This window comes from Anomaloglossus baeobatrachus, chromosome 3, assembly GCF_048569485.1.
Source record: "Anomaloglossus baeobatrachus isolate aAnoBae1 chromosome 3, aAnoBae1.hap1, whole genome shotgun sequence".
Taxonomy (NCBI): domain Eukaryota; kingdom Metazoa; phylum Chordata; class Amphibia; order Anura; family Aromobatidae; genus Anomaloglossus; species Anomaloglossus baeobatrachus.
Window position 1 is genome coordinate 124,592,879 of NC_134355.1, and position 144,179 is coordinate 124,737,057.

The following is a 144,179-nucleotide window of genomic DNA, read 5'->3' on the forward strand; positions in this document are numbered from 1 at the left end:
GTTCAATAAAAACCCACCAAAAGTGCTCACCTGCCAATTACACAAAATTTAGAACTCAGGGGGCGGGAGATTAACAAGGATAACATTTCCCCCTTTCCCCCTTTTCCACACACACAGTCCATTTCACAGGAAAACACGAGTGGTAAAGAGATCCAGCATCACGTGCCAAGGTAGATAAAAACCTTCTTTATTGGATTCATATTAAAATTAAAAACATGTTAAAACCATCCAGTGCATAGACATCGCGTATCATACCCCGACCGGTTCTTAATCTCTGTCCATGCACTGGATGGTTTTAACAGGTTTTTCATTTTAATGTAAATCCAATCAAGGTTTTTATCTACGTTGGGACGTGATGCTGGATCTCATTACCACTCGTATTTTCCTGCCACTGTTGGACATGGAGCCACACACCGTGCACCACTCATGATTGAAAAGTCCAGGGGTCATTTGAAAAGGGTGAGCTGAAAAAAAAAATATTTTTTTTTTCATTTGTCTACAGTCCATTTCACAGTATATTTTAGGTTGCCAGCAGATATTCCATTGTCTGTTTTTTTCCCCAAATTATTGTCACTTAATTTGATATGTACTGTAGCTACTAACATTATGCCATTAAATGTCTCCTCCCCAAAATCCTATAGAATGTAAGCCTGCAAGGGCAGGGTCCACTTCCCTCTGTACCAGTCTGTCTATTGTAACTTGGATATGTATTCTGTATGTAACCCTCTTCTCATGTACAGCACCATGGAATCAATGGTGCTCTATAAATAATTAATAATAATAATAATAAAAAAATGTCCAATTTAAATTGACTGTCAGCACAGAATGACTGTTCAAACCAAGCACAGGCGCTTGGTGCATCATGGCAGTGCCAATCATTTATATACAACTTCCCACCTGCCTGTCTTCTTCCAATTTAACCCTGCCCTCTTCTGTGATTGACAGCACAGCGTCAAGGAATGGCGTAGACTGAGAAGGTGAGAAGTTGCACTTAAATGATTGGCCAAGAAATGATGCACCGAGTGCCTGTTCTGTGTACTTGTCTTAAACAGTCATTCTGTGCTGATGGAATCCAAGAAATCTGAGGCTCCTTAACATTTGAAAGACCTTCTCTGCCAAGCATCTTACTTAAAAAAAAATAGAAGCTTTTCCTGAAGAGGTTTACGGAGACTGCCTTCATGTTGTGGATGGGAGTTTTTTTTTTTTTTTTAGAGAGTTTCATGACTTTTTTGCAACTTCTGATAGAAAATGCTCCTAACTAGGCACTGCTCTAACAGAAGATGTTTCAAAGAGGGGACTGCACTTTTTCCCGATCACAGCATTTTTAAAAACCTGGAGCAGAAGAACTCAACATATCAAGTCATTTTACCATAGAAATGAAGAATCGGAGTAATCTTTCAACCATTTATTGTATGATTTTCCAAAGTGGATCATCTCTAAAAGAGTCCTCAAAAAAGTCAGTGTTCACATACCCTTCCCATGATACTTCTTCTGCGTGGATATTTTTGGCTACGGACTGAGTTTGTGAATAAAGGATATTTATATAAATATCCGTTCATTCAACGGCCGGTTATTTAAATCTTCATAAAAAGGCCGACCTCACATTGGAGGGTTTTCTGTCCATCTCTTTCTCAGTGTCTCTCGCACAGAGCTCCTTGGCACTCTGAGGCTTGCCCTTGGAATAGAAATACCTCATCGCTGCTAAGCAGAGTCCGGTCAGGAATGTTCCATGCCAGCAGCGCGCTCATCCTCCATACTGCAAGCCATGCAGCTTCACATACATAGCCATTCTCAACATATTCTATATTTACTGACGAATGCTCGGCATCTGCTGCTTCAGAACCCACTGGGAACGTGGCACCCGTCTTCAGGAGATTCCGATCACTGACCATATTACCAAACTACATCCTCACAAAAACATCTGTATTATGCGACTTTACATTCTGTGCCAGGCGCTAGAATACGTGTATTTCTTCACATGCTATGTATTAGAACGGTGTGTACATTTTTTTTTACAATAATCTCCCAATGATGTTATGTGTTTGGTCAAATTTTGCAAACATTTTTTAACACTAGCATTGAAGTCACAAAAAAATTAAAGGCAAAATTAAGAGTATTTTTGGTTTTGCGCATTCATGAACCACATGTTCCATTTTGAAGAATATGGCAAGAAACAGTCAACGAATACCATAAGACAGAAAAAGAGAAGTGACAAACGCATATTATTAATCTGAGCTTTCACGTATGGCTCAGACGCAAGAGAGCTGCCATATTTCCTACAAACACATACACCTGCTCTTATAATTATTATTATTTATTATTATAGCGCCATTTATTCCATGGCGCTTTACAAGTGAAAAAGGGTATACGTACAACAATCATTAACAGTACAAAACAGACTGGTATGGGAGAGAGGACCCTGCCCGCGAGGGCTCACAGTCTACAAGGAATGGGTGAGGGTACAATAGGTGAGGACAGAGCTGGTTGCGCAGTGGTGTACTGGACTGAGGGTTATTGTAGGTTGTAGGCTTGATGGAAGAGATGGGTCTTGAGGTTCCTCTTGAAGCTTTCCACGGTGGGGGAGAGTCTGATATGCTGAGGTAGAGCGTTCCAGAGTATGGTGGAGGCACGGGAGAAATTTTGTACGCGATTGTGGGAAGAGGAGATAAGAGAGGAGTAGAGAAGGAGATCTTGTGAGGATCTGAGGTTGCGTGCAGGTAGGTACCGGGAGACTAGGTCACAGATGTAGGGAGGAGACAGGTTGTGGATGGCTTTGTATGTCATGGTTAATGTTTTGACCTGGAGTCGTTGGGCAATGGGAAGCCAGTGAAGGGATTGGCAGAGTGGCGAGGCTGGGGAATAGCGGGGGGAGAGGTGGATTAAGCGGGCCGCAGAGTTTAGGATAGATTGGAGGGGTGCAAGAGTGTTGGAGGGGAGGCCAGAGAGCAGGAGGTTGCAGTAGTCAAGGCAGGAGATGATGAGGGCATGCACTAATGTTTTTGCTGATTCTTGGTTAAGGAAAGCACGGATCCGGGAGATATTTTTGAGTTGTAGTCTGCATGAGGTGAAGAGGGCTTAGATGTGTGGCTTGAAGGATAGAGTAGAGTTGAGAGTTACTCCAAGGCAACGAGCTTGTGAGACTGGGGAAGAGTGAGCAACCATCAAGTAATAAAATAATGAGATATAGAGTATTCAACCACAAACATGGATTCTAGTAGAGAATAGTCCTGAATAAACAGCAAATGGTAGAGCATGACATGGCAGCATAAATAATATGTGCAGCTTCTGTGTGATACAAGCTCTGTGCACATGGCTCTGGCGTATGTACAAGATCTTACACAAATCCCTAAGAAATTCTCATGTCCTTAAGTTATATACTCCAGCTTTTATAATAAAATCTTCAAAAGTTTACATAATGACCCTATATTTGCTAAAAGCATGTCCATATTAGACAAAACCTTTTCCCCAGCAATACACAAATCACAACATATATTGCTGAATCATCCAGAATCTGCAGGGCAACGTGGCAGTGTCAGCATGAGAGAAATAAAGCATTACACAGCATTTTAATAAAATCAATGGTCTGTCTATTCACAATAGTCAATATTATATCTAATATATGTCAAACATGATATAAGGCAGGCCTGCAATTATATGGCACACCAAAGGCTTCCCTGCGGCCTGTGGACCTGTCCGGGAGTCGCCGCTCCCTTCTTCTAATACTCAAATGTATTTCTCTCAGATGCAAATTTAAAATCCTGAGCACTGGCACTGCGGCAGAGGAGAAGATAGTCTGTCAGCCCCTGCTAGAACACGCATTAGCGTGATGGGGTCAGCACACTGCTGCCGACGCAGCAGCGGTATCGGAGATGTGAGCCCCAGTAAAAGCTCTATGGAGGAGCTGAAGATCAAATGTAGACCAAGGCGCACGCACGCACGCACGCACGCACGCACACACTATGGGGGACATTGTGAAACGGGGCACAATATAGTGAGGGGCAGTGAAATATGATAGAAAGGAGCGGTTTGTTGAAATATTTTGGAGAGCAAGAGTGTTTCTGTGTGGTGGGGACATTATAGAGTGGCTCAGTGGGGGACACACACAGTGTGGAGAGAGGCAGTGTGGGGGGAGGAATACTATATAAGGACAATGTGTGGGGAGGATTATTATTTGTAGCGACAATGCAGGGGGAGGAATATTATGGAGTGGGCCAGTGTGTGGGTGTGGGGGGGGGGGGGGGAGTATGATGAGGGGCAGTGTGGGGGGAGGAATAATATGGAGAGAAGCATTATGGGGGAGGCAATATAATGGAGAGGGATAGTGTGGGGAGATATTAAGGAGGGCAGCAGTGCGGGGGAGATTGAGGAGAGGCAGTGTGGTTACATATTATGGAAAGGGGCAGTGTGGGGGGGGGATATTATCGTGAGCGGTAGTGTTTGGGGGATGTTATGGTAGGTATGAGGTGAGGGATATTTTGTGCAGGAAGTACAGTAAAGTGTAATTATTAATTTAGGGGTGCAGCATGTGAGATTTTTTTTATGGGCAGTATAATGATACTTTTATTTTTAAGGGAATAATGTTGAGACATGCTGCTGAAGGTGGAGAAGAGGGAAGTCTACAGAAACAAGTTCTGGCCATGAAATCTCATCATGGCATCTGTACTACATGGAGACAATAGGGATGGAAACAACTCCAATCAGAGAAGATGTTGTTTATAAAAGGTGTAAATTTGTGATACCGACTCTCTCCTAAATACGGAGGTTCTTAATGTCAGCTGTCAGACGATGGATAGTAACCAGTGATAGGCGAACTCGCAGGTATCTGGGATCGGTGTGTCCAACCGTATTTTTTTTTTATAAAAAAAAAACCCCAAAACCACAAAATAAAACCAACCCCGGTTCGGGTCCAGAATTGATCCTGGATGTCTGTCTGGACGCCGAATAACATTTAATTCTATGGGGACCCGAATCAGGCACTTTAACATGGTGGTAAAATGGACAGGGGGATTAGAGCAAGCACATTATACTTACTAGTCTCCCACGCGGCTGTATTGCTACTTCCGGGGTCGCTCATTAACCTTATACATATGCACTGTTTCCCCCGTCCACTGGCAGTCCCGTCGTCTGCTATTAGTTGCAATCACACTGCGTCCCCACCCTGTGTGACACCGTGTCTGACTGTTTGCAATCGCACACGTTGTGTGTGTGTGTCCCTATCGTTGTGTAAAAATGAATTTAAAAATTGGCCTAGGGTCACCCCATATTATGATACCCAGCACAGATAAAGCATGCGGCTACAGACCCCAGGTGTGTGCTTATGTTAGCTGTGTATCAAAATAGAGGGACCCCATGGGTTTTGTTTTTTATTCAATTATTTAAATAAATATTAAAAAAAAACGGCATCTGGTTGGCCCTAAATTTGATACACAGCCATGCTAGAGCCAACAACTGATGGATTGTATTCTTGCCCCACTAGGCATATGTAGAGTATAAAGTATATCACAAAAGTAAACCCCTGACATTTTTGTAAATAATAGTGATCAGCGAGCACTACCATGCTCGAGTGGTTGTATCAAGCAGTTGGATGCTCGGGTGGGTGTGATTTGAGTATAGTGGAAGTTAATGTGGGAACTCATGCATTTTTTCTGGAAGATTTCCTAGAAAAAATGCTCGAGTCCCTCATTGACTTCCATTATACTCAGGTACTCAAGTCCAACTGGTTATGAGCACCCGAGCATGGTAGAGCTCGTTCATCAATAGTAAAATATTTTATTGTGTCTTTTCATGGGACAATATTAAAGAAATTACACTGTTACAACACAAAGTAGTCAGGGTACAGCTTTTGTAACAGTGTAAATTTGTTGCCCTCTAGATAACACACAGCTTTTATTGTCAAAACCGATGGCAACAAAAGTGAGTACACACCTAAGTGAAATTGGCCAAATTGTGCGGAAAGTGTTAATATTGTGTGTGACCATTATTTTCAAGCACTGCCTTAACTCTTTTGGGCACGGAGTTCATTAGAGCTTCACCGGAGCCACTAGAATCCTCTTCCATCCTCCATGATGACATCTCTAAGTTGGTGGATGAGAGACCTTGCGCTCCTCCACCTTCTGTTTGAGGAGGCCCCACAGATGCTCCATAGGGTTTAGGTCTGGAGACATGCTTGACCAGTGCAGCACCTTTACTGTTAGTTTCCATAGCAAGGCAGTGGTCATCTTGGAGGTGTGTTTGGGGTCGTTATGTTGAATTACTCCCCAGCGGCCCAGTTTCTGAATAGAGGCGATCATGCTCTGCTTCAGTAGATCACAGTACATTTAGCAATGCAAAATCCATTGGACTATTGGGGTTGAGACCTATAGGTTATGGTGGAGATAAAGAAGGGAATTTTGTTTACTTACCGTAAATTCCTTTTCTTCTAGCTCCAATTGGGAGACCCAGACAATTGGGTGTATAGCTTCTGCCTCCGGAGGCCACACAAAGTATTACACTTAAAAGTGTAAAGCCCCTCCCCTTCTGCCTATACACCCCCCGTGCATCACGGGCTCCTCAGTTTTGGTGCAAAAGCAGGAAGGAGGAAACTTATAAATTGGTCTTAAGTAAATTCAATCCGAAGGAAGTTCGGAAAACTGAAAACCATTCAACATGAACAACATGTGTACACAAAGAACAACAGCCCGAAGGGAACAGGGGCGGGTGCTGGGTCTCCCAATTGGAGCTAGAAGAAAAGGAATTTACGGTAAGTAAACAAAATTCCCTTCTTCTTTGTCGCTCCATTGGGAGACCCAGACAATTGGGACGTCCAAAAGCAGTCCCTGGGTGGGTAAAATAATACCTCGTAATAGAGCCGTAAAACGGCCCCTTCCTACAGGTGGGCAACCGCCGCCTGAAGGACTCGCCTACCTAGGCTGGCATCTGCCAAAGCATAGGTATGCACCTGATAGTGTTTCGTGAAAGTGTGCAGGCTCGACCAGGTAGCCGCCTGACACACCTGCTGAGCCGTAGCCTGGTGCCGCAAAGCCCAGGACGCACCCACGGCTCTGGTAGAATGGGCCTTCAGCCCTGATGGAACCGGAAGCCCAGAAGAACGGTAGGCTTCGAGAATTGGTTCCTTGATCCACCGAGCCAGGGTTGATTTGGAAGCCTGTGACCCTTTACGCTGGCCAGCGACAAGGACAAAGAGTGCATCCGAGCGGCGCAGGGGCGCCGTACGAGAAATGTAGAGTCTGAGTGCTCTCACCAGATCCAACAAGTGCAAATCCTTTTCACATTGGTGAACTGGATGTGGACAAAGAGAAGGTAAGGAGTTATCCTGATTGAGATGAAAGGGTGATACCACCTTAGGGAGAAATTCCGGAACCGGCCGCAGAACCACCTTGTCCTGGTGAAACACCAGGAAAGGAGCTTTGCATGACAGCGCTGCTAGCTCAGACACTCTCCGAAGTGATGTGACTGCTACTAGGAAGACCACTTTCTGCGAAAGGCGTGAAAGAGAAATATCCTTCATTGGCTCGAAGGGTGGTTTCTGAAGAGCCATCAGCACCCTGTTCAGATCCCAGGGTTCTAACAGACGCTTGTAAGGAGGGACTATGTGACAAACCCCCTGCAGGAACGTGCGTACCTTTGGAAGTCTGGCTAGGCGCTTCTGGAAAAACACAGAGAGCGCTGAGACTTGTCCCTTAAGGGAGCCGAGCGACAAACCCTTTTCCAATCTGGATTGAAGGAAGGAAAGAAAAGTGGGCAAGGCAAATGGCCAGGGAGTAAAACCCTGATCAGAGCACCAGGATAAGAATATTCTCCACGTCCTGTGGTAGATCTTGGCGGACGTTGGTTTCCTGGCCTGTCTCATAGTGGCAATGACCTCTTGAGATAACCATGAAGACGCTAGGATGCAGGACTCAATGGCCACACAGTCAGGTTGAGGGCCGCAGAATTCAGATGGAAAAACGGCCCTTGAGACAGCAAGTCTGGTCGGTCTGGTAGTGCCCACGGTTGACCCACCGTGAGATGCCACAGATCCGGGTACCACGACCTCCTCGGCCAGTCTGGAGCGACGAGGATGGCGCGGCGGCAGTCGGACCTGATCTTGCGTAACACTCTGGGCAACAGTGCCAGAGGAGGAAACACATAAGGCAGTTGAAACTGCGACCAATCCTGAACTAATGCGTCTGCCGCCAGAGCTCTGTGATCTTGAGACCGTGCCATGAATGCCGGGACCTTGTTGTTGTGCCGGGACGCCATTAGGTCGACGTCCGGCATCCCCCAGCGGCAACAGATCTCTTGAAACACGTCCGGGTGAAGGGACCATTCCCCTGCGTCCATGCCCTGGCGACTGAGAAAGTCTGCTTCCCAGTTTTCTACGCCCGGGATGTGAACTGCGGATATGGTGGATGCTGTGGCTTCCACCCACAGCAGAATCCGCCGGACTTCCTGGAAGGCTTGCCGACTGCGTGTTCCGCCTTGGTGGTTGATGTATGCCACCGCTGTGGAGTTGTCCGACTGAATTCGGATCTGTTTGCCTTCCAGCCACGGCTGGAACGCCTTTAGGGCAAGATACACTGCCCTTATCTCCAGAACATTGATCTGCAGGGAGGACTCTGGCTGAGTCCAGGTACCCTGTGCCCTGTGGTGGAGAAAGACCGCTCCCCACCCTGACAGGCTCGCGTCCGTCGTGACCACCGCCCAGGATGGGGGTAGGAAGGATTTCCCCTTCGACAATGAAGTGGGAAGAAGCCACCACCGAAGGGAGGCTTTGGCTGCCTGAGAAAGGGAGACGTTCCTGTCGAGGGACGTCGACTTCCTGTCCCACTTGCGAAGAATGTCCCATTGAAGTGGACGCAGATGAAACTGCGCAAAAGGAACTGCCTCCATTGCTGCCACCATCTTCCCTAGGAAGTGCATGAGGCGCCTCAAGGGGTGTGACTGGCCTTGAAGGAGAGATTGCACCCCTGTCTGTAGTGAACGCTGTTTGTCCAGCGGAAGCTTCACTATCGCTGAGAGAGTATGAAACTCCATGCCGAGAAATGTCAGTGATTGGGCCGGTGTCAGATTTGACTTTTGGAAATTGATGATCCACCCGAATCTCTGGAGAGTCTCCAGAGCAATGTTCAGGCTGCGTTGGCATGCCACTCGAGAGGGTGCCTTGACAAGCAGATCGTCTAAGTAAGGGATCACCGAGTGTCCCTGAGAGTGTAGGACTGCTACCACTGTTGCCATGACCTTGGTGAAGACCCGTGGTGCTGTCGCCAGGCCGAAAGGCAGTGCCACGAACTGAAGGTGTTCGTCCCCTATGGCGAAACGCAGGAAGCGCAGATGCTCTGGTGCAATCGGTACGTGGAGATAAGCATCTTTGATGTCGATTGATGCTAGGAAGTCTCCTTGGGACATTGAGGCGATGACGGAGCGGAGCGATTCCATCCGGAACCGCCTGGTTTTTACGTGTTTGTTGAGCAGTTTTAGGTCCAGAACAGGACGGAAAGATCCGTCCTTTTTTGGCACCACAAACAAGTTGGAGTAAAAACCGTGACCCTGTTGCTGAAGAGGAACAGGGATCACCACTCCTTCTGCCTTCAGAGTGCACACCGCCTGAAGAAGAGCATCGGCTCGCTCGGGGGGCGGAGATGTTCTGAAGAAACGAGTCGGAGGACGAGAGCTGAACTCTATCCTGTAACCGTGAGACAGAATGTCTCTCACCCAACGGTCTTGTACCTGTGGCAGCCAGGCGTCGCAAAAGCGGGAGAGCCTGCCACCGACCGAGGATGCGGTGTGAAGAGGCCGAAAGTCATGAGGAGGCCGCTTTAGAAGCGGTTCCTCCGGCGGTCTTTTTAGGACGTGACTTAGACCGCCATGAATCGGAGTTCGTCTGACTCTTCTGTGGCCTGTTGGACGAGGAGAATTGAGACCTGCCCGCGGGCCGAAAGGACCGAAACCTCGATTGTACCTTCCGTTGTTGAGGTCTCTTTGGTTTGGGCTGGGGTAAGGATGAATCCTTTCCCTTGGATTGTTTAATGATTTCATCCAATCGCTCACCAAACAGGCGGTCGCCAGAAAATGGCAACCCGGTTAAGAACTTTTTGGAAGCAGAGTCTGCCTTCCATTCACGTAGCCACATGGCCCTGCGGACTGCCACCGAATTGGCGGATGCTACCGCCGTACGGCTCGCAGAGTCCAGGACAGCATTAATGGCGTAGGACGCAAACGCCGACGCCTGAGAGGTTAATGACACCACCTGCGGAGCAGAGGCACGTGTGACTGCATTAATCTGCGAGTGACAAGCTGAGATAGCTTGGAGCGCCCATACGGCTGCGAATGCCGGAGCAAAGGACGCGCCGATAGCCTCATAGATGGATTTCAACCAGAGCTCCATCTGTCTGTCAGTGGCATCTTTGAGTGAAGCCCCATCTTCCACTGCAACTATGGATCTAGCCGCCAGTCTGGAGACTGGAGGATCCACCTTGGGACACTGAGCCCAACCCTTGACAACGTCAGGGGGGAAGGGATAACGTGTGTCCTTAAGGCGCTTAGAAAAGCGTTTATCTGGACAAGCTCGGTGTTTCTGGACTGCCTCTCTGAAGTCGGAGTGATCCAGAAACGTACTCATTGTACGCTTGGGAAACCTAAAACGGAATTTCTCCTGCTGAGAAGCTGACTCCTCAATTGGAGGCGCTGGGGAGAAAGCTCCAACACCTGATTGATGGACGCTATAAGGTCGTTCACTATGGCGTCTCCCTCTGGCGTATCTAGGTTGAGAGCGGCTTCAGGATCAGAATCCTGATCTGCCACCTCCGCTTCATCCTCTAGAGAGTCCTCCTGCTGAGACCCTGAGCAGTGTGATGAAGTCGAGGGAAGCTCCCAGCGAGCCCGCTTAGGCGGTCTGGGACTGCGGTCCGTGTCAGAGACCTCACCTTGGGACCTATGAGTCACCCCAGGAGCATTTTGCTGCTCCAACCGAGGGGGGCCTGGGGTCAATGATTCAACAGTGCCCGGGGCCTGTGTTACCGGCCTGGACTGCAAGGCTTCTAGTATCTTAGCAGACCATTTATCCATAGTCTCAGAAAGTTTGTCAGCGAATACTGCAAACTCCGTCCCTGTCACCTGGACAGTGGTAGCAGGTGGTTCCACTTGGGCCACCAGTGGCAGAGGCTCCGGCTGAGTAAGTGCCACAGGGGCCGAGCATTGCACACAATGAGGGTAGGTGGAACCTGCCGGTAGTATAGCCGCACATGAGGTACAGGTTGCAAAGTAAGCCTGTGCTTTGGCACCCTTGCTTTTTGCGGACGACATGCTGTTGTCTCCTCTGAGTACAGTCCGGGAGGGTATATAGCCAAAAACCAACAGTGCGACCGTACAGAGTAAATATATAGCATATAAACCTATATATATATACACTTAGGCACCCAGGGGGGCCAGCACCTAGAAACAGGTGCGGCTTACCGACCGCCAAAAGCGGTTGTGTGACCACCAGATTCCCTGCCTGGATCTCCCAGAGCCGTGTTGTCTCTCCTCTCCAGCTTCAGAAGTGCTGACAGGAATGGCTGCCGGCGTTCTGTGAGGAGGAGGGGGCCGTGGGCGTGCCCTAGAAAGTGCGGGAATCTGGTGCCCCACGGTGCTCAGTGAGGGGGGAGGAGGATACAAAGTATGCTCCAGCCCTCAGCGCTGACGTCCAGTGCAGCGTCCCTCCCTTCCCCTGACTGGCAGGCCCGGGGGCGGGAATATGCGGTACTAGGCCGCAGAAGCCGGGGACTAGAGTTATAAGCGCGGCCGGCAAACAAGCGCGGTAGTCCTGGCGCACTAACACGCCCAGCAGTGCTGCAGCGTGTATGACACAAGCGCTCCATGCGCCGTCCCCAAGGGGACACAGAGTACCTCACAGTAGCAGGGCCTTGTCCCTGACGATACCCAGCTCCTGTCCAGCAGATTCCCCAGGGGCTGCGGAGGGAGCACGGTCCCAGTGTCTGGAGACCGATTAGGATCCCACTTCACCCAGAGCCCTGCAGGGATGGGGAAGGAAAACAGCATGTTGGCTCCTGCCTATGTACCCGCAATGGGTACCTCAACCTTAACAGCACCGCCGACCAGAGTGGGGTGAGAAGGGAGCATGCCGGGGGCCCTATATGGGCCCACTTTTCTTCCATCCGATATAGTCAGCAGCTGCTGCTGACTAAATTGTGGAGCTATGCGTGCATGTGTGCCTCCTTCGCACAAAGCATAAAAACTGAGGAGCCCGTGATGCACGGGGGGGTGTATAGGCAGAAGGGGAGGGGCTTTACACTTTTAAGTGTAATACTTTGTGTGGCCTCCGGAGGCAGGAGCTATACACCCAATTGTCTGGGTCTCCCAATGGAGCGACAAAGAAAATTAATTTAACACCCAGGAAATTGCCTCAGAGGGAGCACACAGCTTCATAGATTTATTTTTTGCAAAAATACAAAAGAGCAGGGCACTCACTGAGCAATTGCCTAAAGAAATACCTCTATTACAGCAACAGGTTACATCAATTTCGTGGGGGGAGGGAAATACAGACGTCCGGCACAGCAGATGACGGCCGTTTCGCGCTCAGCAAGCACTTCAACAGATCTACAGCCATCTATATGTCTGAGTAAGCGGCCCCATAGAGACGCTGAAATATAGCGCCACAGCCTGATTTTGGGAGCGGTCAGTGATTAGTGTCCACTGTTCACAGTTTCTCTACTGCTGTAGATTTATTTTTTGGTCTAGTTCTTGCTGAAATCTGGATAGGTTGCAGGTAAACTTTTGGTCTTTAGAAATTAATGACATCAGCCTTGTTGGATATAGCACCATTGAAAAGCCAATCTATGGTGTAGTAGTATTATTATTATAGCGCCATCAATTCCATGGCGCTTTACATGTGAAAGGGGTATACATAATAGGGACAAGTACAATAATCATAAACAATACAAGACACAGACAGGTACAGGAGGAGAGAGGTCCCTGCCCGAGAGGGAGTCTAAAAGGGATAGGTGAGGATACAGTAGGTGAGGGTAGAGCTGATTGTGCGGCGCTGTATCAGACTGATGGTTACGGCAGGTTGTAGGCTTGTCGGAAGAGGTGGTTCTTCAGGTTCCTTTTGAAGCTTGGCAAGGTAGGCGAGAGTCTGATGTGTTGTGGCAGAGCATTCCAGAGTATGGGGGAGGCACGGGCGAAATCTTGGATGCGATGGTGGGAAGATAAGAGGGGAGTAGAGAAGGAGATCTTGTGAGGATCTGAGGTTACGTGTAGGTAAGTACCAGAAGACTAGGTCACAGATGTGTGGAGGAGACAGGTTGTGGATGGCTTTGTATGTCATGGTTAGTGTTTTGAACTGGAGTCGTTGGGCAATAAGTACTAGATGTTTTACTAGAAAGTGGGCAAAGGTTTAAAAAAAAAAATAATTTGAGAACAGATAAAAGTAATCACAAAGGAGCCAAGACACAAGAAAATAAAAATTAATGTTTATCAAGACAGTCCTTGGTTTCTTACGGTGTAATTTACAGAAGTGCTCATACTATAAAAAAGATCAGCTCTACACCTCTTGTACATACAATCGGTAGGCGCATGCTTTATCTTCCATAATCCTGTTTAATACATCAATGGTGTTATCAGATTATTCAGTCTATTTCTGACAAATCAGGTAATCCATAAGAATTCCCATGCCAGGCACATTTGGTGGGACAGGAGAATGGAGATTCTTTCATTGCCGTAATTGGAAAATAAGAAAGCAAATGTTTCCATGTAGAAGTTATTCATAGGCTTTTCCCGCCAAAGAGGAGCTGATCCCAGTGCTGATATAAGGCACTTGGCAGAAACCATCGTTCCGTCAGCTCGTTAGCGCACAGACAGTTTAACATTGATGTTCATTGCAGCCAGCTCTGCCACAAAGTACCGAAATACATAAGGTACAGAAATAACGTCTATTGTATCTGTCCGGTCACAGACTAAGCAGTAGTGTTTCCTGTTTCGCATTGTGGACCAGGATGGAGGAGGCTTCTCCAAGATAGGTGACAATAGGCTGCCGCAGGTTACACATACATGGGCCTCCGATCTATCGGAACAGTTAAAAAGTCTGTCATGAAGAAGGAATGAGGTTCCATGTGCCAGCAGGGCATCACGTTCCATCTCTCCAAATCGAATACCTCCTTGAACATTTCTGCCACCCACGGGCTGGTTCGTCAATTTGTCACGAGACCCTGTTGTCCTGACTTGGAATTTGTCAGAAACCATGTGACGCAGACGCTGGTAGTAGACCACACCGATAAAAATGTCCGCCTCAAGCTCAAGCCCACTAATGCCGCTGTACAATTTCTCTGTGCCATAGTAGTTATAGCCAGCGGCCTTCAACATTTCCCCAAAATATTCCAAAGCAGAGTTCTCCTCTGAGAATGTGAAAGGAGTGGCATCGTGGCACAAACCATGCAGTGCTGCCGATTTCCCAGCCATGCTCTCAATCAACATCCCAATTGTCATTCTGGATGGGAAACCGTGCGGATTAAATAAAATGTCTGGAACCATCCCACTTTCTGTGAATGGCATATCCTCTGCTGGCCAGAGTCTGCTGAGGATGCCTTTCTGGCCATGTCGGCTAGCAAATTTGTCACCTATAGTGGGGTTACGAGGGATCCTCATCGTGATGCACACGAATTGGAACTTTCCAATACTCAAGTCATTGCTGCAGACCTTAATGTTGTCAATAATACAGTTCTCCTTATTCCTGGAAAAAAAAAGAAGATATGCAAGTGAAGAAAAATTCTTGAAAACATTCTTACAGCTCTCCCTAGTGCAACCAGTAAAGAAGGGAATTTTGTTTACTTACCGTAAATTCCTTTTCTTCTAGCTCCAATTGGGAGACCCAGACAATTGGGTGTATAGCTACTGCCTCCGGAGGCCACACAAAGCATTACACTTAAAAGTGTAAGGCCCCTCCCCTTCTGCCTATACACCCTCCGTGGGATCACGGTTCCTCAGTTTTAGTGCCAAAGCAAGAAGGAGGAAAGCCAATAACTGGTTTAAGAACAAATTCAATCCGAAGGAACATCGGAGAACCGAAACCATTCAACATGAACAACATGTGTACCCGAAAAAACAAAAATCCCTAAGCAAACAGGGCGGGTGCTGGGTCTCCCAATTGGAGCTAGAAGAAAAGGAATTTACGGTAAGTAAACAAAATTCCCTTCTTCTTTGGCGCTCCATTGGGAGACCCAGACAATTGGGACGTCCAAAAGCAGTCCCTGGGTGGGTATAATAACCCCTCGTGATAGGACCGTAAAAACAGCCCTACCCTACAGGTGGGCAGTCGCCGCCTGAAGGACTTGTCTACCTAGGCTGGCGTCCGCCGAAGCGTAGGTATGCACTTGATAGTGTTTGGTAAAAGTGTGCAGACTCGACCATGTAGCCGCCTGGCACACCTGCTGAGCCGTAGCCTGGTGTCGTAATGCCCAGGACGCACCCACGGCTCTGGTAGAATGGGCCTTCAGCCCTGAGGGAACCGGAAGCCCAGCAGAACGGTAGGCTTCAAGAATTGGTTCCTTGATCCACCGAGCCAAGGTTGACTTGGAAGCCTGCGACCCTTTACGCTGGCCAGCGACAAGGACAAAGAGTGCATCCGAGCGGCGCAGGGGCGCCGTGCGGGAAATGTAGATCCTGAGCGCTCTCACGAGATCCAACAAATGCAAATCCTTTTCACATTGATGAACTGGACGAGGGCACAAGGAAGGCAAGGAGATATCCTGATTGAGATGAAACGGGGATACCACCTTAGGGAGAAACTCCGGAATAGGGCGCAAAACCACCTTGTCCTGGTGAATCACCAGGAAGGGAGATTTGCATGACAGCGCTGCTAGCTCGGACACTCGTCGAAGAGACGTGACCGCTACTAGAAAGGCCACTTTCTGTGAAAGGCGAGAAAGGGAAACATCCCTCATAGGCTCGAAAGGCGGCTTCTGGAGAGCAATTAGAACCCTGTTCAGATCCCAGGGCTCTAACGGCCGCTTGTAAGGAGGGACGATATGACAGACCCCTTGCAGGAACGTGCGTACCTGAGGAAGTCGTGCTAGGCGCTTCTGAAAAAATACCGATAGCGCTGAGACTTGCCCCTTGAGGGAGCTGAGCGCCAAACCTTTTTCCAACCCGGATTGCAGGAAGGAAAGAAAGGTAGGCAATCTAAATGGCCAGGGAGAGACTCCCTGAGCAGAGCACCAAGACAAGAAAATTTTCCACGTCCTGTGGTATATCTTGGCGGAAGTAGGTTTTCTGGCCTGTCTCATGGTGGCAATGACCTCTTGAGACAATCCTGAACCCGCTAGGATCCAGGACTCAATGGCCACACAGTCAGGATCAGGGCCGCAGAATTCTGATGGAAAAACGGCCCTTGAGACAGCAAGTCTGATCGGTCTGGTAGTGCCCACGGTTGGCCTACCGCGAGGTGCCACAGATCCGGGTACCACGACCTCCTTGGCCAGTCTGGAGCGACGAGGATGGCGCGGCGGCAGTCGGACCTGATCTTGCGCAGCACTCTGGGCAACAGAGCCAGAGGTGGAAACACATAAGGAAGCTGGAACTGCGACCAATCTTGAACTAAGGCGTCTGCCGCCAGAGCTCGGTGATCGTGAGACCGTGCCATGAAAACTGGGACCTTGTTGTTGTGCCGAGACGCCATTAGGTCGACGTCCGGCATCCCCCAGCGGCGACAGATCTCCTGAAACACGTCCGGGTGAAGAGACCATTCCCCTGCGTCCATACCCTGGCGACTGAGGAAGTCTGCTTCCCAGTTGTCCACGCCTGGGATGTGAACTGCGGATATGGTGGAAGCCGTGTCTTCCACCCACGTCAGAATCCGCCGGACTTCCTGGAAGGCTTGCCGACTGCGAGTTCCTCCTTGGTGGTTGATGTATGCCACCGCTGTGGAGTTGTCCGACTGAATACGGATCTGTTTGCCTTCCAGCCACTGCTGAAAGGCTTGTAGGGCAAGATACACTGCTCTGATCTCCAGAACGTTGATCTGAAGAGTGGACTCTTGCTGAGTCCACGTACCTTGAGCCCTGTGGTGGAGAAAGACTGCTCCCCACCCTGACAGACTCGCATCTGTCGTCACTACCGCCCAAGATGGGGGTAGGAAGGATTTCCCTTTCGACAATGAGGTGGGAAGTAGCCACCATCGAAGAGAATCCTTGGCCGCCTGAGAGAGAGAGACGTTGCTGTCGAGGGACTTCGACCTCCCGTCCCATTGGCGGAGAATGTCCCATTGTAGTGGACGCAGATGAAACTGCGCGAAAGGGACCGCCTCTATTGCTGCCACCATCTTCCCTAGGAAGTGCATGAGGCGTCTCAAGGGATGCGACTGACCCTGAAGGAGAGATTGCACCCCTGTCTGCAGTGAACGCTGTTTGTCCAGCGGAAGCTTCACTATCGCTGAGAGAGTATGAAACTCCATGCCAAGATATGTTATCGACTGGGTCGGGGTTAGATTTGACTTGGAAAAGTTGATGATCCACCCGAAACCCTGGAGGGTCTCCAGCGCCACGTTCAGGCTGTGTTGGCATGCCTCTTGAGAAGGCGCCTTGACCAGCAGATCGTCTAAGTAAGGGATCACAGAGTGTGCCTGAGAGTGTAGAACTGCAACTACAGCTGCCATGACTTTGGTGAAGACCCGTGGGGCTGTCGCCAGACCAAAGGGCAGGGCTACGAACTGAAGGTGTTCGTCTCCTATAACGAAGCGTAGAAAACGCTGATGCTCTGGTGCAATCGGTACGTGGAGATAAGCATCCTTGATGTCTATTGATGCTAGGAAATCTCCTTGAGACATTGCGGCGATGACGGATCGGAGGGATTCCATCCGGAACCGTCTGGTTCTCACGTGGTTGTTGAGAAGTTTTAGGTCCAGAACGGGACGGAAGGATCCGTCCTTTTTCGGAACCACAAACAAATTGGAGTAAAAACCGTGACCTTGCTCTTGAAGAGGAACAGGGATCACCACTCCTTCCGCCTTTAGAGAGCACACCGCCTGCAGTAGAGCATCGGCTCGGTCGGGAGGCGGAGACGTTCTGAAGAATCGAGTTGGAGGACGAGAACTGAACTCTATCCTGTACCCGTGAGACAGAATGTCTCGCACCCAACGGTCTTGGACCTGTGGCAGCCAAATGTCGCCAAAGCGGGAGAGCCTGCCACCGACCGAGGATGCGGAGGGAGGAGGCCGGAAGTCATGAGGAAGCCGCCTTGGTAGCGGGTCTTCCGGCTGTCATTTTTGGGCGTGACTGAGCCCGCCAAGAATCTGAACTCCTCTGATCTTTTTGAGTCCTTTTGGACGAGGAGAATTGGGACCTGCCCGAGCCTCGAAAGGACCGAAACCCCGACTGTCCCCTCCTCTGTTGGGGTTTGTTTTGTCTGGGCTGAGGTAAGGATGAATCCTTACCCTTGGACTGTTTAATGATTTCATCCAAGCGCTCACCAAACAGCCGGTCACCAGAAAATGGCAAACTGGTTAAACATTTCTTGGAAGCAGAATCCGCTTTCCATTCCCTTAACCACAAGGCTCTGCGTAAAACCACGGAGTTGGCAGATGCCACTGCCGTACGGCTCGTAGAGTCCAGGACAGCATTAATCGCGTAAGACGCAAATGCAGACATTTGAGAGGTTAAGGATGCCACCTGCGGAACAGATGTACGTGTGACCGTGTCAATCTGTGCAAGACCAGCTGAAATAGCTTGGAGTGCCCATACGGCTGCGAATGCAGGAGCAAACGACGCGCCGATAGCTTCATAGATGGATTTCAACCAGAGCTCCATCTGTCTGTCAGTGGCATCTTTAAGTGCAGCCCCATCCTCCACTGCAACTATGGATCTAGCCGCAAGTCTGGAGATAGGGGGATCCACCTTGGGACACTGGGTCCAGCTCTTGACCACGTCAGGGGGAAAGGGATAACGTGTATCCTTAAGCCGTTTGGAGAAACGCTTATCTGGATAAGCGTGGTGTTTCTGGACTGACTCTCTAAAGTCAGAATGGTCCAGAAAAGTACTTAATTTACGCTTGGGATACCTGAAATGGAATTTCTCCTGCTGTGAAGCTGACTCCTCCACTTGAGGAGCTGGGGGAGAAATATCCAACATTTTATTGATGGACGCGATAAGATCATTCACTATGGCGTCACCATCAGGAGTATCCAGATTGAGAGCGGTCTCAGGATCAGAATCCTGATCAGCTACCTCCGCCTCATCACACAGAGAGTCCTCCTGCTGGGACCCTGACCAGTGTGATGAAGTAGAGGGCCGCTCATAGCGAGCTCGCTTAGGCTGTCTGGGACTGTCGTCCGTGTCAGAGCCATCACCCTGGGATGCGTGGAACACCCCCGGAGCCCGGAGCTGTTCCAACTGAGGGGGGCCAGGGAGCAATGAATCAACAGTGCCCATGGTCTGAGTTACTGGTCTAGACTGCAAAGTCTCTAGAATCTGAGACATAGTCACAGATAATCTATCCGCAAAAATTGCAAACTCTGTCCCCGTCACCTGGACAGTATTCACAGGTGGATCTCTCTGGGACACCTCCAGCAGAGGCCCCGGCCGAGCAGGGGGCACAGGGACCGAACACTGCACACAATGGGGGTCCGTGGAACCTGCCGGTAGAACAGCCTCACAAGCGGTGCAAGCAGCATAAAAAGCCTGTGCCTTGGCACCCTTGTTTTTTGCGGACGACATGCTGTATTCTCCACAGAGTAATCCAGGAGGGTATATAGCCAAGAATCACCAGCGACCGTTTAGTGCAATGTATAACATGCAAGCATAAAAATACAGTTGAACACTTCGTCACTAGTGGGGTCAGCACCGGAGGTGCCGCTTACCGCCCGCTAAAAGCGGGTTGTAGTCGCCAGAATCCCGTGCCTGGGTCTCCCAGAACTTGTCTCCCCTTTCCAGCTCAGCCTGCACCTCAGGAATGGCTGCCGGCGTTCTGTGAAGAGGGGCGGACCGTGGGCGTGCCTCAGACAAAGTGCGGGAAACTGGCTTCCCACTGTGCTCAATGTGAGGGCTGGAGCATGTAAAGCAGATTCCAGCCCTCAGCGCTGACGTTCTGCATAGCGTCCCGCCCTTCCCCTGACTGGCAGGCCTGGGGGCGGGAACGAAACGGAACTAGGCCGCAAAAGCCGGGGACTCTAGTAAAAAGCGCGGCCGACAAATATGCACTGCCAGCGCGGAAGTCCCCGGCGCACCACAAGTCCCAGCCGCGTCGCAGTAAAAACTGCCAGCAGGGGCCGGCACGGCAGTTCCCCACACATAAACTCCCTTAGCAAGCTGTGGAAGTGTGGCACAAGCGCAGCAGCGCTATTGTCCCCGGCGCACTAACACACCCAGCAATGCTGCAGTGTGTGCGCGGTCTGTACGGGGACACAGAGTACCTTGGTGTAGCAGGGCCCTGTCCCTGACGATACTCCGCTCCATATCCAGCAGATTCCCCAGGGGCTGTGGACGGAGCACGGTCTCTGTGCCTGGAGACCGGAAAATCCCACTTCACCCAGAGCCCGAAGGGGGATGGGGAAGGATACAGCATGTGGGCTCCAGCCTCTGTACCCGCAATGGGTACCTCAACCTTAACAAACACCGCCGACACAAAGTGGGGTGAGAAGGGAGCATGCTGGGGGCCCAAGTATGGGCCCTCTTTTCTTCCATCCGACATAGTCAGCAGCTGCTGCTGACTAAACAGTGGAGCTATGCGTGGATGTCTGACCTCCTTCGCACAAAGCTTGAAAACTGAGGAACCGTGATCCCACGGAGGGTGTATAGGCAGAAGGGGAGGGGCCTTACACTTTTAAGTGTAATGCTTTGTATGGCCTCCGGAGGCAGTAGCTATACACCCAATTGTCTGGGTCTCCCAATGGAGCGCCAAAGAAAGTATGTTTGCACATTGCATACAATATGGGCATTCTTTACTTGAGGTTTTTTTTTTTGCAGTGTTTTTCACATATTAATTTGAATGGGTGAAAATCACAGAGAAAACGCTGGAAGAATTATTATGGTGCGTCTCTGCAAAAACACAGCATGGCTCAAAATACTCATGGAAAACACCCCAGTGTGTACATGAGCTTTCAAGAATCTCTTACCTATGCTGGTATTTGAAAGATGGCGAGTACAGTGGAACCTTGGTTAACGAGAATCCGTTCTGGGAGTGTGCTTGTTAACCAAGTTACCCATAGGAAATCACAGCAATGCAGACAATTCGATCCACAACTTGTTAAATATCCCATCCTGGTCCCCTACTGTGTCATTCCACACACGTACAAACACACACAATATGCTCACCTTACCTTCCGTTCCCTCGTCGGCCTAATGGAACTTGTAGTTCGCCCGTACAGGAAGTGTATCGGGTAACCATCGCGACTGATGCCGGAGCTTCCACTCCCAGCGCGCTCACGTCAAAGGCAGGTGCTGCTTGCCTCTGATTGGTCAGCACACTGCCTTTGAGTAGCGGCTGACAGGAGAAGTTCCTCCCTCGTTGCGATAGTTACCAGATACACATCCTGTACCACCGGACTACAAGAACCAGGAGGCCAGCGATGGAACGGAAGGTAAGGTGAGCATATGTGTACCTTCCTTTCCATCGCCGGCCTCATGGTTCTTGTAGTTCGCCGCTACAGGATGTGTATCGGCAAGCCTCGCGACGAGGGTGGACCTTCCCCTGTCAGCCGCTACTCAAAGGCGGAAGGTCCGGCATCGGTCGCGATGGTTACCCGATACACATCCTGTACGGGCGAACTACAAGTTCCAGGAAGCTGGTGTTGTAGCTGTTCTGTTTCAAAAGTCAGCTTATGGGAACGGAAGGTAAGGGGAGCATAATATGTGTGCATGCGTGTTTGTCTGTATGTGTGTTTGTGCGTGCTTTTGTGTGTTTGTGTGGACTGCAAGTGCGTGTTATAGCGCAGTGGATGTACGGAAGTGTGTGCGGTATTTTGCTCATACAGCAAAGCTTTATCGTAAACAGAGTTACAAATTTACAGCAAGCTTTGCTCGTTCAGCGAACTACTCGCTAACTGGGTTACTCGTTAAGCGAGGTTCCACTGTATGTTATGCGCCAAATATGCTTTGTGTGAACATACACTAATTCCATTACCAAGAAACGCTGTTTCAGTGTGAAGCTTGTACTACTCACTTGTAATACACCACAAAGCTCTCTCCAGTATTTTGGTTCAGATAACTATAGTATGGGTCTCCAAACTGTAGGACAGCGCCTACTGGTGGCAGGCCATCATCATCAAGTTTCCCTTTTACTCGCTCATCGTCAGGTTTGATTCCAAAAACAAAATTCTCTTCGGCATCTTTTACTTTATTAGCCAAGTTGATGACATCAGTTTTATAGACGCTTCCATGAGCGAATCCTCTCTCCCAAGACGACTTATTCAAAATCTGCAAAAGCAAGTAGTTTATATGAGATGGATAATAAGCCACAGATGTAAAAGAACACTGATCAAAATTAGAGAACACTTTCAGATACCTGCAAATTATTGGTGCTAATCTGGCACCTGGTGCTAATTTCCTTAATTATCTGACAAACCCTATTTAACTGGCAGCCTAACTTTCCAGTTTCACTGACTTTGCACTGACTAGCTGGTTGCCCTCGAAAGACAAATGCACGAGAGGACAGATTAATGCGGAGACTCTGCATGGGTAATTGTTTCAACACTGCAGCTGGAATTGCTCGCCAGTTCAGCACTGAACAGGGTAAGGATCTGTCTCGTCATATAGTGCCATGACGTTTAAGAGCATTTGGACTGAAAGCCTACTCTGCAGTGACCAAACTTCTCATTAGCAGAAAGAATCAAAAGGCTAGACTCACCTTTGGTGAGGAGCATGTTGTGTGGACAAAGGATTAGTGGTCCACAGTTCATGTTAGTGATGAAGGCAAGTTTATTTTATTTGGGACTGATGAAAAGAAGGGAATTTTGTTTACTTACCGTAAATTCCTTTTCTTCTAGCTCCAATTGGGAGACGCAGACAATTGGGGTGTATAGCTTCTGCCTCCGGAGGCCACACAAAGTATTACACTTAAAAGTGTAAAGCCCCTCCCCTTCTGCCTATACACCCCCCCGTGTATCACGGGCTCCTCAGTTTTGGTGCAAAAGCAGGAAGGAGGAAACTTATAATTTGGTCTAAAGTAATTCAATCCGAAGGAAGTTCGGAAAACTGAAAACCATTCAACATGAACAACATGTGTACACAAAGAACAACAGCCCGAAGGGAACAGGGGCGGGTGCTGGGTCTCCCAATTGGAGCTAGAAGAAAAGGAATTTACGGTAAGTAAACAAAATTCCCTTCTTCTTTGTCGCTCCATTGGGAGACCCAGACAATTGGGACGTCCAAAAGCAGTCCCTGGGTGGGTAAAATAATACCTCGTAATAGAGCCGTAAAACGGCCCCTTCCTACAGGTGGGCAACCGCCGCCTGAAGGACTCGCCTACCTAGGCTGGCATCTGCCGAAGCATAGGTATGCACCTGATAGTGTTTCGTGAAAGTGTGCAGGCTCGACCAGGTAGCCGCCTGACACACCTGCTGAGCCGTAGCCTGGTGCCGCAAAGCCCAGGACGCACCCACGGCTCTGGTAGAATGGGCCTTCAGCCCTGAGGGAACCGGAAGCCCAGAGGAACGGTAGGCTTCGAGAATTGGTTCCTTGATCCACCGAGCCAGGGTTGATTTGGAAGCCTGTGACCCTTTACGCTGGCCAGCGACAAGGACAAAGAGTGCATCCGAGCGGCGCAGGGGCGCCGTACGAGAAATGTAGAGTCTGAGTGCTCTCACCAGATCCAACAAGTGCAAATCCTTTTCACATTGGTGAACTGGATGTGGACAAAGAGAAGGTAAGGAGATATCCTGATTGAGATGAAAGGGGGATACCACCTTAGGGAGAAATTCCGGAACCGGACGCAGAACCACCTTGTCCTGGTGAAACACCAGGAAAGGAGCCTTGCATGACAGCGCTGCTAGTTCAGACACTCTCCGAAGTGATGTGACTGCTACTAGGAAGACCACTTTCTGCGAAAGGCGTGAAAGAGAAATATCCTTCATTGGCTCAAAAGGTGGTTTCTGAAGAGCCATCAGCACCCTGTTCAGATCCCAGGGTTCTAACGGACGCTTGTAAAGAGGAACTATGTGACAAACCCCCTGCAGGAACGTGCGCACCTTTGGAAGTCTGGCTAGGCGCTTCTGGAAAAACAGAGCGCTGAGACTTGTCCCTTAAGAGAACCGAGCGACAAACCCTTTTCCAATCCAGATTGAAGGAAGGAAAGAAAAGTGGGCAAGGCAAATGGCCAGGGAGTAAAACCCTGATCAGCGCACCAGGATAAGAATATTCTCCACGTCCTGTGGTAGATCTTGGCGGACGTTGGTTTCCTGGCCTGTCTCATAGTGGCAATGACCTCTTGAGATAACCCTGAAGACGCTAGGATCCAGGACTCAATGGCCACACAGTCAGGTTGAGGGCCGCAGAATTCAGATGGAAAAACGGCCCTTGAGACAGCAAGTCTGGTCGGTCTGGTAGTGCCCACGGTTGACCCACCGTGAGATGCCACAGATCCGGGTACCACGACCTCCTCGGCCAGTCTGGAGCGACGAGGATGGCGCGGCGGCAGTCTGACCTGATCTTGCGTAACACTCTGGGCAACAGTGCCAGAGGGGGAAACACATAAGGCAGTTGAAACTGCGACCAATCCTGAACTAATGCGTCTGCCGCCAGAGCTCTGTGATCTTGAGACCGTGCCATGAATGCCGGGACCTTGTTGTTGTGCCGGGACGCCATTAGGTCGACGTCCGGCATCCCCCAGCGGCAACAGATCTCTTGAAACACGTCCGGGTGAAGGGACCATTCCCCTGCGTCCATGCCCTGGCGACTGAGAAAGTCTGCTTCCCAGTTTTCTACGCCCGGGATGTGAACTGCGGATATGGCGGATGCTGTGGCTTCCGCCCACAGCAGAATCCGCCGGACTTCCTGGAAGGCTTGCCGACTGCGTGTGCCGCCTTGGTGGTTGATGTATGCCACCGCTGTGGAGTTGTCCGACTGAATTCGGATCTGTTTGCCTTCCAGCCACGGCTGGAACGCTTTTAGGGCAAGATACACTGCCCTTATCTCCAGAACATTGATCTGCAGGGAGGACTCTGGCTGAGTCCAGGTACCCTGGGCCCTGTGGTGGAGAAAGACCGCTCCCCACCCTGACAGGCTCGCGTCCGTCGTGACCACCGCCCAGGATGGTGGTAGGAAGGATTTCCCCTTCGACAATGAAGTGGGAAGAAGCCACCACCGAAGAGAGGCTTTGGCTGCCTGAGAAAGGGAGACGTTCCTGTCGAGGGACGTCGACTTCCTGTCCCACTTGCGAAGAATGTCCCATTGAAGTGGACGCAGATGAAACTGCGCAAAAGGAACTGCCGCCATTGCTGCCACCATCTTCCCTAGGAAGTGCATGAGGCGCCTCAAGGGGTGTGACTGGCCTTGAAGGAGAGATTGCACCCCTGTCTGTAGTGAACGCTGTTTGTCCAGCGGAAGCTTCACTATCGCTGGAAGAGTATGAAACTCCATGCCAAGATATGTCAGTGATTGGGCCGGTGTCAGATTTGACTTTGTGAAATTGATGATCCACCCGAATCTCTGAAGAGTCTCCAGAGCAATGTCCAGGCTGTGTTGGCATGCCACTCGGGAGGGTGCCTTGACAAGCAGATCGTCTAAGTAAGGGATCACCGAGTGTCCCTGAGAGTGTAGGACTGCTACAACTGCTGCCATGACCTTGGTGAAGACCCGTGGTGCTGTCGCCAGGCCGAAAGGCAGTGCCACGAACTGAAGGTGTTCGTCCCCTATGGCGAAACGCAGGAAGCGCTGATGCTCTGGTGCAATCGGTACGTGGAGATAAGCATCTTTGATGTCGATTGATGCTAGGAAATCTCCTTGGGACATTGAGGCGATGACGGAGCGGAGCGATTCCATCCGGAACCGCCTGGTTTTCACGTGTTTGTTGAGCAGTTTTAACAACGGAAAGATCCGTCCTTTTTTTGGCACCACAAACAAGTTGGAGTAAAAACCGTGACCCTGTTGCTGAAGAGGAACAGGGATCACCACTCCTTCTGCCTTCAGAGTGCACACCGCCTGAAGAAGAGCATCGGCTCGCTCGGGGGGCGGAGATGTTCTGAAGAAACGAGTCGGAGGACGAGAGCTGAGCTCTATCCTGTAACCGTGGGACAGAATGTCTCTCACCCAACGGTCTTGTACCTGTGGCAACCAGGCGTCGCAAAAGCGGGAGAGCCTGCCACCGACCGAGGATGCGGCATGAAGAGGCCGAAAGTCATGAGGAGGCCGCTTTGGGAGCGGTTCCTCCGGCGGTCTTTTTAGGACGTGACTTAGACCGCCATGAATCGGAGTTCGTCTGACCCTTCTGTGGCCTGTTGGACGAGGAGAATTGAGACCTGTCCGCGGGCCAAAAGGACCGAAACCTCGATTGTACCTTCCGTTGTTGAGGTCTTTTTGGTTTGGACTGGGGTAAGGATGAGTCCTTTCCCTTGGATTGTTTAATGATTTCATTCAATCGCTCACCAAACAGGCGGTCGCCAGAAAATGGCAACCCGGTTAAGAACTTTTTGGAAGCAGAGTCTGCCTTCCATTCACGTAGGCACATGGCCCTGCGGACTGCCACCGAATTGGCGGATGCTACCGCCGTACAGCTCGTAGAGTCCAGGACAGCATTAATGGCGTAGGACGCAAACGCCGACGCCTGAGAGGTTAATGACACCACCTGCGGAGCAGAGGCACGTGTGACTGCATTAATCTGCGAGTGACAAGCTGAGATAGCTTGGAGCGCCCATACGGCTGCGAATGCCGGAGCAAAGGACGCGCCGATAGCCTCATAGATGGATTTCAACCAGAGCTCCATCTGTCTGTCAGTGGCATCTTTGAGTGAAGCCCCATCTTCCACTGCAACTATGGATCTAGCCGCCAGTCTGGAGACTGGAGGATCCACCTTGGGGCACTGAGCCCAACCCTTGACAACGTCAGGGGGGAAGGGATAACGTGTGTCCTTAAGGCGCTTAGAAAAGCGTTTATCTGGACAAGCTCGGTGTTTCTGTACTGCCTCTCTGAAGTCGGAGTGATCCAGAAACGTACTCATTGTACGCTTGGGAAACCTAAAACGGAATTTCTCCTGCTGAGAAGCTGACTCCTCAATTGGAGGAGCTGGGGGAGAAAGATCCAACACCTGATTGATGGACGCTATAAGGTCGTTCACTATGGCGTCCCCTTCTGGTGTATCTAGGTTGAGAGCGGCTTCAGGATCAGAGTCCTGATCTGCCCCCTCCGCTTCATCCTCTAGAGAGTCCTCCTGCTGAGACCCTGAGCAGTGTGATGAAGTCGAGGGAAGCTCCCAGCGACCCCGCTTAGGTGGTCTGGGACTGCGGTCCGTGTCAGAGACCTCACCTTGAGACCTATGAGTCACCCCAGGAGCACTTTGCTGCTCCAACCGAGGGGGGCCTGGGGTCAATGATTCAACAGTGCCCGGGGCCTGTGTTACAGGTCAGGACTGCAAAGCTTCTAGTATCTTAGCAGACCATCTATCCATAGTCTCAGAAAGTTTGTCAGCGAATACTGCAAACTCCGTCCCTGTCACCTGGACAGTGGCAGCCGGTGTTTCTACCTGGGCCGAGGGTCCCACTAGTGGCTGAGGCTCCGGCTGAGTAAGTACCATAGGTGCCGAGCATTGCACACAATGAGGGTAGGTGGAACCTGCAGGTAGCATAGCCGCACATGAGGTACAGGTTGCAAAGTAAGCCTGTGCTTTGGCACCCTTGCTATTTGCAGACGACATGCTGTTGTCTCCTCTGAGTACAATCTGGGAGGGTATATAGCCAAAAACCAGTGCGACCGTACAGAGTAAATGTATAGCATATAAACCTATATATATACACTTCGGCACCCAGGGGGGCCAGCACCTAGAAACAGGTGCGGCTTACCGACCGCCCAAAGCGGTTGTGTGACCACCAGATTCCCTGCCTGGATCTCCCAGAGCCGTTTGTCTCTCCTCTTTAGCTTCAGAAGTGCTGACAGGAATGGCTGCCAGCGTTCTGTGAGGAGGAGGGGGCCGTGGGCGTGCCCAAGAAAGTGCGGGAATCTGGTGTCCCACTGTGCTCAGTGAGGGGGGAGGAGGATACAAAGTATGCTCCAGCCCTCAGCGCTGACGTCCAGTGCAGCGTCCCTCCCTTCCCCTGACTGACAGGCCCGGGGGCGGGAATATGCAGTACTAGGCCGCAAAAGCCGGGGACTAAAGTTATAAGCGCGGCCGGCAAACAAGCGCGGTCAGCGCGGTAGTCCCGGCGCACTAACACACCCAGCAGTGCTGCAGCGTGTATGACACAAGCGCTCCATGCGCTGTCCCCAAGGGGACACAGAGTACCTCACAGTAGCAGGGCCTTGTCCCTGACGATACCCAGCTCCTGTCCAGCAGATTCCCCAGGGGCTGCGGAGGGAGCACGGTCCCAGTGTCTGGAGACCGATTAGGATCCCACTTCACCCAGAGCCCTGCAGGGATGGGGAAGGAAAACAGCATGTTGGCATCTGCCTATGTACCCGCAATGGGTACCTCAACCTTAACCGCACCGCCGACCAGAGTGGGGTGAGAAGGGAGCATGCTGGGGGCCCTATATGGGCCCACTTTTCTTCCATCCGAAATAGTCAGCAGCTGCTGCTGACTAAATTGTGGAGCTATGCGTGCATGTGTGCCTCCTTCGCACAAAGCATAAAAACTGAGGAGCCCGTGATACACGGGGGGGTGTATAGGCAGAAGGGGAGGGGCTTTACACTTTTAAGTGTAATACTTTGTGTGGCCTCCGGAGGCAGAAGCTATACACCCCAATTGTCTGGGTCTCCCAATGGAGCGACAAAGAAACATTATGTTCGTCGACAAACTGGGAGAAAAACTAAACCCAAAGTGTGTTAAGAAGTCAGTGAAAGGTGATGGTTTAAGTGTCATGACTTGGGGAATGTTTTCTGCAGCAGGAGTTGGACGCCTCATACAGCTACATGGCAGAGTGAATGCAAGTGTGTATCAGAACCTTCTTCAACAACACATGGTTTCTTACTAGTGTTCATCACTCAGCAGCAATTTTCATGCAGGACAATGCCCCATGTCATACAGCAAAACGGGTAAAGCAGTTAATTGAAACAGAAAACACTGAAACAATGAAATGTCCAGCCCAGAGTCCTGATCTAAACCCAAAAGAAAACCTCGGGAAAATGCTTTGTGACAAAGTTATGGCCAAGAAACCCACAACATTCAAAGAACTGTTAAGAGACTGGAAGAAGAGTGGACCAAAATCACACCAGAGCAGTGTGAGAGACTAGTGATGTCGTGTAGCTGCAGATGTGAAGTCATTCAAAGCAAAGGCCTGTACACTTGCTACTGATTATTGTTACCTTCAGAAAATTTACTTATCTTTCGCTGTGCTACAGTTATTGCTGTTCTCCAAATATGATCATCACATTTTGGGCAAAATAAAGGTTTTATGTTGATAAACTTTGAATCTTTGTAAAACGCTTCTAGTGGCATGGTGCACCCCTTTATTATTATTACATTATTTCTGAAAAAAGCAAGTGATCATACATTGTTCTCCAATTTTGATATTGTGTGTGTATATATATTTATTTTAGGGATATTTGGCTTTCAGGTGAAAGTTCAGGATGATCCTAAAATGCCCTCTAACCTTTTCAAATGAACTTAATGTGACCTTCTCTAACCCTTTGAAAGCACATGCCCCATTGTTCGATGTTTCAGTACTTTTTGCACAACTTGCTGTTCTCTAACAAGGAGCCTAATAGAAAAATTCACAAGAGGTGTCTGATCCATGAATTGTCCAATATCATGGTTCAATTAAAACGGGTTTTTGAACAGCCTCCTCATCATGCTGTTCAGAATTTGACATCATGAGATCAAGACAACACCTAACAATTGATGAACAGTATCTTGCCATTGCAAGTCTCAAGCAGGATGTTTTCAGACGGAAGTGGCCACTGAGCATAGAGTGTCACAGCAGGTAGCAACAGAGATACAGAGAGACTGGAGGAGTCACAGAAAGGCAAAGAAGTGAACGTCCTTTGGCCAAATCACACACTGATGAGTTATTCACTGTGAACAATGAACTTTGGAACCGGATGATGAATACCACAAACACTCCAGGCACATTTAAGGGAGGGGAGAGGCGCCCAAGTGTCACGTCAGACCATTTGTAAATATTTACATCAGCGTGGTCTGTGTGCTAGACTACCTACAAGGGCACCTGACATCGCCACCAGGCCCAGTGCGCCTCAGTGCTGCTCATCAATGAAAGTCAGTATATGCTGAGCAGAAATTATGGCTGCCAACGATGTTGGAGATGTCAAGAAGAGAACTATGCATCAGAGACAGTTACCACCACCACCACCACCACCGGCTTGTCTGGTGGCGTTAGAGTGAGGGCAGATGTCTCTAGTTAATTGAGAACTGCCCTACACTTTGTGAATGGTATTGTGACAAGCCCGTACTACTTGAATAATAACATTGAGTCATTGTGCCTAGTCTGCATTAACAACACAGGCCTAATTTCATGAAGCTTTAACGCTATAAAACCAAATGGACCTCCATTATAGTTCATAGGGCCCTTTGGTTGTCTTTTGCATTTTAAACAAAGAGAATTTTGTTACTTACCGTAAATTCTTTTTCTTATAGTTCCGTATTGGGAGACCCAGACCATGGGTGTTTAGCTTCTGCCTCCGGAGGACACACAAAGTACTACACTTAAAAGTGTAGCTCCTCCCTCTGAGCTTATACACCCCCTGGTAGCCAGTCCTAGCCAGTTTAGTGCAAAAGCTGAAGGAGAATAGCCACCCACAAGTAGAACCAAGTAAGAACCGGAACAACCGGAGACTCTGTCCACGACAACAGCCGGTGATAACACACGGAACAAGAAAATTGCCAACAGGCAACAGGGAGGGAGCTGGGTCTCCCAATACGGAACTATAAGAAAAAGAATTTACGGTAAGTAACAAAGAAGGGAATTTTGTTTACTTACCGTAAATTCCTTTTCTTCTAGCTCCTATTGGGAGACCCAGACAATTGGGTGTATAGCTTCTGCCTCCGGAGGCCACACAAAGTATTACACTTTAAAAAGTGTAACCCCTCCCCTCTGCCTATACACCCTCCCGTGGATCACGGGCTCCTCAGTTTTGGTGCAAAAGCAGGAAGGAGAGAACTTATAAATTGGTCTATGGTAAATTCAATCCGAAGGATGTTCGGAGAACTGAAAACCATGAACCAAAAGAACAATTCAACATGAACAACATGTGTACACAAAAAAACAACCAGCCCGAAGGGCACAGGGGCGGGTGCTGGGTCTCCCAATAGGAGCTAGAAGAAAAGGAATTTACGGTAAGTAAACAAAATTCCCTTCTTTGTCGCTCCATTGGGAGACCCAGACAATTGGGACGTCCAAAAGCAGTCCCTGGGTGCGTAAAAGAATACCTCGATAAAAAGAGCCGAAACGGCCCCCTCTTACAGGTGGGCAACCGTCGCCTGAAGGACTCGCCTACCTAGACTGGCGTCTGCCGAAGCATAGGTATGCACCTGATAGTGTTTCGTGAAAGTGTGCAGACTAGACCAGGTAGCTGCCTGACACACCTGCTGAGCCGTAGCCCGGTGCCGCAATGCCCAGGACGCACCTACGGCTCTGGTAGAATGGGCTTTCAACCCTGAAGGGAGCGGAAGCCCAGAAGAACGGTAGGCTTCAAGAATCGGTTCCTTGATCCACCGAGCCAAGGTTGACTTGGAAGCCTGCGAACCCTTACGCTGGCCAGCGACAAGGACAAAGAGCGCATCTGAACGACGCAGGGGCGCCGTGCGAGACACGTAGAACCGGAGTGCTCTCACTAGATCTAAGGAGTGCAAATCCTTTTCACCTTGGTGAATTGGATTAGGGCAAAATGAAGGTAAGGAGATATCCTGATTGAGATGAAAAGGAGATACCACCTTAGGGAGAAATTCCGGGACAGGACGCAGAACCACCTTATCCTGGTGAAAGACCAGGAAGGGGGCTTTGCATGACAGCGCTGCAAGCTCCGACACTCTTCGGAGTGATGTAACTGCCACTAGAAAGGCCACCTTGGAGACATCCCGCAGCGGCTCGAAAGGTGGTTTCTGAAGAGCCGTTAGCACCCTGTTAAGGTCCCAGGGTTCCAGCGGACGCTTGTAAGGTGGGACTATGTGGCAAACTCCCTGCAGGAACGTGCGGACCTGCGGAAGCCTGGCTAGGCGCTTTTGAAAAAATACGGAGAGCGCCGATACTTGTCCCTTGAGAGAGCCGAGTGACAAACCCTTGTTCATTCCGGATTGAAGGAATGAAAGAAAAGTGGGTAAGGCAAACGGCCATGGAGTAAAACCATTATCAGAGCACCAGGATAAGAAGATTTGCCAAGACCTGTAATAGATCTTGGCAGACGTTGGTTTCCTGGCCTGTCTCATGGTGGCAATGACATCCTGAGATAACCCTGAAGACGCTAGGAGCCAGGACTCAATGGCCACACAGTCAGGTTGAGGGCCACAGAATTCAGATGGAAAAACGGCCCTTGTGACAGCAAGTCTGGGCGGTCTGGAAGCGCCCACGGTTGACCCACCGTGAGATGCCACAGATCCGGGTACCACGACCGCCTCGGCCAATCTGGAGCGACGAGAATGGCGCGACGGCAGTCGGACCTGATCTTGCGTAACACTCTGGGCAGCATCACCAGAGGAGGAAACACATAAGGCAGTCGAAACTGCGACCAATCCTGAACTAATGCGTCCGCCGCCAGAGCTCTGTGATCTTGAGACCGAGCCATGAATGCCGGGACTTTGTTGTTGTGCCGTGACGCCATGAGATCGACGTCCGGCGTTCCCCAGCGGCGACAGATCTCTCGAAACACGTCTGGGTGAAGAGACCATTCCCCCGCGTCCATGCCCTGACGACTGAGAAAATCTGCTTCCCAGTTTTCTACGCCCGGGATGTGAACTGCGGAGATGGTGGAGGCTGTGGCTTCCACCCACTGCAGAATCCGCCTGACTTCCTGGAAGGCATGACGACTGCGCGTGCCGACCTGGTAGTTGATGTATGCGACGGCAGTGGCGTTGTCCGACTGGATACGGATCTGTCTGCCCTCCAGCCACCGATGGAAAGAAAATAGGGCTAGATACACTGCCCTTATCTCCAGAACATTGATCTGAAGGGAAGACTCTACCGGAGTCCAGGTTCCCTGAGCCCTGTGGTGGAGAAAAACCGCTCCCCACCCTGACAGGCTCGCGTCCGTGGTGACCACAGCCCAGGTTGGGGGTAGGAACTGGAGTGGTTAAAGAACACACTCTTCACTCTCTTAGGCGAGGTAAACTGATGTTTTTCTGCCAAAGAGAGTTGCTCCTCTGACACTGGCGGATTGAGATCCAGCACAGAATTAATAGAAGCAATCAAATCACTAAGATCTGAGTCACCCTCAGAGAAATCGATGGGATACATAGCCTCCGAGCCCCCAGTGAGGGCATCCTCCTCATCTTGAGAGTCAGCTCTTGAGACAGAGCCGTGGGATGGGGAGGGGGAGGAAACCCTGCGCCTTCTCTTAGAAGGACGGGGTCTGGGATCAGATGATGAATCCTCAGTGAGCTCCGATGGACGGAGGTCAGAGGATAGGAGTCCTCTGTCAAGAGTATTAGAGGCACCCTGTGAGGGGGGCTGATGCATATTCATCAAAGTCCTGGACAAAAGCCCCATGGACTCAGCAAATGTCTGGGATATGGACCTAGAAAAGGACTCTACCCAGGCCGGGGGTTCAATCACAGGTGCAGCAGCAGCCTGAGAGACCACTGGGGGTGAGACTCCAGGCTGTGGCACCGCCAAGTTAGAGCAGACATCACAATGTGGATAGGTGCTCGGCTCAGGCAGCAGGAGCTTACATGCAGTGCATGCAGAATAAAGCTTTGGAGCCTTGCTCCTTGTGTGAGACATTCTGCTGGAGTGGGGGCTTTGCAGAGAATGAACCCCAGGGAGAATATACAGAGGTCCACAACCGGAGACCGGCTGTGGCTTACCAGACCGCTGAGCGCGGTGTTGTGTGCCCTCCAGATCCCGAAGACCGGTCCCCCAGTGCGCAGCACCTCAGCAGAGATGCAGAATGCAGGATGTCCCAGAGCAGAGTGAACTCTGCCTGAGAAGAGGGCGTTCCTATAAAAGAGCGGGAACTGGAGGGCTATAGAGACCTGCAGGGAAGGAGGGACGCCCCAGCAGTGGGGAGTGTCCCTCCCCTGTGTAGAACGGCCGCCGGGAGGAGCCGAACCTGTCCCTCTGCATGAGTGACATGCGAGGGCAGGAAAATGAAACTAGGCCTCCGGCGAAGCCAGGGCCTAAATTTAAGCGGCGAGGCCGACAAGCAGGCACCATCGGCGCGGTTCTCAGGCAAAAGCTAGAGAACCCGCCGGAAAAGTTAAAACAATCACACACAGCATACTCTCCCCTTACAATAAAGAACCGGGACCCCCAACATAAACGTCTCAGGTACTTAGCTGCTGAGACGCAGGGCCATGTCCCTGGGGATGAGTGCTCCGGTCCAACAGAATCCTCAAGGGGCTGTGGATGGAGACCGGACTCCTGCCAGGCATGAAGACCGTGCTGGCTCCCACTTCAAGCCAGAGCCCAGAAGGGATGGTGAAGGAGCGCGGCATGTAAGGCTGCAGCCTTGTAAATCAACCTTAACAACACCGCCGACACAGTGGGGTGAGAAGGGACATGCCGGGAGTCCAGACATGGACCCTCTTTTCTTCAAACTCTTTCCAAAAGTCAAAAAAATCAGATGAGAATGTATGTGTGGATGTATGCCTCCTGACACAAAGCAATAAACTGGCTAGGACTGGCTACCAGGGGGTGTATAAGCTCAGAGGGAGGAGCTACACTTTTAAGTGTAGTACTTTGTGTGTCCTCCGGAGGCAGAAGCTAAACACCCATGGTCTGGGTCTCCCAAAGGAACGATAAAGAAATAAAGGATATGACCTTCCCTTGCACTTATCCAATTAATTTGCTCCTAAAATGGAACGGTAAAACACAATTTAGTAACACAGGTGTGAACAAGAGCCTACAAATTACTTACCATTGCATCCTCCATATCATATCCTGTGTATGAAATCACAGCTACAATAGCGTTTGTTCCAATCGGATAGTTATCCATGTCAAAATAATCATACATGGTAGGACGCACAAGAGGACTCTGGGGGGTTTGCAGGCGATACAGCTTGTTATCAGAGCGATCCTGATAGGTTAAAAGGGGGAACCCCATCGTCTGTTTACCTGGAAATAAAAACAGAACAAGTTATATGATCTGAACAGTACCGCATGTGTCCTGCCTGCACAAGGTGGGAGTATCACTCCTGTACCTACCCATCTGGCACTGGTACATGTTCCTGGGACTCTGGTTGTGATCAGAGTAGGGAATGAAGTTGGCCACAACGCTCATCAAGCTGTGAGGAAAGAGCTCCTGATGTGTGGTGACTCCGGGTACAATGTCACCTTCATATATCGCCACATTCAAGAAAACCTGGAAGAGGCAAAGATTGAGATCTACATACATGAATAGGCTTGAAGATCACTGCAAATTAGGTTTTTAAAAGAATATGTTTTTATTTTTATATGCAGTATCACAAAATAGAAAACGTACACCCCCCCATTACCATTCCTAGCTGCTGTAGTCTAACCCTAATACTGCACACAGACAAAGCGAAGGTCCCCATTACAAATGTGCTGTATTTCCCAACTACGTCCCAAAAAACACCCAGCACACGCTGCGAAAATATGAATATGCTTTAATAACAAGAATCAGCCGAGCTTATTTCGTGCACCGGAAATGAAGAAATCCTGTTCTAACCAGGCAGATTGGGAACAAGGGGCTTTTGACTATTGTGTTCCAAGCTGTGCGCACACATCGTAACAGTGTGCAAGAATGAAAGATAAGTCCATCCGGATCAGCCTAATATTCTGCAATGTTGATCCAAAGAATTGCAAAAAAGCCCCTAAAGCCATGCGACAAAAGTTCTGTCATCAGAGAAAAATAAAAAATGAATTCCTGACCTCAAATATTGTAATTAGTAGATTCTTTTAATAATAATCCACCTTCAGAAAGCAAATGCTCAAAGTCTGTAATATCATTAACTCTGACTGCACTCGCACCAGTGCAAACCTATGGGGCAGTGTCCATCTGCGATTGATTTCTCATGCCATAGCGGCATAAGGAATGAATTGCAGCACGCTGCGTTTGGCAGAGACTCTTGGCTCACACACACATCTCTATACAAGTCTATGGGAGCGCGTGAAATATCGCACTGCACTCGCATGTCATGTGACCACAGTGTGATATACGTAGAGACAGGCCGGGGAGGAGATGGGGAGAAAGTGCTCCTCCCTCTTCTCCACAGCTGTGATACGATCGCAAGATCACATCACAGTCACATGACCCTCGTTTGACACCTGCAGCAGAGGGTTATCATCATATGGCTTCCAATGCTCTCACACCGGAAGCTATGCGCAAGTGGAACCGTACCCTAAGCCGCGTAGAATGGTGCCCCCCCAGCTACTGTGGAACTACAACTACCAGCATGCCTTGAACAGCCTACAGATGCCCCTTTAATTGATTTACTTTTAAAAAGAGTAACAAATCATTTCTTTAAATCACTAATTACTAGTGATGAGCGAGCACTTCCATGCTCGGATGGGCGCAACTCGAGTATCCGAGTATAATGGAAGTAAATGGGGGGCCTCAATCATTTTTTCAGATTTCTCGGAAAAATGCTTTGAGTTCCCCATTGACTCCCGTTATACTCGTGTACAAAAATTGTGCCCATCGAACTGCTTGTTACGAGTACTGAACACATGAGCGTGGCAGTGTGTGCTCATCAGTAAAAAAATAAAACAAAACACACCCTTGCATACACTTTACAGGCCAATTCACCCATAGCTATTTTTTTGGGAGACACATTTTACACACAGATGGGATAACTACACTCTGCCCTGGTCTCACCCATGTGGTTCCTCAACCACTGCTACACTTAGATGAGTTAGTAGATCACAATGTGTAATGGCGCACCTGCTCCAATGTCCCAATCAGTTCTTCTTTCCCTACCGCCAAGTTTCGGACAGGACGGACCATCCTGCAGGGGGTAGTGAAAATGTAAAGCCCGGGATAAAGACTTGCTTTTCCAGTCATGGGAACGAGCACTACTTCAGTCCAGGGTGGGATCTGCTTTTCCTGTGTTACCTATGAAATAGCAATATGATATATATTTACATGCCCATTGTCTCCTCTCCTGATCAGTAACTTATGTAGACATATGATGGAAGTAATTGTACAGGGAGCTGTGCTGGGAATCCGACTGAGCAGGTTAATTAAACCTTCATAAGAGCCCATAAGCTCTCCGGCTAGTGCAGTGGTGGCATTGCTCATGTCAGTATTTATCCACCAATAGGAGAAACACAAACTGAGCGGACAGGGAGTAAAGGAATAAGTTAGGAGCCGCCAAGCCTCAACGACATTTAGGTACTTGCAATTTCGATAAGCTGATTCCATGTGCAGGGGTGTCAAACTCAAGGCATGAGGGCCAAATCCGGCCAGCAACATCACTTTATGTGGCACATGAGCAGGGACCTAATGATCGCAACCGGGCTAAGGGGTGGAGGTGTCCCGCCGATTCCAGTACCTTCTTCAGCTGTGGCTGTGTCAGAGGACGCACATCCTGCTGAACTGCACTGCAGCCCTGCCAGTAATATGCGCTGCTGGCAAAACACTGGGCAGCAGCTGACATCAGTGTGCCCGTGACTGGGTACACATCACAGTGACATCATGCATCGCCACAGCAGGCCTGCTGATATCAGCTGTTGACCACTGCGCTGGTTACAGAGGAAAATGCCACACGACATGGGAGCCGGCGAAGGAGAGTAGAATGTTATTTGTTTTTAAGTGTTGGAGACAGAATGGGGACTATATATACCTGGAAGAGGGCCAGGATTAGGGCATATACACCACGATGGGGACATATATAGAAACATGGGTGGGAAGGGGGGGGGACATATGTAGCAGGATGGGCCTAGCATGAAAATATATATATAGCAGGAGGGGGACATATATGCCAGGATGGACCAAGGATGGGGGACATATATTCCAGGATGGGCCCAGGATAGGAGACATATATACAAGGAATGGAGCATATATAGCAGGAAGGGGAACATTGTTCCAGTAATCCATGTCTTTATACAAATATACAGGGTTATCAGGATGCAGGACATTACTACATAATAGAGGGGGGGGACGACTCGTGTGTTTTTATAGGATTTAAAATATTACAAGGGTCCATGCATCTGACCAATATGCGGGGGGGGGGGGGGGGGTTTGGTTCAGGTCCAAATTTTGCACCGGCCCATCGGACTCATCAGATTTGGAGCCATTCTGGATTTCTAAATTTTATGGTGTTTTTTCTTGGATCCTTCAGAAGTTAGCAAACAGTAGAAAGTGTTAGAAAATTAAATAAGCATTACCTATGTACTGAATACACATCTGCACTCTATTGCCCCCAATGATGTTTGAGGTAATGACATCCCACCCATCATGAGACCACTGCCAATCACAGTCTTGTGGTAAACATAATTTGAGTCCGCCAACCATAGGGCATTCACGTGGTAACACTATGGTTATTTCTAGATATCATAACCATCTCTACTCTTTGCCCAGTTTAAAAAAAATCTTAGAAAACCTCTTTAATATGAAGGACTAAAAGACTTTAATATAAGAAATCTAAAAAGATGTTCCCTTTCAAAAGCTCTTCACTTTATGCAACATGTTTTGTAAAATATAATAAAGTGCTTTACTATCTATTCCCGAGTCCTGTGCGGTCTCTGCTGTTGTCGTGGTCTCCACTGTTGGGCTGCAGCAGTGAAGTCCCGTCAATGTGGCCACAGCCTATCACTGAGCTTAAGGGCTTCGAAAGGCTTTGACATGTGAGTGATTGACTGCAGCAACGTCTACATGACATCACCAGTGCAGCCAATCAACGGAGACCTCGGTAGTGGTGGGGAGACAGTGCTGGGCCTAGGTAGGGTAAGTGAAGCACCGTTCTTACATGTAAAAACACAATACTCTGGAGTAGAGCAGAAATATAACAACAGCAAAAACTGGACACTTGACCTGAAAATAAATAAATAAATAAATAAATAAACAACAACAACAGAGAATCAGAGAATGACAGCAGGAAAATGAGGGCAAGTAACGCTAGGTGTGGATGAATACAACTTGCAGTCACTTTCTCAGGGGGGAGATGTTCCCTCAAAGTTACCTTAAAGTTTCGAAGTGTATTGACAAGATTTGGAGCCAAATCTTTCTCCACCCAGCCGACCATTGCACCATCCAACATGACCTGGTAACAATCTGGAAAAGGTATTCTGGGAATTCCATCAACAGGAGTGATCCCTGCAAGAAAAACAACCAGGAGCGTTAATGCAGGAGGTCACACTCCATCTGAATATTTAGGAAATTACAGACACTAGCCCCCCTGCCCAACCATCCGCACCTACTATGCAGAACACATATTACTTTAGTTTTGCAAGAGACTGAAGGTAACCTTTTTTAACTTTGACTTTCAGAAACGTTTGACTTTTTTAAAAAAATATATATATATTTTCTCCTTCTATGGGGTGTTCATTACTGGCATCAGATGTTTACATCACACATCGGTAAGGGGTTAAGTTCTAGTTATGAAAGAAAATCCTGAAGGTAATGCAGACGTATTCAGACTCTGCACTCGCACAAATGGGCAGTCACAGGCACAGTACCTAGTGTACAAAGTAGGACCATCAGATGAGAGGTGTTCGTAGTCCGTGTCACGATCTCGCACACCACAGTCATGTGATTCATAAGACCACAGGGTTCTCCGTCTGGAGTGTGCACCGGGCACAGAAAACCCCACGACTCTGGCAGGAGACGACGGACACTTGTAGTCCTCATCTTGGCAAAGGAGGCTCCTCTGTGCACACAGCGAAAGTGGGAAAGGTAACGGATGAAATTGAGCTTGTCGGCCACTACAGTCACCCCACTAGTCTGCAGCATGCCAAGGCCTAAAACATAAGAAAAAAAGAGAAAAAAAACAAAAAACATTAGCAGTCTACAACATAGGACAGGGCCACACAGGGCACTAGTGCGATCCTCGCATGACACTCGGCTCGTGCTGACAGCACAGCAGGAGCCGAGTGTGATGCGAGTGTCACTGCGACTGAGGTCCGACTGTGCGAGCGGACCTCAGCTGCGGGAGACGGGCCGGCTCTGAGGAGGGGAGGGAGGGATTTATCTCCCTCTCTCTGCACTCGCATTACACTGGTGTACCGCGAGTGCAGTGCGATTTTTCTCTCGCCCCATACACTTGGGTGTGAGAGAAAGGGGTACTTTGCACATTTCGACATCGCTACTGCGATCTCGTTGGGGTCGAAACTGACGCACATCCGGTGCCGGTAACGACGTCGCAAGGTGTAAAGCCTAAAAGCACCGATAAACGATCGCAAAAGCGTCGAAAATCGGTGATCTGTGTAGTGTCGGTCATTTCCATAATTTGCCTGCAGCGACAGGTCCGATGTTGTTCCTCGTTCCTGCGGCAGCACACATCGCTGTGTATGAAGCCGCAGGAGCGAGGAACATCTCCTTACCTGCCTCCCGCCTGCAATGAGGAAGGAAGGAGGTGGGCGGGATGTTTATGTCCCGCTCATCTCCACCCCTCCGCTTCTATTGTCCGCCTACCGTGTGACGTCGCTGTGACGCCGCACGACCCGCCCCCTTAGGAAGGAGGCGGGTCGCCGGCCAGAGCGACGTCGCAGGGCAGGTAAGTGCGTGTGAAGCTGCCGTAGCGATAATGTTCGCTATGGCAGCTATCACAAGATATCGCATCTGCGACGGGGGCGGGGACTATTGCACTCGGCATCGCTACAATTGGCTAGCGATGTCGCAGCGTGCAAAGTACCCCAACGAGTCTCGCATTACAATCGCTGCATGCTGCGATTGTTTTCTCGGTCCGATTAGGACTGAGAAAATAATCGCTCATGTGTGCTGACACACAGGCTAAAATTGGTCCGAGTGGAATGCGATGTTTTATCGCACTCCACTCGCACCGTTTTTCTCCCCGTGTGGCTTAGGCCTTACAAGATGCCCAACAGCCGCCATCACATACTTCAGACTACTTGTACTTACCACTTTTGCTGCGCACATTTCCGGTTGCCAGCAGGTATTCACACGCCTTTGTGAGATCAGTGCAGCTACTAAATACTTTCATGAGGTTTTCCGTGTCCATGACAAGGTTGCCCTTCTGTGCCCTCTTGTCCAAGGTCAGTTTGGCTCCCACCAGCCAGCCCTCCATCTTTTCCTTTAATAGAAAGAGCAAAACTTAAAGCTTCACTTCCAGAGGATTCTGATTTTCTAGCTGAGGCAACTGTGATGAGTTTTCTACAGCAGTGAAAGTTTTTAAAGGGAATTTGTTATCATGAAAAATTTCTATGTGTGGATAGCAGACTGTGCACAGACGTAACCCGCTTTCACACTGCGTTCCGATCTGCGTTCCTCTCCCCATTCAGTGGTCCCATTGGGGCTTCCACCCGACACCCTCCCTCCTCAAAACAGGTATCAGATATATCTGCTGACGGACCACTGACTATAATGGTGCAGAGACAGAGTGACTGTGTGTTCTGTCGTGCACCATTTTTGGGAGTATACGCCTATAGGAGGCAGACACCCAGACGTACTAGTCAATGGCCTCATAGGCACATACATCAGACACCCGTTTTGCGGGGGGTTCAGGTGGAAGCCCCGATAGGACCACTGAGCGAAGATTGGAACGCAGTGTGAAAGGGGCTTCACTGCAAAGGAGTGGGAGTTCACAGCTAAAAAAAAACATTGTTGGGATCTGTCGCTTTAGCTATTCACACATTATAGTAAATGAGGGGTTTTAGAATGCCATCCTCTATGTACAGGATATAAGGGACAGGGGAGTAGCCAATCCGTCTGTCACCCTAATTTACAGTTTCTGCCAATAAACACAATTGCATGTTGAGGTGATCATGCAGGCTCAGGAGCTGTGCCCGGCTCGATCACTGTGGGAGCTATGCTTAACCCCTTAACGACCCATGACGTACTAGATACGTCATGGATCGTGTCCCGGTAAGCCCCGCCCCCTGCCGCCGGCGGCGAGACGCGCACATATCAGCTGTTATCAACAGCTGATATGTGTGCCTGCTAGCCGCGGGTGGAATCGCTTCCACCCGCGGCCATTAACCCCTTACATTTCGCTGCCAAAGTCTTGGCAGCAATATGTATATGGGCGCCGCCATTACAGTGACTTACCCCGCCCCCGCCGGAAGTCACGTGACATGATCACGTGACTTTCGGCGGTTGCCATGGTAGCACAGGGTCATGTGATGACGCCTGTGGCTAACATGAGTCACTTCCTCTCAATGCCGGAATACAGCCGGCATTGAAAGTGAAGCAGCAAATCTGCAGTTCTCAGCTCTGTAGCTGAGATCTGCAGATTGTGCAAAGCGATCGGATTGCTGATTGCTATAGCCCCCTAGGGGGACTAGTAAAATAAAAAAAAAAGTAAAAAAAAAAGTTTTAAAAAATTAAAAAAAAAATAAAAAAACCTAAAAGTTCAAATCACCCCCCTTTCACCCCATTGAAAATTAAAGGGTTAAAAAAATAAAAAATACACACATATTTGGTATCGCCGCGTTCAGAAATGCCCGATCTATCAAAATATAAAATCAATGAATCTGATCAGTAAACGGCGTAGCGGCAAAAAAATTCCAAACGCCAAAATTACGTTTTTTGGTCGCCGCAAATTTTGCGCAAAATGCAATAACAGGCGATCAAAACGTAGCATCTGCGCAAAAATGGTACCGTTAAGAACGTCAGGTCAAGACGCAAAAAATAAGCCATCACTGAGCCTCAGATCCTGAAAAATGAGAACGCTACGGGTTTTGGAAAATGGCGCAAAACGTGCGCCACGTTTTTCGGACAAGCTTGTGAATTTTTTTTAACCCCTTAGATACAAGTAAACCTATACATGTTTGGTGTCTATAAACTCGCACCGACCTGAGGCATCATACCCACACATCAGTTTTACCATATAGTGAACACGGTGAATAAAATATCCCAAAAACTATTGCACAATCCCACTTTTTTTGAAATTTTTCCGCACTTGGAATTTTTTTGCCGTTTTCCAGTACACTATATGGTAAAACTTATGGTTTCATTTAAAAGTACAACTCGTCCCGCAAAAAACAAGCCCTCATATGGCAAGATTGATGGAAAAATAAAAAAGTTACGCCTCTCAGAAGAAGAGGAGCAAAAAACAAAAACGCAAAAACGGAAAGTGCCCGGGGGCTGAAGGGGTTAAAGAGGTTGGGCACTTTAACACTGATGGACTGTTCTTAGAATAGGTCACTAATGTCCGACCAGCTGGGGTTTAACACCCTGCACCCCCGCAGCACTGCACATCCACCTCTAATTGATTTGAATGGGAGACGGATGTGCAGTATCTGGCTGCGGCCGATATCAGTTGATGGGGCAGCTCCAGAAAAGAACATTTCTGGCCACTTGTGGCTGCCGGGGGCACCGAGAACAGCTGTTCGGACAGGGTGCGGGGTGTCGGACCCTGGCCAATTAAACATTGATGACCTATCCTAAGGATAGGCCACCAATGTAAAAGTAGTGGACAACCTCCTTCCCAATTTTTTTTCTATTGCCTAAACATGTGGAAAGGATAGTGTAATGCAATCGCTGTTTTCTCCTGATTCCAGTGCTGTTCCAGTCCTCTTCTGGGTCACATGAGCTCACTTAGCTCTGCTACATCACTAAATCTAAAGATGCTGATTGTGCCAAAACGACTGCACCCAGTAATCTAAGTGAAACATCGCTGGATTTAGGATCTCTTTGCCTACATCATGTTGCTCTCAGATGAGGTAGCAAAGACCTGCTGACAGGTTCCCTTTACCCGACAGATGAGCTTCTGTAGCGACAGCCACGGTTGGCGTCAGCACTGGCCCTGGCTGCTGAGAAGTGTTATCCAGGACTAGATTGCTGACTACCTGCTTGTTCTACCCAGCATTGGCACTGAGCAGTCACAGCCGGCGGTCTAACCGCTCCATATTAACAGAGCCGCTATTCCTCTTCCAGGCTGCTCAGTCGACGGGGGGGCGAGACTGCCGACATCGTGCAGATTGACCATTGGCTCCCCTGAGTTTGGAAATAGGGAGAAGGCTATTAATCAGCGTAATAACGCCAGTGCTGTCCCATCAACAGAGCTGAGCAGTAAAAAAAGCCAAAACCCAGTTGACGTATTGTCAATCGCTGTCAGGAGCGGTGTGTGTATGCACTCTGCTGGCAAATATCTGCACCGGGCAAACCAGGCAGGCAGTTAGAAACAACCTGGCCTATAATAAAAAATATAATATAGTCCTGGATAACCGCTTAAACTCTCTAGATGCCACTGTCAATAGCAACTGCAGCACCCAGATGGTTGTGAAAGACGGAGCTCCCTCTCACCGCAAAAAACAGTGATTATATCAAAACAAATGCCCAATAAGTGACACTGTCAGATTCAGGGTCTCGGAAAGACCTCTCTGCCACATATACACAACAGATTTATAATTAGAACATAGTTGATGGGAGACCAGAACATTTGGGTCATTTCTTTGTGGATTGATAATTAAATTTGATATCTGTACCTTTAAGAACATAAGGAACAGCTGTCCTGGAGTAAGGACCTCCTGGCTCATTAAACTGTCGGTACTCTCCTCCATGCACTCGTCTTTTGCAAAAGTAAAAAGTTTCCTTGTCATGTGGCAAAGCATGTGGAATTTCTCAAGGTTAGTTTTCAGATGTATGCAAATGCACTGTCTGTGAATGGGCAAAAAGATGATTAGAGCAAACAACGGTGTATAGATGTGCAAGAAGATACCAATGATTCAATGCCGGAGGTTTTCATAGATGTTGCCTACGGCTGGATTTACCTATAAGCAGTGATGTATTGGTTGTAACTACTTACCACGCTGTCACTAAGGCTGGAATCACACAGGCAGGTGCTGATGCATCTTTCCAAGCCAAAGTCGGATGTGAATCAGTGAGAAGAATAAGTCCTATCTTTACATTTCCCACCTAAACTGACTGTTAGGGCTCTTCTCCACTTGCGATTTCTATGTGCGAGTGCGATCAGATAGAAAATTGGGTCTCACTCGTGCTCTCGGTGAAATCGCAGCATGCTGCGATTTCACCGAGTCTCAGCTCTCGCACCCCCATGCAATCTTATGGGAGCGAGAAAAAAAATAAATCAGAATACGGGTGGCATACGCATGTCACACGGATCCTTGACACTTGCATACCGCGTCAGACTGGCTACCGGAGGAATCTCCAGTAATACCAGTCCTGGCCGCGGTTACATGCACTGCACTCCGGAGCTGTCACCTGAGCTCCAGAGTGCAGCCTGAACAGCGAGCGCTGAGTGACTGATTCCCCGGCGATTGCTGTTCAGTTCAGCACAGCTGCGGACAGACCGGGCTGATTTCTGGAGCTCAGGTGACAGATCTCGGGTTCAGTGCAGGTAACCGCGGCCAGGCCTGGTATTACTGGAGATTACTCCGGTAGCCAGTCTGACGCGGTATGCATAAACACTCACATAGCACTCGCATGAAGCTCGCATGTCATACAGATGCTATGTGAGGGAAAAAAAAAAACACACACCGTACGCAGACCACACACAGGACACTCAACTCACATTTATAGCCGAGTGTTGCTGTGAATTTGTAAACGCAAGTGGAGAAGAGCCCTTAAAAGGAGTATTCTTGTTTAAACAAACCAGTGGATCCATAAAAACTGTAAAGATTGGCTGTTCCCCAAGATTGGATGAATCGTCAGGATGCGGTTTCTGTGTCACCACCTGCAAGACCACAGCCAGGAGGGGTGGGCCAGTGAGGAGGATTAAGGTCAGACCCCACTGATGAAGGAACAACATATATACATCTAATATATAGCTCCACCATACAAACCACCTAGGCTGGAAAGAACTTCCTGATCAATAACACCAGAATATTGGCAGGAAAGCCCTTATTGGTGGCACTGGCCAAAGAACCGCTGCTGCTATAGCAAATATAGACACCCCTCATGCTATGAAGAAGGAAGGTCGCTTACTCTAGAAGAAACTCTGCCACCTGCTCGTCTGTATGCCAGTCTGGGACATGGAATTTGATTCGGAAACGCTCTCCCAGATATTTGAGAACTTGTTTTTGGGTCCGACACCCTTCATCCATCACCACTCGCAGCATCTGTGTGACGCAGTCTCTATAGAAGGAATTGTCCTCTTTTCCCTTGATCAGCTCTGTGAAAATCTGATAGTCGGAAAGACCAACTAATGCCTGTAAGAGAAAATCAGATCAGACAATGACATAAGAGATCCAAGTAGTAAGACAAATTCCGTCCATAGCAAGATGCACAACCTATTGTGGCCCGAGGGGCATACTATCATCAGGAATCACTCCCAGGGGCCACAATACAACTTTGTGGGGTATTACCATCTGAACGGGGATCCACCCCCTAACATTTATGAGGGGCACTGAGATGGCTATGTACCACTGCACTTTACCCTGATGTGGGACAAGCATGTGTGTGACCAAATGGTTGAGGCTACGAGAATGGCATTTTGGGTCGCATGGGACTCCTGGGTGCAAACAGTTGGTCTACCCCAAAAGTCAGTGAAAGTAGAGATGAGCGGACCTCCTGAAGATTGGTTCAGAGAACTTTTGATAAAGTTCGGTTTGGGACCCGGAATTGACGTGAACTTCATTTGTAGACACTGTTTGGTAATTCAGCCATAAACAGAACACTTCCGGGGGCGGATTTTTTCTTTTGGTGCACACTACATTCAATCACACTGTTGTTACCCCCAGTGTGAGCCGCTCAAACACTGTAAGCGACTCGCACTGCGCACCGAGCGAACCCGAGCACAGTGATGCTCACTAGAGTGGTTTGCATACGTTAAGCACCCGAACTCCGTTGTTATTTTTTGTAAAGTCTGCGTTCGGTACGGACACCGAACCTCAGGATCGCTCATCTCTAAGTGAGAGCCCAAACCATGGGGCGGTCACACAATCACAACTTTCCACCTATCCACTGGTCGAGCAATAAATGGTAACATGCAGCGACAGTTGCACAAGTGCATTGCTGCTCCATTCATTGTCTATGGGACTGGCGGAGACAGAAGAGGTAAGTGCTTTCCTAAGTTCAGCTCTTAGTAAGTAGCACCATCTATAGGTTGGATGAAGGCACAATGATACTAACCCCATACCTAGCTCACACTACTAAGTACATGTGTGAACAAAGCCGATCCATATGGGACTAATTGCCTGCTGGTGCACCAACTGTACTGGTGAGGAAGGAGGTAGGGGGAAGCCAAAAGTACTGATGAGGGCAAAACACTGATCACTGCAACAGCTACTGTGTGCTAGTATTTGCAATGTGTAGGAATATTAAGAACATTAATTGATAACATAACTTATGATCTACACTAACCTTCAGTGCAAAGCCAATGGGGAGGAAGAAGAGCTCTTTGTGGTAGATGAAATTAACCATTACAGAGCCATTCTCCAGGTAATGAAGATTCATATTTGTAGCTGTGTGCTCATCTCGGACACAACGGATCGTGATACCTGGAAAAACAAGAGCTGTCTCAATTAAAGGGTTAAATCATTTTTCACTGCGAGTATGAGCTACAGTATCACAATTACTACTAAAAGCCAATTACTACTAAAATGGCTCTGCATAGAGCGCTTCTCCAATGCTGAGCTCCACCCATTATGGTCACATGATCGTGACATCACAGGTCCTGCATAGACCCCTTCTCCAATGCTGAGCTCCACCCACTACAGTCACATGATCATGACATCACAGGTTGTGCATTAGGACTAGTAATGCTGACTAGTGAGGAGCGAGCATGCTTGTAACTACTCGGTACTCGCACGAGTATCGCTGTACTCGGGCTGCTCGGCGGGGACCGAGTAATCTCGCGATACTCGTGCTGTACTCGTGGTCTTCATTTCTGCATGTTGGCGCTCTTTTGAGAGCCAGCCCTCATGCAGGGATTGGCTGGCAGACCACTGCAATGCCACAGCCCTGTTAGTTGTGGAATTGCAGTGATTGGCCGGCCTGCACAGCGTGACCGAGCCTTTATACCGGCCGGCGCGCTGTGCTCTGCTCACAGCTATCCAGACAGTCAGTGCAGGGAGAGTGTCGCTGATTCAGGGAAAGCTTTGCGGCCCTTTATAGCTTTTTCAGTTGCAGGGCTGCAAACAGTGTGACCAAAAGTCCTTCTCAGGACTATTCTAGTTGTATACAGGCAGGCAGGGTATAGCCAGGTCGGAGTACAGTAGCAGAGTCCTTCTCAGGACTATTGTTGCTATATACAGGCAGGGTATAGCCAGGTCGGAATACAGGCTAGTGACCAGAAGAGTCCTTGTCAGGACTATTGTAGCAGTATACAGGCAGGCAGGCAGGCAGGCAGGCAGGGTATATAGCCATTCCTAGTGGTGACCGTATACCAGCCTTCATCATATCTGGGGCTGGTGTACACAGTGTAAAACAGTCCAGATAGTGTCAGACTTCTCAGTAATTGTCGCTCCTAAAAACCAGTTAGGTTCTTATTGCGTCCGTGCTTGCATTTAAAAACCGCACGTGTGTGCCTGTCGGTGGCAGCGTACAGGTGCGCGTTTTGCACAAACTATTATATAACGCACAAGTCTAGTGTATAATACACGTCAGTCAGCAGTGTCTGATAGTGTCAGACTTCTCAGTAATTGTCGCTCCTAAAAACCAGTTAGGTTCTTATTGCGTCCGTGCTTGCATTTAAAAACAGCACGTGTGTGTCTGTCGGTGGCAGCGTACAGGTGCGCGTTTTGCACAAACAATTATATAACGCACAAGTCTAGTGTATAATACACGTCAGTCAGCAGTGTCTGATAGTGTCAGACTTCTCAGTAATTGTCGCTCCTAAAAACCAGTTAGGTTCTTATTGCGTCCGTGCTTGCATTTAAAAACAGCACGTGTGTGTCTGTCGGTGGCAGCGTACAGGTGCGCGTTTTGCACAAACAATTATATAACGCACAAGTCTAGTGTATAATACACGTCAGTCAGCAGTGTCTGATAGTGTCAGACTTCTCAGTAATTGTCGCTCCTAAAAACCAGTTAGGTTCTTATTGCGTCCGTGCTTGCATTTAAAAACAGCACGTGTGTGGCAGTCGGTGGCAGCGTACAGGTGCGCGTTTTGCACAAACAATTATATAACGCACAAGTTTAGTGTATAATACACGTCAGTCAGCAGTGTCTGATAGTGTCAGACTTCTCAGTAATTGTCGCTCCTAAAAACCAGTTAGGTTCTTATTGCGTCCGTGCTTGCATTTAAAAACAGCATGTGTGTGGCAGTCGGTGGCAGCGTCAGGCTCCATATTGTCCCTGGATAGAGACGTGCATGATGGCCTGTAAACATGAAGTGCCCATTATAAGGAAGTGGGTCTATTGTAGTATAGCCCTTAGGCAGGGCAGCCAAAAATTGGGAGGCTCCACATTGTCCCTGGATAGAGATGTGCATGAGGGCCTCAAAACATTGTTCCCATTGCAAAGGAGCGGGTCTCCTGTCGTTGTAATGCCCATTCAGAAAGAATGGGCGAAAAAATTTACCACTGGGGGTATACCTGAAACAACGGCTTAACTATTGTAACGGTCACCATGATGGCGCATGAGGAGAAGGAGGAGCAGTCCAGCGATTAGCCAAAGTCCAGAAGTGTGTTACCATGGGTGAGTGGAGGTACATGGCAAATTCCCGTTACAAACTTTAAATTCCGCTGTAATTTGCTGTTGGTGTGTGTGGTGAAGTCTGGCCAAATCCAACCCTTGTTCATCTTGATCAGAGTCAGCCTGTCAGCATTTACAGTTGACAGGCGGGTGCGTTTATCTGTAATGATTCCACCTGCGGCACTAAAAACACGCTCTGACAAAACGCTAGCGGCAGGGCAGGCCAGGACTTCCAAGGCGTAGAGAGCCAATTCATGCCACGTGTCCAGCTTGGATACACATTAATTGTAAGGCACAGAGGAATGTCGGAGTACAGTTGTTTGATCTGCAAGGTACTCCTTGAGCATCTGGCCAAACTTAGGATTTCTTGTGTCACTACCCCTCACCTCAGGGGCTGTGGTATGTGAGGGGCTGAGAAAACTGTCCCACATCTTAAAGACTGTTCCCCTACCTCTGGCGGATTGGACTTGTGCCCCTCTCGGCTGTACGCCTTGGTTGTCCAGTGATTCCTGACCTATGCCGCTAGCGTTTTGTGAGGGGAATGCTTTGCCTACTTCCGTGACTATGGCCTTCTGGAACTGCTGCATTTTGCCTGACCTCTCCGCCTCGGGAATAAGAGACATAAAGTTCTCCTTTTAGCGTGGGTCTAACAGTGTTACCAACCAGTAATGATTGTCGGCCAAGATGTTCTTAACGCGAGGGTCACGAGACAGGCAGCTTACCATAAAGTCAGCCATGTGTGCCAGACTCTTAACAGCCATCACTTCAGTATCCTGACCAACACGATGACTGAACATGCTGTCCTCCTCCTCCTCCTCCTCATCATCTACCCTGTCCTCTGGCCAGCCACGCTGAACCGAGGATATGACTGCATGTCATATCCTCAATTTGGCCAGAGAGTTGCTCCATGTCTTCATCCTCCTCCTCGTCATAGTCCTCCACTGCACGTTGTGATGAGACGAGGCTGGGCTGTGTGTTATCATCACCCACACCCACTACTGTTTCTTGCTCAAACTCATCGCGCTCCGCCTGCAATGCATCATGGTTGTTTTTTGAGCAGAGACCATTTTAGAAGGCAGAGAAGCGGTATGGTGACGCTAATAATGTCGTCATCGCCGCTCACCATCTTGGTGGAGTCCTCAAAGTTTTGGCGGATGGTGCATAGGTCGGACATCCATCTCCACTCCTCAGGTGTTATGTGTGGAGTTTGACCCATTTCCCGACGGCTTAGGTGATGCAGGTACTCAACAACTGCCCTCTTCTGCTCACATATCCTGACCAACTTGTGCAGAGTTGAATTCCAACGCGTGGGGACATCACACACCAGTCTGTGTGCCGGAAGATGCAAACGGCGTCTTAAGCCGGCAAGGCCGGCTGAAGCAGTAGGTGACTTTCGAAAATGTGCAGACAGGCGGCGAACTTTTACCAGCAGATCAGACAGCTCTGAGTATGACTTTAGAAACCGCTGAACCACGAGGTTGAGCACATGGGCCACGCATGGAACATGTGTCAGCTGGCCTCGCCTCAAAGCCGCCACCAGGTTCCGGCCATTGTCACACACGACCTTTCCTGGCTTTAGGTTCAGAGTTGTGAGCCAGTGATCTGCCTGCTGTTTCAGAGCTGTCCACACCTCTTCTGCATTGTGGGGTTTGTCACCTATGCAGATTAGCTTCAGCACTGCCTGTTGCCGCTTCGCCGAGGCAGTGCTGCAGTGCTTCTGTGTCGCCCTGGACAAGCCAGGGGCCACAGAGCACAACACTTAAACACCCCACACTCCCTGCAGGCATATCATAGTCAAAACACAAAATCCTTGTTGCCTTCCCCAGGGGCTGTTGTCCACACCAGGGTGTGGAGCCAGGCGGTTGGTCTCCACCCACCGAGGAGGAGGGAAAACACAGGCAGTGAGAGTTAAGCTAAGGAAGTGGAAGGAGGAAAGTAGTAGAGAGGAGAAAAGTGACAGCAAAGAGCCTGAAGTTGGTCCGGGTGTGTGGCCCGGACAGGACAGCAAGGTTGGCAGGATGTGGTGACCGTCTGCAGTGGAGGCCGATTGGAGTCTGCCGTAAGGACCGTGGACGGGTGGTGACCCGGCCGTACCGGACCGGTATACAAAGAGAAGCCAGCACCATTGGCAGAGGACTTTCGGATCCCGGCAAGGCTTGGTGTCGCCGTGAATTTGCCAAATCCGTTAGTGAAGGGAACCTCAGGGTTTCCAAACAGCCAAGTCCAGATAGAAGGCAACCGTACAACCGTGAAGGGGAGACACCGCCACCGCTAAGGGCAACCGTCTCCCAGGGCCAGCGCCTGTGGGCAAAAGGGGCTCCTCCGGCCCATATCCAGGTCGGGGAGCGGGTTACCGTTGGGAAACCATCACTACCAACACTTAACTTAGGTGCAGGGAGAGACAGTCATCACTAACCTGCAGGGAGGAACAACCGCAGCCGTCCGAGTGACCCGTCCATCCAGCCACTTGTTTTACCGTGAACTGTGTCATCATCATTGGGCTGAGTGAGTACCTCCGTGCCGTGCGGCACAGCGCTGCCCCTGCGACCCTGCACCTCATCAGGCCCCGCAACCCGCCTGTCATCCATCTCTACCCCATCACCAGGCCCCGGGACAACCAACCCCCCTACCCACGGAGGGGAGAAATAACAACAAAGCTGCTCCCTGTCACAGGCTCCCGGGATCCCCGTCCAGAGCAGCGGTGGTGTCCACACAATCACCACAACCGTGGGTGGCGTCACGGACAATATCCCCAAAACCCAAACCACCCCTTTTCACTCACGGGCGAGTAGCACCGCTCGAGTCCCCGGGATCCGGCCATCGCTCGAGCCAACGAACAGCAGCAGCCGTAGAGCAGCGTCAGCCGGACCCGAGCAGTGGGAGAGCGCACCGTCCCCTCCTCCGCCCGCGACACTTCCAGCTTGGGACTGGTGTGGAGGGTAAAGTGGATCAGGATGCGCAGGAGGAGGAGGAGGCTGAGGAGCATGACATTCCGGAGCTGTAGAGTGTGTGTGAAACCCTGACTGAGGTAGGGCCTGCAAAACTTGGTGTGTGAAGGACGTGTTCCGTCCCTCGCTCAGACTGGGTCCCAGCTTGCACAATATTAACCCAGTGTGACGTCAACGAGATGTAGCGGCCTTGCCCACATGCACTTGTCCACGTGTCTGTCGTTAGGTGGACTTTGGCTGAAACAGCGTTGTTCAGGGCACGTGTGATGTTTTGTGACACGTGGTTATGCAATGCGGGGACGGCACACCGGGAGAAATAGTGGCGGCTGTGGACCGAGTAACGTGGGACAGCTGCCACCATCATGTCGCGGAATGCTTCTGTCTCAACCAGCCTAAAAGGCAACATTTCCAGCGCAAGCAGTCGCGAAATGTTAGCATTTAGAACTGTGGCATGTGGGGTGTTGGCAGTGTATTTGCGCCTGCGTTCAAAGGTTTGCTGAATGGATAACTGAACGCTGCGCTGGGACAAGGACGTGCTTGATGATGGTGTTCTTTCTGCGTAGGCAACTGCAGGTGCAGGAGTGGAGGAGGCTTGTTCGCAGGCAGCATGGACAGGGGATTGGCTCGCATGCACAACCAGCGAAGACGTAGCAGTGACATCAGCAAGCACTGCTCCTCGACTCTGTTGTACTTCCCACAAAGTCGGGTGCTTGGCTGACATGTGCCTGATCATGCTGGTGGTGGTCAGGCTGCTAGTTTTGGTACCCCTGCTGATGCTGGCATGGCAGGTGTTGCAAATGGCCTTTTTAGAATCATCTGGAGCCAACTTAAAAAACTGCCAGTGTCAGAGTTCCGGGTTTTCCAGTTTTCTTTTGAAAGAGCTTGCCCTTTGTTAACATGGAGTTTTCTGTTCTGTTGCCCTACTTCCTGTCCATCTGTTTAAAAGCCGCCCCTAAAGCTTAGTCCAGTGCCTGAGTATACTGCTTCCTGTGTGCTCCTGCCCTGCTGCTTTTGGTTCCTGATTGTTATTCGGATCCTCTTGGAAAACAACCGACACCGACTCTGGACTTCATCTGGTATCATCTAGCTGTGCCCGGACTCCGTTTGCCGTCTTTGGTCGGCACTTCTGCCCGGTTCCTTCCGTTTAATACCACTCTGGACTCACATCACGTACGGACATTTTTGGACTTACCTATTGCCCTTTTGTGTCCCGGCTGCTGCGCATTTAGGGCTTCTGGGGTGATTGCCAGACAGTCCCTGTATAGGGGTTCGCTCTTGGTGGTCTCCCTGGGGGAGTCCGGTGCGCGGTCCCGGGAATTCCCTTTCGCTCCGTCCCTGGAAGGTATTTCCTGTATTTATGTTCTACTGTGTTTTTGTTCCGTTTATGTACATATTTGCTGGTTGCATATTATAAACGTCTTGCACCAAGAACTCGTCTCTGGTTGTCATTGTCCTAACGCAATCGAAATCCTCAATACATACAATAGTATTACAGCCAGACTCGGGAAGACCTAACATTTGTACAGGCACCTTGTGTCGTGTTGTTCCGGGGAACAGTTGCCTGACGTCTGCCTGGGGTCACCACTCTGCTTCTTACTGCCTGTTGGGATGCTACGCCTCCCTCCCCCTGTGCACTGCTGTCCTCGCTCTGCATATCCTCCTGCCAGGTTGGGTCAGTTACTGGATCATCCACCACGTCGTCTTCCTCTTCCGCACCCTGCTCCTCCTCCTGACTTCCTGACAATTGTGTCTCATCATCGTCCACCCCTTGTTGAGACACGTTGCCAACTTCGTGAGAACGTGGCTGCTCAAATATTTGGGCATCTGTACATACAATCTCGTCATGGCCCACTTCAACAGGAGCTGGCGAGAGGCCAGAATTTGTGAATGGAAACGTGAACGAACAGCTCTTCCGAGTGTCCAAGTGTGGGATCAGTAATGTCCGTGGACGTGTACTCGGCCTGGTGGTAGGAAGGAGGATCAGGTTCTGAAATGTGCGGTGCAGTATCACGGCTACTGACACTTGACCGTGTGGAAGACAGAGTGTTTGTGGTGGTGCCAATCTGACTGGAAGCATTATCCGCTATCCAACTAACAACCTGTTGACACTGGTCTTGGTTCAAGAGCGGTGTACTGCTGCGGTCCCCAAGAATTTGGGACAGGACGTGCGAGCGACTAGATGTGGCCCTTTGTTGTGGCGAAATTAGAGCTTGCACACAACCTCGGTCTCTGCCTGCACCACCATCACGTCCACTTCCTTGTTCGTTGACAACGCCCTTGCGCATTTTGGAATGCTGTGCTGATGTGTATTCACTAGACTTGTGCGTTATATCCAAGTTTTTGCAAAACTCACACAAATGCAGCGGAAAGCTGCCACCAACAGGCACACACGTGCGGTTTTTAAATGCAAGCACGGAGGCACTAAGAACCTAACAGGTCTCTATCCAGGGACAATGTGGAGCCGCCCAATTTTTGGCTGCCCTGCCTAAGGGCTATACTACAATAGACCCACTTCCTTCCAATGGGCACTTCAGGTTTACAGGCCCTCATGCACGTCTCTATCCAGGGACAACGTGGAGCCTCCCAATTTTTGGCTGCCCTGCCTAAGGGCTATACTACAATAGACCCACTTCCTTCCAATGGGCACTTCAGGTTTACAGGCCATCATGCACGTCTCTATCCAGGGACAACGTGGAGCCTCCCAATTTTTGGCTGCCCTGCCTAAGGGCTATACTACAATAGACCCACTTCCTTACAATGGGCACTTCAGGTTTACAGGCCATCATGCACGTCTCTATCCAGGGACAACGTGGAGCCTCCCAATTTTTGGCTGCCCTGCCTAAGGGCTATACTACAATAGACCCACTTCCTTACAATGGGCACTTCAGGTTTACAGGCCATCATGCACGTCTCTATCCAGGGACAATGTGGAGCCTCCCAATTTTTGGCTGCCCTGCCTAAGGGCTATACTACAATAGACCCACTTCCTTCCAATGGGCACTTCAGGTTTACAGGCCATCATGCACGTCTCTATCCAGGGACAACGTGGAGCCTCCCAATTTTTGGCTGCCCTGCCTAAGGGCTATACTACAATAGACCCACTTCCTTACAATGGGCACTTCAGGTTTACAGGCCATCATGCACGTCTGTATGCAGGGGCATTGGTGAACCTCACAATTTTGGACTGCCCTGGCAAAGGAAAATACTACAAAGACTCACTTCCTCAAAATGGGCACATTAGACTCAAGAGGCCTTCATGTACGTCTCTTCTCAGGGACATCGGAGTGCCACACAATGTTTTCACGTAAAATCTTTCATGTATTAATCTCAAAAAGTAACATACACCAGCTCTATCTCACTATTGGGTATGTGCCTTTAACATTTCCGCCATGAAAAATCATTTTGGGGTCATTTTGGAAGGTTTTCTGGTGAGTCCGTAAAAATGGCGTAAAACGCGGACAAAATTGTTCACAGCTGTGACTTTTGAGTGATAAATGCTTCAAGGGGTCTTCCCCATGCTGTTGCCATGTCATTTGAGCACTCTTCTGAGACTTTTGTGACATTTTTAGGGTTTCTCCATGCTGCCGGGGGGTCATTTCACAAAAATACTCGGGTCTCCCATAGGATAACATTGGGCTCGTTGCTCGGGCCGAGTACACGAGTATCTTGGGAGGCTCGGCCCGAGCTTCGAGCACCCGAGCTTTTTAGTACTCGCTCATCACTAATGCTGACCTTTGATGTCACGATCATGTGACCATAATAAGTAGAGCTCAGCATTGGAGAAGTGGTCTATGCAGGACCTGTGTGATGTCACGATCATGTGACCGTAACGGGGGGAGAAATGCTGGTGAAGGACCTGTGATGTAGTCAATTACAATGCTGGGGGCGTGACTAAATTAAAAAATTATGCCTGAACTTTAGTAACCGTGACTGATGACTGGAAAAAGGCCCGACCCTATGACTAAAACCTAAGAAGTGTATTACATTCAACCAAGCATATATAGTCTTTTTTTATTTATTTTTTTTTTAAAGATAAATAAATTGATTTTTTTCTCAAAAAAACAAAACAAAAACAAAAAAAAAAAAAAACAGGTTAGTGATGCACACTACATCATTCAAAACCCATTGGGGCCGCTTTAATATAAAAAAAAACAACACGTTTCCTTTAAGGATGGCTTACAAGTCTATATATTAAACAAAAAGAAAAAGAAAAAAAACACACCTTCTTCCCCTGATGAAGCGACACGCGTAGGGGTAGGTGCTGCTGTTCACCATTATATATGGGTCTCTGTGTCCAGTACAGCTTTTTATCTATGATGGTTTCCTTATGGTCTCTCTTCTCCCAGGTATTGTCTCTAGTGGGACTCCTATAGAGCCTTGTATATGACTGTTTTGTACTGATGTTTGAAACCATTCCTAACTTCGGTTAAATTGTATGTTATATCTTCCACTTTAACTATTGGGAAATACTTGCTGCTATTATTTTGATCCAGGACGTAGGAGACCTACGTGGCACATATGAAATGGTTCTTTGATATGAACTATATAGTTTACTTTCTCACTATTTTTGATTGAATATTGCACTTGTGTGTAATCTTGAGGATTATTAGATATGATTGTGTCATGAAACCATGTTCTATATTTGATATGATTGTGTTGTCTTTTGGTTTTAACGGTTTTTAGTGGTTAAAAATCAATAAAATTTGTATTTTTATATACCGTATATGCCGGCGTATAAGACGACTGGGCGTATAAGACGACCCCCAACTTCTGCCCTAAAAATATAGAATTTGGGATATACTCACTGTATAAGACTACCCCGCTCCCAAATGAAAAAAAGTCTGCTTTGATTGCAACAAAGAGAATTTTGTTTACTTACCGTAAATTCTTTTTCTTATAGTTCCGACATGGGAGACCCAAACCATGGGTGTATAGCTTCTGCCTCCGGAGGACACACAAAGTACTACACTAAAAGTGTAGCTCCTCCCTCCGAGCATATACACTCCCCGGATGACAAATCCAACCAGTTTAGTGCCAAAGCTGAAGGAGGACATCCACCCATAAGTAGAGATAGAGTAAAACCCGGAATAACCGGAACTTCTGTCTACAACAACAGCCGGTGAAAACACACGGAACAAGAAAGCTGCCAACAGGCAACAGGGAGGGTGCTGGGTCTCCCATGTCGGAACTATAAGAAAAAGAATTTACGGTAAGTAAACAAAATTCTCTTTTTCTTTATCGTTCCTTACGGGAGACCCAAACCATGGGACGTCTCAAAGCAGTCCATGGGTGGGAAATAAACAGAAACTGAGAAGTAGGCGAAACCTAACTTCACAAATGGGCGACAGCCGTCCGAAGGATGCGTCTGCCCAAGCTCGCATCTGCCGAAGCATGAGCATGCACTTGGTAGTGCTTCGAAAGGGTGTGCAGACTAGACCAAGTGGCAGCCTGACAGACCTGCTGAGCCGTAGCCCAAGAGGCACCGACAGCTCTGGTCGAGTGCGCCTTAATCCCTGGCGGGGGAGGCATCTGAGAACATAGGTAGGCATCGGATATGGCCGACCTAATCCAATGAGCTAGGGTCGGTTTAGAAGCCGAGAGACCCTTGCGCTGACCTGTGGTCAGCACAAAAAGAGAGGTGCACCGCCTAAAAAAACAGCGGTGCGTGACACATAGATCCGGAGCGTCCGCACCAAATCTAAAGCATGCAACGCTTTCTCAAAGCGATGCACAGGGGCCGAACAAAGGGAAGACAATGAAATGTCCTGGTTAAGGTGGAACGGAGACACCACCTTAGGGAGAAGGCCCGGAGTTGGATGGAGAACCACCTTGTCTTGGTGAAAAAAACCAAAAAGGGTGACTCCGAAGAGAGCACAGTCAAATCAGAGACTCTCCTGAGAGAAATTATGGCCACCAGAAAAACCACTTTCTGTGAAAGACTAAACAACGAAACCTCCCTAAGAGGCTCAAAGGGGGGTTTCTGTAAGGCCATGAGGACCAAAGAAAGGTCTCAGGGATCCAGAGACCGCCGGTAAGGCGGAATGATGTGAGATGCGCCCTGCATGAAGGTGCGCACCTGGGCCAGTCGGGCGATACGCCGCTGACAGAGCCGAGACCTGTCCCTTGAGGGAATGAGGGACAGACCTAGCTGCAGGCCGGACTGTAGAAAGGACAGGATGGTCGGCAAGGGAAAAACGGCCAAGGAGCATGGCCGGAAGAACGACACCAGGACAGGAAAATTCTCCAAGTCCTGAGGTAAAACCTGGCCGAGGAAGACTTCCGAGCCTGAGTCATAGTGAAGATGACCTCGGAAGGAATGCCTGAAGCCGTAAGGATTCAGGGCTCAAGAGCCACGCCGTCAATCTGAGAGCCACAGAATTGTTGTGGAAAACGGACCCTCTGAGAGAACGTCTGGCCGGTCCGGGAGATGCCACAGCACCTCTACGAACAGACGGAGCAGGTCTGGGAACCAAGCTCGCCTGGGCCTGGGGCGATGAGTACGACCCGACGGCCCTCCATTTTGATCTTGCGCAGGACTCTGGGCAAGAGAGCTAGAGGGGGAAACACGTAGGCCAGACGGAACTGGGACCAATCTGGAACCAGCGCGTCCGCTGCCAAGGCCTGAGGATCGTGGGAGCGAGCCACGTAAACTGGGACCTTGTTGTTGTGCTGGGATGCCATTAGATCCACTCCCGGAGTGCCCTGCCTGCTAAATTGACCGGAACACTGCCGGATGCAGGGCTCACTCGCCGCTGTCCACGGTTTGACGGCTGAGATAATCTGCCTCCCAGTTCTCTGCGCCTGGGATGTGGACTGCGGATATGGTGGACTTTGAGTCCTCCGTCCACTGAAGGATATGTTGAACTTCCAACATTGCTAGGCGGCTGCGAGTCCTAGGACTACAGCCCTGATTTCCAGCACATTGATCGAGAGGGCTGATTCGGACGGAGTCCAAGTGCCCTGTGCTCGGTGGTGGAGAAACACTGCTCCCCAGCCGGATAGACTGGCATCCGTGGTGAGAATCACCCATGACGGGGCCAGAAAGGAGCGTCCCTGGTACAGAGAGAGGGGCCGAAGCCACCACTTAAAGAGAGCTCCTGGTCTGTGGCGACAGAGCCACCAGCCTGTGCAAGGAAGAAGTCCCTTGTCCCAACAGCGGACAATGTCCAGCTGCAGGGGACGCAGATGGAACTGGCAAGGGGAACCGCTTCTATTGACGCCACCATCTGACCCAGCACCTGCATGAGGTGCCTGATGGAATGACGGCGGAGCCTCAGCAGAGAGCGAACCGCCAGATGAAGAGACTGCTGTTTGACTAAGGGCAGCTTCACAAGTGCCAGCAGAGTCTCGAATTGCATCCCTAGGTACGTAAGTTCCTGGGTCGGGGTCAGAGTGGACTTGCAAGCGTGGCGAGAGTGAGCGAGACACTCCGCTGACAGTCTGCACTGGATGAAGCCCTGACTAGAAGGGCGTCCAGGTAAGAAATCACTACCAACCCCTGGAGGAGCAGAACCGCAACTGGTGAATACACGAGGGGCCGTGGCTAACCCAAAGGGGAGAGCCACGAATTGGAAATGTTCCTCTCCGATTACAAAACGTAGCCAACGCTGGTGTGAAACTGCGAATGGCACATGCAGAGAGACATCTCTGATGTCGATGGATGCTAAGAAATCTCATTGGGTCATTGACTGATCGCAGAGATTCCATGCAAAATTGCCGCACCTGAACATGCTTGTTGAGAAGCTTGAGATCCAGGTCGGAAAGCACCGTAATTTTCGGGGACTAGGAAGAGATTTGAGTAGAAATCTCAGAACCGTTCCCAGTCGGGAACTGGTACAATTACTCCATTGGCCTGCAAGAATGCCACGGCCTGTGAGAAGGCGGCGGCCTTGGAGCAGGGGGGAGTTGTCAGAAAAAATCTGTTTGGCGGCTGAATAGAATTCTATTCTATAGCCGTGGGAGATGGTAACCCACACCCACTGATCGAAGACGTGTTGAAACCACACGTCGCCCAAGAGGGAGAGCCTGCCACCGACCAAGGACGTTACTGGCGCGGCCAGATAATCAAGAGGAGGCTGCCTTGGTGGCAGCAGCTCCTGCCGACTTAGGACGCGGCTTCATGCGCCAGTTGGTTTACGGACCTTGGCTGAGTTAGTGGACGAGGCCGAGGGCTTAGAGGACGACCAGTTAGAGGAAACGAAAGGAACGAAACCTCGACTGGTTCCTGCCCTGGAAGGTTTCCTGGGTTGTGGCATGGAAGTACTCTTCCTGCCAAAAGCTTCCTTAATAATTTCATCCAGTTGTTCACCGAATAGACTGGTCCCAGCAAAAGGGAGTCCAGCAAGGAACTTCTTAAGAAGCATCTGCCTTCCACTCTCGAAGTCACAGGAACCTGCGGATAGCGAGGGAAGTAGCCGAGGCCACCGCAGTGCGGTGACAGTCTCCAGCTATAGGATGAAAAGACTGAAGCCTGGAAGTTAAGGCAACTAATTCGGGCATAAAGGCCCTGGTGAGGGAATGCATCTCCTCCCGAGAAGCAGAGATGGCTTTGAGAGCCCGCACTGCTGCAAAAGATGGGGAGAACGAGGCCCCTGCCGCCTCATATATAGATTTGGCCAGAAGGACAACCTGGCGGACAGTGGGATCCTCAGAGAGGTGCCGTCAGCCACTGATACAACTGTCCGGGCTGAAAGTCTAGACACCGGAGGGTCCACCCTTGGTGAATGAGCCCACTCCTTGACCACCACTGGTGGAAGGGGGAAACAGTCATCAGAACCACGCTCTGGGAAGCGTCTGTCAGGACAGGCTCTGGGCTTGGTCACAGTGACCTGAATGCTGGAGTGGATAAGGAACACACTCCTTGTTCTCTTAGGCAAGGTATACTAATGCTTTTCTGCCAAAGAGGGGTGCTCCCCTGATACAGGCGGATTGAGGTCCAGTACAAATATAATGGACGCAATCAAATCATTAGCATCTGCGTCACTTTCGGACAGATCAATGGGGTACATGGAGAGCGTCCGAGCCCCCAGTAAGGCATCCTCCTTGTCCTGCGAGTCAGCTCGTGAACCAGAGCCGCGGGGCGAGGAGGGAAAGGGGACCCTGCGTCTCCATTTTAGGAGGACGGGCTCCCAGATGAAGAATCCTCTGTGAGCTTTGCTGAGCGAGCCGTAGCAGCAGAAGCGCCCTGAGAAGGGGGCTGATGCATGCTCAGCAGTGTCCGGGACAGCTGTCCCCTGGAGAGAGGGATTCTACCCCGGAGCCGGAGCAGCTGGAGGGACCACTGGGGATAAGCCTCCAGGCTGAGGCACCACTATGTCAGAGCAGGCATCACAATGTGGTTATGTGCTCGGTACAGACAGTACGAGTCAACATGCGGTGCATAATAAAAAAACAGCCTTGCAGCCCTGCACTGATATGAGACATGCTGCAGAAGTGGGGGCTCTGTCCAGAAAGACCCCCAGCAGAGTATATAAACAGAGTATATAAGCAGCAGCACAACCAGAGGTTGTGGCTTGCCAGACCGTTTAACATAACATCACTGCTCCAGATTCCCCAGAAGTGGGGGCTTTTCGGAAAAAAAACCCCAGCAGAGTATATAAACAGAGTGTATAAGCAGCTGCACAACCGGAGGTTGTGGCTTGCCAGACTGTTTAACATAGGGGCATCTCTGTGCCCTCCAGATCCCCCAGAACTGGGGGCTCTGTCCCAGGTCCCCATTTGTCACAATGTGTTTGCAGACATTGATCTCTGTGCCCTAGAACGCTGAGAAAATGGCGTCCGCAGCGAGGAGAGGGGGCGGGGCCTACTCTGAGAGCAGGACGGAGGGCAAATGAGGCATACAGGGGAGGGAAGCTTTCCTCAGTGAGGAGTGTCCCTTCCCTGTGCTGAGCAGCCGGTGGGCGGAGCCACCCTGTCTCACTGCACTGACTGACATAGAATCGAAACTAGGCCTCAGGCGAAGCCGGGGCCTAGATTTAAACATGCGGCCAGCGTGCAGGCACCATCGGCGCGGTTCTCCAGTGAAAACTGGAGAACCGGCCGGAAATGTTAAAACATACATATAACACATTCTCCCCCACAAATAAAGTACAAGGGACCCCTAGAAAGACCACTTTCTGTGGTAATAACGTCTCAGTACTTAGCTTGAGACGCAGGTGCCAGGTCCCTGGGGGATCATCGCTCCGTCCGGCAGGATCCTGAACAGGGCTGCGGATGGAGACCGGTCTCCTGCAAAGCAGTGAGAACCGTGATGGCTCCCACTTCAAACCAGAGCCCCAAGGGATGGCGAAGGAGCGCGGCATGTGAAGGCTCCAGCCCTGAAATCAACCTTAACAGCACCGCCGACACAGTGGGGTGAGAAGGGACATGCCGGGAGTCCAGATTGGACCCGCTTTTCTTCCAAATCTTTGAAATCAAAAATCAAAAATCAGAGGATGCATGTGTGTGTGTGACCTCCTGAACACAAAGCATTGAACTGGTTGGATTTGTCATCCGGGGAGTGTATATGCTCGGAGGGAGGAGCTACACTTTTAGTGTAGTACTTTGTGTGTCCTCCGGAGGCAGAAGCTATACACCCATGGTTTGGGTCTCCCATAAGGAACGATAAAGAAATGTTAATTTTAATTCCGCGAGAGCCGTACAATATGTTTTTAAAGGGCCATTGACAGATCAATCGCTCCAATGTTCACTTAGTACAGCAAGGAATGCTCCTCCCTGCTGTATAAAGCCACAACTGGACTGAAACAATGGTACTACACTCTGCTACAAACAGACACACACAACTCTGCTACAAACAGACAAACACACACAACTCTGCTACATACAGACAAACACACACAACTCTGCTACATACAAACACACACACACAACTCTGCTACATACAGACAAACACATACAACTCTGCTACATACAGACAAACACATACAACTCTGCTACATACAGACAAACATATACAACTCTGCTACATACAGACAAACACACACAACTCTGCTACATACAGACAAACACATACAACTCTGCTACATACAGACAAATACACACAACTCTGCTACATACAGACAAATACACACAACTCTGCTGCTCTGTGGGGCCTGCACCCGCGGCTCGGCGGGTACAGCACCCGCGGCATCGGCGGGGGGGGGATTGGCAGGGCATACATCTGGGGGGTTAGAAGCAGCTCACCGGGGCCCATAATGGGGAGGCGGGGAGGGCATTTACCCGATTAGGTCACGGTGGAGAGGGGGCCCACACAGCGCCGGACAGAAGCTCGCCTCCTTCATCTGTGGGACTGAGAAGGCGGTAGCTCCGCCCACAGATGAAATTCAAAACAGGATGTATGCGCGCCTTAAAGTGACGGCGCCGCAGATTGCTGCCGAGGACTGTGGTCCCCGGAACTCGGCCGGGGGCAGCAGAACTATAAAGGCGAGTGGGCCCCGGCCAAGGGACAAAAGAACTGACGAGGCCGAGTGGGCCCCCCCGGCTCTCCAGGGCCCCGGCATTTGCCCATAGACAGGTAGGAGCCCTGTCTGCGAGCCAGATACGGCCATCAAAAGAGCCATATCTGGCTCGCGAGCCATAGGTTCCCGACCCCTGCTGTATGATATATACCGTATTTTTCGCTTTATAAGACGCACCTGATTATAAGACGCACCCCCAAATTTGGTGAAGGAAAAGAGAATTTTTTTTTTTTAATGTTAAATGGGGTCCATCTTATAATGCCAGTGTCCCTCTAACAAATCATATAGGGTATATGTCCCTCATAGCCCCCCATCCTAAAATTAGCCCCCTTAATCTGGATATGGCCCCCTTATATTGAATATAGCCCCCTTGTGATGGCACACGTTCCCCTGTGCTGCCTATGGTCCCCTATGGATTGCACACGTTCCCGTGTTAGATAACGCCCCCATGCTGCTGCCCATGGCCCCTATAGATCGCACAAGTCCCCCTGTGTTAGATATCGCCCCCATAGTGCTGCCCATGGCTCCTATATAGATCGCACAAATCCCCCTGTGTTATATATCGCCCCCATAGTGCTGCCCATGGTCCCTATAGATCGCACAAGTCCCCCTGTGTTAGATATCGCCCCCATAGTGCTGCCCATGGCCCCTATATAGATCGCACAAGTCCCCCTGTGTTAGATATCTCCCCCATAGTGCTGCCCATGGTCCCTATAGATCGCACAAGTCCCCCTGTGTTAGATATCGCCCCCATAGTGCTGCCCATGGCCCCTATATAGATCGCACAAGTCCCCCTGTGTTAGATATCTCCCCCATAGTGCTGCCCATGGCCCCTATATAGATCGCACAAGTCCCCCTGTGTCAGATATCGCCCCCATAGTGCTGCCCATGGCCCCTATAGATCGCACAAGTCCCCCTGTGTTAGATATCGCCCCCATAGTGCTGCCCATGGCCCCTATATAGATCGCACAAGTCCCCCTGTGTTAGATATCTCCCCCATAGTGCTGCCCATGGCCCCTATATAGATCGCACAAGTCCCCCTGTGTCAGATATCGCCCCCATAGTGCTGCCCATGGCCCCTATAGATCGCACAAGTCCCCCTGTGTCAGATATGGCCCCTAGGCTGCTGCCCAAAGTAAAATAAAACCCTCTTTCCTTATCTCCTGCAGCGCTGAGCTCCCTCCTGTCTGGCTCCGTGCTTCTGTTCTTCCACTTCCTGGTTCTCAGTGCGGTCATGTGATCGGCACAGCAGCCTGAGATCTCTGCCTGCCTGATCACAGTGGAAGCAGGGACACGGGGAGAAACGCTGCAGGGGTAAGTAAAGCTTTTTTATTTTAGAATGAGCAGCAGCCTGGGGGCCAAATCTAACACAGGGGTGGGCATGTGCGATCACACTGGGACGCAGGCTCATATAATATGCACCGCTGCCCCAGCCCCTCACTGCGTGCGATTTCAGCACCATTGGAGATGGACAGCGGCTGTGCATATTATATGAGCGGGTGCAGGAGATCAAAGGCTGCAGCCCGCAGCGTTCCCCTGTGCTCCAGAGCTGCTGCCCCCACCTCCCCTGGACGCTGCAGTGTACATATATATATATATATACACACACACACCCCCCCGTATATCCGGCGTATAAGACGACCCCCCACTGTAGCCATTATTTTAAGGGGGTAAAAAGTCGTCTTATACGCCAGTATATACGGTATATACCTTGTGAGTTGAGTGCTTTTCTGGTCCATACTTTCTCTCCTTCCTTCTATACAAGTCTATATATGTGATCTATTCAATCACGCTGTGATATGTTCCTACATGTGATCTTGTAACTTTCTGCGCTCGGGGGCCATCTAGTGGTTATGCAGTATACTGTTACTATGTCTGAATGACAAAACTTCTATATAGACTTGAAAACCATGTAATTTTTTTACTCTTTGCCACTCATGTATTCATTTATATATTGATTCACTCATGTCCTATGTCTTGTCCATTTCTGTCCTCACCATCGATCTAATACTATATATTTTTAAAGAATTGCATTCATAAACCACGACTTTCCTATTTCCCGGCATCTCCAGCGCCTTCTCTAATGGCCGGGGGGCACGTGTCATACAATGATAATGCTGATAGGTTGGGGACAATTTGCAGGGTTCTTCCTGCTGATGTGCTCATTGAACCCAGGTCCTATGAATATTTTTGCTCAGCTCTATTACTGACTTACATTTTAGCAAATGGAGTTATGTCAAGTAGTTTCCCAGAATATGCTGTATCCAGAGAGCTGCATTATAGGAGCCCAAATTAAAGGGATTGTCCCCTTTTAGACACTGATGGCATAGCACTGGACCCCAGGTCGGCAGTTTTGGAAACTCCTATAAATAAGACTGGAGAGACGCACAACATAAGCGCAGCCGTCTCTCTAGGCAGGGGGACTATGACAATGAGCTCTGATCACACCATCTTTCTTATAAAGGTAAAAAAATAAATTACTTTTGTATTTCTATGACTGCATTTAAAATTGATAAAGTAGTCACCATATTGAGTATAGCCTCGGCCTCGGTTCTTCCACTTGGGGCGAATCAAAGCAATAGGAAAATTCCTCCTTGGCATAATTAGCATCCTGATGACCTTCTCATTTCCATTTACTATGAAGTAGCCACCCATTTCCTTTGGATAAAGAACAATGAAGCATTGTTAAGTCCATTATATAAAACACACATCATCACATCATAGACTTTATCATAAGGAAGAATAATCCTTGGGTGATGTGAAGTGAAGACTAATTTTGCCAAACCTATAGGAAAACTGTCAGCAGGTGCAAAGTAATAATGCCGCCTGACACACAAGGTTGGCATATATGGCCACTGTCTGCACCAGGCTCAGAAGTGAACCGTAATCAGAGAGAAGGTGGAAGATTCACAGCTCTGGCTAATTTTGCCTTCCTGCCGCGTGAAGGCGGTTTTCTATCACTTTTTTCCAGGCCTGTAATGGGTGGTGATGAGGTCCGTGAGACATCTCCAGTAGCTAGACACTGCCAAGCTACAACACTCAGGATACTGTTACGTGGTGACTTTTTGCTGACAGAAAATATAGATGGTGAATGTGTTACATTACGAGCCTCTACAGCGACAACACGCAGCAGAATCCAAACCTGCGACCTCACACATGTAAGGAGCGGAGCAATGAGATCTTAGGTCACCGTTTTATTAAATACCATATTTTTCGCTTTACAAGACACACCCCAAATTTAGACATAAAAAAATAAAAGTGGGGCCCGCCTTATACTCCGGTGTTCTCTTACCAGAGGGGAACAGCAGTGGTGGTGAAGCGGGGTCACAGGAGGCAGAGGTTGTGCTGGCAGGCGCGGCCGGTCAGTGGCGGTGGCGTCCGTGGTGGCAGGCGCGGCGGGTGAGTCATGCAGCGACCCGGTGCAGTGAGTTTCCCAGTTTGTCCGCGGTCCCAGTTCAAATGATGGCGCCTGGAGCGGTGCAGGCGCAGATGGAGCTCTCATCCAAGGGCTCCATCTGCGCACGCTCCCAGTGCCATCATTTGAAACTGGGACCACGGACAAACTGGGTAACCTGCTGCACAGCCGCCCGCACAGAGTGGTAGCCAGCAGCCCGCCTGCCCGCCCGCCCTGCGTTCAAGCGGCCGGGTACCTATGCCTGTGTGCGGGCGGCAGCCGGGTGCCTGTGTGCGGGCGGCAGCCGGGTGCCTGTGTGCGGGCGGCAGCCGGGTGCCTGTGTGCGGGCGGCAGCCGGGTGCCTGTGTGCGGGCGGCAGCCGGGTGCCTGTGTGCGGGCGGCAGCCGGATGCTGCACGCAAGCACAGGTACCCGGCTGCCAGCCGCACGCAAGCACAGGTACCCGGATGCCAGCCGCACGCAAGCACAGGTACCCGGATGCCAGCCGCACGCAAGCACAGGTACCCGGATGCCAGCCGCACGCAAGCACAGGTACCCGGATGCCAGCCGCACGCAAGCACAGGTACCCGGCCGCTTGCACGCAGCCACAGGCACCCGGCCGCCCGATCGCCACAGAGACAGGACCCCCTAGGTAAAGCTATATTCGGATTTTAAGACGCACCCCTCATTTTGCTCCAAAATTTTTGAGAAGAAAAGTGCGTCTTATAATCCGAAAAGAAGGGAATTTTGTTTACTTACCGTAAATTCCTTTTCTTCTAGCTCCAATTGGGAGACCCAGACAATTGGGTGTATAGCTTCTGCCTCCGGAGGCCACACAAAGTATTACACTAAAAGTGTAAAGCCCCTCCCCTTCAGCCTATACACCCCCCGTGCTGCCACGGGCTCATCAGTTTTGGTGCAAAAGCCAGAAGGAGGAAAAAATTATAAACTGGTTTAAAGTAAATTCAATCCGAAGGAATATCGGAGAACTGAAACCATTTAACATGAACAACATGTGTATACAAAAACAGGGGCGGGTGCTGGGTCTCCCAATTGGAGCTAGAAGAAAAGGAATTTACGGTAAGTAAACAAAATTCCCTTCTTCTTTGTCGCTCCTTATTGGGAGACCCAGACAATTGGGACGTCCAAAAGCAGTCCCTGGGTGGGTAAATAATACCTCATAATAGAGCCGTAACGGCTCCGTCATACAGGTGGGCAACTGCCGCCTGAAGGACTCGCCTACCTAGGCTGGCATCTGCCGAAGCATAGGTATGCACCTGATAGTGTTTCGTGAAAGTGTGCAGGCTCGACCAGGTAGCTGCCTGACACACCTGCTGAGCCGTAGCCTTGTGTCGCAAGGCCCAGGACGCTCCCACGGCCCTGGTAGAATGAGCCTTCAGTCCTGAGGGAACCGGAAGCCCCGAGGAACGGTAAGCTTCGAGAATTGGTTCCTTGATCCACCGAGCCAGGGTTGACTTGGAAGCTTGTGTCCCTTTACGCTGGCCAGCGACAAGGACAAAGAGTGCATCCGAGCGGCGCCGTACGAGAAATGTAGAGTCTGAGTGCTCTCACCAGATCTAACAAGTGCAAATCCTTTTCACATTGGTGAACTGGATGAGGACAAAACGAGGGTAAGGAGATGTCCTGATTGAGATGAAAAGTGGGCAAGGCAAATGGCCAGGGAGAAAACCCCTGAGCAGAGCACCACGACAGGAATATTTTCCACGTCCTGTGGTAGATCTTGGCGGACGTTGGTTTCCTAGCCTGTCTCATAGTGGCAATGACGTCTTGAGATAATCCTGAAGACGCTAGGATCCAGGGCTCAATGGCCACACAGTCAGGTTGAGGGCCGCAGAATTCAGATGGAAAAACGGCCCTTGAGACAGCAAATCTGGTCGGTCTGGCAGTGCCCACGGTTGGCCGACCGTGAGATGCCACAGATCCGGGTACCACGACCTCCTCGGCCAGTCTGGAGCGACGAGGATGACGCGGCGGCAGTCGGCCCTGATCTTGCGTAACACTCTGGGCAACAGTGCCAGAGGAGGAAACACATAAGGAAGCCGAAACTGCGACCAATCCTGAACTAAGGCGTCTGCCGCCAGAGCTCTGTGATCTTGAGATCGAGCCATGAATGTTGGGACCTTGTGTTGTGCCGTGACGCCATTAGGTCGACGTCCAGCATCCCCCAGCGGCAACAGATCTCCTGAAACACGTCCGGGTGAAGGGACCATTCCCCTGCGTCCATGCCCTGGCGACTGAGAAAGTCTGCTTCCCAGTTTTCTACGCCCGGGATGTGAACTGCGGATATGGTGGATGCTGTGGCTTCCACCCACAGCAGAATCCGCCGGACTTCCTGGAAGGCTTGCCGACTGTGTGTCCCACCTTGGTGGTTGATGTAAGCCACCGCTGTGGAGTTGTCCGACTGAATTCGGATCTGCTTGCCTTCCAGCCACTGCTGGAACGCTTTTAGGGCAAGATACACTGCCCTGATCTCCAGAACATTGATCTGAAGTGAGGACTCTTGCTGAGTCCACGTACCCTGAGCCCTGTGGTGGAGAAAAACTGCTCCCCACCCTGACAGACTCGCGTCCGTCGTGACCACCGCCCAGGATGGGGGTAGGAAGGATTTCCCCTTCGATAATGAGGTGGGAAGAAGCCACCACCGAAGGGAAGCTTTGGTTGCCTGAGAGAGGGAGACGTTCCTGTCTAGGGACGTCGGCATCCTGTCCCACTTGCGTAGGATGTCCCATTGAAGTGGACGCAGGTGAAACTGCGCGAAAGGGACTGCTTCCATTGCTGCCACCATCTTCCCCAGGAAGTGCATGAGGCGCCTAAAGGGGTGTGAAGGAGAGATTGCACCCCTGTCTGTAGTGAACGCTGTTTGTCCAGCGGAAGCTTCACTATCGCTGGAAGAGTATGAAACTCCATGCCAAGATATGTCAGCGATTGGACCGGTGTCAGATTTGACTTTGGAAAATTGATGATCCACCCGAAACTCTGGAGAATCTCCAGAGTAACGTTGAGGCTGTGTTGGCATGCCTCTTGAGAGGGTGCCTTGACCAGCAGATCGTCTAAGTAAGGTATCACTGAGTGACCCTGAGAGTGGAGGACCGCAACTACTGTAGCCATGACCTTGGTGAAAACCCTTGGGGCTGTCGCCAGGCCGAACGGCAGTGCCGCGAACTGAAGGTGTTCGTCTCCTATGGCGAAGCGCAAGAAGCGCTGATGCTCTGGAGCAATTGGTACGTGGAGATAAGCATCCTTGATATCGATCGATGCTAGGAAATCTCCTTGGGACATTGAGGCGATGACGGAGCGGAGGGATTCCATCCGGAACCGCCTGGTCCTTACGTGTTTGTTGAGCAGTTTTAGGTCCAAAACAGGACGGAAGGACCCGTCCTTCTTTGGAACCACAAACAGGTTGGAGTAGAAACCGTGACCCTGTTGCTGAAGAGGAACCGGGACCACCACTCCTTCTGCCTTCAGAATGCCCACCGCCTGCAGAAGAGCCTCGGCTCGCTCGGGAGGCGGAGATGTTCTGAAGAATCGAGTCGGAGGACGAGAGCTGAACTCTATCCTGTAACCGTGAGACAAAATGTCTCTCACCCAACGGTCTTTTACTTGTGGTAGCCAGGTGTCGCAAAAGCGGGAGAGCCTGCCACCGACCGAGGATGCGGTGTGAGGAGGCCGTAAGTCATGAGGAAGCCGCCTTAGTAGCGGCACCTCCGGCGGTCTTTTTAGGGCGTGATTTAGACCGCCATGCGTCGGAGTTCCTCTGATCCTTCTGAGACCTTTTGGACGAGGAGAATTGGGACCTGCCCGCACCCCGAAAGGACCGAAACCTCGACTGTCCCCTCCTCTGTTGGGGTGTTTTTGGTTTGGCCTGGGGTAAGGATGTTTCCTTTCCCTTGGATTGTTTGATGATTTCATCCAATCTCTCACCAAACAAACGGTCGCCAGAAAATGGCAATCCAGTTAAGCACTTTTTGGAAGCCAAATCTGCCTTCCATTCCCGCAGCCACAAGGCCCTGCGTATTGCCACCGAATTGTCGGCTGCAACCGCCGTACGGCTCGCAGAGTCCAGGACAGCATTAATAGCGTAGGACGCAAATGCCGACGTTTGAGAGGTTATGGACGCCACCTGCGGCGCAGACGTACGTGTGAGTGCGTCAATTTGCGCCTGACCAGCTGAGATAGCTTGGAGTGCCCATACGGCTGCGAATGCTGGAGCAAAAGACGCGCCGATAGCTTCATAGATGGATTTCAACCAGAGCTCCATCTGTCTGTCAGTGGCATCCTTGAGTGAAGCTCCATCTTCCACTGCAACTATGGATCTAGCCGCAAGTCTGGAGATTGGAGGATCCACCTTGGGACACTGAGTCCAGCCCTTGACCACGTCAGGGGGGAAAGGGTAACGTGTATCCTTAAGGCGCTTGGAAAACCGCTTATCTGGACAAGCTCGGTGTTTCTGGACTGCCTCTCTGAAGTCAGAGTGGTCCAGAAACATACTCTTTGTACGCTTGGGAAACCTGAAACGGAATTTCTCCTGCTGAGAAGCTGACTCCTCCACTGGAGGAGCTGAGGGAGAAATATCCAACATTTCATTGATGGACGCAATAAGATCATTCACTATGGCGTCCCCATCAGGAGTATCAAGGTTGAGAGCGGCTTCAGGATCAGAATCCTGATCAGCTACCTCCGCTTCATCATACAGAGAGTCCTCTCGCTGAGACCCTGAACATTGTGATGATGTCGAGGGGATATCATAGCGAGCTCGCTTAATCGGTCTGGGGCTGCGGTCCGTGTCAGAGACCTCACCCTGGGATCCATGAGACACCCCGGGAGGACATTGCTGTTCCAACTGAGGGGGACCAGGGGGCAATGATTCCACAGTGCCCCTGACTTGAGATGCCGGCCTGGACTGCAAGGCTTCTAATATCTTAGCCATAGTCTCAGAAAGTCTTTCAGTAAAAACTGCAAACTCCGTCCCTGTCACCTGGACAGTGTTAACAGGTGGTTCTCCCTGGGCCACCCTTAGCAGAGGCTCCGGCTGAGAAAGTGCCACAGGGGCCGAGCATTGCACACAATGAGGGTCAGTGGAACCTGCCGGCAGTATAGCCGTACATGCTGCACAGGCAGCATAGTAAGACTGTGCTTTGGCACCCTTGCTATTTGTGGACGACATGCTGTTGTCTCCTCTGAGCAATACAGGAGGTTATATAGACAAAAATCAACAGTGCACCATACAGTGTAAAGTATAGTCTATAATCATATAATCTATAAGTACACTTCTGCACTAGTGGGGCCAGCACCACAGGTGCTGCTTACCGCCTTCGCAAAGCGGTTGTGTGGGCACCAGAAATCCTGCCTGGGTCTCCCTGAGCTTGTCTCTCCTCTCCAGCGTTAGCAGAGCTGAGAGGAATGGCTGCCGGCATCCTGAGGAGAGGAGGGAGCCGTGGGCGTGACCCAGAAAAGTGCGGGAACTGGTGCCCCACTGTGCAGAGTGAGGGGGGTGGAGTATGCAAAGCATGCTCCAGCCCTCAGTGCTGCCGTCCTGTACAGCGTCCCGCCCTTCCCCTGACTGGCAGGGCTGGGGGCGGGAAGAAAACGAGACTAGGCCGCAAAAGCCGGGGACTCGAGTTATAAGCGCGGCCGCCGTATAAGCGCGGTCGGCGCGGAAGTCCCCGGCGCACTAACAGTCCCAGCCGCGCCGCAGTGATAACCATGGCAGCGGCGGTCAGCGCGGCAGTCCCCCTACACGAACACACTCAGCGACGCTGAAGTGTGTAATGGCACAAACGCAGTCAGCGCTGCTGTCCCCGGTGCACTAGCACACCCAGCAATGCTGGAGTGTTGCTGTGCGCGGTCCCCACAGGGACACAGAGTACCTCAAAGTAGCAGGGCCATGTCCCTGAACGATACTCGGCTCCTATCCAGCATGGTCCTCAGGAGCTGTGGATGGAGCACGGTCTCCTGTGCCTGGAGACCGAAAGAATCCCACTTCACCCAGAGCCCTAATTGAGGGATGGGGAAGGAAAGCAGCATGTGGGCTCCAGCCTCCGTACCCGCAATGGATACCTCAACCTTAACAACACCGCCGACAAGAGTGGGGTGAGAAGGGAGCATGCTGGGGGCCCTGTTATGGGCCCTCTTTTCTTCCATCCGACATAGTCAGCAGCTGCTGCTGACTAAGCTGTGGAGCTATGCGTGCATGTCTGACCTCCTTCGCACAAAGCATAAAAACTGATGAGCCCGTGGCAGCACGGGGGGTGTATAGGCTGAAGGGGAGGGGCTTTACACTTTTAGTGTAATACTTTGTGTGGCCTCCGGAGGCATAGCTATACACCCAATTGTCTGGGTCTCCCAATAAGGAGCGACAAAAATACGGTACATACATTCCCCATCATATAGCAACCCTTCTCATAACTCTGCACTGCTGTTCCTCTGTTATTCCTCCTGGAAACATGAAAACCTTGACAGCTGGGTGATACCAGACTACATGTAAACGAGGTTTGTCCTCACACATTTAGCGCCAACTGGACACTGTCACATTGTGAAGGCATAGCATCCTATCAGGTAACACCCAGTTGTCAATTTCTTCATAATTTATAGGAAAAAGTTATAAGAAAAGATAATAGAAAAATGTTATTTAAAAGGGGATGTCCGGTTAAAAAGTTATCACTTATTTGAAGGACTGGTAATATATTTCTGATCGGTGGGGTCTACATGCTGGGACTTTTAGCCCCACTAGAATACAGCAGCTATCCCCATGTGTGACCTGCGCTACATTCATTGCCTATGTGACTGAGAGCTGTGCCCTGATTTTTCTGGCAGCCCCATAGAGAATGAATGTGGTTGGGTTTCTGACCTACAATGCCATCTTATAAGAGGGATAAAAGTTCCCCAAACTGCCGATCGCTGCAGGTTCCAGTGGTCAGATCCCACCAATCCGCAAGTTATCAGCTATCATGCAGTACGTGATAACTTGCTTTACATGGACAACCCCTTTAATGGCAAATATAATTATTAACTAATATGATATGAGGCAGCGCCAGCCCTTACCTGTTCCTCTTCATGATGCCGAATGAGCTCCTCTGGTGACAGGCCATGCAAGTTACAGAGCTTGGATTTTACCATGATGGGCACATACCCAAAGGATTGTTTGATGACATCTTTCTGAACGCCATTGAGAGACCAGCTTATATCCACCTAAAGAAAATACGATAAAAGACAACAACTTTCACATAAGAATACACTGATCAAAACAACCAAGTACACTCACCGAGGACATGTCCCCACAACCCATCAGCAGAACCTGAAGAAGGACCAGTTAGCTTTCCAGGCTGGATAAATAATATTTGAGCACTATGTTACCTCTGGGTTGCTCTGTTACTCCTCCTGGAAATGTATATAACTAACAAACTTGTTACCATTTGTGTCCCTACATACTGTGTCTGATCCATTTGTTCATTTATTTAAGTATTTCCAGGAGGAACAGTGCAATATCAAGGTTGAAGTAAAGTGTCCCTAAATTCTGATTTTATATAAAATACATGTTTTTATGAAAAAAAATATGTCTGGAGTGGAACAAGTTCTCTGTAAGAGCTGTTTGAATTTGAGGTTGATTACAGAGGTTTTATCATTTTTATCCAGGTGACACTATACATTTTACAGTACTGGGTACTTTCATGGCACAGGGATATAACAGAGAAAAGTAGAAGACGGGTTTGTAATGCCGCGCTCTGCTCCCTTCCTCAGGACAGTCAGAAATAAGACAACATCCGATTTGATGTCTTATTTCTGACGGTCCTGAGGAAGGGAGCAGAGCTCCTGAAACGCGTAGACCTATGCAACAATAAAGATACATGAATCTGATCCTCTGACTGGTGATCATTGGCGCGGCATTACAAACCCGTCTTCTACTTTTCTCTGTTATCTGCCGTTTTAGGTTGCTGCTGCCTTGATCCATTTCTACATGTGATTACAGTGGTTGTGACTTTCACAACTACATTTGGTGAGTAGTATTGCTCCCCCCTCCCCTACCCTATATTTATTAGGGTAAGACCCTATTGTGATTTATTTTTCCCAGCTATTCCATTTATGGCACAGGGATAGCAATTGATCCTGTATGACTGCCTGCGATGAAAGGTAGGCAAAAGAAAAAAAATAAATATTCACTTGTATCTGGTCCTGGTATGGAAAGGTTTCCTAGCACCGCAGATGCCTGGGGATGTCACACAGCACTGCCGGGCACATTCACTTTCCAGTAGCTGAAGTGGAGACTGTACATCTGCACGGATTGTTATGAATCGATTCACACAACCAGACCCATCGGCCACAGCAGTAACCTTTAGCTGCTAAAATGGAGCCCTGAAGATCGCCTCCTACCTCCAAGCATTGGCAACCCTCCATTTGATTAGCAGGAATGGCGTGATGTCATCTCTGTAGCGCATGTGACATCACGCCGGGCTACCAGATAAAAGAGCCGCGGATGTCAGGTGATGGGGGGGGGGGGGGTCTCAAGGCTGACATCAAGCAGTGAGAAATGACTGCCCTCGCTCATGGACAACTCTAGTTGGTACCCAATATAGATGCCTGTGTAGCATAAAGTTACCCTTAAAAGAACTATTTTAAAAGATATGCATTAAAGGGAACCTGTCACCAGTTTTTTCACTACTATGAAACCAAAAGTGTCACCTTCTGCAGCTCCTGGGCTGCATTCTATGAAGGAGCATCTTGTGCCCTGACACCCCTTGCAGACCCCGAATATAACGTTATAAAACCTGACTGTTTGGTATGCTAATGACCTGTGGGGCTCAGATGGGCGTGCTCATTTTTGTCTCCTGCCCCTCCTTGTGGCCTTCTTCACCCTCCTCCTTTCATGAGTGATGTGATGATGCCGCAGTCATCATGCACGCTGCTCTGCCAAATCTTGCGTCTGTGCAGTTATCCCTCGCGAAAGCCGGATCGGTGTTTGCGCATGCGCGAGATTATTGTCGCGTATGAGGATGACGCAGGGGACGTCATGAACATAGCCGATCATAATCTCGTGCATGCGTAAACACCACACCGGCTCGCGTGAGGACGAACTTTCCCTGCATGAGCCGGGGGAATGACAGCACAAACGCAAGATTTGGCAGAGCAGCGTGCATGATGACGGCGGCGTCATCACATCAATCATGAAAGGAGGAGGGTGAAGAAGGCCACAAGGAGGGGCAGGAGACGAAAATTAGCACGCCCATCTGAGCACCGCAGGTCATTAGCATACCAAACGGTCAGGTTTTATAGCGTTATAAAAAAAAAAAAATGGTGACAGGTTCCCTTTAAAAAAAAGACAAAGAAAAAAACAAAACACAACAACCAACACAAATGGTGTTAAGTAGAGGACCTGAAAAAAATGGTCCAAAAATGACCAAGTCACTACAGAGCCACTAAAAATCCCTACTATTGAGACCCTGAGTACTGATGCTGCCTGGCCACGGAGGTTGGCAACCTTGGAATAAAACAAGAATTGGTGCCCCTGCTCAATGATGGCTCTACCGATAGCGCCCTATACGTCCTGGCCATAACACCAAAGATGAAAACACACTTTTTGATGGGGCTGGGCTGTACTTGGCTATCTGCAACAGTCCCATAGAGAGGAATCTCCACCAGGGCAATCAGTGGGGTCCCAGCAGTCAGACCCCACTGATCCATGTTATCCTTTGGATATGTGATAATGTTAAACGTTTGTTATAATCCAATAAAGGTTTCTTGACATTTTGACTCCCAGATGTAGGCTCAGAACTCACGGTCATCTTCCCCCGGTATGTGCATCTGCGGCCCCGGCATTCTGCTGGGTAGATCTTCGGGTCTTTGCAGAGACTTCCTTTCGGGACCATGGGGTGACTGATGGCCGCGTCCACAATGGCGAATGACACACGGTCACCTTTGAAAGAGAATTCTAGTGGCTTCATGGCCTGTGGAAAGAAACAGAACATTACAATGACCTTCTGCCCAGTACGTGAGGAACGGACCCTCCTCTGGGTCACACTGGGTGCATGGAGGCCTACTAATACATGTGTGTGGAAGCTTTCCAAGGGAATATAATAAAGCCAAAGTAAAATACATTGTGAAGAGCCCCTTATTATCAGGCCAATATATCTCCTAAGACTTCCGAGGTGGCACCAACATCCAATACTGATGTATAGGACAGGTCATAACTGGAGCCACCGTCAGCAGCGCTCTGTGAGCAGGAGAAGGCTGATCGTTCATTCAGTAACAGTCAGAGCCTTTTTCTCTATGAATCTGCTATGAGAGAAGGGGGCTGGCTGAGAACTGAAAGGAGCAGTGAGCCGGCCCCATAAACTCCATTGCTCTGGTTTTCCCCTGGTTCTGCAGCAATGACATCACAGCCAACACTTACAAGACTGCTGCAGCCAATCACTGGCCTCCGCACTGACACCGGCATATACCGTACATGATGGCTGACGTCAGGGGAATGATTGGTGTGATGTCCTCACTACGGGACAGGCAGGGACCAGCAAACTGGTGCAGCATTGCAGTATATAGTACAAGGAATGAAACACTTGCACGACTAAACTGAAAAAAAAAAGGTAACAAAAAAAAAACAAAAAAAACAGAAGTTCTAAACACCCCCTTTTTCTCATATTGCTGCATTTGTAGAAGTTGGATAAAAATATAAAAGCACATAAAAGTTGTAAAGAAAAAAAATCAGGCACCAGCAATCACACCGCACCAATAATAACGTCACCTCTGCATGAAAGCAACAAGTGCTCCACCGCTGCATCCACGGGGCAAACCATTCATAATAATAAAACTACACAACTTTGGCATCGCCGTATTCCCACAGACTGGGGAATAGTGAGGTCAGATCACTTTTACAGCACAATGAAAACAAAAAAAAAAAAAGACATAGGAATAAACAAAGGCTGAAAAGAATTTTTTTTTGCCATTTTACTGCATTGAGATTTTTCCACCCATTTCTCAGCACATGATATGGTAGAGTGCACGGTGCCAAACGACTACAAATCATCCCACACAAAAAAAACAAAAAGCAAAACAAGACTGCACAGTTATGGCAATGGGGAAAAAGTGTTCTGGCTCTTGGAAGAAGGAGAAGAACAACTACAAAAGCAAAAAATGGTCTCAGTCCTTAAAAATCTTGATGATCTCCCCTTTAAGAAGTGTAATAACTGCCATGTACCAGAGACAGAGATGACTCCTCCTGCCCCAGCTCTCTCTCTCTCTCCCCTTCAGCTCTCTCCCTCCTGCAGCTCTCTCCCCCTCCCTCCTGCAGCTCTCTCCCCCTTCCTCCTGCAGCTCTCTCCCCCTCCCTCCTGCAGCTCCCTCCCCCTCCCTCCTGCAGCTCCCCCCCCCTCCCTCCTGCAGCTCTCTCCCCCCTCTCCTGCAGCTCTCTCCCCCCTCTCCTGCAGCTCTCTGCCCCTCTCCTGCAGCTCTCTGCCCCTCAAGCTCTCCCTCTCCCTCCTGCAGCTCCCTCCCCCTCCTCCAGCAGCTCTCTCTCCATCATCATCTCTCCCTTCTCCTGCCTGCAGCTCTCTCTCTCTCCCAGCTCTCTCCCCATCATCTCTCCCTCCTCCTGCCCCAGCTCTCTCTCTCTCCCAGCTCTCTCCCTCATTCAGGTCTCTCCCTGCAGCTCTCTCCCTCCTGCAGCTCTCTCTCTCCCTCCTGCAGCTCCCCCCCCTCCTGCAGCTCTCTCCCTCCTCCTGCCTGCAGTTCTCTCCCTCTCCCTCCTGCAGCTCTCCCTCCTGCAGCTCTCTCGCTCTCTCCTGCAGCTCTCTCTCTCCTTCAGCTCTCTCTCTCCCTCCTGCAGCTCCCCCCCCTCCTGCAGCTCTCTCTCTCCTTCAGCTCTCTCTCTCCCTCCTGCAGCTCCCCCCCCTCCTGCCTGCAGTTCTCTCCCTCTCCCTCCTGCAGCTTTCCCTCCTGCAGCTCTCTCGCTCTCTCCTGCAGCTCTCTCTCTCCTTCAGCTCTCTCTCTCCCTCCTGCTTGCAGCTCTCTCCCCCCTCCTGCCTGAAGCTCTCCCTCCTGCCTGAAGCTCTACCTCCCCCTCCTGCCTGAAGTTCTCTCTCCCTCTCTCTCTTTCCTGCAGCTCTCCCTCCTGCCTGCAGCGCTCTCTCCCTCCTGCCTGCCTGCAGCTCTCTCCCTCCGCTCTCTCTCCATCATCTCTCCCTTCTCCTGCCTGCAGCTCTCTCTCTCTCCCCATCATCTCTCCCTCCTCCTGCCCCAGCTCTCTCTCTCTCCCAGCTCTCTCCCTCATTCAGGTCTCTCCCTGCAGCTCTCTCCCTCCTGCCTGCAGCTCTCTCTCCCTCCTGCCTGCAGCTCTCTCTCCCTCCTGCCTGCAGCTCTCTCTCCCTCCTGCAGTTCTCTCCCTCTCTCCTTCAGCGCTTTCCCTCTCTCCCTCCTCCTGCCTGCAGCTCTCTCTCCCTCCTGCAGCTCTCTCTCTCTCCCTCCTGCTTGCAGCTCTCACCTGGATCGCCTGGTACAGCCCGTCAGTCATGGCCTCATTGAAGCTCTCGATGTGCGCCCTGGTGAGGTCCTGCAGTGGCGGGTGCTGCTTACGTCCCGGCTTTCCATAGTTGGGGTCGGTGAGCTTCTTCAGACTGGGCTGGCTGGGCAGTGTCAGCCACTTCTGGGCCGCCTCCATAGCGGGCACTGATGTCGCTCTTCACCGGGGCTACAGGCAGCACATGTGCAGGAAGATGGGGGACAGCAGCCGCACGTGCGCTCTGTGCTTCCGGTAGAGGCGGCAGCTGTCAAAGTCGTTACGTCACTTCCGCCTCCTTGCATCTGCGTCTGCGGCCATTTTTGCGTAGCCCTGTACAGATGAGGTTACAGGGAGGCCGCCACTTTCTGGTAGACCCGGATGACTGCTGGAGTGCTGCAGTTACACCCGGCTTCCACCTCGCGTAGTGTCAACTTTGTAAACTGATGTCGTGGAGGTGCAGTAAGTATCGGGAGAAATCTATATACACTGTAGTCTGTTTTCTCTGTCGCCGGTAAGTAGAGACATATTGCATAGTATGAGTATACAGAGCTGGTGCTGGGTGATACAATAGCATTTTGAAACGCTTATCATCATTTGCGCTGGAATCCTCGTTATTTTTTACGGTCCCTGTTTGCTGACAGGAGTTTGTCTCCTTTACTGGAGAGACAATTTGAATATTTCTTAAAGGGGCGTGGCAGCTATAAGTCCCCTTACCTGGCAGCCAGACTGGCTTGCAAAGTCTCCTTAAGGAGAATAGTGTTCCCCCGTGGTCCCCACATAGCTTTCTCATGAGCCAGATCAGACACCCGCATACTTTGCACTGACGAGGGGCAAGCACCCCGAAACACCGTGTCTGCAAATTGGGATTCTGATCTGGCTTGTATATCCTGAGTCATATTGCAAAGGATTGTTAAAAATCCACTTGTGACTTTTAGGATTGCTACTTCCAATAGGTGGCGCTGTGCTAGAGTTTGTCTCCTTTACTGGAGAGACAATTTGTTTGCTGACAGTGAGGTGGAGCCTTTCCCGGTGTCACTGTACGATCAGAGCCAGTCCGTACTGTCCGGTGTGCTGAATACAGCTGGGCCGGGGGTTTGTTACAATGTGTCAGTGCCTTCAGCCGAAGATCGTGCTGTGCTCCGCTGTCTGGGGCTCAGGACGCCGCCCTCCAGTTTTTCCCTCCCTGGGGGAAACATGGTCTGATCATACCACATCTACAGTGGGCAGGACGCAATAGAGAATATACAGACATTACAGCATGTGATCACAGCTTATTCTTTCTGTGAGGTAAAACAATTCTCTCCCTGTTTTTACACAATGTTTTACCTTAAAGAAAGAATCATCTATGATCCCTTCCTGTAATGTCTTTATACTTTTTTGCATCCTCCCTTTTTTTATCACATCCAATTAAAGACTTTATAATATTTATTCATTTATATAGCGCTATAATTTATTTTTATTACAAGATGTATTGATTAAAATGAACTTTGTGGCACAACCCCTTTTAATGTATTTATGTATTCATTAAAAGGAAACATGGCACAAACTCGGTACATCAGAAGGTAAATGAACCATTAATGTTGTCCATATTTAGGAGAATAAATAAGTAGATGCACAAGTTTGCTCAAAATACTACACCACACAAAAGGGACCTGCCAAATGCAGAACAATAGCACTGCACCCTCTTAAAAAGTAGGAACACGTGCCGATTTAGTTGGTGTTTATAGTTATAAGCAAACCTGTGATTACATTAGTAAGAAAATATGGTGTTAAAAAGAAAAGAATAAATCTGATGTAGATCGTCAATTGTGTACAAATTAATGAATTACCACGTGACATAATGTACTGTATGTAAAATGTTCTAATCTATAAGGCTGCTTTCACACATCCGGTGCGGCTCAATCCGGCTCAAAAACCTATGCAACGGATGCGGTGAAAAAAACGGATCCGTTGCATAAGTTTTTCCATGCGGCCCGTCCGTTTTTTGATGGATGCGGCTTTATACTGAGCATGCGCAAGGCAAAAACACCGCATTCGGCGGCGGGATGCGGTTTTTGCTGCAGGACGCCGCATCAGGCGTCCATAGGCTTACATTGTAAATCGCGCTGGATCCGGCGATGCGGTTTTTTCATCGCACAAAAAAAACATGCCAGGGAACGTTCCATCCGGTCGCCGCATGGGCTAAATATGCCGCATCCGGCAAAAACGGACTCAACGCAAGTCCATGCGGCACAATACGGCGCTAATGCAAGTCTATGCGGAAAAAACGCAACCAGCGACAAAAAAAAACGAATGCGTTTTTTTTGCAAAGCGCCGTATTGTGCCGCACTGCGAAAACCGGATGTGTGAAAGCAGCCTAAAGGTACCGTCACACATAACGAGATCGCAACTGATTAACGGTTTCTGTGACGCAGTAGCGATCCCGTTAGCGATCTTGTTATGTGTGACATCTACCAGCGATCAGGCCCCTGCTGTGAGATCTCTAGTCGCTGCAGAATGGTCCAGGCCATTTTCTTCAAAGGTGATGTACTGCTGGGCAGGACATATCACTGTGTTTGACACTGTGTGACAGGGTCACAGTGACTGCTGAGATCGTTATACATGTCGCTACTGCGACCTGTATCGTTCCTGCATCGCTGGTAAGATCTGACTGTGACATCTCACCTGCGACCTCCCAGCGACTTACCAGTGATCCCTATCAGGTCGCATCGTTTTCAGGATCGCTGGTAAGTCGTTGTGTGTGACTGGGCCTTATGGGATCAGCAAATTATAGATGAAAACAGCAAACCCCTTTAGGTTGTGCCCAACAAGAGTATTCAGTGAGTTTTTATGTTGCAAATTTTCTGCACCTATTATGTAAATTAGGTTGTGGGTTTTTTCGTCTTTTTGATGCTGCGGTTTTTATTTCTTCTTGATCTAATATTTGGTAATTAACGCGGCTTTGTTTTTGCTACTTCCTGATATTTGGCTGTGACAAAACTTCATCCATACAGTTATGTGCAGATTATATGCATTTTTAGTCCCTTTTAAACCTGTGGATTTTTTGTATTTAATGCATTTCTTTGGGGGAAAATCTGCACTCACAGCTCCATGTACCCGCAAGAGACATTGACATTTTGTGCATTTCATACTCGCACCGCAGGTCAGTTTACATTGCATAAAAAAAGAAGCCCAGGGGGGCAGGAGATTCCTAGAAATCCCATCCACAACTGTGAGACGCTGCGTTTTTTATCACCAAAAACTAATTTTGTGAAGTTAACCTAAATAGGTCTGTAGACTTACATTATTGGCCAAGAAGACTTAAGGCTGCTTTACACGGTACGACCGATTGTGCAATTTCACAATTGATCGTACTCGCCCCCATCCTTTTTGCGTCACGGGCAAATCGCTGCCCGTGTCGCACAAAGTCGGTAACCCCCGTCACACGTACTTACCTCTCGTGCAACCACGCTGTGGGCGGCGAACGTCCACTTCCTGGAGTGGGAGGGACGTTCGGCGTCACAGCGACGTCACACGGCCGCCGGCCAATAGAAGCGGAGGGGCGGAGATGAGCAGGATGTAAACATCCCGCCCACCTCCTTCCTTCACATAGCCAGCGGCGGCCGCGTGACGCAGGTGAGCTGCTGTTCATCGTTCCCGGGGTGTCACACGGAGCGGCGTGTGCTACCCCGGAAACGATGAACAACTAAATTAAACGATATTATGGAACCTAGCGAGCAGTACACGACTCACGATTTGTGAGCGATACTGCGTCGCTAGGAGGTGTCACACAGGCCGGCATCGCCAGCGATGCCGGATGTGTGTCACAAAAACCGTGACCCCGACGATCTATCGCACGATAGATTGTCTGGTGTAAAGCAGCCTTTAGGCCATGTGCACACGTGGGCGTTTTGCATTCAGAATATTTGTCACCCAGAATGCAGACGTGCGCACATATTGTGCAGGTCTATTCCCGGGGAGGTGTAATAATCTGCCTATTTGCTCACGGATAGCACCCAGACGGCACACTGACCCATGTTATTCAATAGGGCTGTTCAGATGAATGATTTTTCACTCAGCCTGACTGTCCAAAAATGAAGGAAAATCGCACCATGTCCTACTGTCTTGCATATGTAGGATGAGACTGACCTATTCCAGTCTATGGGTGCGTAAACAAAAATTGGATCCAACACAGAACATCCACATGTCACCCAATTGTTATGGAAATATTTGTTATGACCTAGGAAACTGTATTTAATCATGTACATTTTTAATGCAGATTTTTGAAAACTGATCACACACGGGCGTAAAAAATAGACGCCCGGGGGAAAAATCAGATGAAACATTGTCTTAGTTTTCTAAGTAAAACTCGGGCAATTCTTCATTCTTTCCTCTGCAGCTAATCTTAAGGGTGCTTTACACTCTGCGACATCGCTAGCGATCTCGTTAGCGATGTGACACGCCAGATCGCAGATAAGATTTGCCGAGATCGCATATAGGTCATTTTTTTTATAGCGCTGGTCACATGTGCGATCTCGGCAAATCGTAAATTCAATCTGACGTGTTACATCGCTAACGAGATCGCTAGCGATGTCGCAGCGTGTAAAGCACCCTTTAGAGGGTTAATAGGAGGCACAGGCATTAGAGGTGGGGTCCACATATGCACCATAGACACGAGCTGTGGTGTGACGTGGCTAAGGCTATGTGCCCACGCTGTGGATTTACCGCGGATTTTGCCGCGGATTTACCGCGGATTTGCCGAAAATCTGCAGCAGCGGCACTTCCAAGCCATTTCAATGGCATTTTGGAAATGCTGTGCCCATGCTGCGGATTTTTCCGCGGCGGATTTGCCGCGGATTTTGATCCGGAAAAATCTGCAGCATGTCAATTATTGTTGCGGATTTTGTTGCGGATTTTTCCCATGCAAGTCAATGCAAGGTGTAAAATCCGCAAGAAATCCGCAGGTCTGTTCCCACAGGCTCTTTTTCCTGCGGATTTGGTGCGGATTTCGCAAACAAATCCGCAGGAAGTGATGTAGGATAGTTCAGGAAGAGGAAGTTTCACCATTTTGTAGTGTAGAGTAGTGGCAGTGTAGTCGTGTTGTGTCCGGACTCTGGATTGCCAGCTAAAAGCAGCTAGTTACAGGCTGCTTGCTTTTAGCTGGCAAAACAGGATCCCAGGTCTTTTTTCACAATTCTTTTTGAAGAAAAAAAAAAAAATGTGCTCCGCTGTATTTTCACTGTCCAGCCCGATGCAAGCAAGCAACTGAGGGCTGTGCTTCTCAGCGGGATAAGGCTGAAGCATTCTCTGCCCCTCCCGCTGAGAAAAACAGTCCTCAGCTGCCCCTGAAAATGGCGGCTCCGTTGTGAAGCGCCATTCACAGGTGCTGTACCGAGGCTCATCCAGCTGCCCTGATGCATTGGCTGGCTGGGTAATAACGGGGTTAATGCCAGTTTTCTGCAAACTGGCACTAAGTCCGAGGTTCATAATGTCATGCCTGTGTAGACACGGCCATTATGAACCTCCGTTTGGTACTAAAGAAAAGAAAACACTTTTTTAAAAATTTTATTTGAAAGAAAAACACACACACACATCCCTGATTGCCATCTTTATTACTCCCTGAATCCCCCGACGATAATCCATGACAACTCCGAGCCGGGCTCCGATGTGCACCCGGCTGACCCGGGCACTGACGTCAGCCGGTGACAGCAGCCGTCAGTGTATTATTAAATGCTGCACAGCTCTTTTCCGGCAGCTGGGAACGTCTGATATCAGAGCCCTGGTCAGCTGACTTAATTCGCGAGCGCAGGCGGGTCAGCTGACGATGTGCACTCATGTGACCCGGGCACGGACGTCAGCCGGTCCCAGCAGCCGTCAGTGTTCGAGATGCTGCAAAGCTCTCTTCCGGCTGCTGGTACCAGCTGACGTCCGTGCCCGGGTCACATGAGTGCACATCGGAGCCCGGCACGTCAGCTGGTCGGTGTGCAGTCAGCTGACCCGCCCGCGCTCGCGAATTAAGTCAGCTGACCAGGGCTCTGACGTCAGACGTTCCCAGCTGCCGGAAGAGAGCTGTGCAGCATTTAATACACTGACGGCTGCTGTGACCGGCTGACGCTGTGACCCGGGCTCAGCTATGAACTGAGCTGACCCGGCCAGTGAGTTCTGCCGCTCACAGCAGCCGGCAGAGAGCAAACCAGTGATTACAATTGTCCTGGATTAACCTCTGAGGCTTGGGAGTAATAAAGATGGCAATCAGGGATGTGTGTGTGTGTTTTTTCTTTCAAATAGAATTTTTCAAAAAGTGTTTTCTTTTATTTAGTACCAAATGGAGGTTCATAATGGCCGTGTCTACACAGGCATGACATTATGAACCTCGGGCTTAGTGCCAGTTTGCAGAAAACTGGCATTAACTCCGTTATATTACCCAGCCAGCCAATGCATCAGGGCAGCTGGATGAGCCTCGGTACAGCACCTGTGAATGGCGCTTCACAACGGAGCCGCCATTTTCAGGGGCAGCTGAGGACTGTTTTTCTCAGCGGGAGGGGCAGAGAATGCTTCAGCCTTATCCCGCTGAGAAGCACAGCCCTCAGTTGCTTGCTTGCATCGGGCTGGACAGTGAAAATACAGCGGAGCACATTTTTTTTTTTTTTTTTAATACCAGTGAAAGGGAACATGGCACCACATTTTTTGGCTGTAAGCTGCGGCCACCACCACTGGGTTATTATATACAGCCTGTTAAAATGCTGTATATAAGCACAGTGGTGTTGGCCGCAGCTTTTTACAAAAAAAGTGGCGACAGGTTCCCTTTAAACATTTCTGCCCCTTTATTACAAAATGGATAATGGAGAAGAAAGGAGGGTTGGGACAGGAAATGACATAAAGAGCCTTTTTTTTTCCTTCAAAACAGACTAAGCTTTATTCAGAAACACAATAGAGTACAATGGACAAAATCCGCATCAGAATCCGCAACGAAATCTGCGTCAAATCCGCGTCAAATCCGCACCTATGCTAAGGTGCGGATTCCGGGGGAAAGCTGCGGATTTTGATGCAGAAAAATCCGCAGGTACTTTCTCCCGTGGACACATAGCCTTAGGCTATGTGTCCACGGGAGAAAGTACCTGCGGATTTTTCTGCATCAAATTCCGCAGCTTTCCCCCGGAATCCGCACCTTAGCATAGGTGCGGATTTGACGCGGATTTCGTTGCGGATTCTGATGCGGATTTTGTCCATTGTACTCTATTGTGTTTCTGAATAAAGCTTAGGCTATGTGTCCACGAGAGAATGTTGCTGCGGATTTTTCTGCCTCAAAATCCACAGCTTTCCCCCAGAATCCGCACCTTAGCATAGACGCGGATTTAGTTGCGGATTTTGATGCAGATTTTGTCCATTGTACTCTAATGTGTTTCTGAATAAAGCTTTGACTGTTTTGAAGGCAAAAAAAAGTCTCTTTATGTCATTTCCTGTCCCAACCCTCCTTTCTTCTCCATTATCCATTTTGTTAGCAGTCTCGCAGTGTGCTTATACAGAAAAGCTGCGGCCAACACCACTGGGCTCTGCCAACACCACTGGGCTCTTACATTCTAACAGGCTGTATATAATAACCCAGTGGTGGTGGCCGCAGCTTACAGCCAAAAATGTGGTCCCATGTTCCCTTTCACTGTTATTTAAAAAAAAAAAAAGTGCTCCGCTGTATTTTCACTGTCCAGCCCGATGCAAGCGAGCAACTGAGGGCTGTGCTTCTCAGCGGGATAAGGCTGAAGCATTCTCTGCCCCTCCCGCTGAGAAAAACAGTCCTCAGCTGCCCCTGAAAATGGCGGCTCCATTGTGAAGTGCCATTCTCAGGTGCTGTACCGAGGCTCATCCAGCTGCCCTGATGCATTGGCTGGCTGGGTAATACGGGGTTAATGCCAGTTTTCTGCAAACTGGCACTAAGCCCGAGGTTCATAATGTCATGCCTGTGTAGACACGGCCATTATGAACCTCCATTTGGGAAAAAAGAAAACACAACACCTTTATTAAAAATTTTAATTGAAAGAAAAACACACATACATCCCTGATTGCCATCTTTATTACTCCCAAGCCTCAGAGGTTAATCCAGGACAATATCACAGGAAAGCTCTCTGCCGGCTGCTGTGAGCGGCAGAACTCACTGGCCGGGTCAGCTCAGTTCATAGCTGACCTCGGGTCAGCTGACTTCACAGCATCAGCTGACCCGGGCATAGAAGTCAGCCGGTCACAGCAGCCGTCAGTGTATTAAATGCTGCACAGCTCTCTTCCGGCAGCTGGGAACGTCTGACTTCAGAGCCCTGGTCAGCTGACTTAATTCGCGAGCGCGGGCGGGTCAGGTGAGTGCACATCGACAGCTGAATAGTCGGCCGATGTGCACTCATCTGACCCGGGCACGGACGTCAGCCGGTCCCAGCAGACGGAAGAGAGCTTTGCAGCATCTCGTACACTGACGGCTGCTGGGACCGGCTGATGTCCGTGCCCAGGTCACATGAGTGCACATCGTCAGCTGACGGTGTGCAGTCAGCTGACCCGCCTGCGCTCGCGAATTAAGTCAGCTGACCAGGGCTCTGATATCAGACGTTCCCAGCTGCCGGAAAAGAGCTAATACAATGACGGCTGCTGTCACCGGCTGACGTCAGTGCCCGGGTCAGCCGGGTGCACATCGGAGCTGTCATGGATTATCGTCGGGGATTCAGGGAGTAATAAAGATGGCAATCAGGGATGTGTGTGTGTTTTTCTTTCAAATAAAATTTTTAAAAAAAGTGTTTTCTTTTCTTTAGTACCAAACGGAGGTTCATAATGGCCGTGTCTACACAGGCATGACATTATGAACCTCGGGCTTAGTGCCAGTTTGCAGAAAACTGGCATTAACCCCGTTATATTACCCAGCCAGCCAATGCATCAGGGCAGCTGGATGAGCCTCGGTACAGCACCTGTGAATGGCGCTTCACAACAGAGCCGCCATTTTCAGGGGCAGCTGAGGACTGTTTTTCTCAGCGGGAGGGGCAGAGAATGCTTCAGCCTTATCCCGCTGAGAAGCACAGCCCTCAGTTGCTTGCTTGCATCGGGCTGGACAGTGAAAATACAGCGGAGCACATTTTTTTTAAAAAAGAATTGTGAAAAAAGACCTGGGATCCTGTTTTGCCAGCTAAAAGCAAGCAGCCTGTAACTAGCTGCTTTTAGCTGGCAATCCAGAGTCCGGACACAACACGACTACACTGCCACTACTCTACACTACAAAATGGTGAAACTTCCTCTTCCTGAACTATCCTACATCACTTCCTGCGGATTTGTTTGCGAAATCCGCACCAAATCCGCAGGAAAAAGAGCCTGTGGGAACAGACCTGCGGATTTCTTGCGGATTTTACACCTTGCATGGGAAAAATCCGCAACAATAATTGACATGCTGCAGATTTTTCCGGATCAAAATCCGCGGCAAATTCGCCGCGGAAAAATCCGCAGCATGGGCACAGCATTTCCAAAATGCCATTGAAATGGCTTGGAAGTGCCGCTGCTGCAGATTTTCGGCAAATCCGCGGCAAAATCCGCGGTAAATCCGCAGCGTGGGCACATAGCTCTGAAGAGCAGTAATATCCACTTAGTGAAGACGTTTCGGTCTGATAATAGACCTTCCTCAGCTCACGTGCTGGAGAAGAGGAACTGCTTGGGGTGTAGGCGATTATGCATAGAGCCGTATCCACCGCTATCAATAGTAGCGTGCCTGGGTATATAGACTATTGTTACGGTTTTGGATCCTACCAGTCCACTCTTAAAGGGCCAGAAGTGTCGTGTATTATCTATATTGGGTAACTGTATAGGCATAGAGGGGGACTTTGTTGCCTTCACATCAGATAGTCTTAAAATCTAATGCCCTATTGATTGGATTATGGTATTTCTCCTGCTAATGTATAAAGTATATTTTTCTTACATAAGATCACTGTACAGCATCTGACTTTTCAGAATGCAGCTTACCATGGCCAGTTATGTGAAGATACTGTGTAGGAAATGTTTATGATTTCAGCTCTGAAGTTTGAAAAATATTGAATGCAGCTCAGGACTATATGACAAGCTGTAACTTGCGATGTGCCTAGTCTTGTGCTTGCTGTTTTTATATGGATGAAACTTGTGCAGGCTGTATTGTATTCTTGTTATTAAATGTACATTGTCCATATTTCTCCGATCCCGCAGACTCCGGGCACAGACATGGTGCTAAATGGTATTAAAGCTGTGTTTTTTGACTTGGATAACACATTGATTGACACATCTGGAGCCAGTAGAAAAGCAATAGCGGAGGTAAGTGACAAGTAATTCTGTTTGTTATACACAATGCAAGTGTTATTGAGCCACATAAATGCAGGTGTGTTGTATATGTCATTGTGTGTACATGAGCAGTAATGGTATTTCTAGCATGGTGTTACCTTTTATGAGGGATTTTTTGGGCTCCATCTGGAAGAATATAGGAGCTTATTCCATACCGTTATACATTGCACTCACTAATATCACTGTATAAAGTCAGCATGTTTTTAGGGGTTAGGCTGCTTTCACACATCCGGTTTTTCCTGTGCGGCACAATCCGGCGCTTTGCAGAAAAAAACGCAACCGTTTTTTTTGCTGCCGGTTGCGTTTTTTTTGCATAGACTTACATTAGTGCCGTATTGTGCCGCATGGGCTTGCGTTCCGTCTGGATTTAGCCGATGCAGCGGCTGGATGGAACGTTGCCTGGCACGTTTTTTTTTTTGTCCGGCAAAAAAACCCCGCATCGCGCTGCGTCCGACCGATGCGGCGCGATTTTTAATGCATGCCTATGGACGCCGCATGCGGCGTCCTGCGGCAAAAACCGCATCCGGCCGCCGCATGCGTTTTTTTCCACTACACATGCTCAGTAGCCAACCGGACGGACCGCATGTAAAAAACTTATGCAAAAGATGCGGTATTGTCGCCGCATCCGTTGCATAGGTTTTAGAGCCGGATTGGCCGGCTCTGCTAAAACCGGAGGTTTGAAAGCAGCCTTATCTTACCTTAGGTAAGAAAAAAATTGAAAATCTTCAGCAACTACTGTAGTTATTGAACCCACTAATGCAAAATGACGTACATGTGCATCAGAGGTTGGTGGAGTTTGCTGAGATAAAACCAAAATCATGGGCCAGCATACCTGTTAGTATAAGTGCAATGTATAGGTGCATGTTCACACTATGGCAATTATTAGACAAAATCAAGAATAAAAACAGTAAGTAGATACCCTGCAAGGTCAAAATTATGATTAGTAATAATAATAATATTATTATGTGTAAAATATACAGGGTACTTAGTTTACACCATTTTGATTGAAAGAGCCTAAAGCAATCCCACCAAGAAAAGTTGTACCCAATCAGGAGTCTTGCATGTCGAGCATGTCTACAGGCCCTGGAGACTGAGTGCCAAACGTATTGTTTTCTTTTAAACAATTCTAATATGTTGTTGTTTCTACTTCCAGATTGTGGCCCCAACAGTGCTCACTGGAACCTTCTGTAGTTTAGAAAGTCTTCTGTAACCAATGCCATCAGTATGTTTTGAAACAATGTTGCAAAGGTCTTGACACAGCTCACTGGTTTTACCCATCATGAGGTGTTTATTGGCCATCAGTTGAACCAGTTAATATTATTTTTCACTAAGTGGCAGGATTAATTTCTAATTAGTAATAGATTTCAGCTGTTGTCATGACTTTCTGAGATTTTTTGCACCTCTCATTCTTCATATCTTCAATACTTTTTTCCCTTTCTCATTTCTCATTATTACACACCACTAAATTTATAGACATCTATGGTTTGATTTATTTTCCTTTGTTGATTGGATGGGTTGTTACAAGTGATGAGCGAGCACTACCATGCTCAGGTGCTCGGTTGAGATCCGTAAGATCTTTCAGAAAAATGATTGAGTCCCACATTGACTTCCATTATACTCGGTACTTGAGTTGAGCCCGTCCAAGCGTCCAACTTCTCGTTACAAGTACCGAGCTCGCTCATCACTTGTTACCGACACCTGGTACGTAATTCATGTCAAAAGCACTTTGAAATATATATTTACTTACAAAATTGATAACGTGGTTTTGGCAACACAGCCAGGCTTAGATACTTTTCTTTGGAATACAAGGCTTCCATTTTGCCACCCTACCCCACAGGCCAGACATATGAAGAATAAAAGAGATTGTGGTCACATGCAGTACACAACCAGTACTTGCCAGAAATTACTGCACCTTTTTTAATGTTGCTGTAAGCCTCGTGGCAGCCTCACAAACCAATTTTCTTGTCTTTTTATCGATTTTTAAGGGCAGACCCATTCTAAGTAATGTCATTATTGTGCCAAATTTAGGCCACTTCCTCATCATCGTCTTCACGGTGTTCTATAGTATATCTAATGCCTTGGAGAAATTGTTGTACTCTTCTCCTACCTGATAACTTTTAACAATGAGATCCCTTTGCTGTGTTGTAAGCGGATTACAGATCATGGCTTTTGCTGTAAAATGCAACTAAGAAAATGTTAGGAAAATTCTACTAGAACATCTAAACTTTTATATTGATATATTTAACATCAGTTTAACTATGATTGGCTAATTCTGAACAGTCACTTGCCCAATTTCAAGAGGTTGTTCTCAACTACATTAGTTTCGTTTTATTCCTCCGTCAAAATTATTTGTTTGTTTCTCAATTAATTTGTACAGATTGACTGACATTAAAGATGGAAAAAGTTCTAAAATTATTTTAACATGGTGGTGTGGACCTTTTATATCCACTGTAGATTTAGACATTTTTTTTTGTAACCCTTCTTATTGTATATACAAGATTATTTCTTGCATTCTTCACTTTTCATCAGTTTACAATATAATGTTTTTCTTATTTTCACAGGTATTAAAATTATTGGTAGACAAGAGCCAGTTCAGCGAAGAAGAAGCCCAACTTATATGTAATAATTTCCAAACAAAACTTCTCTTTGAAAATTATGATTCCTCCATAATGACTATGGATGACCTCAGGGTTTCTTATTTTGAAACCTCCATGGGAGAGATAAGATCTGGAGATTATAAGGAATTAGCCGAACAATGTTATAATCTTTGGAAAACTTGTCGCCTCCAAATGTTGACCATTGCAGAAAGTACCAAAAATATGCTGAGTGAACTTCGAAAATCTGCCACCCTGGTCCTTCTCACCAATGGACAAAGACAGGTCCAGAGAGAGAAAATCGAAGCTTGTGGCATCAGTCCATACTTCGATGCCGTGGTGGTGGGAGGAGAACATGCTGAAGAGAAGCCGGCACCATCGATATTTCTTCATTGCTGTGACCTTGTGCAGGTGAAACCACAGGACTGTGTGATGGTAGGTGACAGTCTGGATACTGATATTCTCGGAGGACTGAATGCTGGACTCAAGGCAACTATTTGGTTAAATAAGAATCCACATGGAAACCGCAACCCCAATCCCGCACCTCACTATGTCATTGATTGTGTGACTCGCCTCCCTGATGTCTTAAGGAATTTACAGTAGTCGATGACCTTCATTGGGAGCAAAAAGGTGTCTACGTCTTCAATTCTTACCTCCTATACCGTATCTTCTAATAAAGGGAGAAAAGGTGACAAACAGTAACAACTAATATAGTGCAATAAAAGTTTATTGGATACTCAGCCAGGAATAGACTATTGCAGCAATCTCATCCCCCACATTTTCAATAGTTAGCTACCTGGTATGCTGGGTTTACACTACCCGATACAGAAATTAAGCAACCACCAATCTGCTGTGTTTGCCCAACGGGTAGTCTACAGCCTATTTAGACATGCCGACTGACTACCTCATGCACAAAGCATTTGGTAATAGATCATTCTGTCTCCATGAACTGTCATTTTTCTTAGCATCAGATCTCCTGCTTATACATAAAGATGTGCTGCCAAGAATGAAGGTTTTTTAACCACTTAATGACCATCAATAAACTTTTTAACAATGGCCGTTGAGGGGCCTTAATCCTCAGTGCCAGTTTTTCACAGCGCTAAGAATTAAATGAATAGCACCCTCCACAGTGGGCAAAAGTCCTGTGAATGACAAATGACAGCTCTGTGTAACAGCGGACACCCTGCACATTGTCTTTGATCAGGGCTGATTAACCCTTAAATACCACTGTCAATCTCAACAGCAGCATCTAGGTAGTTAAAAGGGGGTAAAAGACTCCTTTGACACATCGGCCCCCTGCAGGTGCTGATGGTTGCCATGGCACCCCGACGTCATCTGATGACCTTATATTACAGTGGCCTGTTAGACTCTGCTTACAGCAGGATCTAACAGGCACAGTCAGCGAGACACTGACAAGTCTTAGGCACTGCAGTAAAACATCCTACACTGCCTGAGAGCAACCATCAGAGTAAGGAATATTCATATCCCACAGTTGGCACAAATGAAAAAGTTTAAAAAAAAAAAAGTAAAATATGTAAAAAAAAAAAAAAAAAAAAATCTCACAAAAAGAGGTACACATAATTGGCCTCGTCAAGTCTGTAATGACCCACAGTATAAAACTGTCATATTATTTATTTTGTACGGTGAAAACCGTATAAAAAAATGCCAAAAATGTCACTTTTTATCATTCTGACACACAAAAAAATTTAATAAAAACGATCAAAAAGTCATATGTAAACAAAAATGCTTAAACTGAAAATGCCATATTGTCCCCCAAAAAACAAGCTTTTCATATGGCTCATTCGGCAAAAAAAATAAAAAAAATGACAGCTCTCATAATATGGCAAATTAATTTTTTTTAAATTATTGTTTGTAATGTATAAAAGTAGCAAAGCATAAGAAAATAAGCTGTATTGGTGCCATAAAAAGGAATTTCTTTATATCATGAACTTATATCTATTAAAAGGGTTGCCCTTTTTATTAATGGGACCAGGGAGGGCAAAAAACCCCAAAAAACTTCCCTCTCAGACTGACGACCTTCTTCCATAGAGAGAGAGCGGAAGTATCTGAGATACAGGAAAACGCCAATGACACAATCCAGCACTTGTGGGGGTGAAGTCCTTACTTTGTTAAAATATAATATGTTCGGATTAGGCCGGTTTCATACGTCCGTGTTTAATCAGGTACAAGTCACACGCATGGTTATGGTCATACGTGTGTCACGCGTGTGACATCCGTGTTTTTATACGTGTGACAGGTAGCGGAGAAAACACGGGTCTGTGAAATAAAACGATTTTCCATATTTACCTGCTGTCTTCAGCTCTGCTGCCTCCCACTCATGACCGCCGCTCATTATATTCATTGATTATTCACCGCACTCAGGACCTGGAAGCCGGAGCATTGCGAGGACAGCACTGCGGGGACAGGTGAGTATTCTTCAAGCACAGTGACATCCAGGAGGTCATTGGAGTTCCCAATGAACTCTGATGACATCCTGATGACCCCTTCCCCCCCAGCGATACCCGTGCTACAGCTTCACAGGTTCATCAGAGTTAATTGGGAACTGTGATGAGTCCCCGATGCTGTCCCTGGCTTCCAGGTTCTCACTACACACACATGCACGCACGTACGTACGTATACACTGAGCACATATACACATATGATATGTATACACACATAGCAGACACGCATACATACACCGAGCACATACAGTACACACACATAGCACATATGCATGTATACACTGAACACACACTCTGCTGACCAGCGATGCGGTCCCCAGCACTGAATTCTCCAGCGCTGCTATGGCTTCTAAGTCCTCAGTGGAGTGAATGTTCAGTGACTATAATGAGCGGTGATAAGGAGCGGGAGGCAGCAACGCTGGGTACAGGTAAATATAGAAAATATCTTTATTAAAAAGACCTATATTTTTTCCTGTACGTGTCACATTGATGTCACACTGATGTCATCAGTGTGCAATCCGTGTGACACCCGTGCTACCCCAGAAAAAACAGACATGTCTCCGTGTGTGTGTGCGGGGTCATGAGAGGTCACACAGTCAGTGTGAAAACATGACCGTGTAAGTAACAGCATGTAATAACATGGGTACGTGTGGCATCCGTGTTAAAAACAGATGTCACACGTGCCTGAAACATGGATGTCTGAAACCAACTTTAGTGAATGTCCACGCAATCCGTGTTCCAAACATACACTGCTGGCCAAAAGTATTGGCACCCCTGCAATTCTGTCAGATAATACTCAGTTTCTTCTTGAAAATGATTGCAATCACAAATTCTTTGGTATTATTAACTTCGTTTATTTTGCTTGCAATGAAAAAACACAAAAGAGAATGAAACAAAAATCAAATCATTGATCATTTCACACAAAACTCCGAAAATGGGCCAGACAAAAGTATTGGCACCCTTAGCCTAATACTTGGTTGCACAACCTTTAGCCAAAATAACTGCGAACAACCACTTCCGGTAACCATCAATGAGTTTCTTACAATGCTCTGCTGGAATTTTAGACCATTCTTCTTTGGCAAACTGCTCCAGGTCCCTGAGATTTGAAGGGTGCCTTCTCCAAACTGCCATTCTGAGATCTCTCCACAGGTGTTCTATGGGATTCAGGTCTGGACTCATTGCTGGCTACTTTAGTAGTCTCTAGTGCTTTCTCTCAAACCATTTTCTAGTGCTTTATGAAGTGTGTTTTGAGTCATTGTCCTGCTGGAAGACCCATGACCTCTGAGGAAAACCCACCTTTCTCACACTGGGCCCTACATTATGCTGCAAAATTTGTTGGTAGTCTTCAGACTTCATAATGCCATGCACATTGTCAAGCAGTCCAGTGCCAGAGTCTGCAAAGCAACCCCAAAACATCAGGGAACCTCCGCCATGTTTGACTGTAGGGACCGTGTTCTTTTCTTTGAATGCCTCTTTCTTTGTCGCTCCATTGGGAGACCCAGATAATTGGGTGTATAGCTTCTGCCTCTGGAGGCCACACAAAGTATTACACTTTAAAAAGTGTAACCCCTCCCCTCTGCCTATACACCCTCCCGTGGACCACGGGCTCCTCAGTTTTTTGCTTTGTGTGGAAGGAGGCACACATCCACTCATGCATCTCATACATAGTTATGTCGGATGGAAGAAAAGAGGACCCCGATGGGGCCCCCGGCATGTTCCCTTCTCACCCCACTATGTCGGCGGTGTTGTTAAGGTTGAGGTACCCATTGCGGGTACGGAGGCTGGAGCCACATGCCGTCTCCTTCACCATCCCTTATGCGGCTCTGGGAGAAGTGGGATCCTGAGCGGTCATCCATTTGCTGGGACCGTGCTCCATCCGCAGCCCCTGGTGGAACCTGCCGGACCGGAGCCTCTTCAACCCCAGGGACCGGGCCCTGCAACTTGAAGGTACTCTGTGTCCCCATGGGGGGACTGTACAGGGAGGGCACCTTCTTCCTGGAAGCCGCGCTAGTGCAATCCGTTGTTTTTTCGGCGGACTTCCGCGCCGACCGTGCCTGCTTGTCGGGCGCGGTCTCAAATTTAGTCCCCGGCTTAGCCGCGGCCTAGTCGCGAAAAATCCCGCCCCCGGGCCTGCCTGTCAGGGGTAAGGGCGGGATTTCCGACATGACGTCGGATGTGAGGGCTGGAGCATCTTGCATGTCTCCCTCCCCCCTCATTGACCACTGTGGGGACCCCAGATTCCCGCTCTTTGGTGGCGCCGCCCTCGGCCCCACTCCTCCCCTGAGAGCTCCGGTGGCCATTTTTGGCATTCTGCCGGTGGATGCTTCTCAGTGACAAAGCTCTGCAGCTCCGGGGGATCCACGACAGGGAATCTGGAGGACACAATCCGCTCGTTAGCGGTCGGTAAGCCACACCGGTCACCCGGTGCTGGTCCCCCTAGGGTGCCGGAATAGATACATATATATATAATAGATATATATATCTGTTCGGACAGGCTGTATACCCTTTTCCCATATACCCTCAGTGGTCACTCTCCTAAGAGACAACAGCATGTCGTCCACAAGGAGCAAAGCTACTAAGGCACAGATTTTTTTCGCAGCCTGTACCTCTTGTGGGGCTATGTTGCCTGCGGGGTCCACCTACCCTCACTGTGATCAATGCTCGACTCCTGCCACGCTTGCTCAGCCGGAGCCTAGGGCACTTGTCGGCCCCTCGGCTCATGTAGATCCCCCTGCTCCCCCTGAGCAGGCTGCAGGGACATAGTCACCGGCGTTGGCCTCTTTCGCTGAGAAACTCTCTCAGTCACTTTCTCAATCCATTGCACAGTCCATGGACAAATGGTCATCTAAGCTCCTTGAGGCATTGCAGTCCAGACCGGGCCCTTCACAGGCTCCGGCCCCTGTTAGCTTGTCTCCTCCAGGCCCTTCTTGGTCCGCGCCGCAGCGCGCTCCCAGGTTAGCCCCTAGGTCCCAGGCGGAGGACTCCTGCCCGGACCGCAGTCTCAGACCGGCTAAGCGGCCTCGCTGGGATTCTTCCCCGGCTTCCTCACGCTGCTCTGGATCTCAGCTTGAGGACTCTCAGGAAGACGAGGCGGACGTGGGAGCTCAGGGCTCTGACCCTGACTTTGCCCTTAACCTTGATACACCTGAGGGGGACGCCTTAGTAAATGATCTTATCTCGTCCATCAACCAGGTGTTGGATCTCTCACCCCCGCCTCCTCCTGTAGAAGAGTCGGCTTCTCAGCAGGAGAAACACCAATTTCGTTTCCCCAAACGTACGCGCAATACGTTTTTTGATCACTCTAACTTCAGGGACGCTGTCCAGAAGCCCAGAGCGGTCCCGGACAAGCGCTTTGCTAAACGGCACACTGACACGCGTTATCCCTTTCCACCTGAGGTCGTTAAGGGCTGGGCACACTCCCCCAAGGTGGATCCTCCAGTCTCTAGATTGGCTGCTAGGTCCGTTGTGTCTGTTGCCGATGGCTCATCCCTGAAGGATGCCACTGACAGACAGATAGAGCTCTTGGTGAAGTCTATCTATGAGGCCACGGGCGCGTCTTTCGCCCCTGCCTTTGCGGCTGTGTGGGCTCTCCAAGCAATCTCGGCTTGTTTGACTGAGATTAATGCTGTCACACGGAATTCTGCTCCGCATGTTTCTTCCTTGACCTCTCAGGCATCAGCCTTTTCGTCCTACGCCATGAACGCCGTCCTGGACTCCACTAGCCGTACGGCTGTAGCATCTGCTAACTCCGTGGCAGTCCGCAGGGCCATGTGGCTGCGCGAATGGAAAGCAGACTCTGCTTCCAAAAGGTTCTTAACTGGTTTGCCTTTTTATGGCGACCGTTTATTTGGCGAACGATTGGATGAGATTATTAAGGAATCCTCGGGAAAGGACTCCTCCTTACCCCAATCCAAACCTAAGAGACCTCAGCAGAGAAAAATCCAATCGAGGTTTCGGTCCTTTTCGTCCCTCCGCCAAGCCTCAATCCTCTTCGTCCAACCGGCCGGAGAAAGGCCAGAGGAACTCCTATGCGTGGCGGTCCAAGTCACGCCCCCAAAAGGCCGCAGGAGGCACTGCCTCCAAGATGGCCTCCTCATGACTCTCGGCCTCACCTAGCCACATCCTCGGTCGGTGGCAGGCTCTCCCGCTTTGGCGACGCCTGGTAGGGCCCCTTCTCGGGTGCAGTGTCAACAAAGCCTTACCGTCACTCTGGCGACTCTCCAGCAGTTCGGGTGGATCATCAATTTCCCGAAATCCAAGTTGACACCGACCCAATCACTGACTTACCTCGGGATGGAGTTTCATACCCAGCCAGCGTTAGTCAAGCTACCGCGGGACAAACAGCTTTCGCTGCAGGCGGGGGTGCAGTCACTTCTTCGGAGTCAGTCACACCCCTTAAGGCGCCTCATGCACTTCCTGGGGAAGATGGTTGCAGCTATGGAGGCAGTGCCGTTCGCGCAATTCCATCTACGGCCACTCCAATGGGACATTCTTCGCAAATGGGACAAGAGTGCGGCTTCCCTCGACAAGAACATCTCTCTTTCCCTTGCAACCAAAACATCACTTCAGTGGTGGCTCCTACCCACATCTCTGTCTCGGGGAAAATCCTTCCTACCTCCAACCTGGGCCGTGGTCACCACGGACGCGAGCCTGTCAGGTTGGGGAGCGGTTTTTCTCCACCACAGGGCTCAAGGAACCGGGAGTCCGATAGAATCGTCCCTTCAGATCAATATCCTGGAGATAAGGGCAGTATATCTAGCCCTCTTGGCTTTCCATCGGTGCCTGGGGGGCAGGCAGATCCGAATCCAGTCGGACAACGCCACTGCCGTCGCCTACATCAACCACCAAGGCGGCACTCGCAGTCGTCAAGCCTTCCAGGAAGTCCGGCGGATTCTGCAGTGGGTGGAAGCCACAGGCTCCACCATCTCCGCAGTTCACATCCCGGGCGTAGAACACTGGGAAGCAGATTTTCTCAGTCGTCAGGGCATGGACGCGGGGGAATGGTCTCTGCATCCAGACGTGTTTCGAGAGATCTGTCGCCGCTGGGGAACGCCGGACGTCGATCTCATGGCGTCACGGCACAACAACAAGGTCCCGGCCTTCATGGCACGGTCTCAGGATCACAGAGCTCTGGCGGCGGACGCGTTAGTCCAGGATTGGTCGCAGTTTCGACTGCCTTATGTGTTTCCCCCTCTGGCGATGCTGCCCAGGGTACTACGCAAGATCAGGCCCGACTGCCGTCGCGCCATTCTCGTCGCTCCAGACTGGCCGAGGAGGTCGTGGTATCCGGATCTGTGGCATCTCACGGTGGGTCAACCGTGGGCACTTCCAGACCGCCCAGACTTGCTGTCTCAAGGCCCGTTTTTCCATCTGAATTCTGTGGCCCTCAACCTGACTGTGTGGCCATTGAGTCCTGGCTCCTAGCGTCTTCAGGGTTATCTCAGGATGTCATTGCCACCATGAGACAAGCCAGGAAGCCAACGTCCGCCAAGATCTATTACAGGTCTTGGCAAATCTTCCTATCCTGGTGCTCTGATAACGGTTTTCCTCCATGGCCGTTTGCCTTACCCACATTCCTTTCATTCCTACAAGCTGGAATGGACAAGGGTTTGTCCCTCGGCTCTCTCAAGGGCCAAGTATCGGCGCTCTCCGTGTTTTTTCAAAAGCGTCTAGCCAGGCTTCCGCAGGTCCGCACGTTCCTGCAGGGGGTCTGCCACATGGTCCCACCTTACAAACGTCCGTTGGAACCTTGGGATCTTAACAGGGTCCTGACGGCTCTTCAAAAGCCGCCTTTTGAGCCGCTGCAGGATGTCTCTCTCTCCCGTCTTTCGCAGAAGGTGGCCTTCCTGGTGGCAGTCACATCACTTCGGAGAGTGTCTGAGCTTGCAGCGCTGTCATGCAAAGCCCCCTTCCTTTCACCAGGATAAGGTGGTTCTGCGTCCTGTCCCGGAATTTCTCCCTAAGGTGGTATCCCCTTTTCATCTAAATCAGGATATCTCCTTGCCTTCCTTTTTGCCCTAATCCAATTCACCAGTGTGAAAAGGATTTGCACTCTTTGGATCTAGTGAGAGCACTCCGGTTCTACGTGTCTCGCACGGCGCCCCTGCGCCGTTCAGATGCGCTCTTTGTCCTTGTCGCTGGCCAGCGTAAGGGCTCTCAGGCCTCCAAGTCAACCTTGGCTCGGTGGATCAAGGAACCGATTCTCGAGGCCTACCGTTCTTCTGGGCTTCCGCTCCCTTCAGGGCTGAAAGCCCATTCTACCAGAGCCGTAGGTGCGTCCTGGGCATTGCGGCACCGGGCGACTGCTCAGCAGGTGTGTCAGGCAGCTACGTGGTCAAGTCTGCACACTTTCACGAAGCACTATCAAGTGCATACCTATGCTTCGGCAGACGCCAGTCTAGGTAGGCGAGTCCTTCTGGCGGCGGTTGCCCACCTGTAAGAGGGGGCCGTTTTCGGCTCTTTTTATTGAGGTATTCTTTTACCCACCCAGGGACTGCTCTTGGACGTCCCAATTGTCTGGGTCTCCCAATGGAGCGACAAAGAAAAAGGGAATTTTGTTTACTTACCGTAAATTCCTTTTCTTCTAGCTCCTATTGGGAGACCCAGCACCCACCCCTGTGCCCTTTGGGCTGGTTGTTCTTTTGTGTACACATGTTGTTGATGTTGAATTGTTCTATTGGTTCATGGTCTTCAGTTCTCCGAACATCCTTCGGATTGAATTTACCCTAAACCAATTTATATGTTTTCTCCTTCCTGCTTTTGCACCAAAACTGAGGAGCCCGTGGTCCACGGGAGGGTGTATAGGCAGAGGGGAGGGGTTACACTTTTTAAAGTGTAATACTTTGTGTGGCCTCCAGAGGCAGAAGCTATACACCCAATTGTCTGGGTCTCCCAATAGGAGCTAGAAGAAAAGGAATTTACGGTAAGTAAACAAAATTCCCTTTTTTTTTTTTTTTTTTTTTTTTTTTTTTCCTATAAACTCTATGGTGATGGCTTTTCCGAAAAAGCTCTACTTTTGTCTCATCTGACAAATGAACATTCTTCCAAAACGTTTTAGGCTTTCTCAGGTAAGTTTTGGCAAACTCCAGCCAGGCTTTTTTATGTCTCGGGGTAAGAAGTGGGGTCTTCCTGGGTATCCTACCATACAGTCCCTTTTCTTTCAGACGCCGAAGGATAGTACGGGTTGACACTGTTGTACCCTCGGACTGCAGGGCAGCTTGAACTTGTTTGGATGTTAGTCGAGGTTCTTTATCCACCATCCGCACAATCTTGCGTTGAAATCGCTCGTCAATTTTTCTTTTCCTTACACATCTAGGGAGGTTAGCCACCTTGCCATGGGCTTTAAACTTCTTGATGACACTGCGCACCGTAGACACAGGAACTTTCAGGTCTTTGGAGATGGACTTGTAGCCTTGAGATTGCTCATGCTTCCTCACAATTTGGATTCTCAAGTCCTCAGACAGTTCTTTGATCTTCTTTCTTTTCTCCATGCTCAATGTGGTACACACAAGGACACAGGACAGAGGTTGAGTCAACTTTAATCCATGTCAACTGGCTGCAAGTGTGCTTTAGTTATTGCCAACACCTGTTAGGTGCCACAGGTAAGTTACAGGTGCCGTTAATTACACAAATTACAGAAGCATCACATGATTTTTCATACAGTGCCAATACTTTTGTCCACCCCCTTTTTTATGTTTGGTGTGGAATTATATCCAATTTGGCTTTATGACAATTTTTTTTTTTTTCATTGAAGACAAATTAAATGAAGATAATAATACCAAAGAATGTAATTGCAATCATTTTCAAGAAGAAACTGAGTATTATCTGTCAGAATTGCAGGGGTGCCAATACTTTTCGCCAGCACTGTATGTTATTTAACTAGTAAAAACTTTTACTCGCACAAGTGCTGGATTGTGTAATTGGAGTTTCTTTGTCGCTCCATTGGGAGACCCAGACAATTGGGTGTATAGCTTATGCCTCCGGAGGTCACACAAAGCATTACACTTAAAAGTGTAAACCCCTCCCCTCTGCCTATACACCCCCCCCCCCCGTGCATCACGGGCTCCTCAGTTTTTATTGCTTTGTGGAAGGAGGCACACATCCACGCAAGCTCCACATTTTAGTCAGCAGCAGCTGCTGACTATATCTGATGGAAGAAAAGTGGGCCCATACAGGGCCCCCAGCATGCTCCCTTCTCACCCCACTCGGGTCGGCGGTGCTGTTAAGGTTGAGGTACCCATTGTGGGTACATAGGCAGGAGCCACATGCTGTTTTCCTTCCCCATCCCTTAGGGGCTCTGGGTGAAGTGGGATCCTGACCGGTCACCAGGCGCTGGGACCGCGCTCCCTTCGCAGCCCCTGGGGGAAGCTGCTGGACAGGAGCCGGGTATCATCAGGGACAAGGCCCTGCGACTCTGAGGTACTCTGTGTCCCCTTGGGGACGGCGCATAGTGCGCCTGGGTAATAGACACTGCAGCAGCTGCTGGGTGTGTTAGTGCGCCGGGACTACCGCGCTGGCCGCGCTTGTTTGCCGGCCGCGCTTATAACTTTAGTCCCCGGCTTTTGCGGCCCAGTGCCGCATATTCCCGCCCCCGGGCCTGCCAGTCAGGGGTAAGGGCGGGACGCTGCACTGGACGTCAGCGCTGAGGGCAGGAGCATACTTTGTATCCTCCTCCCCCCTCACTGAGCACCGTGGGGCACCAGATTCCCGCACTTTTACAGGCACGCCCACGGCCCCCTCCTCCTCTCTGAATGCCGGCAGCCATTGCTACAAGACGCTGGAGAACTTCAGAGGGGAGACAAACTGAGCTCCACAGCTCTGGGAGGCCCAGGCAGGGATCTGGTGGTCACACAACCGCTGGGAGCGGTCGGTAAGCCGCACCTGTTACTAGGTGCTGGTCCCCCTGGGTGCCGAATTGTATATTTATATGCTTATAGTGTATACATTTACTCTGTACGGCCTCACTGTTAGCGTTTGGCTATATACCCTCACTGATTATTCTAAGAGGAGAAACAGCATGTCGTCTGCAAAAAGCAAGGGTACCAAAGCACAGGCTTACTTTGCAACCTGTACCTCATGTGCGGCAATGCTTCCTGCAGGTTCCACCTACCCTCATTGTGTGCAATGCTCGGCCCCTGTGACACTCACTCAGCCGGAGTCTCAGCCACTGGTGGGACCCCCGGCCCAGGTGGAACCTCCGGCCCCCACTGTCCAGGTGACAGGGACAGAGTTTGCAGTATTTGCTGACAAACTTTCTGAGTCTATGGATAGATGGTCTGCTAAGATACTGGAAGCTTTGCAGTCCAGACCTGTAACACAGGCCCCGGGCACTGTTGATTCATTGCCCCCATGCCCCCCTCGGTCGGAGCAGCAAAGAGCTCCTGGGTCAACTCATAGGTCCCACGGGGAGGACTCCGACACGGACCGCAGTCCCAGACCGACGAAGCGGGCTCGCTGGGAGCGTCCCTCGACTTCATCACACTGTTCAGGGTCTCAGCATGAGGACTCTCTGGAGGATGAAGCAGATGCGGCAGATCAGGACTCTGATCCTGACGCCGCGCTCAACCTTGATACGCCTGAAGGGGACGCCATAGTAAACGACCTTATAGCGTCAATCAATCAGGTGTTAGATCTTTCTCCTCCACCCCTTCCGATTGAGGAGTCAGCTTCTCAGCAGGAGAAATTTCATTTTAGGTTTCCCAAACGTACACTGAGTGCGTTTCTTGATCATTCCGACTTCAAAGACGCAGTCCAGAAGCACCGAGCTTTTCCGGATAAGCGCGTTACTAAGCGACTTCATGACACACGTTATCCCTTCCCCCCCTGACGTAGTCAAGGGTTGGGCCCAGTGTCCCAAGGTGGATCCTCCAGTCTCTAGACTGGCGGCCAGATCCATAGTTGCAGTGGCAGATGGTGCATCACTCAAGGATGCCACTGGCAGGCAGATAGAGCTCCTGATGAAATTCATCTATGAGGCTATCGGCGCGTCCTTTGCTCCGGCATTTGCTGCCGTATGGGCACTACAAGCTATCTCAGCTTGTCAGTCTGAGATTAATGCACTCACACGAGCCGCGACTCCGCAGGTTGTGTCATTAACCTCTCAGGCGTCGGCGTTTGCGTCCTACGCCATGAATGCGGTACTAGACTCTGCGAGCCGTACAGCGGTAGCATCCGCCAATTCAGTGGCAGTCCGCAGGGCCATGTGGCTACGTGAATGGAAGGCAGACTCTGCTTCCAAGAAGTTTTTAACCGGTTTGCCGTTTTCTGGCGACCGCCTGTTTGGCGAGCAATTGGATGAAATCATTAAACAATCCAAGGGTAAGGACTCGTCCTTACCCCAGTCCAAACCTAACAGACCTCAACAACGGAAGGTACAATCGAGGTTTCGATCCTTTCGGCCCTCAGGCAGGTCTCAATTCTCCTCGTCCAATAGGCCTCAAAAGGATCAGAGGAACTCTGATTCATGGCGGTCTAAGGCACGTCCTAAAAAGACCGCCGGAGGAACCGCTCCCAAAGCGGCCTCCTCATGACTTGCGGACTCCCCAAACCGCATCCTCGGTCGGTGGCAGGCTCTCCCGCTTTTGCGACGCCTGGTTCCCACATGTCCAAGACCAATGGGTGAGAGACATTCTGTCTCACGGTTACAGGATAGAGTTCAAGTCTCGTCCTCCGATTCGTTTCTTCAGAACATCTCCGCCCCCCGAGCGAGCCGATGCTCTTCTTCAGGCGGTGAACTCTCTGAAGGCAGAAGGAGTAGTTATCCCCGTTCCCCTTCAGCAATGGGGTCACGATTTTTACTCCAACTTGTTTGTCGTACCAAAAAAGGACGGATCTTTCCGTCCCGTCCTGGACCTCAAACTGCTCAACAAACACGTGAAAACCAGACGATTCCGGATGGAATCTCTCCGCTCCGTCATCGCCTCGATGTCCCAAGGAGACTTCCTAGCCTCAATCGACATCAAGGATGCTTATCTCCACGTGCCGATTGCACCAGAGCATCAGCGCTTCCTGCGTTTCGCCATCGGGGACGAACACCTTCAGTTCGTGGCATTGCCTTTCGGCCTGGCAACAGCCCCACGGGTCTTCACCAAGGTCATGGCAACAGTGGTTGCAGTCCTACACTCTCAGGGACACTCAGTGATCCCTTACTTGGACGATCTTCTTGTCAAGGCCCCCTCTCGGGTGGCATGCCAACACAGCCTGAACATTGCTCTGGAGACACTCCAGAGGTTCGGGTGGATCATCAATTTCCCAAAGTCAAAACTGACACCGACACAATCGCTGACATATCTCGGGATGGAGTTTCACACTCTCCCAGCGATAGTGAAACTTCCGCTGGACAAACAACGATCACTACAGACAGGGGTGCGATCTCTCCTCCGAGCCCAGTCGCACCCCTTGAGACGCCTCATGCACTTCCTAGGGAAGATGGTGGCAGCAATGGAGGCAGTTCCATTTGCACAGTTTCATCTGCGTCCTCTTCAATGGGACATTCTCCGCAAATGGGACAGGAAATCGACGTCCCTCGACAGGAACGTCTCCCTTTCTCGGGCAGCCAAGACATCCCTTCAGTGGTGGCTTCTTCCCACTTCTTTGTCGAAGGGGAAATCCTTCCTGCCCCCATCCTGGGCTGTGGTCACGACGGACGCGAGTCTGTCAGGGTGGGGAGCGGTCTTCCTCCACCACAGGGCTCAGGGTACCTGGACTCAGCCAGAGTCCTCCCTTCAGATCAATGTTCTGGAGATAAGGGCAGTGTATCTAGCCCTAAAGGCGTTCCAGCCGTGGCTGGAAGGCAGGCAGATCCGAATTCAGTCGGACAACGCCACAGCGGTGGCATACATCAACCACCAAGGCGGCACGCGCAGTCGGCAAGCCTTCCAGGAAGTTCGGCGGATTCTGCTGTGGGTGGAAGCCACAGCCTCCACCATCTCCGCAGTACACATCCCGGGCGTGGAAAACTGGGAAGCGGACTTTCTCAGTCGCCAGGGCATGGACGCAGGGGAATGGTCTCTTCACCCGGACGTGTTTCAAGAGATCTGTTGCCGCTGGGGGAAGCCGGACATCGACCTAATGGCGTCCCGGCACAACAACAAGGTCCCGGCATTCATGGCACGGTCTCAAGATCACAGAGCTCTGGCAGCAGACGCCTTAGTTCAGGATTGGTCGCAGTTTCAACTGCCTTATGTCTTTCCTCCTCTGGCACTGCTGCCCAGAGTGTTACGCAAGATCAGGTCCGACTGCCGCCGCGCCCTCCTCGTCGCCCCAGACTGGCCAAGGAGGTCGTGATACCCGGATCTGTGGCATCTCACGGTGGGTCAACCGTGGGCACTACCAGACCGACCAGACTTGCTGTCTCAAGGGCCATTTTTCCATCTGAATTCTGCGGCCCTCAACCTGACTGTGTGGCCATTGAGTCCTGGATCCTAGCGTCTTCAGGGTTATCTCAAGAGGTCATTGCCACTATGAGACAGGCCAGGAAACCAACGTCAGCCAAGATCTACCACAGGACGTGGAGGATCTTCTTATCCTGGTGCTCTGATCAGGGTTTTATTCCATGGCCATTTGCCTTGCCCACTTTTCTGTCTTTCCTTCAATCCGGAATGGAAAAGGGGCTGTCTCTCGGCTCTCTTAAGGGACAAGTCTCGGCGCTCTCTGTATTTTTTCAAAAGCGTCTAGCAAGGCTTCCGCAAGTACGCACGTTCCTGCAGGGGGTTTGCCACATAGTCCCCCCTTACAAGCGCCCGCTAAAACCCTGGGATCTGAACAGGGTGCTAATGGCTCTTCAGAAACCACCTTTCGAGCCAATGAGAGATATTTCTCTTTCTCGCCTCTCGCAGAAGGTGGTCTTCCTAGTGGCAATCACATCACTTCGCAGAGTGTCTGAGCTAGCTGCACTGTCATGCAAAGCTCCCTTCCTGGTGTTTCACCAGGACAAGGTGGTTCTGTGTCCGGTTCCGGAATTTCTCCCGAAGGTGGTATCCCCTTTTCATCTCAATCAGGATATCTCCTTACCTTCTTTTTGTCCTCATCCAGTTCACCAATGTGAAAAGGATTTGCACTTGTTAGATCTTGTGAGAGCACTCCGGCTCTACATTTCTCGTACGGCGCCCCTGCGCCGCTCGGATGCGCTCTTTGTCCTTGTCGCTGGCCAGCGTAAAGGGTCGGAGGCTTCCAAGTCAACCTTGGCTCGGTGGATCAAGGAACCAATTCTTGAAGCCTACCGTTCTTCTGGCCTTCCGGTCCCTTCAGGACTGAAAGCCCATTCTACCAGAGCCGTGGGTGCGTCCTGGGCATTGCGGCACCAGGCTACGGCTCAGCAGGTGTGTCAGGCGGCTACCTGGTCGAGTCTGCACACTTTCACGAAGCACTATCAGGTGCATACCTACGCTTCGGCAGATGCCAGCTTAGGTAGGCGAGTCCTCCAGGCGGCGGTTGCCCACCTGTAGGAAGGGGCCGTCTTTCGGCTCTATTACCGGGGTATTCTTTACCCACCCAGGGACTGCTTTTGGACGTCCCAATTGTCTGGGTCTCCCAATGGAGCGACAAAGAAGAAGGGAATTTTGTTTACTTACCGTAAATTCCTTTTCTTCTAGCTCCAATTGGGAGACCCAGCACCCGCCCCTGTTCCCTTCGGGCTGTTGTTCTTTTGTGTACACATGTTGTTCATGTTGAATTGTTCTTTGGTTCATGGTTTAAGTTCTCCGAACATCCTTCGGATTGAATTTACCTTAGACCAATTTATAAGTTTCCTCCTTCCTGCTTTTGCACCAAAACTGAGGAGCCCGTGATGCACGGGGGGGTGTATAGGCAGAGGGGAGGGGTTTACACTTTTAAGTGTAATGCTTTGTGTGACCTCCGGAGGCATAAGCTATACACCCAATTGTCTGGGTCTCCCAATTGGAGCTAGAAGAAAAGGAATTTACGGTAAGTAAACAAAATTCCCTTCTTTCCTGGGTCCTGTATAGTCCCTCTCTCTGTACCTGTAAGCCGGCAGGTTCTTTGCACCGTGCACAAGTGGGACGTTTTTGAGCGATCTTTCGTGAGCGCTGCAGTCAATCAGTGTTTGCTGAGAAGATGTAGGCTTTACATATTCTCCAAGATGAAGAATGCTGCGGATATTATCGGAGACTAATCAGACAATGCTATGGCAACAACATAAAATGATCAGTTAGTATAAAGCTTCATGTCCATGGTGTACCATGCCTCCAAGCAAAATATAAGTTTTATGGAGATGTAATATACAAGTCTATTTTGGCAAAATTGTACCTATTTATATCTCCTATACACAAAAATTATGTTTTGTTTTTTTTTTCTTGTTGGATTTGATGCCATGGTCCATTGGATGCCACCTTACAGAAGCATTTCTTCTAGTGGGCAACCTCTCTATAGTCTGTTGTCACCCTCACAATACAGTCCCCATAGTGGGCTGCATATATTAGGTCTCAGACCTTGTTAAAAAAAAAAAATGTTAAAAAATGCTTCACTAAGGTCTGTTCATAGCGCGATCTCAGTAAATAAAAAAAACATACAAAAAAGTATGGAATTGGACCACTTGATAGAGCCGTAGACACCTGTGGTCAAATGTTGTTCAGCCATACAGGTGACCAACCTTACACCAGGTTTTTGGGTTTTTTTCTTTAAAGATGGTATGTGGCACTTTTCTACAAAAAAAAAATAACATGAAAACAATACATGGCATTTACATAATTACTAAATATTTACATGTGTATTTTTTTTGATGATCTATATTTATATTATATGAAATTTATATTATACTAGCTGTAGTACCTGGGCGTTGCCCGGGATAGTAACTGTCTCTCTTCGAGTTTCTGTCTGTCTCTGTCTGTCTCAGTCTCTCTGTCTGTCTCTATCCCCGTCTGTCTCTGTCTCTTTACTTGTTTCTGTTTCTTTCCTTGTCTAGTTACTTGTCTGTCTCTTTCCCTGTCTCTTTCCTTGTCTCTGTCTCTTTTCGTCTCTTTCCCTGGCTGTCTCTTTCCCTGTCTGCCTGTGTCTTTCCCTGTCTGTCTGCCTATGTCTGTCTCTTTGACTGTCTCTGTCTCTTTCTGTCTCTCACTATCCATCTCCCCACCGACATCTTATTACCTCACACATAAGCTTCTTATACTAACAATTAATTTTATTCCTATAGCAACTACTCACAGCTCCTATTAATAACCTAATAGCTCGCAGCTCCATTGACTTCAATGGAGGCGGTATTTTTGGAGAGTAACTGTAAAGTGCGGGGTTAAATTTTCCCGTCCAAACATAGTCTATGACGTTCCTTGAGTCACATGGAGTGTCTGTGCAAAATTTTGTGATTGTAATTGCAACAGTGCGGATTCCTTTAGCGGACACACACACACACATATACATACATACATACATACACACACTCAGCTTTATATATTAGATGAACATTGAGATGTTGTATATTTAAATCAAGACCGACTGATTGTGACATCTACCAACACTAATGAAGATAATAAAGAGGTTTTGATTATTTGGTCATTTAATGTGGTTACATGTAAGAAGTCATATGATAATGAAATTGTGATTTTATCTGAAGTCTATAGAGGTGCTCCAGTATTATGGAAGAAACGTCCATGAGGAAATAACTGCTTAAGGTTATGGAACCCCAAGTTTTTTTCACTCTGAATTAGAATAAATACTGTGGAGAAAGAAGCGCAATAGGGTCTTACCCCAATATATACAGGGTGAGACAATGAGCAATACTACTCACCAAAGGGGGTTGTGAAAGTCACAACTCCTATAATAGCATGTAACTCCAGTCACGGCAGCGGTCCCCATAAGGCAGATAACAGAGAGTAGTGGAGAAGGGTTTCACAGCCGCGCCAATGACCAACGGATCATGTAAGCTTAAGATTAATGTTGCTTTATTTCATGCATAGGGTCCTGACCTATGCATGAAATAAAGCAACATTAATCTTAAGCTTACATGATCCGTTGGTCATTGGCGCGGCTGTGAAACCCTTCTCCACTACTCTCTGTTTTCACTCTGAATTGTCATCCCTGGAAGGTGATATGATTACTTTTTTTCCTTCTCTTCAGTTTTATGCAAAGATTAATTACGATGAAAAATTGTGCAGTGATCTGTAACAACTATTAAAATGAAATAAAATAAAAGTAAGTTTTAAAAATTCCATCCGTGACCTGTGCTATATTTGAGAGTTGCATCATTTTAGACCAATATTTAAGCAGCAACAGTGAGACGATAAAGTTTAATGTGCAAAACCTGATCCAAGACCTCTATATAAGGGCTCATGCGCACATTGCTTATTTTTTGCGTTTCTGCAGTGTTTTGAGCAGCAGCGTCACATTGTCAAAGTGCATGCATTCTGCTGCCCCAGCAAAGTCTATGAGAATCATGCAAAATCCGTGCGCACGATGCTTTTTGAAACGCAGCGTTTTGATTGTCAAATATTTGACAATATCTCTGCGTTTAGAAAAGCAGCATGTCACTTCTTTTGAGCGTTGAGACAGCGTTCTACACCCATTGAAATCAATGAGTTGTAGAAAAACGCTACCAAAATGCTCTCTGTCCATGTCGTTTTCTCCCTCCCACACCCTCTCTCATACTCACCGATCCACAATCACCGGCGCTGCGCTGCGCGGTGCGGTGTTCACACTGTGGCGGCTTCTTTTTTGAAACTGCCGGCCGCTCATTAATCCATCTCGTATTCCCTGCTTCCCCCGCCCACTTGTGCCTATGATGGGTTGCAGTCAGACACGCCCCAACGCTGTCTCACTGCAACCAATCACAGCCGCCGGTGGCCGTGTCTCTATATCGAGCAGTAAAAAAACAAATAAAAAAAAAAAACGGCGTGCGGTCCTCCCCAATTTGAATACCAGCCAGGATTAAGCCACACAGCTGAAGGCTGGTATTCTCAGGATGGGGATCTCCACGCTATGGGGAGCCCCACAGCCTAACAATATCAGCCAGCAGCCGCCCGGAATTGCCGCATGCATTAGATGCGACAGTCCGGGGACTGTACCCGGCTCATCCCAAATTGCCCTGGTGTGGTGGCAAACGGGGTAATAAGGAGTTAATGGCAGCAGCCCATAGCTGCCACTAAGTCCTAGGTTAATCATGGTAGGCATCTCCCCGAGATACCTTCCATGATTAACCTGTAAGTTAAAGAAAATAAACACACATCCAAAAAATCTTTTTTTGTCTTTCATTCCAAATAAAGCACCCTCTTTCACCACTTTATTAACCCCTCAAAAACGCCTCCAGGTCCGACGAAATCCACGCAAGGTCCCATGACGCTTTCAGTTCTGCTACATGGGAAGCTGACAGGAGCGGCAGTAGAACACCGCTGCTCCTGTCGGCTCCATGCAGCAACTGAAGTGAGTTGCGCGATCAGCTGTGCTGTCAATGAGGTTACTCACGGCCACCGCTCTCAGGTGGAGGACTGCAGCTGTGGCCATGAGTAACCTGAGTGAAATCACAGCTGATCACACGGCTCACTGCAGTCACTCAGGGGATTTGCGATCACGGGTGAGTCCTTCATGTGTGACCGCAAATCAGGCTGTGACACAAAGAGAGAGAGCCGCGCGATGTCAGTGAAATCGGGTGAAGCTCTGACATCACTGCTGCGGACTCCTGTGTCCTGGCACTGACCTCGGAGGTTCATCTGAGTTCATGACAGCACACAGAGACAGAGCCGTGGGATGACCATGAAGTCGGGTGAAGTTCATCGGAGTTCATTCTCATGCCCGGCTCTGTCTGTGTCTGCTGTCAGCGGGCATGTAGCAGAGCTGAATTGCCTGGGGAACGCATTGACAAAAATGCATCCAAAAAGCATGTAAAATGCATCCAAAATATATCCGTTTTGGATGCATTCTATTTGTCAACACGCGGTGTCACGGCTGCCAGAGGATGTATTTATTTCTGCACTGGCCAGGACGCAGTGTGCGCATGAGCCCTAAAAGAGGAAGCATTACAATTCTTCATTCACACATTACCCTGGATTGAGAATTTGGGGTTTTCTTTTCTTTTCACTTCTGCATCATCTTCAGTCTTGAGCTGTTAAAGGGAATCTCTCAGGTGATTTGTGGTACAATACTAATGGTATCGTTAAATAGAGCTTAAGGAGATCTTTCAGAATCAGTAACTTTTGTAGCTCTCCCTCTTGTTATCTTGTTGTAAGCTTTGTAGAATTCAGTGTGACCTAGTAACTAGTCAAGCATATGTAAATACAAACTGCATTTGCCCTGGAACCCCCTCCCACCTCTCAGTGATAGTAAATCTGAACTGAATTTGCACTGCTGCGCCCACGCATACTCCCTCCCACCTCCCAGCAGTGATAGTGAATGCAGATAGGTGGGAAGGGGCAGTGAATATGCAAATTATATTTACATACAGTTAGTACAAGGGGACAGGGAGGGGTACATTACTACAGGGGACAAGGATGGGCACATTACTCCAAGGGGACCAGGGATGAGCACATTACTATATGAAGGGGACCAGGATGGGCTGATTACAGCAAAAAGGTAACAGGGTGGGACACATTACTACAGGATGAGCACATTACTACAAGAAGGGACCAGGATGGGCACATTAGTACAGGATAGGCACATTACTACAGAATAGGGATACGAATGGGCACATTACTCCATGGGGACCAGGGGTGGGCACATTACTACAAGAAGGGGACCAGGATGGGCACATTACTACAAGAAGGGGACCAGGATGGGCACATTACTACAGGATAGGCACATTACTACAGAATAGGGATACGAATGGGCACATTACTCCATGGGGACCAGGGGTGGGCACATTACTACAAGAAGGGGACCAGGATGGGCACATTACTACAAGAAGGGGACCAGGATGGGCACATTACTACAGGATGGGAACATTCCTCAAGGATGGGGACAAGGATGGGCACATTATTACAAGATGGGGATAAGGATGGGCACATTATTACAAGATGGGGATATGGATGGGCACACTACTACAGGATGGGACAAGGATGGACACATTACTACAGAATGGGGACAAGGATGGACATATTACTACAGAATAGGGACATTACTACAGAATGGGGACAAGGATGGGCACATTACTACAGGATGGAGGCATTACTACAGAATGCGGTCAAGGATGGGTAAATTACTACAAGGGCACCAGGATGGGTACAATACTACAATAAGGGGACCGGGATGGGGCAATTATTAGAGGATCAAGACCAGAATGGGGACATTACTACAAGATAAGGACCCCTTGGGAAAATTACTAGAAGATATTAGCCAAAATTACTATATGGTAATTGTAAAACAATATTACTTACAAGACAGTGATAAAATGTAAAAAAAAAATTCTAAATAAAGCATGGTAAAACAAATTATTATTAAAAAGAATTTTTCATATATCCACTATAATAAACCAAAAAGTGCATTTTATTACCACATCAGTAAAGATTCCAACTACCAAAACCCATACGATGAATGCCATTTAAAATAATTTAAAAAAAATGATCCAAAAGGTGTATACAAAAAATATGGTGTTCCTAAACATGTCACTTTGTCCTGCAGAGATTGCGACACCCCCAACCCGCACCCACCGAAATAAACATGTTTTCTATGTGTGGCCCATATACCCATCTGAGTTTGAAACCCCTGCTTTAGTATATCACCATTTTCAAGATATTATTTATATAGTGCCATCATATTCTGCACCACTTTACAAAGTATGACATCTCTGTTCCCATTGGGGCTCACAATCTAAATTCCCTATCAGTATGTCTTTGGCGTGTCTGAAGAAACCAGAGAACCCAGTGGAAACTCACGCAAACACATTGAAAACATGCAAACTTCTTGCAGATGTTGTTCTTTGTGGAATTTGAGTCAAGGACCCCAAGGCTGAAAAAAAAAAAACCCAGTGCAAACCACTGAGCCATCGTGCTTGCCAGCCGTAAATTAGATCAGTCTTACCAGAAGCTATCTTGGCCTTTTCCTTTGTACAAGTTGTTATAAGCTACATTCACATCAGTGTTTTGACATTCCCTTTATCTGCTCTGTTTTTAGGAACAAAACCTCGGTAATAGAGGGTCTAATGTGATGCCATTGTATTTGTTTTTTTATTATATTTTTATAGGTACAAAAAATTGTGACTTCTTTTCCTTCTAGAAAATATAAAATGCATCTGTATATAAAGCTGTATCTCTATCTATCAGTAAACCATGTCGATGTAGTTAAAGACATGGGCGACATAGTCATGTGCTACACTGTGAGGAATCTGCCATCCAGACCTGCACCAGTGAAGATTTAATTCGGCGCAATCCACTGTATACTACCTTATTTTGAGAAGATTTCCACTTGAGGCTGTCAGGATGTTTCTGGGCAATAGTTTGAGTGGTCTTTTGCCCAAATTTGAGCACTTTTCCAGTTCTGCTAGTTGTGGCTGTTACGGTCAACGAGAGGCGGCGACCGTCCAGGGGTGGACCCACTGGACCGTGCACCGGACTCCCATGAAGGAGCAAGCAGCAGCGAACCCCTATACAGGGACTGTGCGATTCTCCAACAGAGGGCCTAAATGCACGGCAGCCAGGTACTAGAGGTGGTGGTCTCTATGGACGGGTATAGTCACATTGTCCAGTGCAGAGGTGTTCAGATGTGGTGGCACAGAGGTGAAGGCTCGGAATGAGACTGCACTGTGGTGTTGTATCAGATGTGGCGTCACAGCAGGAATAGCTCAGGTGTGGGTCACAGCAGAGATGTCCCTAGGATGAGACGGAGGTTAGGAACAAACGACTGGTGCTAGGATACAACACAGTAACGCACTGGGACCTGACAACTAGCAACGCACTAAAGCAACGCAGCTCAGGCGCCTCCTGTCAGGGGAGGCGGGCTTATATTCCTTTAAGGTAATAGGTGACATTTGGAACCGCTTCCGGGTAATAGGATGTTGGCCTGTTAAGAAAGGGGGCGTGGTCGCGCGCACGCACCCTACGAGCAGACACAGAAGCAGTGCACGTGGCCTGAAAGGATGATGAGTCCGCAGGAGAGGAGGGTGTGGATTTGCTGGGCAGGTGAGAGGGAGGACGCCCCCATCAGAGACTGGGAGCAGGGGTGTGCGAGGAAGTCACGTTGGAACCAGGCATGTGAGAGGGGGGCTCCCCCGCCAGGGCCTGGGAGCAGGGATATGTGGGGATACCACACTGGGACTGGGAACTGGCACTACAGTGGCCTAGTGCCAAGACTTGGACATGGGGTTACATTTTCAGCTAACCCTAGAGCATCACATGGCAGTACAGCGCTGAATGTAAGTTGAGTAGCCTGGGGCCACTTGGCAGGCTAAGGAGATAGAAAGCCGCTACCCAAGTGTGAGATCTCAATTATGATTGCTCCACAGTGGACGGTCAATGGTAATACAGTACCTAATTCAGTGTTTCCAAACCTATGGCTCGAGAGCCACATGTGACTCGTGAGCCCAAGATTTGTAGTTAATGGCTCTCTGACAGCTTGATACATTAGCACTAGGTTTAGCAAACAATTATAAAGAGAAGGTAACTATATATGACTGCAGACTTGTGTGTGCGCACAGAGCGTGTAGTGCGCTCTTAGGATTCTTTGCTACCAGCAGTGGGAGCGGTGGGTGCTTCACCAGAAGTACACAATTTGCATACATGTGGACACGTGCTGACTTGACGTGTGGTTGGATACGTCTTGTTGGAATGTGACTGAAAGTATGTAAATTGCGTACTTGCAGTCATGTGACTTCCCAGCGCTGACGAATCCTCACAGCACAGAGTGCATGTGCGCTGTACAAATGTGCAGTCACATAGACTGGTAATGGCCCTTTTCATCCGTGATAGTAGAAAAAAAGTTAACTTGACTCTAAGGGCGGCTTTGCACGTTGCGACATTGCACGTGCGATGTCGGCGTCGCAGTCGATATCGCAACGTGTAAAACCTTTTTGATACGATGAACGAGCGCAAAAGCGTCGTTATCGTATCATCGCTGCAGCCTCCGACATTTCCATAATGCCGGTGGAGCGACAGGTGCGATGTTGTTCCTCGCTCCTGCGGCAGCGCACATCGCTGTGTATGAAGCCGCAGGAGCGAGGAACTTCACCTTACCTGCCGCCGGCTGCAATGAGAAGGACGGAGGTGGGCGAGATGTTTACATCCTGCTCATCTCCGCCCCTCCACTTCAATTGGCCGCCTGCCGTGTGACGTCGCTGTGACGCCGCACGACCCGCCCCCTTAGGAAGGAGGCGGGTCGCCGGCCAGAGGGACGTCGCACGGCAGGTGAGTGCATGTGAAACTGCCGTAGCGATAATAATCGCTACGGCAGCTTTCACTAGATATTGCACGTGCGACGGGGGTGGGACTATCGCTGCAGCATCGGTAACACATTGTTACTGATGTCGCAGCGTGCAAAGCCCGCCTAAGTTTTGCACGGACACACAGTCTGTGAAAAAACACGGACATGTGAACAGCATCTTATTGGGTATGTTCAGTATCCATTAAAAAAAAATTATATACAACATGCACTTGTCATATTGACATCTGAATAAACCTTTAGAGTGTATTACCATGACCATATTTTTATGGTCCATGTTTAGTCCACAATTTGCAGCCATTTGTATGTGTGCTGATCTCAACTATTGATCTCATATACGCTTAGAAGTAGTGTTGGCCAACAAGCTCTGCCCAGATAGGTTATGTTTCATAAATGTTAGAACCTTTCCACTTTTGCACCTGTGGTTCAGTTATAAAAGTGAGTTCTGTAGTTGGGTCTCTACGATTCCACCCATGTGGCTGTGCAGAGGAGACCTCTCATGACTGTCCATTTATTCCCTGTGAGGCTGATCTTTTCTTAACCCCCACAGATTGTCATAGATGGAATTAACAAGAGTTGGTTCTTAAAATGTGGCTTCCATACAATGGATTTAAAGAGATCAGTTATCTGGGAACCCTTTTCAAAAATGACATAAAAATGGGCGCCAGTATACAACAAGGTGGCGTCAGAATTAACCCTGCATCCTGCACTATTTGTCCTGTCAAAACTGATTAAATCTGTTATGGAGGCTTCAACACAGTTTATACACATAGATTTAGCCATGGAAGCTACAAGATCTGGAGACTTATAGGAAATAAAGGAGCCAAAGTCATCCAAGTGTAGTGGGTGGGCAGACCCCCTACAAAGGGAGTATAGTTAGCCCGGAAATGTCATTAATAAAAATGTTTTATTTGTATTGTGTTTGGGCACCCCCTAGTGGCTGGGTGGGACGGCTGTCACCACAGTGGAAGGAGGAGCCGGCAGAATCCAGGGAGGAGAAGTGTGTGTGTGAGAGGCAGTTGGATCCGGGACGTGAGAGAGTGAACAGCAAGGGGCAGAGTGTGGGAGCTGAATCCATAGGGGGCGCCGGAGAGAACGGGAGTGAACGGAACCTCAGAGAGCGAAGCAACCGGTGTGGGTCCGGTGTGTGTGTAGCCGAAGTGGGAGCCCGGCGAAGCAGATTAACCAGGGCACATCCCCACGGGAGGGTACGTTAGGACAGGTTGTCCCCCAGCTCCAAGAAGTGTCATCTACAACTGCCGGATTGTGAAGGAGAGTGCAATAAAAAATGTCTTTTGTTTTCACTACATCCTGCCTGAAGACTGTTTGTACGACGTCCGACAATTGCACCACCACACTCTGCCCCACCAAGTCATCTCCCGATCTTGAGGTAACGGCGGAACCAGGGGTAAGCCTGATAGCAAGAGCCACGACTACAAGGCCGGAGGCACCCCTGGCACCCCGTTACATGTGGCGTAGTCGGCAGGATCCGGATCTTATGCAAGGGGACCCGCTCCAAGAAGAAGGAGACCAAGTGGTGCCTAGGGCCCAAGATCCGGACTTTCAGCGAAGATTTCCAGTCCCATGGTGGGAAACAGAAGCAGTGCCTGCAGCGTTGGACCGGGCACAAGATGGCGGCAAGATGGCCGTCGTCTGTGAAGATACAGAAAGCGCGCGAAAAGTTGGCGCCAAAAGAAGAGCCTGGGGCTGGCCGGTGCCGAAAAAGAATTTCGGAGTACTCCGCCCAAAGAGGGGAGGTGCCGGTCCCAGGGCACGAAGGAAGACATGTGAAGTGGGCGGTGTTTTGAAGGAAAAGAAGAACCGCCGCGGAGGGGTCGATATGATGTGTGAGACTGGGGGTGGAGTATACCCAAGAGCGGGAAAAGTAGGCCCGCCTCCACTTCCTCCAGCTTCTCCACCGACCTCGCCGCCATTGCCAGAGCTACAGAGTGTTAACGAGATGGAGACCTCCAGGCAGCAACAAGAGATGGAGACCGCGATGGCACTCACCCACCTGGGCCGAGGACGTCCCAAGCAGTCTGCGGCTGCAGCTGCGGAAGCGTTACCTTTCGAGATACCGGCTGTACCAGGAGGACAAGGGCGCCCGACCAAAGTGACCTGGATCACCACGTGGGACGCCGTGACCGGAGGGACCACGACAGAGGTCCGGGCGACATATACCACTCCGCTGCCGTCGGGGAATCGGCCCCTGGGAATCCCATACCCAGACCTGGAGACACCCCAGCCCGTCTTGGTGGGACCGTCGACACCTGTCCCCGTACAAGCCCCCGAAGATTCACCTACCCGGAAGCTGGAAAGGGATAGCTGGGGCTTCTTCTGGGACCCGGTGCAGCCGTCTCCCCTACCTCAAAGAAAGTCTCCGTCCCCAGAACCGGACCCCGTGCAGGAGAGACTGCTCGCTGAGACTGTGGCCTGGGAGATGATGGCCGGTCCCCGGGGTGAAGAGTTTGAGCTACAGTTCACCACGGGAATCGTGGTGAAGTTCAACCAGCAAGAGGGCTACGGCTTCATCCGGGAGGAGACAACCGGCGATGATTACTTCTACAATCGAGTGCATCTAGATGTCGAAGGCTTACCTCAGCGCCTACACACGCTCTACCCGGGGGAAAAGGTCCGGTTCATACCAGAGGTGGGATGCCGAGGCCTCTTCGCAGTTAGCGTAACCCGAATGCCCACCTCACAAGAAGCTGCTCAATGGCAGCAAGAATTGGAGTGGGAGGAACACCAATGCCGGTGGCGGGCGCAGCCAAGACCGGTACTGGCCGAATTCTCCCATCCAAGACGCACCTTAGCCGTAGCTCCGGAAGTGATGCCCGGACCGACCACTGACTCGGAGAAGGGAACCCCGGCGGTGCTGGCTATTAGCCAGAACATCAACACACATCCGGTAATCGTCCTGGATGTACCTCAGCCGCCTCAGGTAGCGACCCCATCACCCCCGTCGGGGACTGAGGAGATCACGGCACCGAAGCCCGCCGTCGCCTACGAGCCCTTCCAGAGGCTGCGCCGACAGCCCGGACAGTCTTTGTCGGACTACGTCAGGGCTCAGAGAGCTGAATGGAAGCGGGCTTTGCACCCGGAGTAAAGCATCCTGACTGGCTTATTTGAAGACCGGTGTTGTTTGAAGTTACAGTTTAGCAACGTTCAAGTGATTGAGCCCGGAGAGAGTCTGCTGCTGGACTGAGCCAGGGGCTCCTCCGCGTCGCTGATAAGAAGAAGCTTTTGTGTTCCTGCCGTTTACCACCTAAGACCGGGAGCGCTGCCAAGCCTCCGGGCACGACCAAGACCGGGAGCTTCCAGGAGGAACTCCGGGCGCTGGACTGGTGCACCCTCTTTCGGGCACCCTCCTGTGGACAGGTTCGCAGTTTATTGAACATGTTTTGCTTAGTTTTAAAAAAAAAAAATTGTGTGATTTTTAGATGGGAGCCTTGCCGGGAGGCTCGGGTTTTAAGAGGGGAGGTATGTAGTGGGTGGGCAGACCCCCTACAAAGGGAGTATAGTTAGCCCGGAAATGTCATTAATAAAAATGTTTTATTTGTATGGTGTTTGGGCACCCCCTAGTGGCCGGGTGGGACGGCTGTCACCACAGTGGAAGGAGGAGCCGGCAGAAACCAGGGAGGAGAAGTGTGTGTGTGAGAGGCAGTTGGATCCGGGACGTGAGAGAGTGAACAGCAAGGGGCAGAGTGTGGGAGCTGAATCCATAGGGGGCGCCGGAGAGAACGGGAGTGAACGGAACCTCAAAGGGCGAAGCAACCGGTGTGGGTCCGGTGTGTGTGTAGCCGAAGTGGGAGCCCGGCGAAGCAGATTAACCAGGGCACATCCCCACGGGAGGGTACGTTAGGACAGGTTGTCCCCCAGCTCCAAGAAGTGTCATCTACAACTGCCGGATTGTGAAGGAGAGTGCAATAAAAAATGTCTTTTGTTTTCACTACATCCTGCCTGAAGACTGTTTGTACGACGTCCGACAATTGCACCACCACACTCTGCCCCACCAAGTCATCTCCCGATCTTGAGGTAACGGCGGAACCAGGGGTAAGCCTGATAGCAAGAGCCACGACTACAAGGCCGGAGGCACCCCTGGCACCCCGTTACATGACCTGCCCTTGGCGTCTTCTCCAATAATCTGGATCCTGTCGACTACGCCACATGTAACGGGGTGCCAGGGTTGCCTGGGCAGTCCTTGTCTATGTGAAGGCTCAACGGGCTGAGTGGCAACGTGCGTATCACCCTGAGTGAACCGTCCAGACCGGAAGAAGTGGACCTGTTTATGTTAAATACCGGCATTGTTCAGAGCCGGAAAAGTTCCGTTGTTTGCAATCGGTTCAAGCTACTAAGCCCGAAAGTCACCTGGGTATATAGGAAAGCCGGGGGGTTGAGGAGACAAGGCCGGAGGCACCCCTGGCACCCCGTTACACAAGTATACAACAAATGGCCTCACATGCCATATTCTGCCCACCACACAGACAAATCTCAAAGAAACTGAGGAGCTGGTACATGAGATACCTTGTTATATTTGATAGGCCAAGACGTCCCACATATTCAGTTATATTATGGAACTAATCAGGTTCACAAGCCCTACCGTGTATGTTACACATCAAATCTATAGCTGCGCTCACTAATTAGATTATGGCAAAGGAATATTTAAAATGACAAAATGGTAATGGTCCTGCCTAGCAACAAGCTTGTTTTCCAGGATTCTGTAGAAATGCACAATGCCAGTTATTCAAGGATTAAAAGTATGGAACACAGAAAGGGACATTCTAGCCAATGAAGCATTAGTAATAAAAATCTGTGGTAACTGATGTCATAACCAAATACAGCTATGACATGAAAGAAGATTCCAAGAGCAGACACAGTATGAGGAGGCGCCATACTTGATGTGTCTGGAGACCTGGAGCTTCATCACTCCACAATCTGTAAGGGAGGAAGGGAACATCTACCTAGCCAGCCAGATCAGCCATACCGCCTAGCCAGCCAGATCAGTCATACCGCCTAGACAGCCGGATCAGCCATACCGCCTAGCCAGCCGGATCAGCCATACCGCCTAACCATCTGATCTATGTGATCAGTGCAGATCAGGAGAGGAAGCTTACCAAACCAGAGCAGAATCTGCAGGAGCTAAGCAGCTGAAGGACCTTCCAAGCTGGGAATTTCAGGACTTGTGACTCATCATCTGCTTGATCACATGAGAGTGAAGATCCTGCAGCTTTTCAACTGCTGCAGCCTGCTACCCTCCATGTAAGACCAGTGGCTCCTTTCCTGTTCTTCACCGATCAGGACCTTGAAGATGACGTAATGTATAGTGTGTGTATATAAATGTTCCTGTTGCAGAGCTGTGTCTATATGTGCATGTAACAGGGCTGTGTGTTTATATGTACATGTACTGTGCATTTAGCAGAGCTGTGTATGTCTATATGTGTATGTAATACTGCTACGGTATGTGTGTGTGTGTGTGTGTCAACATGTGCATGTATTAAAAAAAGAAAGCGTACCTAATGAAGCGGGATCATCATATAAAAAAGGCAATTTTTATTTAATAATGCAAAAAAACACATGACATGAAATACAAACATACAAAAATGACACATTTAGACACCTCTAAAACCATTTAAAAACCAAACACTGGATACAAAAACATATAACCCACACATGATGGAAAAAAGTTTTGTCCACACATGATAATCCTATACACGAGTCCTAAATAGCCCTGTGGTTATGCCATACAGTACAATCCAAAGTTAATAAACATATGGGGATCTGCAGTGACTCTGGGGAAAAAAAAAATAAAAAAATGTATAGCTAGCCAGACTAGTGATAAGACACGCATGGGGCCCCAGCTAATGAAGGGTCCTGGTATCATAAACCATGCAACTGGCTGCAACTAGCAGACTAATAGCCAAAAGAAATAGAAAGCCAGGAAACCAAATAGAAACCTGGAAGATTACTTATAGCCAGAGAATTCCAGCCTGAAGGCAAGCCCTGCAATCCTCCATGGAAAAGGCAAACCTGTAGAGCTCCAGGGCAGGACAGGTGAAGGTAGTGGACCGGGTGTGGGTTAAACCCCCACGCGTATCACCACTGTTCGGTGGCTTTCTCAAGGGCAAGGCATAAACATATTGACACATGTGGCATGTATTTAAATACTGAATAATAACAACAAAATAAAGCAAATCTCCCGTGTAGTATTCAAGCAGAGATGGGAGTGTGTGCTGGCCAGCACTAATGACGGCAGATGTGGATGAGATGTTGTCCGTGAGACCGTCTGATACTAAAGTTATGACGCATGCGCCAAGGCCAAGTGGCTGGTGCATGTGTGATACAGCTGGTAGTATTAGAGTTGTCTATGGGGTCGTCTAGGTAACCACCAAGCATGTTGCCGGTCAACGCATGCGCCCATGCCATTCGGCCGGTGCATGCGCGTGGCAATGGTGATGCATATCAAATATACAGGGGCAGGTGCGGACAGGACATTTTATGGGGGGTACTTATAGTGCAAGCGCCATGACCAAATAGTCAGCGCATGTGTAGTGAAACTTATTGTGTGGAAAAACACCTAACATTAAGTCGGGTAACACGTACACTTGTGCCGTTCAGCCGCCGCCTGTGCACAGGCAATTGCAGAGGGCGCACATAGCCAGCCTTTTATCCATGCATGTGTCTGAGCCGTATGGCCAGCGCATGCATATTACTGCTAGAACCAGGCTAGGAAAAAAAAATAAATTAAAAAATAACGAAAAAATTATATACTGGATATAGGCGTTTAGAAGGTAAATTCCTAATAAAGCTGAGGTAATGGAAGACTTGGACCACAAAGCAAACCTGTATGAGTATACGTACACGCATTTTGTTGTTAACCCCTTCAGCCCCCGGGCACTTTCCGTTTTTGTTTTTTGCTCCCCTTCTTCCGAGAGCCGTAACTTTTTTATTTTTCTGTCAATCTTACCATATGAGGGTTTGTTTTTTGCGGGACGAGTTGTACTTTTAAATGAAACGATAAGTTTTACCATATAGTGTACTGGAAAACGGCAACAAAATTCCAAGTGCGGAAAAATTGCAAAAAAAGTGTGATCGTACAATAGTTTTTGGGATATTTTATTCACAGTGTTCACTATATGGTAAAACTGATGTATCTATGTGATGCCTCAGGTCAGTGCGAGTTTTGTAGACACCAAACATGAATAGGTTTACTTGTATTTAAGGGGTTAAAAAAAGTCACAAGCTTGTCCAAAAAAAGTGGCGCACGTTTTGCGCCATTTTCCAAAACCCATAGCGTTCTTATTTTTCGGGATCTATGGCTAATTGGCTTATTTTTTGCGTCTCGACCTGACATTTTTAACGGTACCATTTTTGCGCAGATGTTACGCTTTGTTCGCCTGTTATCGCATTTTGCACAAAATTTGCGGCGACCAAAAAACATAATTTTGTCGTTTGGAATTTTTTTGCCACTACGCCATTTACTGATCAGATTAATTGATTTTATATTTTGATAGATCGGGCATTTCTGAATGCGGCGATACCAAATATGTGTATATTTTTTATTTTTTTAACCCTTTAATCTTCAATGGGGTGAAAGGGGGGTGATTTGAACTTTTATTTTTTTTAATTTTTTAAAACTTTTTTTCTTAACTTTTTTTTTTTATTTTACTAGTCCCCCTAGGGGGCTATAGCGATCAGCAATCCGATCACTCTGCCCTATCTGCTGATCACAGCTACAGAGCTGAGAACTGCAGATTTGGTGCTTTACTTTCAATGCCGGCTGTATTCCGGCATTGAGAGGAAGTGACTCATGTTAGCTACAGGCGTCATCACATGACCCTGTGCTACCATGGCAACCACCGAAAGTCACGTGATCATGTCACGTGACTTCCGATGGGGGCGGGGTAAGTCACGGTCATGGCGGCGTGCATATACATCTCGCTGCCAGATTTTGACAGCGAGATGTAAGGGGTTAATGGCCGCGGGTGGAAGCGATTCCACCCGCGACTAGCAGGCACACATGTTAGCTGTTGAAATCGGCAGGGGGTGGGGATTAACTGCACACGATCCATGACGTACCCAGTACGTCATGGGTCGTTAACGGGTTAATATTATATATTACCCCAAATTGTGTTATATATGGACACAGCATACATCGGCATTTATGGGGGGGGCCCCCAGCATGCATTCACACCTGTATCCCAAATCACGAACAGAATTTAAATATCTCTATATTATTAGACTCAAAAAGTGCTACCCAACTAAATATTTCATGAATTTCCCAAAAATTAAAAAGCTTTCTTGGAAAAACCCTCTCCATCCTAGAAAAATGCGTGGAAGAGAGTGAAACCAAAGGATAGAGGAATTATCAAAATGACCAGAGAGCATAGATTTTTTTAATTTTTTGGAAACACCAGAAATGGAAAAAAATGGAGAAATAATCCAGGGCCGGTCTGGCCAATCTAAAGGCATTGGTGTGTCCCATAGAACCCTGAAAGGGCATGTTGACTTGGAATGGAGATCAGATTCTGAGGTCCTGGTACTGATGATGAAACAGGGAGATCAGGTCTTGATGCTGAAGATAAGGCAAATGAAGAAAGATAGGAGCAGGGAGATGTTCATAAAATCATAAGATATGTACATAACTTAGAATAAAGCACAGAAAACCAAAAATAAATTAGAAAGTTTCATAAAAAACGTTGAAAAGGATTTCCTCAATGCCATGTGGCGCAAGGCTATTAAGTGAATAAATCCATTTGGATTCTCGCCGTAATAGTTCCTTGCTCACATTGCCACCCCTGATCCCCTAGTTGACTGAGTCGACCACAAGTACCTTGAGCCTTGTTGTTCGGCATCCATGGCTTATGAGGAAATGAGTGGCTACAGAAGAGATGGACTTGCCTTTCTTCAAATCGTCCCTTGCAGTGTTAATATTCGAGATGTGTTGCTGCAGTCTATGCCATAGCTCCTGGGTGGTTTGACCTACGTATAATTTGGGGTAACCATATTTCAACACGTACACCATGTTCTTCCATCGACAATTCTGGTATGACCGGCAAATGACCTGATTGGGAGAAATAGGAAGAAAAACTCGATCTCCCGACACCATAAACGGGCAAACTGTACAGTCCCCACAAGGGAAGGTACCAAGGAGTTTAGTGCCTCTACCTAGACTCCGTGTCTGTCTCCGGAAATTACTTGTAGTCAGGAAAGATTTCAGATTTCTCGCCCTCCGGGCCAACATCTTGGTTTTTCAGTCATAAATGAACAGTCTCTCTTCACTCCGAAGGATGCCCCAATTATTGTTCAAGATCTTATAAACATCATGCCATTGGTTGTGGTACTGTGATATCAGGTTGACTGTTCCGGTCTTTGCACGATTCTTTGGTTCCAACAAGTCCCCCTGGTCTATGTCTCTTGTTGTCTGGAAGGCTGCAGAGATGATTCGCCGCGGATATCCCCTAGCTTTAAATCTGTCAGAGAGATCAGACGCATGGGTATGAAAATCCTCCAGTCTGCTGCAATTGCTCAGAGCCCACAAAAATTGTCCTTTAGGTATAGTGGAGGGTGAAAGCTCGAGTAATGCAGCAGGCTTTTGGCAGTGGTGGGTTTTCTATAGAGTGAGGTGGACAGAGACTCACCCTCCAAGTTGATCCTCAAATCTAGGAATTCAATAGATGAAGTGGACATTGTTTTGGTCAGCTTGATGTTAAACTCATTTCGGTTTAGTTCTTGTATGAACTCTTCACACATTTCAGGGGTGCCTGTCCACAAGAATAGTACGTCATCAATGAATCTGTACCATTTGAGTACAAATCTAATGTAAAGGACGGATGCACATACCATAGTGTGTTCCCACCATCCAAGAAACGCGTTGGCATAAGATGGCGTGCAACGCACTCCCTTCGCTGTCCCGGGTGTCTGTTTGTAGAAGGTCCTGTCAAATATGAAATAACTTTTCTCAAGCACCATCCTCAAAAGTTCCAAAAGAAAAAAAATCATGTCGCCCATCCCCCGTACTCTGCTGATTTAAAAAGAAGGCAATGGCCTGAATACCCAGTGATCATGGTTTATACACGTGTATAAAGATTCCACGTCTAATGTGACCAAAATAATATCTGGTGGTATTCTTAGACCCCTCATTTGTTCTAAAATATGTGTCGAGTCTCATACATAGGCGTTGGGCAATTGGTTGTAGATAAAAATCTAAATAAATGCATGGTCTTTGAAAAAGACCCCCGATGCTCTCAACAATAGGCCTACCTGGTGGTTCCTGGAGCCCCTTATGTACCTTCGGCAACAAATAGAAGGTTGGGATGACCGGATGCTTGGTGGTCAGGAAGTTTTACTCCTTGGATGAAATGATACCTTTGTCAAACGATAACTTAAGCAAGTTGTCCAATTTCCTCTTAAATATCTCCGTGGGATCTGATGGAAGAATTTGATAACAGGTCACATTATGAAGCTGCCTCCTGGCCTCCCTCAGGTACATCTCAATCGGCCAAAGCACAATATTCCCCCATTTGTCCTCTTCTTTGATGAGGAAATCTTTGTTGTCCTTTAAGTGTGTTAAATTGGACAACTCTTCCTTGGACAGATTGTTAGAGCTGTTTTTATCTAGTTTAAGATTTTTTATATCCATACAGGTCTTATTAAAAAAGATCTGAACCGCTGGACAGATATTAAAAGGGGGGGGTGTTCTCTGATAGGAGACATCCCATAAAAGGAATTTTAGTGGCAGTTGGTATCTCATTCTCACTCACCAGTTCCAGTGGATCTTGAAATACAGGTCTGTCCCCGGTGGCAATTCGTCCAGGACTGAAGGTTTGCTGTATAAATACCTAAAGACCAATTGCCTACAAAAAAGGTACAGGTCCTTGGTAAGGACAAATTTGTCAAGTTTGTTCATGGGGGAGAAAGAAAGACCTTTAGTTAGAAGCTTGATTTCCATCTCAGATAAATTGTAAGAAGAAAGGTTCCCAACCTGCAAATTACCTTTGGTGACTAAGATATCTGGTGTTTCTTGGTCTAGCGTGTTTCCCGTCTGTATGACGGGGACCTATTGTGATATCAATTCTTTCTCCTTCTGGCGGGTTTTTGATTTACGGAGTCTCCTCCGTGTGCGCCTTCTGGCTCGCTTATATCCGAAGATAAATAATCGCTAGAGGAGGCATCATTGGCCAAAACGGGGGTTGGGATAGAGGGATCCAATTGTTTTACATGTCTTTTCTTGTCATGGTGGGACCATTTATAACCCTTACCATTAGCATAATCCAATCTATCCCTTTGAAATTTATTTTTCTTCCCCTTCACTACAACCTTCTCAAATAAATCAATAATCGTTTTAAATTTTTTCTTGAAGGGCAATACCACACCATCTTGATCCAATAGTTCTAACTGTTGCTCTTTGGTCCTGATTTCCTCCTTAAGTTTGATCAACAACCTTTGGTCATGTTCAAAAAACATGTTTAGCAAGATAATAGAACAACTCAATAATCCCTGTTCCCAATCATTCCTGAAGGTGGGATCGACTTCCCAAGCTGGGAATATCTGTATACTAAGGCCTCTGGGTATGATTTTTAACATTTTATATTCCTCCAAACTACGTATATTCCACCAGGTCTTGGTCAGACGCTTATGTAGATTGATAAGATCACTGGTCAATTTCTGAGTGGGATCATCCACAGCAGTCATGCTACATGGCAAAGGTATTTCATCCCCAATACCAAACATACTACCCGCTTGGTTACTCCACATGGCCTCCTTTGCGTCTAAATCCATACTACATCTTGTTGTAGTATGGATATAGACGCAAGGGGAAATATATATTAACAATAAAATGCGTGTACGTATACTCATACAGGTTTGCTTTGTGGTCCAGGTCTTTCATTACCTCAGCTTTCTTAGGAATTTACCTTCTAACGGCTATATCCAGTATGTCATTTTTTTTGTTTTTCCTAGCCTGGCTCAAGCTGTAACATACATGCGCTGGCCATACGGCTCAGACACATGCATGAGCCAGTTAAGCAATAGGCGGTTTACTGGATAAAAGGCTGGCGTTCGCCTATGTGCGCCCTCTGCAATTGCCTGTGTACAGGCGCCGGCTGAACGGCACAAGCGTACGTGTTACCCAGCTTAATATTAGGTGCTTTTCCACACAATAAGTTTCACCACACATGCGCTGACTATTTGGTCATGGCGCTTGCACTATAATTACCCCCCGTAAAATGTCCTGTACGCACCTGCCCCTGTATATTTGCCACGCGCATGTGCCGGCCGAATGGCATGGGCGCATGCATTGACCAGCAATATGCTTGGTGGTTACCTAGACGACCCCATAGACAACTCTAATACTACCAGCTGTATTACGCATGCGCTGGCCACTTGGCCTTGGCGCATGCGTCATAACTTTAGTATCAGACGGTCTCACGGACAACATCTCATCCACATCTGCCGTCATTAGTGCTGCCCAGCACACATTCCCATCCCTGCTTGAATACTATACAGGGGATTTGCTTTATTTTGTTGTTATTGTTCTGCATTTAAATACATGCCACGTGTGTCAATATGTTTATGCCTTGCCCTTGAGAAAGCCACCGAACAGTGGCGATACGCGTGGGGGTTTAACCCACTCCCGGTCCACTACCTTCACCTGTCCTACCCTGGATCTCTACAGGTTTGCCTTTTCCATGGATGATTGCAGGGCTTGCCTTCAGGCTGGAATTCTCTGGCTATAAGTAATCTTCCAGGTTTCTATTTGGTTTCCTGGCTTTCTATTTCTTTTGGCTATTAGTCTGCCAGTTGCTGCCAGTTGCATAGTTTATGATACCAGGACCCTTCATTAGCTGGGGCCCCATGCGTGTGTTATCACTAGTCTGGCTAGCTATACATTTTTTTTTTCCCCAGAGTCACTGCAGATCCCCATATTTTTATTAACTTTGGATTGTACTGTATGGCATAACCACAGGGCTATTTAGGACTCGTGTATAGGATTATGTGTGGACAAAACTTTTTTCCATCATGTGTGGGTTATATGTTTTTGTATCCAGGGTTTTTAAATGGTTTTAGAGGTGTCTAAATGTGTAATTTTTGTACGTTTGTATTTCATGTCATGTGTGTTTTTTTGCATTATTAAATAAAAATTGCCTTTTTTTATATGTGGTGATCCCGCTTCATTAGGTACGCTTTCTTTTTTTAATACATGCACATGTTGACACACACATAGCAGTATTACATGCACAGCTCTGCTACATGCAAATATAGACACACAGTGTCAGTTTTCAATACATTGTGCTTCTTGTACCTAGGAGATCCCACTTCCAGGTGGTGCTGTCCCTTCTTTCTCCATTTAAACATGTACATGTAGCATGGCTGTGTGTCTATATGTCCATGTAGTAGAGCTGTATTTGTCTATATGTTCATTTAGAGTGCATGTAGCAGGGCTGTGTGTGTCTATGTGTGCATGTAGCAGGTCTTTGTATGTCTATATGTGCGTATAGTGTGTATGTAACAGGGCTGTGTGTGTCTACATGTGTATGTAGTGTGCATGCAGCAGGGCTATGTGTCTATTTGTGCATGTAGTAGAGCTGTGATTGTCTATATGTTCATTTAGAGTGCACGGAGCAGAGCTATGCATGTCTATATGTGCATGTAGTGCGCATATAACAGGGCTGTGTTCATGCATGTACTGTGTATGTAGTAGACCTGTTTGTCTATATGTGTATGTATTGTGTATAAAGGAGAGCTGCGTATATATGTGCATGTATTGTGCATGTAGCAGGGCCATGTGTGCATGTCGCAGGACTGTGTAAGCATATTTGTGCATATAGTGTGCATGTAGCAGGGCTGTATGTGTAATGTAGTGTGCACGTAGCAGGGTTGTGTCTATGTGTGCATGTAGTAGAGCTGTGTGTCTATGTACATGTAGTGTGCATGTAACAGAGTTGTGTGTGTCTATATACGCATATAGTGTGCACGTAGCAGGGCTGTTTGTCTACGCATGTATTGTGTATGTAGCAAAGCTGTTTGTCTATATGTGCATGTAATGTGTATGTAGCAGGGCTGTGTGTGCCTATATATGCATGTAGTGTGCATGGAGCAGGGCAGTGTGTGTGTCTATGTGCATGTAGTGTGCATGTAGCAGGGCTGTGTATGTCTATATGAGCATATAGTGTGTATGGAGAAGGGCTGTGTGTGTCTATATGTGCATGTAGATGCATGTAGCTGAGCTGTGTGTCTATGCATGTACTGTGTATATAGTAGAGCTGTGTTTATATGTGCATGTAGTAGAGCTGTGTGTATATGTGCATGTAGCAGGACTGTGTATGTCTATATGTTCATTTAGAGTGCATGTAATGTGCATGTAACAAAGTTGTGTTTGTCTATTTGTGTCGTCTGTTTATATGTGCATATAGGAGAGCTGTATTTGTCTATATGTGCATGTAGCAGAGCTGTGTGTCAATATGTGCATATAGCTGAGCTGTGTGTGTCTATATCTGCATGTCTATGTGTACATGTAGCAGAGCTGTGTAGGTCTATGGCAATGTCTATGGCAATGTAGCGGAGCAATGTAGGTCTATGGGTATGCAGCAGAGCCATATATGTCTATGGACATGCATCGAGCAGTGCATGTATCATACAGTCAGGGCCAGAAATATTTGGACAGTGACACAAGTTTTGTTATTTTAGCTGTTTACAAAAACATGTTCAGAAATACAATTATATATATAATATGGGCTGAAAGTGCACACTCCCAGCTGCAATATGAGAGTTTTCACATCCAAATCGGAGAAAGGGTTTAGGAGTCATAGCTCTGTAATGCATAGCCTCCTCTTTTTAAAGGGACCAAAAGTAATTGGACAAGGGACTCTAAGGGCTGCAATTAACTCTGAAGGCTTCTCCCTCGTTAACCTGTAATCAATGAAGTAGTTAAAAGGTCTGGGGTTGATTACAGGTGTGTGGTTTTGCATTTGGAAGCTGTTGCTGTGACCAGACAACATGCGGTCTAAGGACCTCTCAATTGAGGTGAAGCAGAACATCCTGAGGCTGAAAAAAAAGAAAAAATCCATCAGAGAGATAGCAGACATGCTTGGAGTAGCAAAATCAACAGTCGGGTACATTCTGAGAAAAAAGGAATTGACTGGTGAGCTTGGGAACTCAAAAAGGCCTGGGCGTCCACGGATGACAACAGTGGTGGATGATCGCCGCATACTTTCTTTGGTGAAGAAGAACCCGTTCACAACATCAACTGAAGTCCAGAACACTCTCAGTGAAGTAGGTGTATCTGTCTCTAAGTCAACAGTAAAGAGAAGACTCCATGAAAGTAAATACAAAGGGTTCACATCTAGATGCAAAACATTCATCAATTCCAAAAATAGACAGGCCAGAGTTAAATTTGCTGAAAAACACTTCATGAAGCCAGCTCAGTTCTGGAAAAGTATTCTATGGACATATGAGACAAAGATCAACCTGTACCAGAATGATGGGAAGAAAAAAGTTTGGAGAAGAAAGGGAACGGCACATGATCCAAGGCACACCACATCCTCTGTAAAACATGGTGGAGGCAACATGATGGCATGGGCATGCATGGCTTTCAATGGCACTGGGTCACTTGTGTTTATTGATGACATAACAGCAGACAAGAGTAGCCGGATGAATTCTGAAGTGTACCGGGATATACTTTCAGCCCAGATTCAGCCTAATGCCGCAAAGTTGATCGGACGGCGCTTCATAGTACAGATGGACAATGACCCCAAGCCTACAGCCAAAGCTACCCAGGAGTTCATGAGTGCAAAAAAGTGGAACATTCTGCAATGGGCAAGTCAATCACCAGATCTTAACCCAATTGAGCATGCATTTCACTTGCTCAAATCCAGACTTAAGACGGAAAGACCCACAAACAAGCAAGACCTGAAGGCTGCGGCTGTAAAGGCCTGGCAAAGCATTAAGAAGGAGGAAACCCAGCGTTTGGTGATGTCCATGGGTTCCAGACTTAAGGCAGTGATTGCCTCCAAAGGATTCGCAACAAAATATTGAAAATAAAAATATTTTGTTTGGGTTTGGTTTATTTGTCCAATTACTTTTGACCTCCTAAAATGTGGAGTGTTTGTAAAGAAATGTGTACAATTCCTACAATTTCTATCAGATATTTTTGTTCAAACCTTCAAATTAAACGTTACAATCTGCACTTGAATTCTGTTGTAGAGGTTTCATTTCAAATCCAATGTGGTGGCATGCAGAGCCCAACTCGCGAAAATTGTGTCACTGTCCAAATATTTCTGGACCTAACTGTATATACACTGCAGAAAGACACTGAAAATAGAGTTAGCCTTGGGCATTCTCCATACGGCGCTCGCACAGGGCTCCTACTTTGTTTTTTCATTACTGTCTGTTTTCTGCTGTTGTAACTGTGTGACTATGTGATGTCACTGCTGTCATATCTATAGTGGATGTATATTATGTCTCACTGTAAATATGATACAATGTACACATTCTGATTCAATTTGCTGTTACGTGTAGGCATTAACCTTCTAAGCCCAAGGGAAGGGCCGTCCTCCAGCCATGGTTCCCTAGAGGTTTCCTCCACAGGGGGTTTTCCTCTCCTGAGCGCTGAAGGATGATTCTTCGTGAGTCGGAGGTTTGCCATTTTCAGTGTCTTTTTCATAGTAATTGGCGGCTTCTAAATTTCAGACACTGGATGAAATAATAATAATAATAATGGGATTTGTAATAAAATTTGGTCCATTTCACATCCAATAAAAGTGTTTTTTGCGTTTCTTTCACAATCTTGGGCTGGTGGGATTTTGCTTGGAAATCAGGAACATGACTGGCCATAGGGCAAGTCTGGCAAATGCCAGATGGGCCAGTCCCTGTAGTGGGCCGGTCCCTGTAGTGGGCCGCTCGATCTACGGCAGGATGCACGGCAGGCAGCATTTGCCTTGAGCTGCACGATCATGCTGCGCTTCACAGCTAAAATCAGCAGGAGGTGGCGTGCTCTGTGCCGCCCACTGCTCCTGCTGATTAGATAGTTGACGGAGACCGACCCTCTATCCGGCCCGAGAGATGTGGGTATCCTACACTGCTCCCTGCTTCCCTGATCAGTGCAGCGTGGTGACCGGGCCCTGAAGTGCGGCAGCGTCATGATGTCAGTACATTGCTCACGTCATCACATTGCGCGCAGATACACGTCGGGTACCGGTAAGCGCTCCACGGAGCCTGGCTGTCTGTGTGTGTGTGGTGTGTGTGTGACAAAGGCCTGGCTCTGTGTGTGCGTGAGAGAGAGGCCTGGCTCCGTGTGTATATGAGGCCTGGGTGTGTGTGTGCGTGTGTGTGTGTGTGTGAGAGAGAAAGGCCTGGCTCTGTGTGTATATGAGGCCTGGCTGTGTGTGTGTGTGTGTGTGTGTGAAAGGCCTGGCTCTGTATGTATATGAGGCCTGGCTCTGTATGTATATGAGGCCTGGCTCTGTGTGTGTGTGTGTAAGGCCTGGGGGGGTGTGTGTGTGTGTGTGTGTGTGTGCGTGTGTGTGCGTGTGTGTGTGCGGCCTGACTGTGTGTGAGAGAGCGAGAGAAGTAGGGATATTATGGAGAAGGGCAGCCGTGTGTGGGGGCGGGGTGAATATCATGGAGAGGGACAGCCTAGGGGGAATATGATGGATAGGGTCAGTCTGTGGGGAATATGATGGCTAGGGGCAACCTGTGGGGGAATGTGATGGAGAGGGGCAGCCTGGGGGAATATGATGGAGAGATTCAGTTTGTGGAGGGGATATTTTGTGAAGGAAGCACTGCAATTAATTTTTCAGGAGTACAGAATAGGAGACATTTATGGGGCAAATTAATGATCGCTCTATTTTTAAAAGCACCATGGTGGGAAGTGCTGTGAAAGGCGGACAAGAGGGAAATATGGACACACGAGCTCTGTGTGCAACATCTCATCATGGCGTCTTTACTACATGGAGACACAAGGCACGGGAACAACTCTGATTTGAGATGACATCACCTATAAGGTTGCATACATGTGTTGACCTTGGTTCTAGCTTTGTATTCATGTGGTGACCCTGGTTCTGGCTTTGTATTCATGTGCTGAGGGTGGTTCTGGCTGTGCATTCATGTGCTGATGGCTCTTGCACTGCATTTATGTACTGATAGTGGTTCTTGAGCTGCATTCACGTACTGACGCTGATTCTGGTGCTGCATTTATGTACAGATGGTAGTTCTGGTGCTGCACTTATGTAATGACAGTGGATCTCATCTTATACACATTTAACAATCCAAAACAAGCTTCATGGCTAAGTTAAAATGTAAAAATCTTCAAAACTTTGTTTTGAGATTATGTGGAGAATTTGGAGTGATTCTTATTAGAGTTGAGCGCGGTTCGCGGTTCGTGGTTCTCCAGTTCGCGGCTCGAGTGATTTTTGGGCTGTTCGAGATCGAACTAGAACTCGAGCTTTTTGCTAAAAGCTCGATAGTTCTAGATACGTTCGAGAACGGTTCTAGCAGCAAAAAGCAGGGCTTTTTACAGCTACAGTGTGCAGGAGCCATCGCTGGCAGCCTGCCAGAAGCTGGTAACCAAGATAAACATCGGGTATCCAAACAAAGCGCTTTGGTTAGTAACCCGATGTTTATCTTAGTTACGTGCAGGAAGCCCACACTTTCCCGCTCAGCTCGCTCCGCCCCCTCCTGCCCGCGGCATGTACACATACATACACACACACATACACACACATCCCCCCCCCCCACCCCCCTCCCCGCTCGGCTTACCTGCGGTGATGAAGTCCCGCCATCCCGACCTCAGCGCTGTCACTGTCCTCCATGGCCGCCGCTTGTCACATCACCTCTCGCTTCCGACCCGAGACTGACTAGCGGTGACGTCACGGACCTCTCGCGATACTTGCTGTGAAGGCGCCGGTCATTGAACTCAGTGACAGGGGCTGTCAGTGTGCTGGAGATCAGCGCAAGTAATGTACCTCGCTCCTGACAGCAGCACTTGTCACCCCCCTGCAGTGACCTGGGCTGACCCATTGATGTTAGCTCAGGTCACTCCATTGCTCTCCCAGCCAATGGGGAACATCCTGCTCTTCATTGACTGGGACAGTGTGCATCGTCATGGCAACCCCTTGGATTACACCAGACCTGGATTTGTTTTTCAATCTAATAAATTGGTTAAAGAGGGAATGTTTTGGGGAGTGTTTTTTCAAATAAAAATGTGTTTGTCGTCTATTTTTTTTTATTACCGACTGGGTTGGTGATGTCGGGTATCTGATAGACGCCTGACCTCACCAACCCCAGGGCTTGATGCCAGGTGACATTACACATCTGGTATTAACCCCATATATTACCCCGTTTGCCACCGCACCAGGGCGCGGGATGAGCTGGGGCGAAGCACCAGGATTGGCGCATCTAATGGATGCGCCACTTCTGGGGCGGCTGCGGCCTGCTATTTTTAGGCTGGGGAGATTCCAATAACCATGGACCTCCCTAGTCTGAGAATATCAGGCCCCAGCTGTCTGCTTTACCTTGGCTGGTGATCCAATTTTGGGGGACCCCTACGTGTTTTTTTTTTTAATTATTTATTTAATTTAAAATAACAGCGTGGGGTGCCCTCAGTTTTGCATTACCAGCCAAGGTGAGGTTGCCAGCTGTGGTCTGCAGGCTGCAGCCGTCTGCTTTACCCTAGCTGGCTACAAAACTAGGGGGAACCCTACGTCATTTTTTTTTCATTTTTTTGGCTAAATACAAAGCTAAGCACCCCTTAGTGCCACATGAAAGGTACCAAAGGGTGTTCCACTTTTTCTCCATTTTTTTCTCCACTTTTTCTCCATTTTTTTCTCCACTTTTTCTCCTCTTATGCTCCACTTTTTCTCCACTTTTTCTCCACTTTTTTCTCCACTTTTTCTCCTCTTATGCTCCACTTTTTCTCCACTTTTTTCTCCACTTTTTTTCTCCACTTTTTCTCCACTTTTTCTCCTCTTATGCTCCACTTTTTCTCCACTTTTTCTCCTCTTTTTCTCCACTTTTTCTCCACTTTTTCTCCACTTTTTCTCCACTTTTTCTCCACTTTTTCTCCACTTATGCTCCACTTATGCTCCACTTATGCTCCACTTTTTCTCCACTTTTTCTCCACTTTTTCCTCCACTTTTTCTCCTCTTATGCTCCACTTTTTCTCCACTTTTTCTCCACTTTTTCTCCTCTTATGCTCCACTTTTTCTCCACTTTTTTCTCCACTTTTTCTCCTCTTATGCTCCACTTTTTCTCCTCTTATGCTCCACTTTTTCTCCAGTTTTTCTCCTCTTATGCTCCACTTTTTCTCCACTTTTTCTCCTCTTATGCTCCACTTTTTCTCCACTTTTTCTCCTCTTAATCTCCACTTTTTCTCCTCTTATGCTCCACTTTTTCTCCACTTTTTTCTCCACTTTTTTCTCCACTTTTTCTCCACTTTTTCTCCTCTTATGCTCCACTTTTTCTCCACTTTTTCTCCACTTTTTCTCCAGTTTTTTCTCCACTTTTTCTCCTCTTATGCTCCACTTTTTCTCCACTTTTTTCTCCACTTTTTCTCCACTTTTTCTCCTCTTTTTCTCCACTTTTTCTCCACTTTTTCTCCTCTTATGCTCCACTTTTTCTCCACTTTTTTCTCCACTTTTTTCTCCACTTTTTCTCCACTTTTTCTCCTCTTAATCTCCACTTTTTCTCCTCTTATGCTCCACTTTTTCTCCACTTTTTCTCCTCTTATGCTCCACTTTTTCTCCACTTTTTTCTCCACTTTTTCTCCACTTTTTCTCCTCTTATGCTCCACTTTTTCTCCACTTTTTCTCCACTTTTTCTCCAGTTTTTCTCCACTTTTTTCTCCACTTTTTCTCCTCTTATGCTCCACTTTTTCTCCACTTTTTTCTCCACTTTTTCTCTACTTTTTCTCCTCTTATGCTCCACTTTTTCTCCACTTTTTCTCCACTTTTTTCTCCACTTTTTCTCCTCTTATGCTCCACTTTTTCTCCACTTTTTTCTCCACTTTTTTCTCCACTTTTTCTCCTCTTATGCTCCACTTTTTCTCCACTTTTTCTCCACTTTTTTCTCCACTTTTTCTCCACTTTTTCTCCACTTTTTTCTCCACTTTTTTCTCCACTTTTTTCTCCACTTTTTTCTCCACTTTTTCTCCACTTTTTCTCCTCTTATGCTCCACTTTTTCTCCACTTTTTCTCCACTTTTTCTCCACTTTTTTCTCCTCTTATGCTCCACTTTTTCTCCGTTCTTTTTCTATGGTCAGTCTACCCATTAGCTCTGCCATGCATACTGTAGCTCTACACCTACTGCACATGTTACTTTATGATTGACATCTCTTTCGTACCAGAGCTGTCTAAGCCTACTCTGACCCCATATTTGTCATTACTATATTGTCCTTGTACTGTATTATGACATTTGTATCATGTGTTTCATTTCTTGCTGTGTTGCAATTTTTTTGCTGCATCCCAATTGTACCTCTACATTGTTCGAGTTTATGTTATTGTTCTCTCACTCTTATGTGATACTGATTATTGTCATTTTTCATGATTACATGCAGATAAGTCCAATCTGACGAAGGCTCAGGCCGAAACGTCATTTGTAACTTGTTTTGGACAAAAACATATATGCTTATGAAAAAAATTTTTTCTTAATACGGACCAATAAAGAGTGATTTTGCATTACTATCCATTGTGACTTACTGACTTAGTCTGGGAGATATAGAGTGCCGAGGTTACTCACTAATTTTATCTATTATTACCTCTGAGCACCTATATACCAGTGAGCAGAGCTTCCTCTACAGTAGTTCTCCTGATTAGGCATGCCCTTACCTCATGAGCAGGGCATTGCAGCCTTGGTAGCAACCAGGGCCGGCTCCAGGTTTTTGTGGGCCCCGGGCGGAAGAGTCCCAGTGGGCCCCATCCACACGCAGACACACATACGTACACATACATATACATATTTAACGACAAACTCACAAAAATACATATAGAACTGACACATCTATACAGTCATATACACTGACATACATAGATACACATCATACATGCATACAGACAAACACACACAGCTCTGCTGGATACATACATACAGACACAGCGCTGCTACATACATACACACATAGCTCTGCTATATACATACACACCTAGCTCTGCTATATACATACACACATAGCTCTGCTATATACATACACACATAGCTCTGCTATATACATACACACATAGCTCTGCTATATACATACACACCTAGCTCTGCTATATACATACACACCTAGCTCTGCTACATACAGACACAGCGCTGCTACATACATACACACATAGCTCTGCTATATACATACAGACACAGCGCTGCTACATACATACACACATAGCTCTGCTATATACATACACACCTAGCTCTGCTATATACATACACACATAGCTCTGCTATATACATACACACATAGCTCTGCTATATACATACACACATAGCTCTGCTATATACATACACACCTAGCTCTGCTATATACATACACACCTAGCTCTGCTACATACAGACACAGCGCTGCTACATACATACACACATAGCTCTGCTATATACATACAGACACAGCGCTGCTACATACATACACACATAGCTCTGCTACATACACACATAGCTCTGCTACATACACACATAGCTCTGCTACATACACACATAGCTCTGCCACATACACACATAGCTCTGCTATATACATACACACCTAGCTCTGCTATATACATACACACATAGCTCTGCTATATACATACACACATAGCTCTGCTATATACATACACACCTAGCTCTGCTATATACATACACACCTAGCTCTGCTACATACATACACACATAGCTCTGCTACATACACACCTAGCTCTGCTATATACATACACACATAGCTCTGCTATATACATACACACATAGCTCTGCTATATACATACACACATAGCTCTGCTATATACATACACACATAGCTCTGCTATATACATACACACATAGCTCTGCTATATACATACACACCTAGCTCTGCTATATACATACACACATAGCTCTGCTATATACATACACACATAGCTCTGCTATATACATACACACCAAGCTCTGCTATATACATACACACCTAGCTCTGCTATATACATACACACCTAGCTCTGCTACATACATACACACATAGCTCTGCTATATACATACACACATAGCTCTGCTATATACATACACACATAGCTCTGCTATATACATACACACATAGCTCTGCTATATACATACACACCTAGCTCTGCTATATACATACACACCTAGCTCTGCTACATACATACACACATAGCTCTGCTATATACATACACACATAGCTCTGCTATATACATACACACCTAGCTCTGCTACATACATACACACATAGCTCTGCTACATACACACCTAGCTCTGCTATATACATACACACATAGCTCTGCTATATACATACACACCTAGCTCTGCTATATACATACACACATAGCTCTGCTACATACACACCTAGCTCTGCTATATACATACACACATAGCTCTGCTATATACATACACACCTAGCTCTGCTATATACATACACACATAGCTCTGCTATATACATACACACCTAGCTCTGCTATATACATACACACATAGCTCTGCTACATACACACCTAGCTCTGCTATATACATACACACATAGCTCTGCTATATACATACACACCTAGCTCTGCTATATACATACACACCTAGCTCTGCTATATACATACACACATAGCTCTGCTATATACATACACACCTAGCTCTGCTATATACATACACACATAGCTCTGCTACATACACACCTAGCTCTGCTATATACATAGACACATAGCTCTGCTATATACATACACACCTAGCTCTGCTACATACATACACACCTAGCTCTGCTATATACATACACACCTAGCTCTGCTATATACATACACACATAGCTCTGCTATATACATACACACCTAGCTCTGCTATATACATACACACCTAGCTCTGCTATATACATACACACCTAGCTCTGCTATATACATACACACCTAGCTCTGCTATATACATACACACCTAGCTCTGCTACATACAGACAGAGACAGACACGCGCGGCTCCGGGGGGGGCATAAATCGGGGTTGGGGAGGGCACATACCGCTCAGGTCACGGAGGAGAAGGGGCCCACACAGCGCCGGAGGGACACGCTGTGCTGGGGGTCGCTGGCTGGCACTGCAACTCTCATCTGTGGGACTGAGCAGGATGCCGGTCTGTAGCTCCGCCCACAGATGAAGTTCAAACCAGGAAGTCTGCGTGCCTTAAAGAGACGGCGCCGCAGATTCCTGCCGAGGAACTCGGCCCGGGGACCGCAGAACTAAGGAGAGTGGGCCCCGGCCAAGGTGCACCAGAGCTGACGAGGCCGAGTGGGCCCCCCCGGCTCTCCAGGGCCCCGGCATTTGCCCGGGTATGCCGGGTGCTGACGCCGGCCCTGGTAGCAACCATTACGACATGGACTCTGCTGCTGTGGACCCGAGAAGAGTGAGTGCAGATTCATTGCACCCACACTCCTCACATGAAGGGTCCGCACTCCTAGAAAATGGGGGATACGTTCCCTGAGTGTCTCCCCCCCATATTCTAGACGGTCCAGAGTCGTCGTGGGACCCCTTTATTTTTTTTCTTACAATAAATTGGTGAAAGAGGAAATGTTTTGGGGACTGTTTTTTCAAATAAATTTCTTTTGTCGATTTTTTGTTTTTGTTAGTACTGACAGTTTATGATGTTGGGTATCTAATAGACGCCATGACATCACAAACTGCTGGGCTTGATCTCAGGTGACTTTACAGCTAGTATCAACCCGATTTATTACCCCGTTTGCCACTGCACCAGGGCACGGGATGAGCTGGGGTGAAGCGCCAGGATTGGCGCATCTAGTGGATGCGCCACGTCTGGGGTGCCTGCGGCCTGCTATTTTTAGGCTGTGAAGGCCCAATAACTATGGACCTTCCCACCCTGAGAATACCAGACCACAGCTGTCCGCTTTACCTTGGCTGGTGATCCAATTTGGGGGGGACCCTACTTTTATTGTGTAATTATTAATATTTATAAAATAATTATAAAAAAGAGCCTGAGGGGACCTCCACATTGGATCCCCAACCACGGTAAAGCTGCCAGCTGTGGTTTTCAGGCTACAGCCGTCTGCTTTACCCTAGCTGGCTATCAAAAATGGGGGGACCCAACGTAATTTTTTTTTTTTAACTATTTTTTAAATAGAAAAAATTAATGGGCTTCCCTGTATTTTGATTGCCAACCAAGGTAACGGCAGGCAGATGGGGGTGGCAACCCATAGCTGTCTGCTTTATCTGCGCTGAGAATCAAAAATACCGCGGAGCGCTACGTCATTTTTTTAAAGATTTATTTTTACACCACTGTGATGTCCAGCAATCAAAATACAGGGAAGCCCATTTTATTTTTAGTTATTTAAATAAATAATTAAAAAAAATATATATGGGCTCCCGCTGCATTTTTTGTATTGCTAGCTAAGGGTAATCCAAGCAGCTACTGGCTGCTAACCCCCACTGCTTGGTGTTACCTTCACTGGCAATGGAAAATCCAGGGAAGCATTTTTTTTTTTTTTTGCCAAAAAACTACAAAAAAAGGACGTGAGCTTCGCCATATTTTTGTATGCTAGCCAGGTATAGCAGGCAGGTGCTGGAAGAGTTGGATACAGCGCCAGAAGATGGCGCTTCTATGAAAATGCCATTTTCTGAGGTGGCTGCAGACTGCAATTCGCAGCAGTGGGGCCCAGAAAGCTCAGGCCAACCGGTGGTGCGGATTCCAATCCCCAGCTGCCTAGTTGCACCTGGCTGGACACAAAAATGGGGCAAAGCCTACGTCATTTGTTTTCTAATTATTTCATGAAATTCATGAAATAATAAAAAAAGGGCTTCCCTTTATTTTTGGTTCCCAGCCGGGTACAAATAGGCAACTGGGGGTTGGGGGCAGCCGTACCTGCCTGCTGTACCTGGCTAGCATACAAAAATATGGCGAAGCCCACATAATTTTTTCAGGGGGCAAAAAACTTCTGCATACAGTCCTGGATGGAGTATGCTGAGCCTTGTAGTTCTGCAGCTGCTGTCTGTATGGAGAAGAGCAGACAGCAGCTGCAGAACTACAAGGCTCAGCATACTCCATCCAGGACTGTATGCAGAAGTTTTTTGCCCACCAAAAAAATGACGTGGGCTTCGCCATATTTTTGTATGCTAGCCAGGTACAGCTGGCAGCCACGGGCTGCCTCCAACCCCCAATTGCCTATTTGTACCCGGCTGGGA

At 48.6% G+C, this 144,179-nt stretch overlaps 2 protein-coding genes across 3 annotated transcripts; one reads left to right on the forward strand and one right to left on the reverse strand.

Moving 5' to 3' along the window:
* Positions 1-13,435: 13,435 nt before the first annotated feature.
* Positions 13,436-80,456, reverse strand: POLR1B (RNA polymerase I subunit B). Its single transcript, XM_075338118.1, has 15 exons — positions 80,177-80,456; positions 77,481-77,648; positions 74,752-74,898; positions 66,822-66,954; positions 47,619-47,755; positions 46,242-46,465; positions 44,783-44,954; positions 41,256-41,427; positions 39,854-40,135; positions 39,358-39,491; positions 37,119-37,289; positions 35,420-35,576; positions 35,133-35,329; positions 22,126-22,379; positions 13,436-14,707 (listed from the first exon to the last, which is right to left on the reverse strand). The coding sequence occupies exons 1-15, from the start codon at positions 80,351-80,353 to the stop codon at positions 13,825-13,827; spliced, it is 3,408 nt and encodes a 1,135-aa protein (XP_075194233.1). The 5' UTR covers positions 80,354-80,456; the 3' UTR covers positions 13,436-13,824.
* A 61-nt stretch (positions 80,457-80,517) lies between these two features.
* On the forward strand, positions 80,518-95,874 carry NANP (N-acetylneuraminic acid phosphatase). 2 transcript variants are annotated; one of them, XM_075338121.1, is made up of 3 exons: positions 80,518-80,705; positions 90,371-90,475; positions 93,064-95,874. In XM_075338121.1, exons 2-3 carry the CDS (start codon positions 90,386-90,388, stop codon positions 93,697-93,699), a joined length of 726 nt encoding a protein of 241 aa, XP_075194236.1. In that variant the 5' UTR covers positions 80,518-80,705; positions 90,371-90,385; the 3' UTR covers positions 93,700-95,874. The 2 variants fall into 2 exon arrangements, with proteins under 2 accessions (XP_075194236.1, XP_075194235.1); XM_075338120.1 differs by having other exon boundaries at positions 80,518-80,653.
* Positions 95,875-144,179: the final 48,305 nt, after the last annotated feature.

Coding starts and splice junctions, on each gene's coding strand:
- NANP (XM_075338121.1), top strand. CDS start 90,386: ATGGTGCTAAATGGTATTAAAGCTGTGTTTTTTGACTTGGATAACACA. Junction 90,476..93,063: donor GTAGAAAAGCAATAGCGGAG/GTAAGTGACAAG, acceptor TTATTTTCACAG/GTATTAAAATTATTGGTAGA.
- POLR1B (XM_075338118.1), bottom strand. CDS start 80,353: ATGGAGGCGGCCCAGAAGTGGCTGACACTGCCCAGCCAGCCCAGTCTG. Junction 40,136..41,255: donor AAATGTGCGCAGCAAAAGTG/GTAAGTACAAGT, acceptor CTTATGTTTTAG/GCCTTGGCATGCTGCAGACT. Junction 35,577..37,118: donor TGATTGGGACATTGGAGCAG/GTGCGCCATTAC, acceptor TGCCTCTTCCAG/GTTTTCTTGAATGTGGCGAT.